Below are 144,179 nucleotides of genomic sequence, written 5' to 3'. Positions count from 1 at the left end.
TTGTCAGCCTCCTTACACCGCTAATGGAAGAATTGTTGCTGGTTCCCATAAATCTAGCCAGATCTGTCTTTATGATAGTTATATTCACTAAAATTACCGCCCAAAAGTTAATTTCTAGCAAACCACGAGCTCACAAGCATTTTTTCGGGGGACATTACCATGTATAAAACGTTTTTGATTCCATTCTGTTCTTCTACCAGCTAACAAACAAAGCAGGTGCAACACCATATATATGTCACGCTCCCCGGCTCCCCTGCCTCGCTCCCCTGCCACGCTCTCCGTCTCCCCTGCCACGCTCTCCGTCTCCCCTGCCATGCTCCCTGGCTCCCCTGCCATGCTCCCCGGCTTCCCTGCCTCGCTCCCCGGCTCCTCTGTCAGGCGTCCCCCGCTCCACAGCCTCCAGGCCCCATCACCTGCGGTCCCTAGGCGGCCCGGTCCCCGCTCCCGGCGCCCGTCGGCAGCTTTGCTCCAGCCCAGCTCTCCTGCCTCCTGTTCACCGCTCCCTGCCCTAGCTTCTGGCACCCGGGACTCGCGCATGCGCATTAGGGCGCGCGCGCGGTCATTGACCCTTTCTTAAAGGGCCAGTGTCCTCCAACAGGATCTTGAAGGATCAGGTACTGGGTATATAGGGGGATCCATTCCAAGTGGGCGGGGCCTGTTCTTCGTGTTTTCTAAGCTAGGAGTCAGGTCTCCTTGTGTCTTGTGATATACTCACCTATCTCTCTCGTAGAGCCGTTCCTGCCTCGCCAACCGGTCCTGACGATCCCCGAACCCCGAACGGTGACGGCCTGCCATCCCGTCAGTTCCTACCGTCTCTGATCCCTGTGGTGACCCGCCTTCTCGCTCCATTGGTTCCGGATTCTGCCTGACGTCATCTCGGCCTCCGAACCTGTGCTCCGTCACCCGGACTACCATCAGATACCCCGTGGTCCCAGGGACTTCTTCACTCCACTCCTCTGAACGGACTTGTCCTGCTAGTGCTCCGGCTACCGGGCACCTTGCCCTCGGTGAGGTGTTCAGCCCAGTGGATCCACCTCCTGGGTCTGCCCGTCCACCTGGCCCTAACAATATATTTATAAAGCAGTGTAAGGAAGGAGACATTAGAGAACACTTTCTTATTAACAAGTAGAGGTGTTAAATTACACTAGCATATAAATAAGGAAACCTGCAAGTGATCAGTGCTCACCTCTAATTCATATGATGGGGCATATACTCCCAGTCGGGTTATAAATGGTAGATCTTCATTGAAAAAATGAAGTAAAGCATGAAAATTTTCATGGCTGCAAGAATAAGGGTGCAACTGCACTTTGCGTTTCCACCTGCGTTTTAGGTCCGTTTTGAGAAGCACCTTTTTCATGTGTTTTGATTTTCCAGCAGTCAATGGCAAATGTTGATTTCCAGACCGCACTTTGCGTTTCTAAATGCTGCGTTTAATTTGCATATTTTGTGGCAAAAAACATGCGTTCAAAGAAGCAGCATGTCAATTGTTTTTGCCATTTTGGGTGCGTTTTGCTAACATTGAAGTCAATGAGAAATGGCAAAAACCAAGAGTTCTGCAAATTCCTGCGTTTTACCTGCTTTTTCAGTGCAAAAAACATGCGTTTTGGACTATCAAAACGCATGCTTTTTGCACATCAAAATAATGATTTGCTATGTCCCTTTACACACACACATAATCCGACAATTAAAATTAAGAAAAATATGCTTTAAATGCTATTTTAGCGATAAAATGTATATTACCGCTATAATTTTATGAAATATGTATAATTTCTTTATTTTTCCCATTAATATAGATCTGATCCTTTTTTTCATTCTGTTTGACAGTTTAAACGTTATTTAGCAGTGTCTTGATGTTCAAAACGCATCTGTGAAAACGCAGGTGAAAAAGCATGCAAAAAGCGCTGAAAACGCATCTAAAACATGGTAAATACGCATGCGTTTTGAGCGCTAAATTTCTGGAAAAGGCAATTTTGGTAAAATCAATTAAGCCAAAAACGTACGTTTTGAACTGCAAGTTGGTGAACGCAAAATGCGGTCACACCCTAATTCTGACACCCTGATACTAAGGAGCAAAAAGTCACAGAACCCTGGTGTAGTTGTCCACCATGGTACCCAGTCTGGTCTGGTTGTCCAGCATGGTACTCAGTCTGATCTGGGTGTCCACTATTGTACCCAGTCTGGTCCGGTTGTGCAATATGGTACCCAGTCTGGTTTGGTTGTCCAGCATGGTACTCAATCTGGTCTAGCTGTCCAGCATGGTACCCAGTCTGGTCCGGTTGTCCAACATGGTACCCAGTCTGGTCCAGGTGTCCACCATGGTACCCAGTCTGGTCCAGTTGTCCAACATAGTACCCAGTCTGGTTCGGTTGTCTAACATGGCACCAAGTCTGGTCCAGGTGTCCACCATGGTACCCAGTCTAGTTTGTGTGTCCATCATGGTACCCAGTCTGGTCCGGTTGTCGAACATTGGTACCCTGTCTGGTCTTGTTGTCCAGCATAGTACCCCGTTTGGTCTGGGTGTTCACTATTGTACCCAGTCTGCTCTGGTTGTCCACTATGGTACCCAGTCTGACCCGGTTGTCCAACATTGTACCCAGTCTGGTCCGGGTGTTCACCATAGTACCCAGTCTGGTCCAGTTGTCCAGCATGGGACCCAATCTGGTTTGGTTGTCCACTATGGTACCCAGTCTGGTCCGGTTGTCCAACATGGTACCCAGTCTGGTCCGGTTGTCCACCATGATACCCAGTCTGGTCTGGTTGTTTGTTCACCATGGTAGCCAGTCTGATATGGTTGTTTCTCCCCCATTGTACCCAGTCTGGTCTGGCTGTCCACCATATTGACCAGTCTGGTTTGGTAGTCCACTATGGTACCCAATCTGGTTCGGTTGTCCAGTATGGTACCCAGTTTAGTCCGGTTGTCCACCATGGTACCCGGTCTGGTCTGGCTGTCCACCATAGTATCCATTCTGGTCCGGGTGTCCACCATGGTACCCAGACTGGCTTGGTTGTTCACTGGTACCCAATCTGGTACTGTTGTTCACCATGTTACCGAATGGTTAAAGGAACAAGGCAGTGGGAATTTTGTTGCCTGGCACTAGAATGTCAAAATCATGTGCACCTCTTGGGACAGCACCCTGTGACATTATGAGATCTAGTGTCTGAAGCCTCGCATGAAGTGGTGGGGGCATGACTAACCAGAAGCGGCTCCCTGGATACCATCATTCAAGTGTTCGATGAGGAAGTTCACATTACTCTGGTCCGATTGCCATGAAGTACTGATATGGACCCTGGACCAGTGTCCAACCAATCTTTACCAGTTGACAGTTATACCAATACTATTTTACCTTGCAGAAACAGGCCCAGGTCTTTCCTCTTCATGCTGCTGGTCTTTTAGGATGTCTTCTACTTGTTGCACCTCCTTGTGGATCCTTGCTCTTTTTTGCACGGCTGTCTTGGCAAAAGCTGCACCAAATATGACACATAAAAGTGATCTGGTATTCCCGTAAATCAAGAGAAAATGTATTCAGTAAAAATTGTATACATTGAAGCTAGAAAATACAGCCCCAGACATCAATTATGCATTCAAGGTAGGTATAATCAGTCGTATCATGGAATTTAAATGGAGTCTCATAAGCCTGGCACACCGCTGGGTTAAAATACATAACTGTCAAGTCCACATTTATGCTGACTGCCTATTAGGCTGAATTAGTAAATGTGGGACAATGGGTGCTGACTCATTTCATTACCTAAATGTGACCGAAGTTATGTGTTAATTGTATATATTTTTCATCACGTCTTTCTTTTTGATGTGTTGTATGAGCCAGTGTAATCCTGCGCTTGATAAAACAATCTTTGTACTGAGAAGCAGAATATTAAGCGCTATATAAGCAAATACATAAATAAATCGTCACACACAACTATTTTTTTTCCACTGTCTACTCAGTATTTTTGTCTACTCAGCAGCAGACAGAGGAGAGAAATCCCGTGCACACAATGCAGCAGAAAATCCATTGAAAGGAAAATCCGACTTGGATGATTTCAGTCATAGCCTCACATATTTTCAAGGAAAATTCTCTTGCCCGCCTTTGATTTCAGACACTGTCAGCCGTGTTCACTTGCAACTAATAAATGTAAAAAAGTAGACTATAATGCACCTATATGAGGTCAGAATGGGAATAAAAAGGAGACAGTTGAGAACAATGAATTTGGGAATATAGACATGCATTACTACTATGAAAAACATGTAAAAATCGAGATACTTAAACACAAAAATGGCCAGTTTTATGTGAGCCCAACAGCCTATAGCAAGGCGACCTCTTTTTTTTTATTGGGTTACTACCAAACTAATGCCTCTCTTTGGGTTAAAAAAAACCTATAATTTATGGGCAGATAGGAACCTGCAAATGGAGAATTAAAATCGCCTGAGGCTGAAGAGCAAGAGTCATAATAGTAATGTCATCAGAAAATGACCTATTGTTTAAAGGAGACCTGTCACTGGATTTTTTTGGCTTTAATTTAAACTGAGCATCTGCTCCAATGCTGTTCTTCCTCTGATTTTGGATCATTTTTACTTGTTCTTCTGCGCCCCTGTGTTTTAAAATTATACCCCCCACTAAGAAGGGTTGAAATGTTCCCTTTAATCAACTCTGCGTATACAACAATGAATGAACTATCTAAACTTTATTAAGTTCTATATTCACCTATTTATTGACAATAAGTTAATTGAAACTGAATAAATAGAAAAATAGGAAACAGAGTTAAAAACTAATCTATCTCCTATTAATTGTTACAAGCCATACATTGTGAAAAATAGAATTTTTCTTGTGTAAGCCATTGGGGACCATACCAAAAATGTCTGCTTAGACCAGGTTATACGCATAAGACACTTTCTATTACAGGGTTCCCCAACTCCAGTCCTCAAGGCACACCAACAGTGCATGTTTTCAGGATTTCCTTAGCATTGCATGGGTGTTGGAATCATCAACTGTGCAGGTGATTAAATTATCACATGTGCAATACTAAGGAAATCCTGAAAACATGCACTGTTGGCGGCCCTTGAGGACTGGAATTGGGGACCCATGTTCTATTAGATGTCCACCTTCATCCCCGCTATACTGGCATAACTGTAGTGCCCGAGGCTCACTAATACATATGTTTTGGACATATAGCAAAATCCAATCAATTTGCCTGTAATTACGCCTTCTGAAGTTTTTTTTGCATTTTGGGACTTGTGGTACCATACAGGCAAGGAGCTTATGGGTAAATTCCTCACATTGTTGTCTAGTTTACTCCTTGCTCTTGTTTAAACCATAAATGTGGCCTTAAACTATTTGAACCCCCAACTCCCTTCTTCCAGTTCCACTTATAAGTTCTACTTACCCTGGTTCACTCCCGTTGCACTACTCTCGCTCAGCTAATTTGTTTCCACTTATTAACGTTGGCTCATGTTTTGACTATTTTACAGCTTGACTGCATTGCTCCTAAAGGCTGCTTTACACCTTACAATTTCGCATACGATATCGTATGCGATGTGACCCACCCCCATCGTATGGGTGGCACGTTCAATTTGTTGACCGTGTCGCACAAACGATTATTTCCCGTCACACATACTTACCCTTCCATACGACCTCGCTGTGGGCGGCGAACATCCTCTTCCTGGAGTGGGAGGGAGGTTCGGCGTCACAGCGACGTCAAGCGGCAGCCGGCCAATAGAAGCGGAGGGGCGGAGATGAGAGGGACGTAAACATCCCGCCCACCTCCTCCCTTCCACATTGCCAGCGGGAGCCGCGGGACGCAGGTAAGATCTGTTCATCGTTCCCAGGGTGTCACACACTGCGATGTGTGCTACCCCGGGTACGATGAACAACCCGACGTTCAATTTTTAGTAATTGAATGACGTGCATGCGATCAACGTTTTAATGTTCAATCGCAATCGCACGGAGGTTTAACACGCTACAATGTAACTAACTATGCCAGATGGGCGTCACTTAAAACGTGACCCCGCCGACACATCGTTAGATAAATTGTAGCGTGTAAAGCCCGCTTATCTTTACTCTTGGTACTAACCTATCTTTCTGACCATGCTCTCCCAGCCCTATATGGGGGTGAAGGCCAGGCTCTTAGACCTACTGGGTGGCTGTCCATGAGAACTTTCAGCTGTGCACACTTACAACCACATTTTCAAGGGTTTAAGGCTATGTGCGCACATTGCGTTCTGTACCTTGCAGAAATAAACGCATCCTTTGGCAGAATTTCACAATGTCAAATTTGGTTTTGACCACAAAAACGCAGGAAAAATGCATGTGTTTTTCTTGCGTTTTTGACGCGTTTTGACTGTGTTTTATATGCTTTTTCAGTGCTTAAAATGGGATGCGCTTTCAATACATAGACACTACTAAATAAAGTTTGAACATTCAAACACTAGGAGAAAAAAAATAAATAAAAAATCATGCTTTAAATCAGGGGTCTCAAACACGCGGCCCGCGGGCCGCATGCGGCCCTTCAGGTGGCTTCTTGCGGCCCGCAGGCCCGTGGACCTGGTAAAGATGGCGACCGGTGCAGGGGCCGCAGCTGCCAGTTATTTATTTCAGCCTACAGTTTTGTCTTTGCCGCGCACAGTGAAGTTCTCGCTGCAGAACGCAATAACAGCCGCCTGCCAGCACCTGCTGCATATGACCTCAGATGATTGCCTGTGATTGGCCAGTGGCTGTTGTGCAGTGAGAACTGCTCTGCACGCGCCGGCCGAAAGTTCAGCGATGACAGCAGCTGTGATCATTACCGGGTCCACATGCCTGCGTGCCGCTGACAGCAGGTGAGAAGAATGTTTTCGTGTGTGTGGGGTTCTGTGTTGCTGGCTGAGGCTGCACTGGGTGTGTGTGTGTGTGTGTGTGTGTGTGGTAGCTGAGGCTTCACCGAGTCCACGTGCCTGCATGCCGCTGACAGCAGGTGAGAAGAATGTTTTCGTGTGTGTGGTGTGTGTGTTTCTGTTGCTGGCTGAGGCTGCACAGGGTGGGGGGGTGTGTGTGTTTCTGTTGCTGGCTGAGGCTGCACAGAGTGTGTGTGTGTGTGTGTGTGTGTGTGTGTTAGCTGAGGCTGCACAGGGTGGGGGTGTGTGTGTGTGAGCTGAGGCTGCACAGGGTGGGTGTGTGTGTGTGTGTGAGCTGAGGCTGCACAGGGTGAGGGTGTGTGTGTGTGTGTGTGTGAGCTTAGGCTGCACAGGGTGGGGTGTGTGTGTGTGTGTGAGCTGAGGCTGCACAGGGTGGGGGTGTGTGTGTGTGTGTGAGCTGAGGCTGCACAGGGTGGGGGTGTGTGTGTGTGTGTGAGCTGAGGCTGCACAGGGTGGGTGTGTGTGTGTATGAGCTGAGGCTGCACAGGGTGGGTGTGTGTGTGTGTGTGTGAGCTGAGGCTGCACAGGGTGGGGGGGGGTGAGCTGAGGCTGCACAGGGTGGGGAGGGTGTGTGTGAGCTGAGGCTGCACAGGGTGGGGAGGGTGTGTGTGAGCTGAGGCTGCACAGGGTGGGGGGTGTGTGTGTGTGTGAGCTGAGGCTGCACAGGGTGGGGGTGTGTGTGTGTGTGAGCTGAGGCTTCACAGGGTGGGGTGTGTGTGTGTGAGCTGAGGCTGCACAGGGTGGGTGTGTGTGTGTGAGCTGAGGCTGCACAGGGTGTGTGTGTGTGTGTGTGTGTGAGCTGAGGCTGCACAGGGTGTGTGTGTGTGTGTGTGTGTGTGAGCTGAGGCTGCACAGGGTGGCTGTGTGTGTGTGTGTGTGTGTGTGTGAGCTGAGGCTGCACAGGGTGGGGTGTGTGTGTGTGTGTGTGTGTGTGAGCTGAGGCTGCACAGGGTGGGGGTGTGAGCTGAGGCTGCACAGGGTGGGGGGGGGGTGTGTGTGAGCTGAGGCTGCACAGGGTGGGGGGGGGGTGAGCTGAGGCTGCACAGGGTGGGTGTGTGTGTGTGTGTGTGTGTGTGTGAGCTGAGGCTGCACAGGGTGGGGGGGGTGTGTGTGAGCTGACGCTGCACAGGGTGGGCGGGTGTGTGTGTGAGCTGAGGCTGCATAGGGTGGGGGTGTGTGTGTGTGTGTGTGGGCTGAGGCTGCACAGGGTGGGGTGTGTGTGTGTGAGCTGAGGCTGCACAGGGTGGGGGGGTGTGAGCTGAGGCTGCAAAGGGTGTGTGTGTGTGTGTGTGTGTGTGTGTGTGTGTGTGTGTGTGTGTGTTAGCTGAGGCTGGGGCACATTGCTACAAGGGGACAAGGATGCACACATTTTTACAGAATGGGAAACAAGATGGGGCACATTACTACAAGATGTTGGCCAAAATTACTATGCTGTGGTTATTGTAAAACTGTATTACTTACAAAAAGGGGAAAAAATGTAAAAAAAAGTGTGTGTGTGTATATATATATATATATATATATATATATATATATGTACACACACTACACATTTGTTATAAATGGACAAATGAAAAATGTTCAAAAACAGTGATTCAAGGGTGTATAGAGAGAAAAAGAAAAAGAATGCGGCCCCTCAAATTATTTTTTTCCTGTGTGCGGCCCATACACCCAGCCGAGTTTGAGACCCCTGCTTTAAATCATATACTATAATGATAATTTTCAATAAAAGATTATTGAGATTTAATATTTAAGTTAAAAATAAATTTATCTTATTGTTTGACTTTTTTTAAAGACGGGCTGCATGTGAGGGCAAAAGGAAACCTCTTGACCGCACTATAATGCCAAAAACGCATGCTTAAATTTTGACAAAAAACCAAGCGATTAGCATCAAAAATACATGTAAAACGCTTGAATTTTGATTTTGGATTCGTTTTCACAACTGTCATTGACTTCAATGTTATCTAAACGCTGCCAAAACGCTCAAGACAATTGACATGCTGCTTCTTCAAACGCAGAAATTTGACAAATTTTTGGCACAAAAAACGCTGTTTTTGGACGTGTAGTGCGCACAAAATATGCCTATTTCCCATAGACTTTGCATGGAAATCAAAACGCATGCATTTTTGCATTAAAACGCTGCAGGTCAAAACGCTGTGGAAACGCATGAAAAAACGCAACAAGCGCACATAGCCTAAAGCCAGCTTTACACCTTACAATTAGGTATGCGATCTCGTATGCGATGTGACACGCCCAGGTCGCATATGCGATCTAATGAGATTGCACGTAGGTCGTTCATTTGCTGTCACACGTGCGTTAGTAGTCTATGTTAAATTGATCAATTTTGTGTGCGATCCTTTAGATCATGTGTTCCGTGACGTATGCATTGGGCACCTTTTTTTTTTTATTATTTACTGACTTGCCAAGCGTGTGCAATGTGTAGGGGATGCGTTTTTACTATGTCATCTGCCGTTCAGCTCTGCTACATGGCCGCTGACAGCAGCCACAGGCAGCCATGTAGCAGAGCTGAATGGCAGATGACAGCAGACACAGACAGAGCCGCACTGTCAGAATGAACTCGGGTGAACTTCACCCGACTTCATTGTCATGCTGCGGCTCTGTCTGTGTCGCGTCCTGATTAGCGGTCACCTGTGAAGGACTCACCGGTGACCGCTAATCTCCTGAGTAAGTGAATTGAGCAGCCCTCTCTCATATACTCCCCGATCCCCGATCCCCGGCGCTGCACGGCGTTCACACTGCTCCGGCGGCTTTTACTGTTTTGAAAAAGCCAGCCGCCCATTAAACAATCTCGTATTCCCTGCTTACCCCGCCCACCGGCGCCTATGATTGGTTACAGTGAGACACGCCCCCACGCTGAGTGACAGGTGTCACACTGCACCCAATCACAGCAGCTGGTGGGCGTGTCTATACTGTGTAGTGAAAAAAATAATTAAATAATTTAAAAAAACGGCGTGCGGTCCCCCCCAATTTTAAAACCAGCCAGATAAAGCCATACGGCTGAAGGCTGGTATTCTCAGGATGGGGAGCTCCACGGTATGGGGAGCCCCCCAGCCTAACAATATCAGCCAGCAGCCGCCCAGAATTGCCGCATGCATTAGATGCGACAGTTCTGGGACTGTACCCGGCTCTTCCCGATTTGCCCTGGTGCGTTGGCAAATCGGGGTAATAAGGAGTTATTGGCAGCCCATAGCCGCCAATAAGTCCTAGATTAATCATGTCAGGCGTCTATGAGACACCCTCCATGATTAATCTGTAAATTACAGTAAATAAACACACACACACATGAAAAAATACTTTATTAGAAATAAAAAACACAAACATATACCCTGGTTCACTACTTTAATCAGCCCCAAAAAGCCCTCCATGTCCGGCGTAATCCAGGATGCTCCAGCGTCGCTTCCAGCGCTGCTGCATGGAGGTGACCGGAGAAGCAGAAGACACCGCCGCTCCGGTCACCTCCACACAGCTAATGAAGACAGCCGCGCGATCAGCTGATCTGTCACTGAGGTTACCCGCTGTCACTGGATCCAGCGGTGGATGCAGCGGTGGCCGCGGGTAACCTCAGTGACAGCTCAGCTGATCGCGCTACTCACCTCAGTTGCTGACTGGAGCTCAGCGTGGGGGGCGTGTCTCACTGTAACCAATCATAGGCGCCGGTGGGCGGGGTAAGCAGGGAATACGAGATTGTTTAATGGGCGGCCGGCTTTTTCAAAACAGTAAAAGCCGCCGGAGCCGTGTGAATGCCGTGCAGCGCCGGGGATCGGGGATCGGTGAGTATATGAGAGAGGGGGATAGACTGACATGGACAGAGAGAGAGGGACAGAGATAGTGACCGACTGACAGAGATTAGTGAATGACAGACATTGTGAGGCGCTTCAGAACGCAGCTTTTCAGCTGCGCTCTGAAGCAGACCTTTTTTAAGCTGCGGTGCAGAGCGCACACCTGCGCACATAGCATCAGACACCAAAATCGTATGAGGGATGTCACACGTTACAATTGACTAGTTTCGTACAACAAAACGTCCAATGTATGAGGAATAAACGACGTGTATGCGATCACCGTATTTGCGTTCAATATCGATCGTACGTAGGTTTCACACGCAAATACGTCACGAACGATGCCGGATGTGCGTCACTTACAACTTGACCCCGACAACGGATTGAAAGATCTATTGAAGTGTGTAAAGCAGGCTTAAGGGTGTGTTGTTTGCATACAAGTTATCTTTCTATGTAAAAAGGCTTTAAAAATTCTGTTTCATTTTAATGGGAACCTGTCACCAGTTTTTTGAGTTTTAAACCAAAAGCAGCACCTTCTGCAGCTCTTGGGCTGCATTCTATGAAGGTGCACCTTGTTCCCTGACTCCCTTTGCAGAAACCACAAATACCTTTATAAAATCTGCCACCACATATGTAATTGAACTGTTCTGGTCGGATGGGCGTCCTTTTCTTGGTCGGATGGGCATTCTCATTTTCGGGTCCTGTCCCTCCTTTGCCGCTGTTCGCCGTCCTCCTTTGATGATTGACATGGATGATGCCTCCGTCATCATCCACGTACTGAGCAATATCATGCGCCTGCGCAATCATTCCTGGCTCACGCAGGCGAACTTCGCTCTGCCCCAATGCGGGCAGAGCCGAAAACATAGGTGCGCTTATGCGAGCCATAAGCTCTCTCACAATCTCACTCCTGCACAGAGAGCTCACCGTCTCGCACAAGCGCACTTTTGTTTTCGGCACTGCCAGCGATGGGGCGGAGCGAAATGCGCCTGCACGAGCTGGGAATGACTCTGCGCAGGCGCGAGATTCAACCCAGCTATGTGGAAGATGACGGAGGCGTCATCCATGTCAATCATGAAAGGAGGACGGCAAACAGTGGCAAAAGGAGGGACAGGAGACGAAAAATGGGACGCACATCCGAGCAGAACGATTCATTTACATATGTGACGGGAGATTTCATAAAAGTATTTGTGGGGTCTGCAAGGGGAGTCAGGGCACAAGGTTCACCTTCATAGAATGCAGCTCAGGAGCTGCATATGGTGCTACTTTGGGTTGAATACTGAAAAAACTGGTGACAGGATCCCTTTAACATTACTGCATGAATTATTTTTTACCAACAGCTCCACAAAATAAAGCTCTCAGGACGTATTTAACCGGTAGCGACACACAAATTGGGTTTATATGGGTTGAAAGGAATTTTAAAGGTTACACAAAAACGTTTTACTGGTCAGTGGCTATTTTCTTTGGTGTCATTGGACATCCTTGCACTAAGTTTTTAAATGACCACTACAAGACACAGTGCTGCCCCCTTCTGGAACGGCAAAATCTTTCCATGTAGGATTAGATGTGGTTGAAACTACATAAAATTTGTTTTGGGGCTTTCACTTACATTTGAATTTTTTACAGGTGAAATGTGAAACAAACAATGCAACTGTTACATTTTTCTTTAAATTTTTCTTTTAAAGGAGCAACAACTGCAAAGCAGTGTACAAATATACCCTAACTGCAGATGGGTGTAATTTGTAGCCTGTGTCACTAGGGTGGTAATATGTGGAGATTTATTATTAAGGACTTATACGGGTGTACTATGAATAAGGCCAGGGTTAGACGAGAATATATCCTCTTATGAGAGAGATTTGGTCAATTTATTCTAATGACACTTGGCTCAAACTCTAATCAGAGTCCATGCCGAGTTTCATTTACTCTGATCCGATTCTCTCACCTGCAAGAATCTGAGCACAGCTGAATGTAACGCTCACCACCAGGGGTCACAGGTGCACTGGAATGGTGTAGAGTTCCTAGGTGTAGTGAGGCACTTGCCTGCTAGGGGTCACTACTAGCAAGGCAGGGGCGGTCTGCAGAGTCGATCAAGCCGAATGTCAGAAGCCAGGAGGTCACGTCAGTACAGAGGAGCAAGAGAAGCCGAGGTCACATGCAAGTCGGTGGTTGGTAAGCCAGGAAGTAGCGTCAGGTACAGAAAGGGAGCAGAGCCGTGGTCAGAGAACAAGCTGGGGTCGGAAGCCGAGAGGACACAAAGGTACAGAGGAGAAAGCGGGGCTGAGGTCACAAAACAGGTTGAGGGTCAGGGAGACAGGGAGTACAGACAATACGGGCGGGACGGAGGTCAGGAAATGGGATGCAAGGTAATTGGACAAGATCAGAACAACTCACGAAAACCAGAAGCGTACACTGCAGAGCAGAAACTATTACTGGTGGCGATCCGGGTGAAACAGCTCCAAGATTCCAAAATAAGGCAGAACGATCACCCGGAACGAGGCATGACCGAATAGGCCCCTCTCACCGAGCCTGAACCCGGAGAACACAGACAACAAGCGAACGCCCAGGACACAATGGCTCTGCATAGAGCAGAGCCAAAAGTGAATCATGACACTGAGAAGACGGAGAACTTAGTCTCTCCATTTTCTCTCTTGCCTGTCTCAGCGTATATTGCACTGCACTGGGATGACATCTGAGCGCAGACCGATGTTTTGCATTCACCCATTGATTTGAATGGCTGTGCGCCATCCGATAAATGCTGCCACTTGCAGAATGCAGTGATTTTTTTATCAATAGAGTAAAGTATGGCACTTCTGAGGTGGTATAGGTGTTTTGTTTTTTTTAATTGTCCTGAATTATTAATGAGTTAAAAAGTGCTGGTCCGAGGACTGTCTGATTAAACATTGTTATGCGCCAGTGTGAATGAGCCCCAATATTGTATATGTGCAAAGTAGAGTCCAGCACCATTAGCCTCACACAATTCAAATCTGGGTGCAGAAACGAAAATCAACTTGTTGAGGGATATTCAGGTGCTCCACCTTGCACAACAGTAATATGGTAATAAAATAAGAAGAAGGCAAAATAGCTGGCACTCCCCAACCCATATTAAATCTTTTTATTCCCAATCCTGTAAAAACATGGATGCAGGTGAAAGAGGGCAGGCGGCACTGTGGACGACGGCTGTTTCGTTTATAGACGTGGGTCCTGTTGAAGTGTACCTGTGCGCAAAATAGCTGTCGTCCACAATACCCCCCGCCTGCTTGCACTTGCATCCATATTTTTACTGGATTGTGAATAAAAAGTTGTTTTATGAGATGGTGAGTGCCACCGATTTTCCCTTCAGGACCATATTGTATCTTCTTGAAGGATAATATCATACACATTAGAAAGCTTTAGCCGATCGGTGGGGCTGACAGACATCATGGCTGGCTCTATCATAAGGACTTGTTCGGCCTAGTGATCCTGTGTTTTCTTCGTCCGATCATTATCTTCCCCGGCGATCAGTTATACGGGTCACCCATACACATTGGACATTTGGCCGAGCTCATCGATGTTGTCAGGTTTTCGCTGACATTTGGGCTTATGGGTCAGGCATTAGTGCCTGCTTGTTCTTCCTGATGCCTTCCCGACAGATGGTCCTGCTATGATTACACCACTGTTGTATCACATCCATATGGGAATCTGTTTGTACTGTGGACAGGGAGAATACTAATCATTTATTGACTTATTATGGCCGCAGGAGATTGTATTTGCTTATGTTACTCCATGCTGAGAAGCAGATGACGGCGTTATGACTGGGACTAAGGAAACTAGATTAATATTCTTATGGCAAGAATTGATTGCGGTGGTTACCAGGCGACGGAGCAGCATGAGTTATTATGACACAGTGGGCTTCACCTATGTGCTGCCCTCTATTTACCAACCTGCAGATAGTGAGACAGATTAACAAATCTGATAGTGACTGTAAAGGCCCCTTTAGAGCTCCTAGAGTGGGGGACTCTGGGGTTCATGGCTCTCCCCCATACATCCTCCCCTTTTTTCTTTCAGCTATATAGTCTTTAATGTGGCCTTATCACCCTCTCCTCCTATATTTACCTCGGGTTAATTTTCTGATTTATTCTGGACCCCCCTGTGTGTCTTTTGGTACTTACCTTCTAGATTCTTCTTGCAAGTTGTCAGGTGACTGGGCAGATTCTGGCAACAGCGTTCTGATTGGTGGGCAGGTCCAAAGGTGGGAGCTAGCAGAAGGATATAAACCCAGCAGTCTGGTCCTTGGTGTCCACTGTTTTGGAAACAACGAGCGCCCGTCTACCCAGTGGTTGCAGCTTCAGTGTTGGTGGTCGTGGTGGATATTTTCTCTAATTTAAGAAATTACAATTTTAAGAATGGAGTTCCTCATTATTTTTGATATGTTCTTCATTATGTAGCCCATTAATTGAAACCGTGGCTTTTTATTTCCAATTTTACTGTCTTTGTTATTATTTTTAGAGTAGAGGGGTTGTTATTGGGGGGGGGGGGGGGGTGAATGACGTCAGCCATGAAGCACAAATTCTCTCCCTCAAGCCAGTTTTACACATTTGACACTCTCAATCTGAGTAAAGACTGCAATATCTGGGTCTGTGGACCCGAAGTCAATAGTTAGGACGTCACAAGTGCTCAGATTGTGAACGTTGGACAGTTTTCTGCTTGAAATGTCTCAAAAGTATTGCGCAACTTTAAAATTTGGTGACTTTTGGTACTTTTACTTCACTCCGGGATGATTCATTCAACTCTTTTTTTTAAGGGTAGGATTCCACTTGCGAGAGACTCGAGAGTGTCTCACATTGCATCTCCTGGGACGGCCTGCCTCTTTCACGACGGGAGTGTTTCAGCTCCATAGAAATAGATGCAGCTGACCGGCTCCTATCGGGAGAGAGGCAGGCCGTCCTGGGAGATGCGATACCAGATACACTTGAGTCTCTTACAAGTGCAATCCTACACTAAAAGTGGCTGGAGCTCACTTAGGATGGTGCATAAATTATGACAGAAATATACTCGAGATGTTGACTGGTGTACATTTCTTTGGGTGGCGCACAGCAGCTGAAAGATGCACCAAGTTCAGCAATTTGCGGCATCTTTCTCAAACTCTCCCTGCATTAACAGCGATGTACAAAAGGCCAATGTCATGCTGTACAAAGGGCTGATAAGATGTAGTAAAGCGTATTCCCTACTAGGTGGCAGCAGAGTAGTGAAGGAGAGTCAAGGTAAGGGCTCATGTGCACGTTGTGTAATTGCATGCATTTATGCTGCATATTGCACAGCAGCGTAAATGCATGCTGTGGAGACACGGGGCTGAGTGGGTGCTCTCGTCCGCTGGCCCAGCCGCCTTTAGAAAGACAGCATGGCCCAGGGCTCATTCCAACTGAACGCACGATCTCCTTAACCGTGGGCCGAACACTACTCAGACAACACAGTGTGAGGGAATCACAATATTAAGACTTTATTGGATCCCCAAAATATTAACGGCACATAACACATAACCAGCAAAACACACAAATGTAACAGGCAACAGAGTCTCACCCTTCCGCTGGCTCACCAGGGATTTAGAATGTCCATGCTTCAGAGCTTCCAGGGCTACTTACTCCAAACCAGCAGCACCCCGCTTTCGGCGGGCACCCACTGAGAAAGGAATAGCGCCGGATTTAGGAAGCTGTGTGAGGTCTGCAAAGTCTGTAGCCAGGTGACCAAATTGTCCCAACCAGGGTTTCTTCCTTAAGTAGTCCTTGGTTTGATGATATAATCCTGGCAGCCGGAGTTGAAATCCCTAGACTGTGGATATGGTCTCCAATCGGAACCGGAGTCCCTAGATTGAATCCTGATCCTCTAGCCAGCTCCTAAGAGCTTAGACTGGATCATGCACATCCATCAACTGGTGACTTAAGGAAATCCCTTTTATAGCCATAACCTTCCCTTAGGATAATCTGTGCCCTTATCGGATTGGTTGTACAAGGTTGCTTCTCTTATTGGATGAATTTCAAGCGGCATGGATAATGTTCATTTAAATGATGTGGACAGAAAGACTGATGATTTTTTACATGAAATTTGCAAGTCACAGACTAGACAATGGCTACTAAGGTAATTTACATTAGATTAGCAATACACAACTACATTACAATGATTACTGGAAGGGTCTGGAGAAACAATAGATAAGCAAACATGAGGTAATACACAAAAGAACAATACGTCTGGCTGAATGTTAAGAAACTTTAACCCATGAGAGTCCATGTCGTCACATTCCTCCCCCTTCTAAATATTAGCCAGACATGATAGGCTTCCGATCATCCTTCTCCTCTTGACGGCATTGTCCTTTTCAATGGTGAGGTCAGCAACAGAGGCTCGCATCTATACACCTCCCCCTCATTACCTCCCCCAAGTTGAGCAGCCATATTGCGGACAAGCACTAAGGTGGGGTCCATGAGTTGGGCTTGCATACATTTCTTACTATCAATCTTCCCCCAGTCAATAGCCACAGTGTGGTTAGGCTTACTCACGGTTCTTGGCTCAGAAGTGGATGTTGGAGACTGGGAATATGAATTATCCTTGGAAAAGAAGTTAGAAAGATCCATATCAGGGTCCTGCTTGGCTTGGAAGTGGGTGATGGCTGCTTCAAACTGACTGGATAGTCCTTGTCCTAGGTCATACTACAAAATAACTGGTGTGAGCAGGTAATCCACACGCCCCACTTCCACTCCCTTCTGGGTGGTATCCAAAACAACAGGCTTGGTGGGGCCATCCATGAACCCGACTTCAATTTTCTCCTGATTAGTCCCCGAAATAACAGAAGTGGGGAGACCATGCATGTGCCCTACATCAACTTCATCCTGGTTAGTCCCCGAAACAACAGGTGTGGGGAGGCTGTCCATAAACTCCATATGGACCTCTTCCTGGTCAGACCCTAAAATAACAGGTGTGGGGATGCTGTGCATTTGCTCCACATCAGCCTTGCTCTGGTTAGTCTCCACAATGACAGGCGTGGGGAGGCTGTTCACAGGTCTCACATCAACCTCTCCCTGGTCATTTCCCAAAATATCTGGTGTGGGGACGGTGTCCATAAGCTCCACATCAGCCTTGCTCTGGTCAGTCTCCACAATGACCGGTATGGGGAGGCTGTTCACAAGCCCCACATCGATCACTTCCTGGTTGGTCCCCAAAATACCAGGTGTGGGGGGCCTGTCCACAAGCTCCACCTTGACCTCTCCCTGGTCGGTCCTTAAATCCAACTGCACACATGCCAGAGGGATGTCTGAGCGCTGGCCCTCAGCCAGGGAGATGGATAATTGGAAATCTGGTAAAGGGTCTTCTGGGGAAACAATAACTGGGCTTACCAGGGTAATGGAGGAACCAGTGTCTCGTAGTCCCTGGCTCTTGACCGGCTGAGCTGGCAGATGGGCTCCAAGCATGCGGAGACAATCTTTATCTATATGTCCATGGCGCCCACATGTATAACAGCGCCATAGATTGGGCGAGTCACAGGCCCTGTTTGTAGTCCTTTGTTTTGGCGCAGCTTCTGCTGGGTAGCGGGACCATCCTTCTCGAGCAGCTGGTGTTAGCAGTACGGCAGCTGGAATCCCATAAACATATTCCAGAACATAAGCCCTCTCTTCTCTTGAAGATTTAGGCCCCAATGCAGCCAACAACGCTGTGGCTTGGGCCATTTTGGACCAAGTTGATTCCCTATTGTCACTAGATCCATGGTGTGGCACAGTTTAAATCCTCTGGGTCAATATCGGCGGGATCCTCGTCCTGTGCATCATTCTGGGCATCCCAATGGACTAATTTCCAGATCAAGTCTGACCGAGTGTCAGCGTTCCTGTAGTCAATCTTTCGCCTCTGGCACAGATCCTGTAGCATCCATTTACTGCTGCGGTCGTATCTCCTCTCTTGTCCTTGTCCCATGGCTGAGCTGGTGGGGTTGGACATGGCAGCGTCCGAAACCTGAATGCCTCCCTTATGGCCCGCTAGGTATGCTTATGTGCCTCCCTGGTTGTTGAGCCCTGGACGATGTCCACAAACACCAGTCCTCTTCCGCTTCCCTGGGTAAACCAGGCTGAGTAGTATCCCACTGCTGCCACCAATTGTGGAGACACGGGGCTCAGTGGGTGCTCTCGTCCACTAAAACCGGCCGCCTTTAGAAAGATAGTGTGGCTCAGGGCTCATCGCAACTGAACGCCGGCCTCCTTAACCGTGGGCGGAACACTACTCAGACAACACAGGGTGAGGGAACCACAATAATTACACTTTATTGGATCCCCAAACAAGTAGCGGCACATAACAGATAACCAGCAAAACACACAAATGTAACAGGCAACAGAGTCTCACCCTTCCGCTGGCTCACCAGGGATTTAGAATGTCCATGCTTCAGAGCTTCCAGGGCTACTTACTCCAATCCAGCAGCACCCCGCTTTCGGCGGGCACCCACCGAGAATGGAACAGCGCTGGATTTAGGAAGCTGTGTGAGGTCTGCAAAGTCTGTAGCCAGGTGACCAAATTGTCCCAACCAGGGTTTCTTCCTTAAGTAGTCCTTGGTTTGATGATATAATCCTGGCAGCCGGAGTCGAAATCCCTAAACTGTGGATATGGTCTCCAATCGGAACCGGAGTCCCTAGATTGAAGCCACAAGGTATCCTGATCCTCTAGCCAGCTCCTAAGAGCTTAGACTGGATCATGCACATCCATCAACTGGTGACTTAAGGAAATCCCTTTTATAGCCATAACCTTCCCTTAGGATAAACTGTGTCCTTATCGGATTGGTTGTACAAGGTTGCTTCTCTTATTGGATGAATTTCAAGCGGCATGGATAATGTTCATTTAAATGATGTGGACAGAAAGACTGAGGATTTTTTACATGAAATCTGCAAGTCACAGACTAGACAATGGCTACTAAGGTAATTTACATTAGATTAGCAATACACAACTACATTACAATGATTACTGGAAGGGTCTGGAGAAACAATAGCTAAGCAAACATGAGGTAATACACAAAAGAACAATACGTCTGGCTGAATGTTGAGAAACTTTAACTCATCAGAGTCCATGTCGTCACACATGCGTCTTGCGTCCCCTGCATAATCTATGTAGATTGTACATGACATGTGCGCACGTTGCTTTTTTGAACGCAGCGATTTGGGTGCTAAAATTTTGACCCAAATCCGTGCGTTCATAAAATGAGCATGTCAATAATTTCTGCGTTCTGGATGCAGCTCCCACTCTGTCTATGGTGGAGGCAGCAGCCAGAGCGCATGAAATCTTGCTTTTTTTTGTACAGAAAAACTGCATCCATTATGCAGTGTTTCTGCAGTGATTTGACGAGCACATGTGCTGTCAACTCGCTGAAGAATATTCAGCAGTTACGTGCGCATAAGCCCTAACACTGTAACAGAAAGGAGGCTGAAGTACAGCAGAGTAACTTCAACAGGCACTTCACAGGCTAACCACCAGGGGGCAATAGAGTAGTCAAGCAGTCAGGGTCCAGCCAGGAATGTCAAGTCACTGCAAAGTGGGGCTCAAAATCAGGTCAGAAAACAGAATCGAAGTCGGATGCAGGGAGATCAAGTATGCAGAGGGAAACAAAAAGAGCACAGGGAACAGAAGACAAGACCGGAGGGTGAGTAGACACAAATACGGGAAGGAGGATGAACCAGAACAGGTAAACAACTGACAGGAGCGGGAAGTCAGGGACTGGGACGAACGGGAGAGGGTACAGGTCAGGGCACGGTAACAAGGAGTCAGACAAACAGGAAATCTCACCAGAGCCAGTCACAGGCTGCAGAGCAAAACTATAACCAGCACAGGAATGCAGGTGTAGCGACCAGATATATTGTCTCCTGAAACCAGAACGAGGCTGATGGGACCCCTGACATGACCAGGCTGGGTCTGGGAAACTCTGGAGCGGGGATACCAGTCCTGGATGATAACAGCCAAGCTAAATGAATCGGCCTTAAATATTTTGTTAAAGAACTAGGACAGAAATGGCAGAAGATGAAAGACATGTTCCTTAAACCCATACCAGCATTCACATTGGTAAAATAGGAACATGTAAGTCCCAGCACTAGGATTTACCTCCTGGCAAGTTTGTGGCACCAATGGGGGTCGGTGATGAGATTGTCTGTAAAGTGCTGGGGAAATTAATGGTGCTTTTAATATGAGAGCAAAATAAAATAGTCAGATGTCAGGTAGCCGCATGGACTGTATCCTGTTGGCTATATTGTTACCAGGCTGTAAAATTAGTAGATATAATCACAATTGTCACGATTCTCTCCTAGTTTTTGGAGACTAGTGGCAGTTGGAGAACAGAAGCCCCTTATCTCTATTTAGGGCTCTGCATTTAAATGTCATTTCTAGGGCTAGGTGGACCCAGACTGAAAAAGTCCGAATCTGCGCAGTTTCAAAGTTGTCCGGGATAAAAAATAAAAAGAAAAAAGGAAAAAAAGAAGAGAAAAATCAAGCGAGCGCTCCATACTTACCGAGGCTCCGGTCGGGCTGCATGCTGTTCCCACGCTGCTGTATGCTGCTCCAGTGGCTTCCCTGGGCCGCTCATTTCATATACACAGTTTTCCCCACCAACCGACCGGCCTGGCGTCTGTGATTGGTTACAGTCACACGTGCCGCTAGCCTGTGTGACGCGTTTTCCTGCATCCAGTCACCACTCATCGTGGCTCATTCATTCTGCACTCACAACGGGCAGCCATGCTGCTCTATGGCCGCTCCCTGTAATATTCAGATGTAGCAGAGTTGAATCGTCGCAAGACCTAGTGTGGATTACGCCAGACCTTCAGGGTGTCTTGGGGTTAATAAAGTGGTGAAGAGGGTGGGTTTTTGTATTTTATTCCAAATAAAGGATTTTTTCGGTATTTGTTTACTTTCATTTACAGATTAATGATGCGGGTGTGATAGACGCCTGCCATCATTAACCCTAGAACGCGCAACCATAGACCTCTACGATAGAAAACAAGTAACCTAGCAGGCCTGCGAGGCCCCAGGTATGCGTTCTAGGGTTAATCTAGGGTTTAGTAGCAGCTGTGCACTATTATTAAGCCCTTATTACCCCGATTGCCATTGCATCAGGGCATTCGGGAAGAGCCGGTAAAGCGTCGGGCTTGTCACATCTAATGGATGCGGCATTTCCAGGGCAGCTGGAGGCTGATATTTTTAGGCTGTGTCTCTCCAGCCTGAGAATACCAGCCCCCAGCTGGCTTTATATTGGCTGGGTATAAAAATTGGGGGGGACCGCGCGTCTGTTTTTTAAATTATTTAAATAAGTTGAATGCGGATCCTCTTAGGCAGGAGTCACACTTGGGAGGGACTTGCACGAGTCTCCCATCGCATCACCCAGCACGGTTGCGCATTTGTGACGCCCTGGCACAGCCAGGTTGTCACAGAAAGAGTTAATCCTCCTTGGTAATCTGATCTCACACCGACAAACCACATCCCCCAGCGTAAGAGAAAAGCAGAGCAGAGGGGAGGGGCTGGAGCAGAGAGTGTGTGGAGAGGAGACAGAAGAGGAGCCTGGAGTTGTAGCTCCCAGGCTGATAGTGAAGCGTGCTCCGAGAGGGCCGGGACAGGCTGTAGTGAGGAAGGGGCCAGAGGTAGCCGGAGCAGGGCGGTGGCCCCTCGGTACCTGGGTACCCGGATCACTACAGGGGAGTGGATTCCCCGTTCCCGGCTGAGGAGAAAGAGGAAGAGAGTGGAGAGAAAGGCACCTGGCTGCAGGGAAAGAACAACAAGGGCTGCTGCACCGTGTGTGGGAATACTAACACCCCCGTACCGAAGGCTGCGGACACCGGCAATTCCTAGTTTACCAGTGACTCCGTGTGACTTACTTGTGAGTACATGTGACGGGGTGTACATCAGAGCAAAGAGAGACAACAGGCCGAGGATGATCCAACAGGTTTACTAACAGGAATACAGGAACAGCACACGACAAGTCCAAATAAAACAGATTCGGGGGCACCTCCCGATAATCCAAAGTGCCAGATCACAACGTAATAGTCCTTTTCAGAGTCCCAGAGAGTTCCACACAGTCCCACGGGCCGCCACACAGGCCCAGCTCCGTCCGTGTCCACAGCCACCCAGGCTGGGGCTCCTGCTCTCTTCAAGTTTCAGCTCACTCTGAAGTTACAAAAAGGGAAATGCATTGTCTGTGCTGCTTGACCAGCCCACCATGTTTGTTCAGGGGGTAGGGGTCACACATCCTATCATCAATGGTTTGGTCCATCACAGGGCTCCGATATGTCTGCCAGCCACAGTAGATGAAGGGATCCCCTGCTGTAAAGAACAATGACTATTCCTTCACTGGCCAATGCAATTACAGACTAGATACACAACTCTGGAAAGAAGAGGACAGGCTATTTACATAATCACATTAGATGCCAAGACTGCAATTGTATGAGAGAGACACATTGAGACCAGTAGCTCCCCCAAGAAAATACATGAATTACAACTAATACAACCAGGGAAATATACATATCATGACATAGTATCACAGCATATACAGTGAGAGGGTAAATTACATCTTCACAGTACACCCGTGCCCTCGGGCACCGCACTGCAGCACTGCGCCCTGCTCCCTGCTTACCCCATCACCGGGCCCCGGGACAACCAACCCCCTACCCACGGAGGGGAGAACTAACATCTAGCTGCTCCATACCATCACTCCCGGGATCCTCGTCCAGAGCAGCGGTGGTGTCCCAATCACCACAACCGTGGGTGGCGTCACGGACAATATAAATCTCCCTTACCAAATCCCTTTATACTGTGGAGCCTGGGATCACAGACCGGGTCACGCCACCGTGATACCCACAGAAGTGACACTGTGGCCCGGATCGGAGTACCCCCTGGTCCCCGAGCGACACATTTGGCATCACGAACAGGATCAAACCTATCCAGTTACCTGGAGGAAGTGCGCCTTATTCTGGACTGTCAGCGGTGATCCGCTGCAAAATTTTTAAAGTCGCCATCTTTGCCGCCATTTTGGGCGCAAAAATCTCCCGCCCAGCACCTTCTTCCCCAAGCGTTGGGCGCGAAAAAGAGGCTCCGCCCCCTGAGAACGCGGGCGGAAGTGAAGCTCCGGAGGACCGGAAGCGAAAGGAAAACTTTAAAAGTTGCTAGAAGGACTGCTCCCGAGTACCAAGGGGGAGCAGGAAGAAGGAACCGCAGTTCATGTGACCAGGACTGTAAAGGCAGGGACGCCAGGACTCTGCCAGCATTTGGTTCCTGGAAGAGGCCGCCGCAGCGATGCACCGACCCGCTACCCCTGTTACCGGTAACGGAGCCCGCAGCGCCTGTGGGGGAGGACCCAGACCTGGGGTCCCCAGGCCTCACCTTTGTCACCGCCCTGCCACCGGCCCCGGCAGTCCGCCCGGCCGCGACGGAGATGACGACGGCTCCGGCAGTCCGCCCGGCCGCAACGGCAGCGAAGTACCGGTCCCGTTGACCAATCTGGAACCGTTTCTGGACTGGGGTCAAGGGGTGCTGCCCACTTCCTAGGGGCAGCACCAAGGCTAGGTTGTTTGGGTGGGTGACTAAAGGACCCGTTACGTTGCCATTATTAAAAGTGTTATTTGTTGTTACAACGTTGAAGCAATGTACATCCCGCTGTGGGAAGATTGAAAACGCATGTGTGAAAATGTTTAAAATGTTTTACTCTTTTCCCAGTTTAATAAATGTTGCTGGCCAGACGGCCCGAGGACGGGCCGTGTTTTACCAAGGGGGTGTGTGACGCCCTGGCACAGCCAGGTTGTCACAGAAAGAGATAATCCTCCTTGGTAATCTGATCTCACACCGGTGCAGCAAGACAAACCACATCCCCCAGGGTAAGAGAAAAGCAGAGCAGAGGGGAGGGGCTGGAGCAGAGAGTGTGTGGAGAGGAGACAGAAGAGGAGCCTGGAGTTGTAGCTCCCAGGCTGATAGTGAAGCGTGCTCCGAGAGGGCCGGGACAGGCTGTAGTGAGGAAGGGGCCAGAGGTAGCCGGAGCAGGGCGGTGGCCCCTCGGTAACTGGGTACCCGGATCACTACAGGGGAGTGGATTCCCCGTTCCCGGCTGAGGAGAAAGAGGAAGAGAGTGGAGAGAAAGGCACCTGGCTGCAGGGAAAGAACAACAAGGGCACCGTGTGTGGGAACACTAACACCCCCGTACCGAAGGCTGCGGACACCGGCAATTCCTAGTTTACCAGTGACTCCGTGTGACTTACTTGTGAGTACACCCGTGCCCTCGGGCACCGCACTGCAGCACTGCGCCCTGCTTACCCCATCACCGGGCCCCGGGACAACCAACCCCCTACCCACGGAGGGGAGAACTAACATCTAGCTGCTCCATACCATCACTCCCGGGATCCTCGTCCAGAGCAGCAGTGGTGTCCCAATCACCACAACCGTGGGTGGCGTCACGGACAATATAAATCTCCCTTACCAAATCCCTTTATACTGTGGAGCCTGGGATCACAGACCGGGTCACGCCACCGTGATACCCACAGAAGTGACACTGTGGCCAAGATCTGAGTACCCCCTGGTCCCCGGGCGACACACACTCTCCTGACAGGAGCGGATCGGCTGCATGTAGTTCTATGCAGCTGCACGCTCATGTCTGGAGAGCGTCAGGTCGTGCCAGGTGATGCGATGCAATACTCGCGCAAGTGTGACTCTGGCCTTACGGTGCGCTCACAAGAACCGAATGACTCGCACGAGTCTCGCATCGCATCACCTAGCAGCTACACACTCTACGGACACCAGTGTGCAGCTGCATAGAAATATATGCAGATGCACGCTCCTGTCAGGATAGTGTGCGGCTGCCAGGTGATGCGATGAGAGACTCATTTAAGTGTGCGACTCCAGCCTTATTTTGATACACAGCCATGATAAAACCTGATAGCTGGGGGCTGCAGCCGTGGCCTTTATCTGTGCTGGTATGAGACGGGAGACCCTGCGCTGATTGTTTTATTAATTTATTTTTATACTACGATATTCACCCACAGAGAGCTGCACTGCTTTCTCTGCCCACCGGCTGTCCTGGCGCCTGTAATTGGTTGCATACTGCTGACACTTTGAGTATTTACTTACAGCAAAGAAGGGCAGCAGTTGTACATCGCCCAGGCCAAAAACTAATACTGATCTGACACGTTGCCAGTCAGGGTGGAGGCTCTTCTAACTGCAACCAATTACACGCGCCAGTGGGCGGGGAAAGCAATGAATATTCAATGAGGGTTGTCAGCCCTGGAAGGGAAAGCGTGATGTAGAAGTAGCTTGCCGCCATGATGGACATTCAGTGAGTACACCGCGCGCGCTCCTACCCCCCCTATCCCTTCTACCAATATGTTTAATCTCCAGATTCTGGTTCCTATAGACTTATATTGGTACCAGATTGCGGAATGGATCCATGTTTTTATAAAAATTCCAGTTTTCTGCGAGTTCGACCAGCCCTGAAGTAGTTAATGCCAGTTTTTCTGTTTTCCGCTCTGCTGCAGTCTAGGTCAGCTGCACCTGCTTTGTAGTCACACCCCCTTGTGCTTAAATAGCCAGGTATCCCTGCAAGCTTTGCTGACTATACAAACCATTTGTATGAAAGCTGCCCTGGTGGAAGGAAGCCGCTGTGGATCTTCCAGAAGTTTTATCCTCTCCATTTTGGTTCTTTATCCACTGTTCATCTTTCCCCTCTCTGTGTGTATTAGTGCAGCGGCGGCCCTAGCGTCTTCCAGGGCCAATACACTAGTTAGGGCCACTACAGGATTTTCTTAGGGTCTCAGGTTCCTGTTCACCGACAGTTGAGGAAACTGTATAGGGCCTGGTTACGAGCGTAGAGTCAGTGGCAGGTGAGTGCAGGAGGTGCCCATCTACCTCACTCACTAGATCTAGGGTCCACCGTTGTTATTGTATCCCCCCCTTACCTGTTGTTGGTATTTTTTGTTGTGCATCCAGACCTTGGTTGGTCTGAACACATCTTCCAAGTGTGAAAGCGTGACACCAATCCATTAATTTCACCCACATTCTTCTGATCGACGAGGGTCCCTGAGGTTGGATTCCTCCTACCATACATGTGTCACCAGGTGATAAGTGATAACTGTTTTTGGTGGTATATCCCCTTTAACGTCACGTTCACATTGAGTATTTGTAAGCCAAAGCAGGAGTGGGTGGTAGATACAGCAGTGGTACCCTTGTTTCTATTATACGTTCCCTCTGATTTTTTTTTTACTTTTTTTGGCTACAAACACAGAGGTAAAAAAACTCACCAAATACTCAACATGTGCACGTGGCCTAAGACAGCATGCCAGGAGCGTCTTCTTTTGTGGCTTGAATATCTTAAACATTTACCAGTGGCCTTTCACAGGCACTAATGTTTATTAGGGCACTATGAGAAGCATTTTGGCTATAATTATAGGGACGTGCCCTGTATTTGTGGGAAGTATTTACAAAGATGCATATATACAATTGTTACTTTGTATTTAACTGCATCCGAATTCTGTATATTATTTGTTCACCAATGCTATAAAAAACCATCTATAATCATAAAAATAACCAAAATGAAAACATTTGTCCTTAAGAACCAAACCCATCTTCACCATTAAGAGGTAAAATCCGCTCCAATAGTGGCGCTCTAAGGCTATGTGCGCACTAGAGATGTGAAGTTTCTCGAGAAAATCTTCTCGAGAAACTTCTGGGAGTGAAGATTTGCTGAACTCCGGAAAAAATCCGCGGCAAAACCGCATGCGGATTTGCCGCGGAATTGCCGCGATTTTCCCGCGGGTGGTTCCCTGCGGATTTTTGCAGGCTGTACTGCAGAAATCCGCGGGATACCTGCGGATTTAATGGACATGTTCATTTTCTCAAGAAAGTTTCTCGATAAATTTCCGCACCGAAACTTTCTTGAGAAAAATCCGCACAGCTTTTTTTTTTTCTCATAGAATTTCATGGGAAATGTCTGCACAAAGATTGCAGACATTTCTCAAGAAATTTCCGCGGCAAATCCGTGGGTATTTTGCTCTAGTGCGCACATAGCCTTAGATTAGTGGGAATATTCACTGCACTTAGAACATAAGACGGGTCATTCCTGGGTGACGCCACTCCCAATTTAAACTTTTAGGTGCTTTCCAGGTAATGAATGATTTACACAGTAAATCAGGGTGACCGGCCCCCAGATTACATAGCCTCTAACCTGATCAACAGTAAACAGTCCAAATGATGAATAAAAATTTCTTGGCACAAATTTACTGAATTGCTCCATACTGTAATTCGCATGGACGCCTAGTATAATAGATCATGGGACCTAGAATTATCATAATGCATTTAACAAGGGCGGCATGACACGGCATGTTCTTTTTGAAAAGAAAATTCTGGCAATGGTTTTCTGGTTACATAGGATTGGATTAAGGAGCCACTTGATTCACCAATATAAATCAAGCCAGTATACCTTATAATCGATAGGGACCATGTCCTTGATTACCTTTCAGCACAAAGTACAGACCCGATCTCCCGGAATCATCAGAAAAAGATCTCCATATTTAGAGAGAAATCCAAGAGGAAAATGATATTTGAGTTTTAAGCTTTGGAAATATCTGCTCCGAAAAATCATAATCTCAGTACAGCAGGATTAACAGCTACGCTGTGAAATACACGGTTGCCAATTACGAGTGGTGAAAGTGGACCTGCATGGAGTGGCGAAATGACACCAAGGGTTATGTCCCTGGAAAGGCTGGACACTCAACGGGAACAATCGTAGTTTGTCCTTTGGCAGGAGAATCCTGGCCTCAGCTGTGTTAAAGGGCATGTTCAGAATGGTAAGATATTAGGAGAGTGGGAGGGAGAAGTCTTGGGAGTAGTTGACAAAGCCGGAGACTATGGATAAACTTTTGATCAGAATTCTGACCAGGTGTGTGGTGCTCATTCTACTCCGAGTAAGGCTGGAGTCACACTTGCGAGAGACTCACGTGAGTCTCACATCACATCACATCACCTGGCGTGGCCACACACTCTCCTGACAGGAGCGGGTCACTTGCATGTATTTCTTTGCAGCTGAGACGCTCCTGTCCGGAGAGCTGCAGGCCATGTCGGGTGATGTGATGCAAGACTTGCACGAGTCTCTCACAAGTGTGATTCTGGCCTAAAGGCTACTTTACACACTGCGATATCGGTCCCGATATCGCTAGTGTGGGTACCCGCCCCCATCTGTTGCGCGACACGGGCAAATCGCTGCCCGTGCCGCACAACATCGCCCAGAGCCGTCACACATACTTACATGTCCGGCGATGTCGCTGTGACCGGCGAACTGCCTCCTTTCTAAGGGGGTGGTCCGTGCGGCGTCACAGCGACGTCACTGAACCGCCGCCCAATAGAAGCGGAGGGGCGGAGATGAGAGGGACGTAACATACCGCCCACCTCCTTCCCTCTGCATAGCGGCCGGGAGGCAGGTCAGGGGAGCTTCCTCGTTCCTGCGGCGTCACACGCAGCGATGTGTGCGCCGCAGGAACGAGGAACAACATCGTTACTGCTGCAGTAACGATTTTTAAGAATGGACCCCCATTGTCACCGATAAGCGATTTTGCATCGTTGCAAAATCGCTCATCGGTGTCACACGCAATGACATCGCTAATGTCGCAGCGTGTAAAGCCCCCTTTAGGCTACTTCCACACATCAGTTTTTTGGCATCAGGCACAATCCGGCGTGTGCCTGATGCAACGGATCGGCACGGAATATGCAAAAACGGATGCGCCGGATGTTTTTTTTTTTTTTTTGACGGATCCGGTACACCTGATCCGTCAAAAAACGGATGTGGCGCATCAGTTTTGTCCTTTTGCTGGATCAGTTTTTTATTTTTTCTTACAATAAATTGGAGTATGCTCAGTTTAAAAAAACAAAAAACAAAACAAAAACACAGATCCGGCAGCCGCATCCGTTTTTTGCCGCATTACGCCGGATCTGGCGTCCATAGGCTTCCATTGTAAATCACGCCGTATAGCCCCAGATCCAGCGCGATGCGTTTTTTTTTGTCAGAGACAAAAATCATTACAAGAGACGTTCCATCCGGCCGCCGCATTAGCCTATTACGACGGATCCGGCAAAAGCCGGATGCAACGTAAGGCCATCAGGCACAATCCAGCGCTAATACACATCAATGGGGATAAAACGGATCCGGTGCCACATCCGGTTTTTTCCGGACTGTGCCTGATGGAAAAAAAAACTGAGATGTGAAAGTAGCCTAAGGAGAGCGATCACACTTCACCTTTGTGAAGTTCTGTGACTGAACTACAAAAACCTTTGACTAGAAACATATATATTTATAAAGGGACTGGAAATATACAAGGTGTCGATTCGTATTGAATTGACGATGCCCTACAACTTTGTAATTCACCATTTTTCTCTCTCGTTCCGTTTTTGAGATAAAAATGCTAACTCCGTTGTTTTCCACCAGGTGGCGCTATAGGTGGTTTCATTGCGTAGCGCGTGGCTACTTTACTATACCTAGACACCACTTCTATGCCTATAGCTGCCGCCGTTCTCAAGTTAATGGCGGTGGACAGGATATTGCTGGACACACTGTATGTACACATACATATAAACGAGTGACCCCCTCATGAGCCCTTGAAGGAACACAATAGTTTCAATGCTTTTTTTTATTATTATTTTGCAGTAACATGGAAAGGATTTTAGTCTGGTAAGAAAAAAAAAAAAAAGTATTCTGTAATCCGTTTTAACACGTAAAGAAATAGTCCAGATTGAATATAGACTGTAACCCATCTCAGGTCTATTTTTACAAGAGGATCTGCCAATTCAGTTATTTTTACTTCCACCTTATAATATAGTGATAAGAATATTTATACTGCAGAATTGATTATTTCTTGTGAATCATAAGCAGGTACCCTGGCAAGTGTTTAGCAAGTAGTTAGCGAGTACTGTCCACTATTCGCATATTCGTTAAGAGTAGCGGGCACAAGTAGTGAATAGTACGGCTTTCGGGTTACTCGCTATTTACAAGTATTTCCCATTGACTTACATTGCGCCTGCTACTCGTAACGAATATGCGAGTAGAGGACAGTACTCACTAACAGCATAGAGTATGAATAGTGAACTACTCGCTCAACACTAACCCCGGTTATCTAAAAGAAGATTAAAACAAAAACAGACTTTTATACGATAGTAACAGAATATAGCCTTCACTGGTGGATCAATAAGATAAATCTATGTGAAAGAATTTAGGATAAGTGGAGTCAGATCTTAGCAGTAGCTCAGGCTGTGTATGTGCTACTGCTAACGAGAGGCGAGTGATCGCTGGGGATCCACTGCTGTCAGATGGACTGATGAGAACAGTACTTGGCTTTATCAGTTTCATAGACAATCACTGGGGCCAATTAGTCGATTTTTCTACCTGGAGTGTTTACATTGTGCAGTTTCTTATTTAAAGGGAACCTGTCACCATAAGCTACGGCCACCGCCAGTGGGCTCTTATATACAGCATGTTAAAATGCTGTATATAAGAGCCCAGGCCGCTGTGTAGAACATAAAACACTTTATAATACCCACCTACAGGGTGGTGTGGTGCAGACTAGTCGGTTGGGTGTTTCCGTTCTCCGGGACTGGCGCCTCCTCCTTCGGCCATCCTTGTCCTTCTTCTGAAGCCGGCGTGCATGACGCGTCCTACGTCATACACCCTCGCTGGCATGAAGTCCCGCGCAGGCGCACTTTAATCTTCCCCAGTGAGCAGGGCCGATTAAAGTATTTTAGTGTGCCTGGGCAGGACCTGAAAACTGGCCTGTGTGCATGACGTAGGACATGTCCTGGCATCCAGGCTTCAGAAGGAGGACAAAGATGGCCAAAAGAAGAGGCACCGGTCCCAGAGAACAGTGCCACCCATCTGACCAGTTTGCACCACAGCGAACCCCTAAGTGGGTTTTTTTATGTTATATACAGCATTCTAAGAGCTCAGGTCGCTGTGTAGAAGAGCCCACTGGTAGTGAACACAGCTTATAGTCACCAAATCTAGTGACAGGTTCCCTTTAAGTCAGTAGGAAGTGGATGTCTGCAGGTCGTATTTGAATTTAGGCTAAAAAAAAAAAAAAGGGCTCCAAAATCCAAACACATCTGATTGGAGCTCAACAGCTTTAACTTCCGGTGGCAAGAAGAAATCTAAAATGACTACAGCCAGTTTCACATATACAACATTCACAACTGGGGTACAGATCTGGACTAGGCAGCAGCACAGACATAGGAGGCGGCAGAGTTTGGGAAACCTCCAACCAGTGTGGACATCACAGCCTAGAAATGGACGGTAAATGTCAGACATATGACAGTCCTTATATTTACAAACTTAAAACACAAAAAGCTATGTGTACACGTACCGATTATTATAACACATTGAAAATAAGGAAAAACATTGTTCTGTTTTTGTCACAATTTAGAATGGAGATAGCTCCTGGCTGCACAGCATTCTGCCAGCAGCAACGAGACAAGTCGTCCCCGTACTCAGGAGTTTAAGCTCCTAGAAGACGCACTCCCACAGTAAGGTCCAAGAACTCTACATACATGTGTATGGTGGGAATACGCCAACAAGTTCTTCCTCTTGACCATGACTGGCCCACAGAGGGTAGTAACACATACTGTTATGTTTAACAAAAAAAATCTGCTGAAAATAATTTTCAACTCGTAAAAGGCACAATAATTCCAGTAATATGAAAGCAATCTGTCACCCAACTAATAAAATAGAATCATAAATAGTTCTAGTCCACGGAGAATAAGGAAATTACCATTAATGATGCTTATACTAGGTCTCCCAGTCTGTCAGACATTTACCTCAAAGCAGATCAGCCGCTAAACCGCAAAAAAGGAGGAGTAATGGTCTGTTTAGACTATCCGAGTAGTGGCACTTGATGGTCAATCAGCTACAGGTTTACCGAGTGGGGAGGGGTGTCATTAAATAGCCGGTATTTACACCACTTGTCATGGCATGATCTATAAAAGATCAGTGCACAGAGGCTGCATTTTTTTTTTCCTTCACACAAATGCAAATCCTGTTTACACAGGACAATCCGCTGCTTAAGGCTATGTGCACACGCTGCGTTTTTTTGACGCTGCATTTTTGGCCGCTAAAAACGCACCCGCGGCAAAAAACGCATGCGTTTTTACCGCGATTTGGTGCATTTTTGGCTGCGTTTTTGATTTCTGCATTTTTCTGCGTTTTTCCAATGCATTGCATGGGGGGGGAAAAAAAAAGCAGAAAAGCGCAGGAAAGAACTGACGTTAATTTTTTTTTAAGCTCAAAAATGCAGCTTTAAAAAAAAAAAGTTGTGTGCGGACAGCAAAAATGAACATTCATAGACTTTGCTGGGGAAGCAAAGTCATGCAGTTTTGAGGCCAAAAACGCACCCGAAAAACGCGCAAAAACGCCGCGAAAAACGCAGTGTGAGCTTACCCTAAAACTGATCTTTTGTGCAGCCCGAAGGATCATTTCACCTGCTAAACGACAGCCTGTTTACACTCCAAGATTATCATGAAAGGAGCATTCCTAGGAAACAGTCCTGGAACCCTTATCTATCAGTTATCTGTGGAAGAATCCTGACATTGGTTAATTTCTCTGTAACGCCACCATATCAGAACCCATCATATCACACGTGTCTGATCTGCACTGACCATGTACAGAGGAGAAGGAGCGGAGACAGTTGTTAAAAATTGTAGTTTGGAGGGAAAATATTTGTATCAATTTAAATCCCTGTTCTACGCACAGCGGCAGGGGGTGGTCCTAGGGTGACTTACAGACGGCCCTGTTTGCATCTCACACTGGACAGACTGTCAATCAATAATTAGGACCACCCCCTGGACTCCAAGGCAAAGAGCGAGCAGGGAATTAAAATGAATAATGTTCAATTCTACAGATCAGATAGAATATTCTAAGTCAGATTATAGAAGGGATTAACGCAATGGGTTTTCTACAATGGACAGACCGTTTAAAGCAAGGCTAAAAGCTGGTCCCCGCAGCTTGGTTACAGAGGTCTTAGAAGTTTAGCTTGCAGCAACTTTTCCCTGATTACAGCTCCTTCCAGACATGTAGTAGACCACACTCTTGCTTTGATTGAGAAGTTTCTTGTGTGCATATTGTTTAAATATGACAACATACCTTTAATGACACATTTGTAAGATTTACTGACCTATGCTCATGGATACCACCTTTTTGGTATATACAAAGAAGGTTTCTTGCTCTCTTGTAGCAACCATTGAAGAATCTACAGCCCCCATGCACTTGGGAGACCGCGATATCACCCAACTCTCCCATGACATACTACACCATCGCTTGCTCGGCTGAGCACTCCTGTGTTTGCTATGACAGCCACTGCTACATATCTCTTGTGCAGCTAATGTCTGGGAAACAAATGTTCAGAAGGCCAATAATCAGCCATACTGGATCCTTATCTACATCAATCTATCGGGGGTCCCCATACACATTACACTAAATCATCATGTTCTGACACTAGTCTAATGTGTGGGGACCCTAAAGTGACAGTCCTTCCTTTACACTTAAAATGAGGTTAGATGGCAGGGGCAAGTATCTTACCCTTAAAGTACAAAGCAAAATATATTAATCTTTTGTACACGGAATTACGTCTTTTATCCCAAGTCCAACCTTCAAATTGTTTAAAACATTTCAGCAATTCCATAGTTTTAAAAACAAAAAAAAAGTTAAAGCACATCATAAAATAAAAGCAGCACTTGTTATTGCCACTGTTTCTTGGGTTTCCATGTGTGGACCTGGCTTGGTTGCCTCTGGTAAGGGCTATTGCTGTGATGCTGCTGTGAATGATGAGGTGGTGCTGGAAACCTATAACCGGGGCTGTGCTCGCTGTGAGGAAGAACGTCGGGGCTGCAGTCTTGAGGTGTTGCGCCATTCACGGCCTTGAAACCTCCATGGTGAGGGAAGTGTCTCGGTAGATAATGCTGGGGTCTACTAGGACCTCTAATTATGTGCAAGAGAAAAATAAAGACAACAGTGATTAATACCTGATCCACAATGAGCTGCAGGCAATGTGGTTATAAATATAGACAGGTTTTCCCACTTCTGGACGACACGGGGCGCAGCTTAACCCCTTCACGACCTTGGACGGATCTATCAGTCCAGGATCGTGTCCCGTTAAGCCCCGCCCCCTGCCGCAGGCAGGCGGCGTGGATCGGCACACATATCAGCCGTTTTCAACAGCTGACATGTGTGCCTGCTAGCCGCGGGTGGAATCGCTTCCACCCGCGGCCATTAACCCCTTAAATCTTGCTGACAAAGTCTGGCAGCAAGATCTAAATGCGCGCGGCCATGTTTTTTTACTTACCGCCGCCCCCACCGGAAGTCATGTGTGTTATCACGTGACTATCGGTGGTTGCCATCGTAGCACAGGGTCATGTGATGACGCCTGCAGCTACGAAGTTTCACTTTCGTTTTCCCTCGGCCGAGAGCAGAGGGAGAGGGAAAAACAAAGTGACTGAATCTGCTGTTTACAGCTGTATTGCTGTGATCAGCAGATAGATAATAGTGATCGGATTGCTGATCGCTATAGCCCCCTAGGGGGACTAGTAAAATAAAAAAAAAAAAAACAAAACACCTAAAAGTTCAAATCACCCCCCTTCCCCCCCATTGAAAATTAAAGGGTTAAAAAAAAAATAAAATATACACATATTTGGTATCGCCGCGTTCAGAAATGCCCAATCTATCAAAATATAAAATCAATTAATCTGATTGGTAAACTGCGTAGTGGCAAAAAAATTCCAAACGCCAAAAAAGAGAATTTTGTTTACTTACCGTAAATTCTTTTTCTTATAGTTCCGTATTGGGAGACCCAGACATTGGGTGTATAGCGTCTGCCTCCGGAGGACACACAAAGTACTACACTAAAAAGTGTAGCTCCTCCCTCTGAGCCTATACACCCCCTGGAGAACCAGATCTAGCCAGTTTAGTGCAAAAGCTGAAGGAGAATAGCCACCCACAAGTAAAGACAGAGCAAGAACCGGAACAACCGGAGACTCTGTCTACGACAACAGCCGGTGATAACACGCGGAACAAGAAGCTGCCAACAGGGAGGGTGCTGGGTCTCCCAATACGGAACTATAAGAAAAAGAATTTACGGTAAGTAAACAAAATTCTCTTTCTTTATCGTTCCTATGGGAGACCCAGACATTGGGACGTCTCAAAGCAGTCCATGGGTGGGAATAAACAGAAAAACTGAGAAGTAGGCAGAGCCTAACTTCACAAATGGGCGACAGCCGCCTGAAGGATGCGTCTGCCCAAGCTCGCATCTGCCGAAGCATGAGCATGCACTTGGTAGTGCTTTTAAAAGGTATGCAGGCTAGTCCAAGTGGCAGCCTGACAGACTTGCTGAGCCGTAGCCTGATGCCTGAAAGCCCAAGAGGCACCGACAGCTCTGGTCGAGTGTGCCTTGATCCCCGGCGGGAGAGGCACCTGAGAACACTGGTAGGCATCGGAAATGGTCGACCTAATCCAACGAGCTAAGGTCGGCTTAGAAGCAGAGAGGCCCTTACGCCGACCTGTGGTTAGCACAAAAAGAGAGGTGCATCGCCTAAGAGCAGCGGTGCGAGACACACAGATCCGGAGCGCCCGCACCAGATCCAGAGTATGCAACGCTTTTTCAAAGCGATGAACAGGAGCCGGACAAAAGGAAGGCAGGGAAATGTCCTGGTTAAGGTGGAAAGGAGAAACCACCTTAGGGAGAAAGTCCGGAGTCGGACGGAGAACCACCTTGTCTTGATGAAAAACCAAAAAAGGTGACTCCGAAGAGAGCGCAGCCAAATCAGAGACTCTCCTGAGGGAAGTTATGGCCACTAGAAAGACCACTTTCTGTGAAAGACGAAACAAAGAAACCTCCCTAAGAGGCTCAAAGGGGGGTTTCTGCAAGGCAGTGAGGACCAAATTGAGGTCCCAGGGATCCAAGGGCCGCCGGTAAGGCGGAATGATGTGAGACGCGCCCTGCATGAAGGTGCGCCCTTGAGCCAGCCGTGCGATACGCCGCTGGAACAGCACTGACAGAGCCGAGACTTGTCCCTTGAGAGAATTAAGGGACAGTCCTAGCTGCAGACCGGACTGTAGACAGGACAGAAGGGTCGGCAAGGAAAAAGGCCAAAGGAGCATGGCCGGAAGAGCGACACCAGGACAGGAAAATTTTCCAAGTCCTGTGATAGATCTTGGCAGAGGAAGACTTCCGGGCCCGAGTCATAGTGGAGATGACTTCAGGAGGTATACCAGAAGCCGTCAAGATCCAGGACTCAAGAGCCACGCCGTCAATCTGAGAGCCGCAGAATTCTGGCGGAAAAACGGACCTTGTGAGAGAAGGTCTGGACGGTCCGGAAGATGCCAAGGCACCTCTACGGACAGAGGGAGCAGTTCTAGGTACCAAGCTCGCCTGGCCCAGTACGGAGCAATGAGGATGACCCGACGGCCCTCCATTCTGATCTTGCGCAGAACTCTGGGCAAGAGAGCTAGAGCGGGAAACACGTAGGACAGACGAAACTGGGACCAGTCTTGAACCAGAGCGTCCGCTGCAAAGGCCTGAGATCGTGGGACCGAGCCACGTAAACCGAAACCTTGTTGTTGTGACGGGATGCCATTAGGTCCACTTCCGGAGTGCCCCACTTGCGGCAGATTGACTGAAACACTGCCGGATGCAGGGACCACTCGCCACTGTTTGACCGCTGAGGTAATCTGCTTCCCAGTTTTCCACGCCTGGGATGTGGACTGCGGATATGGTGAACTTGGAGTCCTCCGTCCATTGAAGGATGCGTTGAACCTCCAACATTGCCAGGCGGCTGCGTGTCCCGCCTTGGTGATTGATGTAGGCAACCGCTGTCGCGTTGTCTGACTGGACTCGGATGTGCTTGCCCGCCAACAGGTGGTGAAAGGCTAGGAGAGCTAGAAGCACAGCTCTGGTTTCCAGCACATTGATCGAGAGGGCTGACTCGGGCGGAGTCCAAGTGCCCTGCGCTCGGTGGTGGAGACATACCGCTCCCCAGCCGGATAGACTGGCATCCGTGGTGAGGATCACCCAGGACGGGGCCAGGAAGAAGCGCCCCTGAGACAGAGAGAGGGGCCGAAGCCACCACTGAAGAGAGCTCCTGGTCTGTGGCGACAGAGCCACTTAGGCTGGTTTCACACTACGTCTTTTTAACATCCGTTGAAAACGTTATTTTAGCGGAAGTACGGATCCAGTGCAAATGCGTTTTCATTTCAATGCATTTGCAATGGACTCGCGTCCACCTGCGTTCACCTGCGTTTGCGTGCGTTATAGTGCGGATCCGGTGACTTGCAGTTTTTTAACATGTTTCAAAAACGCTACTTGTAGCGTTTTTGAGCTGCGTCAAAATACTGCAAGTCACCGGATCCGCACTATAACGCACGCGAACGCAGGTGAACGCTGGCGTGCTGATAGACAGGATCCTGCTTTTGTACTGAGCATGCCCAGAAAGTACTGAGCATGCCCAGAACCAGTCTCGCGTGATCTGTCTCTCTCTCCTCCTCCCTCCCTCCCTCCCTCACCCTCTCTCTCTCTCTCTCTCTCTGTCTTACCCCCTTCCTCCCTCCCTCCCTCCCCCCCACCTGAGAGCTGCGGACACTCGTAACCAAGGTAAATATCGCGTAACCACTTCTCTTAGTTACCCGATGTTTACGTTGGTTACGCGTGCAGGCAGCCCTGCTCCTAGCAGCTGCAGACACTCGTAACCAAGATAAATATCGGGTATCCAAGGCCGATGTTTACCTTGGTTACCAGCGTCTGCAGCTGTCAGATGCCGGCTCCCAGTCTAGCTCCCCTCACTCCCGATCACATGACTCCAATGCCCGCCCCTAAACATCCAGTGCAGGATCCTGCAAAATAACATATGCGTTTGCATACGTTATTTGCTGTAAAAGCAGGATCCGTACTTCCGCTAAAAAAACGTTTTCAACGGATGTTAAAAAGACGTAGTGTGAAACCAGCCTAACCTGTGCAAGGAGGAAGTCCGCTTGTCCCAACAGCGGAGAATGTCCAGCTGCAGAGGACGCAGATGGAACTGGGCAAAGGGAACAGCCTCCATTGACGCCACCATCTGACCCAGCACCTGCATTAGGTGCCTGATGGAATGACGGCGGGGCCTCAGCAGAGAGCGCACCGCCAGTTGGAGGGACTGCTGTTTGACTAAGGGCAACTTCACAAGTGCCGACAGAGTCTCGAACTGCATCCCTAGGTACGTGAGACACTGAGTCGGAGTCAGAGTGGATTTGGGAAGTTTGACAATCCACCCGAATTGGGCTAGAGTGGCAAGAGTGAGCGAGACACTCCGCTGACAGTCTGCGCTGGATGAAGCCTTGACTAGAAGGTCGTCCAGGTAAGGAATCACTGCCAACCCCTGTAGGTGCAGAACCGCAACCACTGCTGCCATGACCTTGGTGAATACTCGAGGGGCCGTGGCTAACCCGAAGGGGAGAGCCACGAATTGGAAATGTTCCTCTCCAATTGCAAAACGTAGCCAACGCTGGTGTGAAACTGCAATTGGCACATGCAGATAGGCATCTCTGATGTCGATGGATGCCAGGAAATCCCCTTGGGTCATTGATGCAATGACTGATCGCAGAGACTCCATGCGAAAATGCCGCACCTGAATATGCTTGTTGAGAAGCTTGAGATCCAGGATGGGCCGGAAGGAACCGTCCTTTTTGGGGACTAGGAAGAGATTTGAGTAGAAACCTCTGAACCGTTCCCGGGTGGGAACCGGTACAATTACTCCGTTGGCCTGCAAGGATGCCACGGCCTGAGAGAAGGCGGCGGCCTTGGAGCAGGGGGGAGTTGACAGAAAAAATCTGTTTGGCGGGCTGGAAGAGAATTCTATCCTGTAGCCGTGGGAGATGATATCCCGCACCCACTGATTGGAGACGTGTTGAAACCACACGTCGCCAAAGTGGGAGAGCCTGCCACCGACTAAGGACGTTGCTGGCGCGGACAGATAGTCAAGAGGAGGCTGCCTTAGTGGCAGCAGCTCCTGAGGTCTTCTGTGGACGCGCCTTTGGGCGCCAGTTGGATTTCGGGTCCTTGGCTGAGTTAGTGGACGAGGCCGAGGGCTTAGAGGACGACCAGTTGGAGGAACGAAAGGAACGAAACCTCGACTGGTTCCTACCCTGGACAGGTTTCCTGGTTTTGGTTTGTGGCATGGAAGTACTCTTCCCGCCAGTATCCAGTTCACCGAATAGCCTGGACCCAGCAAAAGGGAGCCCAGCAAGGTACTTCTTTGAAGAAGCATCTGCCTTCCACTCTCGAAGCCACAAGATCCTGCGGATAGCGAGGGAATTAGCCGAAGCCACCGCAGTGCGGTGAGAAGCCTCCAGCATGGCAGACATGGCATAGGATGAAAACGCTGAAGCTTGGGAAGTTAAGGCAACCATTTCGGGCATAGATTCCCTGGTGAGGGAATGCATCTCCTCTAGAGAAGCAGAGATGGCTTTGAGAGCCCACACTGCTTCAAAAGATGGGGAGAACGAGGCCCCTGCCGCCTCATATACAGATTTGGCCAGAAGGTCAACCTGGCGGTCAGTGGAATCCTTAAGAGAGGTGCCATCAGCCACTGATACAACGGTCCGGGCTGAGAGTCTAGACACCGGGGGGTCTACCTTGGGTGAATGAGCCCACTCCTTGACCACCTCAGGTGGAAAGGGAAAACGGTCATCAGAACCACGCTTTGGGAAGCGTTTGTCAGGACAGGCCCTAGGCTTGGTCACAGTGGCCTGAAAACTGGAGTGGTTAAAGAACACACTCCTTGTCCTCTTAGGCAAGGTAAACTGGTGCTTTTCTGCCAGAGAGGGTTGCTCCTCTGATACTGGCGGATTGAGGTCCAGTACAGAATTAATGGACGCAATCAAATCACTAACATCTGAGTCACTTTCGGACAGATCAATGGGGCACATGGAGGTAGCCTCCGAGCCCCCAGTAAAGGCATCCTCCTCGTCCGGCGAGTCAGCTTCTGAAACAGAGCCGCGGGACGAGGAAGGAGAGGGAGCCCTGCGTCTCCTTTTAGGAGGACGGGGTCTAGGACCAGATGATGAATCCTCTGTGAGCTCCGCTGAGAGAGCCCTAGCAGCAGAGGCACCCTGTGAAGGGGGCTGATGCATGTTCAGCAAAGTCCGGGACAGCTGTCCCATGGAGTCGGCAAAAGACTGGGAGATTGACCTAGAGAAGGATTCTACCCAAGCCGGGGGTTCAGCCACAGGAGCCGGAGCAGCCTGAGTTACCCCTGGGGGTGCGATTCCAGGCAGAGGCATTGCCAGGTTAGAGCAGGCATCACAATGTGGATATGTGCTTGGTTCAGGCAGCACGAGCTTACATGCAGTGCATACTGAATATAGCTTTGGAGCCTTGCTCCTCGTGTGAGACATGCTGCTGAAGTGGGGGCTCTGCCAGAGTGACCCCCAGAGAGTATATACAGAGGCCCACAACCAGAGGTTGTGGCTTACCAGACCGCTGGAGCGGTGTTGTGTGCCCTCCAGATCCCGAAGCCCGGACCCCCAAGCACCTCAGCAGGGATGCTGCAGCCAGTGCTGATTGCAGAGAAAACGTTGATAAAATGGCGCCGGAGCGAGGAGAGGGGGCGGGGCCAACCCTGAGAGTGGGATCTGGAGGGCCAAAGAGACTTACAGGGGAGGAGACATGTACTCAGTGAGGAGTGTCTCTCCCCTGTGCAGAACGGCCGCTGGGCGGAGCCACACTGTCCCTCTGCATGAATGACATGTGAGGGCAGTGAAACCGAAAGTAGGCCTCCGGCGAAGCCGGGGCCTAAATTTGAGCGGTGCGGCCGGCACGCAGGCACCCTCGGCGCGGTTCTCAGGCGACAGCCAGAGAACCGGCCGGAAATGTCAGAAAACTCACTCAGCACACTCTCCCCACATAATAAAGTACAGGGACCCCCAGAATATAAACGTCTCAGGTACTTAGCTTGCTGAGACGCAGGGCCATGTCCCTGGGGATGAGTGCTCCGTCCAGCAGGATCCTGAAGGGCTGCGGATGGAGACCGGTCTCCTGCAAAGCATGGAGAACCGTGCTGGCTCCCACTTCAAGCCAGAGCCCGAGGGATGGTGAAGGAGCGCGGCATGTAAGGCTCCAGCCTTGGAATCAACCTTAACAGCACCGCCGACACAGTGGGGTGAGAAGGGACATGCCGGGGGGTCCAGACTTGGACCCGCTTTTCTTCAAACTCTTTCCAAAAATGAAAAATCAGATGAGAATGCATGTGTGGATGTATGCCTCCTGAACACAAAGCAATGAACTGGCTAGATCTGGTTCTCCAGGGGGTGTATAGGCTCAGAGGGAGGAGCTACACTTTTTAGTGTAGTACTTTGTGTGTCCTCCGGAGGCAGAAGCTATACACCCAATGTCAATGTCTGGGTCTCCCATAGGAACGATAAAGAAATTACGTTTTTTGGTCGCCACAAGTTTTACGCAAAATGCAATAACAGGCGATCAAAACGTAGCATCTGCGCAAAAATGGTACCATTATAAACGTCAGCTCGAGATGCAAAAAATAAGCCATCACTGAGCCATAGATCCCAAAAAATAAGAACGCTACGCGTTTCGGAAAATGGCGCAAAACGTGCGCCACTTTTATTGGACAAACTTGTGAATTTTTTTTAACCCCTTAGATACATGTAAACCTATACATGTTTGGTGTCTACAAACTCGCACCGACCTGAGGCATCACATAGATACATCAGTTTTATCATATAGTGAACACTGTGAATAAAACATCCCAAAAACTATTGTGCGATCACACTTTTTTTGCAGTTTTTCCACACTTGGAATTTTTTTTGCTGTTTTCCAGTACAATATATGGTAAAACCTATGGTTTCATTTAAAAGTACAACTCGTCCCGCAAAAAACAAGCCCTCATATGGCAAGATTGACGGAATAATAAAAAAAGTTACGGCTCTCGGAAGAAAAGGAGCAAAAAAAACAAAAACGCAAAAACGGAAAGTGCCCGGGGGCTGAAGGGGTTAAAAAAATAAAAAAATAATAAAGTAATAGTTTCCGCACTGGTGCTCTGCCTCTGATCTGGGTAATGTGCCCACTGGTGGTCACATGATATAAACAATGACAATGCTGGTCAGGGTGGCAAGTATTTTGTTATTTAATACCGTACAGTTATAGCACATGCTAGCTCCCTGACCTTGATGTGGGCTCAGCCATCATCTGCCTTTATTCACCAAGAGTGGAGCTGAGCGCTGCACGTAGCTCCTAACGGCTGCTATCAATCTGTGCCTGCGGCACTCACACATCCTGGAAATGCACAGTCTTAACAGCTCATTGGGGCGCACACGACAGCTAGGGGGCCTGCTTAATACGCCCGTGCATGTCATTACGAAACCCCGTGGCTGGCATTCATGTGACACAGTGGCTTATTATGCGAGTCTCTGCAATTGGCAGGCGGTCCTTTACATGATGCCCTCCTTTGGTCTGATGAGGGCTAGCACCGAAACGTTCATCAGGGGTCCGGTGCCATTCCAGCAGGAAGACCACCATATGGGTAATTTTTTTTGTTACATGAGATTTACATTTATCTCCCTACAGGAGGGTCGGGTCCTATTGGCATCGCTGCTCTCAGTCCAGCTCCTCCTCTCTTCCTTCCTTCGCCATCCTCCTTTCCTGCTCTGTGTGGATGATGTGTCCTGCGCACATGCACTTTGCTCTGCCCTCAGCAGTGCAGATCAAAGTAATATAATGCACAAGGAAAAGTCAAACGCCACCCGCACATGAGCACTACAATACTTTGATCTGCCTTCAGTAGGGCAGAGGGAAGTCCACAATGAAGGATACTATGTATGGCATAGGACGCATCATCCATATGGAGCATGGAAGGAGGACAGCGATGGAAGGAAGAGGAGGCGCCGGACTGAGAGCAGTGACGCCCATCAGACCCGAACATCCCGCAGGGGAGTAAATAAAAGATTTTTTTTTTACATTATACAAATTGGCCTGAGCTCTTATATACAGTATTCTAGAAGGCTGTATATAAAGGATTCACTGGTGGTGGCCAGTTTATTGGGGAAAAACTTGGTGACAGGTTCCCTTTAAAAGAAGCATTATTTTTCCATTCTTGAATAGAGCGACAAGTTGCACGCTGAACCGCAACTCCACTCATTGTCTGTGACGGACTGAGAAAGAAGAATGCAACAGTTTCATTACCGGTAATGGTGAGGTGGGTGATCTTCCATTTGCAAACTGTGTCTGGGTCGTGGAAACCCAGGAGAAGGTGTCCTGGGATCATGACTGCAACAGAACAACATAGGAACAGACTTAGCTTGTTATAGCAGATCTTGGGTGCACAATAAATTCTGCAGAAAGGGTTAAAAGGGAAGGGTCATGCCAGCACAGATGGATGCTGAAAGAAGGCGTAATGGAGTGTGCAAAATTACCTGAACAAGTAAAAGGGCACACTGACCGATCCTATTAAATACTGTATAACCTATACTAACACGGTCAGAATACAGGCAATATACAGTTAAGTAAAAATCCCAGAATTATTACTTACAGCTATTGTTGGACAAAGACATGGGAAAGACCAAAAAGCACATACACCTCAGGAAGGTCAAGAACTCATGGGGTGACCACCCAGATCAGGAAGGTGCAGACCGCATGGGGTGACCACCCAAGTCAGTAAGGTCAAGAATGCATGGGGTGACCATTCGCATTTAATGTGGAAAGGCAATAGCTAAGCAGAAGTTGTGTTCTCGGTGAAACACTCACCTAGGATGTCTCACACTGTAGTGTGGAAATCCACGTTGAGGACCCATCATTTGTAGTGGTGCATGATGCAATGGTGGATGTGCATACCGCGACCCAGGAACCATCGGACCCCATCTTAAAGCTTCATGAGTGTGGCTAAACAAGAATGGAAAAATCCTTTAGTAGATCCAAGTCCGCATAAGAAGAAGGGAATTTTGTTTACTTACCGTAAATTCCTTTTCTTCTAGCTCCTATTGGGAGACCCAGACAATTGGGGTGTATAGCTTCTGCCTCCGGAGGCCACACAAAGTATTACACTTAAAAGTGTAAACCCCTCCCCTCTGCCTATACACCCCCCCGTGCATCACGGGCTCCTCAGTTTTGGTGCAAAAGCAGGAAGGAGGAAACTTATAAATTGGTCTAAGGTAAATTCAATCCGAAGGATGTTCGGAGAACTGAAAACCATGAACCAAGAACAATTCAACATGAACAACATGTGTACACAAAAGAACAACAGCCCGAAGGGAACATGGGCGGGTGCTGGGTCTCCCAATAGGAGCTAGAAGAAGAGGAATTTACGGTAAGTAAACAAAATTCCCTTCTTCTTTGTCGCTCCATTGGGAGACCCAGACAATTGGGACGTCCAAAAGCAGTCCCTGGGTGGGTAAAAGAATACCTCGGTAAAAGAGCCGTAAAACGGCCCCTTCCTACAGGTGGGCAACCGCCGCCTGAAGGACTCGCCTACCTAGGCTGGCATCTGCCGAAGCGTAGGTATGCACCTGATAGTGTTTCGTGAAAGTGTGCAGACTCGACCAGGTAGCCGCCTGACACACCTGCTGAGCCGTAGCCTGGTGCCGCAATGCCCAGGACGCACCCACGGCTCTGGTAGAATGGGCTTTCAGCCCTGAAGGAACCGGAAGCCCAGAAGAACGGTAGGCTTCAAGAATTGGTTCCTTGATCCACCGAGCCAAGGTTGACTTGGAAGCCTGCGACCCTTTACGCTGGCCAGCGACAAGGACAAAGAGCGCATCCGAGCGGCGCAGGGGCGCCGTACGAGAAATGTAGAGTCTGAGTGCTCTCACAAGATCTAACAAGTGCAAATCCTTTTCACATTGGTGAACTGGATGAGGGCAAAAGGAAGGTAAGGAGATATCCTGATTGAGATGAAAAGGGGATACCACCTTAGGGAGAAATTCCGGAAACGGACGCAGAACCACCTTGTCCTGGTGAAACACCAGGAAGGGGGCTTTGCATGACAGTGCAGCTAGCTCAGACACTCTGCGAAGTGATGTGACTGCCACTAGGAAGACCACCTTCTGCGAAAGGCGTGAAAGAGAAATATCCCTCATTGGCTCGAAAGGTGGTTTCTGAAGAGCCGTTAGCACCCTGTTCAGATCCCAGGGTTCTAGCGGACGCTTGTAAGGAGGGACTATGTGGCAAACCCCCTGCAGGAACGTGCGTACCTGTGGAAGCCTGGCTAGACGCTTTTGAAAAAACACAGAGCGCCGAGACTTGTCCCTTAAGAGAGCCGAGAGACAAACCCTTTTCCATTCCGGATTGAAGGAAGGACAGAAAAGTGGGCAAGGCAAATGGCCAGGGAGTAAAACCCTGATCAGAGCACCAGGATAAGAAGATCCTCCACGTCCTGTGGTAGATCTTGGCGGACGTTGGTTTCCTGGCCTGTCTCATAGTGGCAATGACCTCTTGAGATAACCCTGAAGACGCTAGGATCCAGGACTCAATGGCCACACAGTCAGGTTGAGGGCCGCAGAATTCAGATGGAAAAATGGCCCTTGAGACAGCAAGTCTGGTCGGTCTGGTAGTGCCCACGATTGGCCCACCGTGAGATGCCACAGATCCGGGTACCACGACCTCCTCGGCCAGTCTGGGGCGACGAGGATGGCGCGGCGGCAGTCGGACCTGATCTTGCGTAACACTCTGGGCAGCAGTGCCAGAGGAGGAAATACATAAGGCAGTCGAAACTGCGACCAATCCTGAACTAATGCGTCTGCCGCCAGAGCTCTGTGATCTTGAGACCGTGCCATGAATGCCGGTACCTTGTTGTTGTGCCGGGACGCCATTAGGTCGACGTCCGGCTTCCCCCAGCGGCAACAGATCTCTTGAAACACGTCCGGGTGAAGAGACCATTCCCCTGCGTCCATGCCCTGGCGACTGAGAAAGTCTGCTTCCCAGTTTTCTACGCCCGGGATGTGAACTGCGGAGATGGTGGAGGCTGTGGCTTCCACCCACAGCAGAATCCGCCGAACTTCCTGGAAGGCTTGCCGACTGCGTGTGCCGCCTTGGTGGTTGATGTATGCCACCGCCGTGGCGTTGTCCGACTGAATTCGGATCTGCCTGCCTTCCAGCCACGGCTGGAACGCCTTTAGGGCTAGATACACTGCCTTTATCTCCAGAACATTGATCTGAAGGGAGGACTCTGGCTGAGTCCACGTACCCTGAGCCCTGTGGTGGAGGAAGACCGCTCCCCACCCTGACAGACTCGCGTCCGTCGTGACCACCGCCCAGGATGGGGGCAGGAAGGATTTCCCCTTCGACAACGAAGTGGGAAGAAGCCACCACTGAAGGGAGGCCTTGGCTGCCCGAGAAAGGGAGACGTTCCTGTCGAGGGACGTCGACTTCCTGTCCCATTTGCGGAGAATGTCCCATTGAAGTGGACGCAGATGAAACTGCGCAAATGGAACTGCCTCCATTGCTGCCACCATCTTCCCTAGGAAGTGCATGAGGCGCCTCAAGGGGTGCGACTGGGCTCGAAGGAGAGATTGCACCCCTGTCTGTAGTGAACGCTGTTTGTCCAGCGGAAGCTTCACTATCGCTGAGAGAGTATGAAACTCCATGCCGAGATATGTCAGCGATTGGGTCGGTGTCAATTTTGACTTTGGGAAATTGATGATCCACCCGAATCTCTGGAGAGTCTCCAGAGCAATGTTCAGGCTGTGTTGGCATGCCACCCGAGAGGGGGCCTTGACAAGAAGATCGTCTAAGTAAGGGATCACCGAGTGTCCCTGAGAGTGTAGGACTGCTACCACTGTTGCCATGACCTTGGTGAAGACCCGTGGGGCTGTCGCCAGGCCGAAAGGCAGTGCCACGAACTGAAGGTGTTCGTCCCCGATGGCGAAACGCAGGAAGCGCTGATGCTCTGGTGCAATCGGCACGTGGAGATAAGCATCCCTGATGTCGATTGATGCTAGGAAGTCTCCTTGGGACATTGAGGCGATGACGGAGCGGAGAGATTCCATCCGGAACCGCCTGGTTTTCACGTGTCTGTTGAGCAGTTTGAGGTCCAGAACGGGACGGAAAGATCCGTCCTTTTTTGGCACCACAAACAAGTTGGAGTAAAAACCGTGACCCCATTGCTGAAGGGGAACAGGGATCATCACTCCTTCTGCCTTCAGAGTGCTCACCGCCTGAAGAAGAGCATCGGCTCGCTCGGGGGGGCGGAGATGTTCTGAAAAAACGAGTCGGAGGACGAGAGCTGAACTCTATCCTGTAACCGTGAGACAGAATGTCTCTCACCCACCGGTCTTGGACATGTGGCAACCAGGCGTCGCAAAAGCGGGAGAGCCTGCCACCGACCGAGGATGCGGTTTGGGGAGGCCGAAAGTCATGAGGAGGCCGCTTTGGGAGCGGTTCCTCCGGCAGTCTTTTTAGGACGTGACTTAGACAGCCATGAATCAGAGTTCCTCTGACCCTTCTGTGGCCTGTTGGACGAGGAGAATTGAGACCTGGCTGAGGGCCGAAAGGACCGAAACCTCGATTGTACCTTCCGTTGTTGAGGTCTGTTTGGTTTGGACTGGGGTAAGGATGAGTCCTTTCCCTTGGATTGTTTAATGATTTCATCCAATTGCTCGCCAAACAGGCGGTCGCCAGAAAATGGCAAACCGGTTAAGAACTTTTTGGAAGCAGAGTCTGCCTTCCATTCACGTAGCCACATGGCCCTGCGGACTGCCACTGAATTGGCGGATGCTACCGCCGTACGGCTCGCAGAGTCCAGGACAGCATTCATGGCGTAGGACGCAAAAGCCGACGCCTGAGAGGTTAAAGACACAACCTGCGGAGTAGCGGCACGTGTGACTGCATTAATCTCAGACTGACAAGCTGAGATAGCTTGGAGTGCCCATACGGCTGCGAATGCCGGAGCAAAAGACGCGCCTATAGCTTCATAGATGGATTTCATCAGGAGCTCTATCTGCCTGTCAGTGGCATCCTTGAGTGATGAACCTTCTGCCACTGCAACTATGGATCTAGCCGCCAGTCTGGAGACTGGAGGATCCACCTTGGGACACTGAGCCCAACCCTTGACTACGTCAGTGGGGAAGGGGTAACGTGTGTCATTAAGGCGCTTAGTAAAGCGCTTGTCCGGAAATGCTCGGTGTTTCTGGACTGTATCTCTGAAGTTGGCGTGATCGAAAAACGCACTCCGTGTACGTTTGGGAAACCTAAATTGGAATTTCTCCTGCTGAGAAGCTGACTCCTCAATCGGAGGAGCTGGCGGAGAAAGTTCTAGCACCTGGTTGATGGACGCTATATGGTCATTTACTATGGCGTCCCCTTCAGGTGTATCAAGATTGAGAGCAGCGTCAGGATCAGAGCCCTGATCTGCCACCTCCGCTTCATCCTCCAGAGAGTCCTCATGCTGAGACCCTGAGCAGTGTGATGAAGTCGAGGGAAGCTCCCAGCGAGCCCGCTTAGCCGGTCTGGGACTGCGGTCCGTGTCGGAGTCCTCACCGTGGGACCTATGAGTCGCCCCAGGAGCACTTTGCTGCTCCGACCGAGGGGGGCCTGGGGGCAATGATTCAACAGTGCCCGGGGCCTGTGTTACCGGTCTGGACTGCAAAGCTTCTAGTATCTTAGCAGACCATCTATCCATAGACTCAAAGTTTGTCAGCGAATACTGCAAACTCTGTCCCTGTCACCTGGACAGTGGCAGCAGGTGGTTCCACCGGGGCCGAGGGTCCCACCAGTGGCTGAGGCTCCGGCTGAGTGAGTGTCACAGGGGCCGAGCATTGCACACAATGAGGGTAGGTGGAACCTGCAGGTAGCATAGCCGCACATGAGGTACAGGTTGCAAAATAAGTCTGTGCCTTGGTACCCTTGCTTTTTGCGGACGACATGCTGTTGTCTCCTCTTAGAGCAAGCAGTGAGGGTATATAGCCAAAAGCAAATAGTGCGGCCGTACAGAGTAAATGTATACAATATAAGCATATAAATATACACTTCGGCACCCAGGGGGGCCAGCACCTAGTAACAGGTGCGGCTTACCGACCGCCCTCAGCGGTTGTGTGACCACCAGATTCCCTGTCTGGGCCTCCCAGAGCTGTGGCGCTCGGTGTTGTCTCCCCTCTGAAGTTCTCCAGCGTCAGAAGTGCTGATAGGAATGGCTGCCAGCGTTCTGAGAGGAGGAGGGAGCCGTGGGCGTGCCTCAGAAAGTGTGGGAATCTGGTGCCCCGCAGTGCTCAGTGAGGGGGGAGGAGGATACCTCAGTATGCTCCAGCCCTCACCGCTGACATGTAGTTTAGCGTCCCTCCCTCACCCCTGACTGGCAGGCCCGTGGGCGGGAGTTTGCGATACTAGGCCGCAAAAGCCGAGGACTAAACTTATCAGCGCGGCCGGCAAACAAGCGCGGTCGGCGCGGTAGTCCCGGCGACGCAAAACACCCGGCAGGTGCTGCAGCGTCCGTTACACAGGCGCTCTATGCGCCGTCCCCAAGGGGACACAGAGTACCTCAGAGGAGCAGGGCCTGTCCCTGACGATACCCGGTCTCCTGTCCAGCAGATTCCCCCAGGGGCTGTGGAGGGAGCACGGTCCCATGCATGGTGACCGGTTAGGATCCCACTTCACTCAGAGCCCCTAAGGGATGGGGAAGGAAAACAGCATGTGGCTCCAGCCTTTGTACCCGCAATGGGTACCTCAACCTTAACAGCACCGCCGACCAGAGTGGGGTGAGAAGGGAGCATGCCGGGAGCCCTGTTATGGGCCCTCTTTTCTTCCATCCGATATAGTCAGCAGCTGCTGCTGACTAAATTGTGGAGCTTGCGTGCATGTGTGCCTCCTTCAACACAAAGCATAAAAACTGAGGAGCCCGTGATGCACGGGGGGTGTATAGGCAGAGGGGAGGGGTTTACACTTTTAAGTGTAATACTTTGTGTGGCCTCCGGAGGCAGAAGCTATACACCCCAATTGTCTGGGTCTCCCAATGGAGCGACAAAGAAATCTAGATTTTCACCTCTTTATCTGTGAGAATAGTTAGTGGCGGTGTCTGTGGGAGAGAGGTGTTTGATATATTTTGCTTCACAGAATCCAATCCCCAGGCAATAGCTGCTGTCACCCTCCAGCACAAGCAGTATCATGGTCAGCAGTGGCGTAGCAAAGGGGGGGAGGTCCTCACCGGGTGGCACGTGTCAGGGAGGTGGCATTTTGGCCACTCGCTTTCAGTTCTGCTGCCCCCGGGCCGAGTTCCGGGGACCGCAGTCCTCGGCAGGAAACTGTGGCTGCCGTCCCTTTAAGGCAACAGCGTCCTCCTGGTTTGAGCTTCATCTGTGGGCGGAGCTACTGCGCAGCCTGCTTAGTCCCACAGATGAAGGAGGCGCAGTGCCAGCCAGCGACCTCCAGCGCTGTGTGGGTCGCCTCTCCTCCGTGACCGAGCGGTAAGTGCTACCCCCTCCCCCCCCTCGACCTGTATACTCCCTCCCAGCCACCCGGTTTATGGGCCCCAGTGAGCTGCATGGCCCCCCCCAAGGAGACGTGTGTGTGTGTGTGTGTGTGTGTGTGTGTGTGTCTGTCTGTATGCAGCAGAGCTGTGTGTCTGTAACTGCTCACATCTTTAAGAACTCATCTAGTAGTAACAACCAATCATTAGGGATCACCACCTTGTGTGGACTGGACGCTGGGCGTCTCCAAGCTCTGGAAATGGGGATCTTAATGTCAGAAAAGAGAACCATGAAAAAAACCTGTGGCAACATTAAGATGAAAGAAGACGATTAACAATGGTGGCCCTAAGTACAAGCGCGATACTGACTGTAGTAGCTGCGTCAGACCTCACTAAGTGGCTGTGACCCAACAAGCTCATCTAGGAGCAAAAGCTGGACACAAACCTATAAAAAAAGGAAAGGCCTCTTCTCAAACATTACCGATAGATGAATTCACCACTTCACAAATGCCAACATAATAAAATGCACCCCATGTGCAGCACCCAGGAGACCGCTGCTCTGTTTAGGGGAGAAACACACAACCATCTGTTCTGGTTCCTGGCCTGGTGGATAAATCTAAGGACTGTGCACAGCATCATCATTTGCATAGTAAACATTAAGCGGACATCTTTGAGCAGCCATACTGTTGTTGGATAATCCTCTAGGAGCCACGTAGTGTCTGTACATGCCCTGAGCCATTCTAAAATATCCTACTCAGACTAAACCTTCACCTGGGAGGATAACCAAAAGAGAAGGGCAGAGATGGATGGAAAACAAGTAGGTGGAAAGTTGTATTTAGCTGTTTGGTCACACCAAGAGTGCACTGAGCGCATGTGCTTGGCTTGAACAGTCATTCTGCGCAGAGATTCCCATAAGGATGGGGTCACACTTGCAAGTGACACACGTGAGTCTCGCATTGCATCACCAGGAACGGCCGCACACTCTCCTAGCAGGGGCGTCTCAGCTGCATAGATATACATGCAGCCAACCCGCTCCTGTTAGGAGAGTGAGGCTGTGTCGGGCAAAGCGAGTCACTCCCAAGTGTGACTCCGGCCTTACATTGAGTGATGACTAACATAGTCAGAATAACTAACACTAGGGGTGTATTCACATGCCAAGACATGGTTTTACCATTTTCTTTTCCCCTTTTTAAAGGGCCTATGGTTTTGCATTAAGAAGTTGAACAAGCAAATATGGAGATTTAAGGTGCACATACTTTTAACACAATTACAATGAGAAGTGCATTGTTTACAAGTGATAAAAGTCAGTGATTACCTTTGACTCCTGGGTTGCTCCTCTGCACATGGTGGTGAATTGGCATTCCTCCTTGAGAGGTGTTGCCGATTATTGGCTTGGTAGTAGTCTAATCCAGCACCGCTTTACAAATAGGAACACATACACAAAAAGAGAACAAGGATCATTATAGGAAATCACTAGAAGAGCTACAGTAATGTGCATACAGGTCATAGCACCTGAAAAACCACTGCTTAATGCTCTATGTCCGGAGTGCACTGCTCCTGCCCCCATTCATGACTGCCCACCAACCCTACGTGCCCAGCAAGTGCCTATACAGAACAGATGTCCTTGACAATGGCCACTTGTTGGTCAACGCGTTGGACAAATCTGCCTTTTCTTTGGTGACAGATCAGAATAAACTACTTTCGCAGCAAAATTTTCTCCACTTGTTTTATTGGTGCTGAGGTTTATGTCACATTATTACAGGACTATAGACCTTTCTGAAGCATGACCTCTTTGATTAACACTAAGGGGTACTTTGCACGCTGCAACATCGCTAGCCGATTGTAGCGATGCCGAGCGTGATAGTCCCAGTCGCAGATGCGATAGTTTGTGATAGCTGCCGTAGTGAACATTATCGCTACGGCAGCTTCACACGCACTTACCTGCCCTGCGACGTCGCTCTAGCCGGCGACCCGCCTCCTTCCTAAGGGGACGGGTCGTGCGGCGTCACAGTGACATCACACGGCAGGCGGCCAATAGAAGCGGAGGGGCGGAGCTGAGCGGGACATAAACATCCCGCCCTCCTCATTGCAGCCGGGACGAAGTTAAGGAGATGTTCCTCACTCCTGCGGCTTCATACACAGCGATGTGTGCTGCCGCAGGAACTAGGAACAACATCGTACCTGTCGCTGCAACGAAATTATGGAAATGACCGACAATCGGAGATCACCGATTTTCAACGCTTTTGCGATAGTTTATCGGTGATTGTAGGCTTTACACGTTGCGATGTTCTTACCGGCGCCAGATGTGCGTCACTTTCGATTTGACCCCGACGATATCGAAGTAGCGATGTCACAACGTGCAAAGTACCCCCTAAGTGTGGCTCTCCATCACTACCCCCACATTGTTAGCATTGCAGCCAGTGAGCTCAGAGGCTCATGTCATCTACACAGGGAAAGCCACAAATCATAGATGGCTACATCACTGGTGACATCAGCACTGCAGACAAACAGTGGTGGAAAGCAAGCACTGGACCGAGGGAAGAAGGGAATTTTGTTTACTTACCGTAAATTCCTTTTCTTCTAGCTCCAATTGGGAGACCCAGACAATTGGGTGTATAGCTTCTGCCTCCGGAGGCCACACAAAGTATTACACTTAAAAGTGGAAACCCCTCCCCTTCTGCCTATACACCCCCCCGTGCATCACGGGCTCCTCAGTTTTGGTGCAAAAGCAGGAAGGAGGAAACTTATAAATTGGTCTAAGGTAAATTCAATCCGAAGGATGTTCGGAGAACTGAAAACCATGAACCAAGAACAATTCAACATGAACAACGTGTGTACACAAAAGAACAGCCCGAAGGGAACAGGGGCGGGTGCTGGGTCTCCCAATTGGAGCTAGAAGAAAAGGAATTTACGGTAAGTAAACAAAATTCCCTTCTTCTTTGTCGCTCCATTGGGAGACCCAGACAATTGGGACGTCCAAAAGCAGTCCCTGGGTGGGTAAATAATATTCGGTAATAGAGCCGTAAAACGGCCCCTTCCTACAGGTGGGCAACCGCCGCCTGAAGGACTCACCTACCTAGGCTGGCATCTGCCGAAGCATAGGTATGCACTTGATAGTGTTTCGTGAAAGTGTGCAGACTCGACCAGGTAGCCGCCTGACACACCTGCTGAGCCGTAGCCTGGTGCCGCAAAGCCCAGGACGCACCCACGGCTCTGGTAGAATGGGCCTTCAGCCCTGAAGGAACCGGAAGCCCAGAAGAACGGTAGGCTTCAAGAATTGGTTCCTTGATCCATCGAGCCAAGGTTGACTTGGAAGCCTGCGACCCTTTACGCTGGCCAGCGACAAGGACAAAGAGCGCATCCGAGCGGCGCAGGGGCGCCGTACGAGAAATGTAGAGTCTGAGTGCTCTCACCAGATCTAACAAGTGCAAATCCTTTTCACATTGGTGAACTGGATGAGGACAAAAAGAAGGTAAGGAGATATCCTGATTGAGATGAAAAGGGGATACCACCTTAGGGAGAAATTCCGGAACCGGACGCAGAACCACCTTGTCCTGGTGAAACACCAGGAAGGGGGCTTTGCATGACAGCGCTGCTAGCTCAGACACTCTCCGAAGTGATGTGACTGCCACTAGGAAGACCACTTTCTGCGAAAGGCGTGAAAGAGAAATATCCCTCATTGGCTCGAAAGGTGGTTTCTGAAGAGCAGTTAGCACCCTGTTCAGATCCCAGGGTTCTAGCGGACGCTTGTAAGGAGGGACTATGTGGCAAACCCCCTGCAGGAACGTGCGTACCTGTGGAAGCCTGGCTAGGCGCTTTTGAAAAAATACAGAGAGCGCCGAGACTTGTCCCTTAAGGGAGCCGAGAGACAAACCCTTTTCCATTCCGGATTGAAGGAAGGACAGAAAAGTGGGCAAGGCAAATGGCCAGGGAGTAAAACCCTGATCAGAGCACCAGGATAAGAAGATCCTCCACGTCCTGTGGTAGATTTTGGCGGACGTTGGTTTCCTGGCCTGTCTCATAGTGGCAATGACCTCTTGAGATAACCCTGAAGACGCTAGGATCCAGGACTCAATGGCCACACAGTCAGGTTGAGGGCCGCAGAATTCAGATGGAAAAATGGCCCTTGAGACAGCAAGTCTGGTCGGTCTGGTAGTGCCCACGGTTGGCCCACCGTGAGATGCCACAGATCCGGGTACCACGACCTCCTCGGCCAGTCTGGAGCAACGAGGATGGCGCGGCGGCAGTCGGACCTGATCTTGCGTAACACTCTGGGCAGCAGTGCCAGAGGAGGAAATACATAAGGCAGTCGAAACTGCGACCAATCCTGAACTAATGCGTCTGCCGCCAGAGCTCTGTGATCTTGAGAACGTGCCATGAATGCCAGGACCTTGTTGTTGTGCCGGGACGCCATTAGGTCGACGTCAGGCTTCCCCCAGCGGCAACAGATCTCTTGAAACACGTCCGGGTGAAGAGACCATTCCCCTGCGTCCATGCCCTGGCGACTGAGAAAGTCTGCTTCCCAGTTTTCTACGCCCGGGATGTGAACTGCGGAGATGGTGGAGGCTGTGGCTTCCACCCACAGCAAAATCCGCCGGACTTCCTGGAAGGCTTGCCGACTGCGTGTGCCGCCTTGGTGGTTGATGTATGCCACCGCCGTGGCGTTGTCCGACTGAATTCGGATCTGCCTGCCTTCCAGCCACGGCTGGAACGCCTTTAGGGCTAGATACACTGCCTTTATCTCCAGAACATTGATCTGAAGGGAGGACTCTGGCTGAGTCCACGTACCCTGAGCCCTGTGGTGGAGGAAGACCGCTCCCCACCCTGACAGACTCGCGTCCGTCGTGACCACCGCCCAGGATGGGGGCAGGAAGGATTTCCCCTTCGACAACGAAGTGGGAAGAAGCCACCACTGAAGGGAGGCCTTGGCTGCCCGAGAAAGGGAGACGTTCCTGTCAAGGGACGTCGACTTCCTGTCCCATTTGCAGAGAATGTCCCATTGAAGTGGACGCAGATGAAACTGCGCAAAAGGAACTGCCTCCATTGCTGCCACCATCTTCCCTAGGAAGTGCATGAGGCGCCTCAAGGGGTGCGACTGGGCTCGAAGGAGAGATTGCACCCCTGTCTGTAGTGAACGCTGTTTGTCCAGCGGAAGCTTCACTATCGCTGAGAGAGTATGAAACTCCATGCCGAGATATGTCAGTGATTGGGCCGGTGTCAGTTTTGACTTTGGAAAATTGATGATCCACCCGAATCTCTGGAGAGTCTCCAGAGCAATATTCAGGCTGTGTTGGCATGCCACCTGAGAGGGGGCCTTGACAAGCAGATAGTCTAAGTAAGGGATCACTGAGTGTCCCTGAGAGTGTAGGACTGCTACCACTGTTGCCATGACCTTGGTGAAGACCCGTGGGGCTGTCGCCAGGCCGAAAGGCAGTGCCACGAACTGAAGGTGTTCGTCCCCGATGGCGAAATGCAGGAAGCGCTGATGCTCTGGTGCAATCGGTACGTGGAGATAAGCATCCCTGATGTCGATTGATGCTAGGAAGTCTCCTTGGGACATTGAGGCGATGACGGAGCGGAGAGATTCCATCCGGAACCGCCTGGTTTTCACGTGTCTGTTGAGCAGTTTTAGGTCCAGAACGGGACGGAAAGATCCGTCCTTTTTTGGCACCACAAACAAGTTGGAGTAAAAACCGTGGCCCCGTTGCTGAAGGGGAACAGGGATCACCACTCCTTCTGCCTTCAGAGTGCTCACCGCCTGAAGAAGAGCATCGGCTCGCTCGGGGGGGAAGAGATGTTCTGAAGAAACGAGTGAGAGGACGAGAGCTGAACTCTATCCTGTAACCGTGAGACAAAATGTCTCGCACCCATCGGTCTTGGACATGTGGCAACCAGGCGTCGCAAAAGCGGGAGAGCCTGCCACCGACCGAGGATGCGGTTTGAGGAGGCCGAAAGTCATGAGGAGGCCGCTTTGGGAGCGGTTCCTCCGGCGTTCTTCTTAGGACGTGACTTAGACCGCCATGAATCGGAGTTCCTCTGACCCTTCTGTGGCCTGTTGGACGAGGAGAATTGAGACCTGCCCGCGGGCCGAAAGGACCGAAACCTCGATTGTACCTTCCGTTGTTGAGGTCTGTTTGGTTTGGACTGGGGTAAGGATGAGTCCTTTCCCTTGGATTGTTTAATGATTTCATCCAATCGTTCGCCAAACAGGCGGTCGCCAGAAAATGGCAACCCGGTTAAGAACTTTTTGGAAGCAGAGTCTGCCTTCCATTCACGTAGCCACATGGCCCTGCGGACTGCCACCGAATTGGCGGATGCTACCGCCGTACGACTCGCAGAGTCTAGGACAGCATTCATGGCGTAGGACGCAAACGCCGACGCCTGAGATGTTAAGGACACAACCTGCGGAGTAGAGGCACGTGTGACTGCATTAATCTCAGACTGACAAGCTGAGATAGCTTGGAGTGCCCATACGGCTGCGAATGCCGGAGCAAAGGATGCGCCTATAGCTTCATAGATGGATTTCAACAGGAGCTCTATCTGCCTGTCAGTGGCATCCTTGAGTGATGCACCATCTGCCACTGCAACTATGGATCTAGCCGCCAGTCTAGAGACTGGAGGGTCCACCTTGGGACACTGAGCCCAACCCTTGACTACGTCAGGGGGGGAAGGGATAACGTGTGTCTTTAAGGCGCTTAGTAAAGCGCTTATCTGGAAAAGCTCGGTGTTTCTGGACTGTATCTCTGAAGTCGGAGTGATCCAGAAACGCACTCATTGTACGTTTGGGAAACCTGAAATGGAATTTCTCCTTCTGAGAAGCTGACTCCTCAATCGGAGGAGCTGGGGGAGAAAGATCCAACACCTGATTGATGGACGCTATAAGGTCATTTACTATGGCGTCCCCTTCAGGTGTATCCAGGTTGAGAGCGGCGTCAGGATCAGAGTCCTGCTCTGCCACCTCCGCTTCATCCTCATGCTGAGACCCTGAGCAGTGTGATGAAGTCGAGAGAAGCTCCCAGCGAGCCCGCTTAGGCGGTCTGGGACTGCGGTCCGCGTCGGAGACCTCACCGTGGGACCTATGAGTCGCCCCAGGAGCACTTTGCTGCTCCAACCGAGGGGGGCCTGGGGTCAATGATTCAACAGTGCCCGGGGCCTGTGTTACCGGTCTGGACTGCAAGGCTTCTAGTATCTTAGCAGACCATTTATCCATAGACTCAGAAAGTTTGTCAGCGAATACTGCAAACTCTGTCCCTGTCACCTGGACAGTGGCAGCAGGTGGTTCCACCGGGGCCGAGGGTCCCACCAGTGGCTGAGGCTCCGGCTGAGTGAGTGTCACAGGGGCCGAGCATTGCACACGAGGGTAGGTGGAACCTGCAGGTAGCATAGCCGCACTTGAGGTACAGGTTGCAAAGTAAGCCTGTGCCTTGGCACCTTTGCTTTTTGCGGACGACATGCTGTTGTCTCCTCTGAGTGCAATCAGAGAGGGTATATAGCCAAAAACAAGCAGTGCGGCCGTACAGAGTAAATGTATAGAATATAAGCATATAAATATACACTTCGGCACCCAGGGGGGCCAGCACCTAGTAACAGGTGCGGCTTACCGACCGCACGCAGCGGTTGTGTGACCACCAGATTCCCTGCCTGGGCCTCCCAGAGCGGTGTTGTCTCTCCTCTCCAGCGTCAGAAGTGCTGATAGGAATGGCTGCCAGCGTTCTGAGAGGAGGAGGGAGCCGTGGGCGTGCCTCAGAAAGTGTGGGAATCTGGTGCCCCGCAGTGCTCAGTGAGGGGGGAGGAGGATACCTCAGTATGCTCCAGCCCTCACCGCTGACATGTAGTTTAGCGTCCTTCCCTCACCCCTGACTGGCAGGCCCGTGGGCGGGAGTTTGCGATACTAGGCCGCAAAAGCCGAGGACTAAACTTATCAGCGCGGCCGGCAAACAAGCGCGGTCGGCGCGGTAGTCCCGGCGACGCAAAACACCCGGCAGGTGCTGCAGCGTCCGTTACACAGGCGCTCTATGCGCCGTCCCCAAGGGGACACAGAGTACCTCAGAGGAGCAGGGCCTGTCCCTGACGATACCCGGTCTCCTGTCCAGCAGATTCCCCCAGGGGCTGTGGAGGGAGCACGGTCCCATGCATGGTGACCGGTTAGGATCCCACTTCGCCCAGAGCCCCTAAGGGATGGGGAAGGAAAACAGCATGTGGCTCCTGCCTATGTACCCGCAATGGGTACCTCAACCTTAACAGCACCGCCGACCAGAGTGGGGTGAGAAGGGAGCATGCCGGGGGCCCTGTTATGGGCCCTCTTTTCTTCCATCCGATATAGTCAGCAGCTGCTGCTGACTAAATTGTGGAGCTTGCGTGCATGTGTGCCTCCTTCGCACAAAGCATAAAAACTGAGGAGCCCGTGATGCACGGGGGGGTGTATAGGCAGAAGGGGAGGGGTTTCCACTTTTAAGTGTAATACTTTGTGTGGCCTCCGGAGGCAGAAGCTATACACCCAATTGTCTGGGTCTCCCAATGGAGCGACAAAGAAATACTGGGTTTGGTTCACACCTGCATATAAATAATTGCTCCGATACTCATCCAGAAAAATGTAACGAGTGTCATACATATGTCACACGAGTGCTATGTGGGTGTGTGATTTATTTATTTTTTTCTCGCATAGCATCTTGTACATCATAGAATACTTCTGTAAATTCATCCTACAGCGTTTCCCTGAAAATAAGCCCTAGAAGGAGTTTTCAGCATTTTCGGGGTAAGGCTCAAATACAAGCCCTACTCGCGGTTCAATAATTAAGTGTCCATGCAGCAAAGAAAAAAAAAAAAAAAAAAAAAAAAGTTACTGCAGGACACTTCATCATGGAAAGCAGACATCAACGCGTTCCATCCGCATGCTCTTGCACTCCGCTGCACGATTCTGAGCCGGCAGCCGGGGGGGGAAATGGTGTGTGTGTGTGTTTTCGTTATGCATTTCTTGAGGGAACCTTTCCCCCAACAGTTTTTCCCCGAAAATAAGCCCTAGCGGATGTTGTCAGTAAGCAGATATCCTGCAGGTAAATAATGCCCCCCCCCCCCCCCCATTTAAACTTCATTATTTCATGTGCACTAAAGGGTGTTTATTCTGGTTTAACCCAATAAATACAAATAACATGGAGTCCCTCTTATTTTAGATAACCAGCAAAGGTAAAGCAGACTGCTGGTGGCTGATATTATCAGGCTGGGAAGGTCCATGGCTATTGGGTCCTTCCCAGCTACGACTAATGGTGGATTCTTTCTGCACTAGGCATTAACATTTTCATGATAACTTTGTCTATGGTTTTACAATAAGAAGTTAAACAGGCCCACATGGAGAATAGATTGTTCTCAGTATGAGAAACTGAATAATAACCTTGTACATACCATACCTTTTAGTTGGTCATGAAAATAAAATGGTGTTAGAAAGCAAGATTTCCAGACAACACAGATCTCTTCATCAGGTATGGTATATTTCTTAACCTCTTCACGACACATGATGTCCCGGGTACATCATTGATTGTGTCGGGTAACCCCTGCCTGCTGCTGATTTGAACAGCTGACATGTGCAGCCATCCGGCACGAGTAGATTTGTTATCCACTTGCGCCCGTTAACCCCTTAGATTGCGCTGTGAAAGTGTCACAGCGCGATGTAACACAGGGCCGCGGTAAGCACGTACCCGGCTCCATCAGAAGTTACACGATGTGATCACATGGATCCGATGCTTGCCATGGTAGCACAGGGTCAGGTGATGACTCTTGTAGCTATCATGAGTCAGTTTCTCATACAGCCGGCAGAGGGCAGTATGTGAGAGGAAAGCAGCTTTTGTGTAGATCAGAGCAATGCTGCTCTGATCTACAAGAAATGAGCGATCAGACTGCTGATCGTTATATTCCCCTATGGGGTCTAGTGTAAACAAAAAAAAAACAAACCCCTAAAAGTTCAAAAAGGTGCCAACAAAAAAACCCCAAAAAACAACAAACACATATTTGGTATCGCCACGTTCAGAAATGCACGATCAAAATATAAAAATCAATTAATCTGATCGGTAAAAAAGCAGCAAAAAAAAAAAAATCCAAACGCCAAAATTACGTTTTTTGGTCGCTGCAAATTTTACGCAAAATGTGATAACAGGCGATCAAAAGGTAGCATCTGCGCAAAAAAATGGTACAGTTAAAAATATCAGCTCAAGGCAGAAAAAAATAAGCAGTCACTGAGCCATAGATCCCGAAAAAAAGAAACCATTATGGATGAAGGAAGGTGGTGCAAAACGGGCGTCTTTTTTGGGACAAACTTCTGAACTGTTTTTAACCCCTTAGATAAAAGTAAACCTATACTCGTTTGGTGTCTGTGAACTCGTACGGACCTGAGGTATCGCACCGACATCAGTTTTACCATATAGAGAACACAGTGAATAAAATATCTGAAAAACAATCGTACAATTGGACTTTTTTTGCACTTGGAAATGGTAAAAGTTATGGTCTTATTTAAAAGTAGAACTCGTGCCGTGGAAGAAAAAAAAAACAAAACAAAAACACAAAACCACCCTTAATATGGCAAGACTGACAAAAATAAAAACAAAAACAAAAAAAAAAAAAAGAAAACACAAACGTAAAATTGCCCGGGGGTTAAGGGGTTTATTTGTCCGAAAATACGTAATTACTTACCGGTAATGTGTTTTTTCTGAACCCATGACGGCACCACGAGAGAGGGGATCCGCCCTTCAAGGACAGGAAACCTCCAGAATAAAAAGGGGCAGCACCTCTCCCCGCATCAGTTGATTACCGAGTATGACAGGACCTCCGAAACAAGGAACATCGTTAAAAAACATATCCCGCCACCATAACCGCCCAGTGAAGAGGAGTGAAAAGGGAAGCAAACTAGCAACCCCCAAGTGCAGGGAGGGAATGTAAGGGTGCCGTCATGGGTTCAGTAAAAACACATTACCGGTAAGTAATTACGTATTTTTCCAGCACCCATGACGGCACCACGAGAGAATTACAGAGGAAGACCTAGGGAGGGACAACAGTTTGCAGAACCCGCCTCCCAAAGGTGATGTCGGTGAACGACAAATCAAGGCGATAGTGATTAAAAAAGGTGGACGGAGAAGACCAGGTTGCCGCCTTACATATCTGCTCGATGGAGACCTCCGATCTCTCCGCCCAGGAAGATGCCATCGCTCGCGTGGAGTGTGCCTTCAAACCAGGAGGTACGTCTTCCCCCCGGCTGCGTAGGCAACAGAGATGGCATCCCTGATCCACCTTGCCAAAGTTGATTTAGAAGCCTTAAGCCCCTTCCTACAACCCTGGAAGACTACAAACAGAGACTTATCCTTCCTCCCTTCCGAGGTGACCAACAGATACCTTTGAAGACAACGCCTAACATCCAGGCAGTGCCATCCCATCTCCTCCGGAGTAGAAGGGTTGGCATAAAAAGAGGGGAGCACTATTTCCTGTGATCTATGGAAGTGGGAATGCACCTTCGGCAAATAGGCAGGGTCAGTACGTAAAACTACTCGGTCCTCAAAAAACTGGGTATACGGAGGAGAAATGGATAAGGCCTGAAGGTCACTAACCCTACGGGCAGAAGTGAGGGCGACCAGGAGAATCGTCTTAAAGGGACAGATGCTTGAGAGAGATAGAATCTAAGGGCTCAAATAGGGGCCGTGTTAAAGCTGAAAGGACCAAGTTAAGGTCCCAGGATGGAAGTGGCATGGTTCCCCGAGGCTTAGACCTAGCACAGGACCTAACGAACCTCGATATCCAGGGATCTCCAGCCAGGGCATGGTTATACAAGGCGCTCAGTGCGGAGATTTGCACCTTAAGGGTACTAACGGATAGACCCAGTTCCCAACCCTTCTGGAGAAATTCCAGGACAACCGGGACGGAGGGTGGTTTAGTAGGATCTGCACCCGAAGAGGACAGGAATTTCGGCCAAATACGCCCATAAATGCGAGTAGTGACAGGCTTTCTGCACTGCATCAAGGTGGAGATCAGACCCTGAGAAAACCCCTTAGTGCCTAATAGCGACCTCTCAAGAGCCACGCCGTCAGATGTAACCTGGTGTGCTGTGGGTGGAAGGCTGGACCCTGAGATAGGAGATCCGGTAGGTCCGGGAGAACCCACGGATCGGTGACTGACAGATGAGTCAGCCAATAAAACCAAGGCCTCTTCGGCCAAAAGGGTGCTATGAGAATCACGAATGCTTGATCCTCCCGTATCTTCCTGACCAGGAGGATGAGTGGAGGGAAGGCATATGCAAGGCGGAAGTCCTACTTGAGCAACAGCGCGTCCACCGAGTGGGGATGATCCCTTGGATCCAGGGAACAGAATCGGGGAACCTTCCTGTTGGTCCGTGTGGCAAAGAGGTCTATCTCGGGAACCCCCCACATCCCCGTTATCCTGTTGAAAACGGACTGATTTAGAGACCATTCGCCCTGGTGAAACTGGGTGCGACTGAGAAAGTCCGCCAAATCGTTCTCCTTCCCTCGGATGTGCACTGCCGACAGGGTACCCAGATGAGCCTCTGCCCAAGACATGATCCTGCTTGCGACGGACATGAGGTGTCTGGAGCGAGTACCCCCCTGGTGGTTGAGATATGCTACCGTCGCTTGGTTGTCCGACAGAACTTTCACATGTCGACCCCGTAACAATGGCAGGAAACGACCTAACGCCTTTTCCACCGCCAGCAATTCCCTTGTATTCGAGGAATTTTGAGCTTCTTCTCCAGACCATCGTCCCTGAATGAAAAGAGCGTCCAGATGTGCCCCCCAACCGTAGAGACTGGCGTCGGTGGTTACCACCACGGGCTCTGGTGCCCTCCAAGGCACCCCTCTGCCCAAGTGGACCGGATCTAGCCACCAATAGAGGGACTGCAAGGTGCGATGTTTGAGAATGATGAGTCTGTCCAGATGGTCCCCGTGAGCCGTCTGATGCTGTAAGATATTCCACTGTAGGACCCTGGTGTGTGCTTGAGCCCATCTGACGGCCGGGATGGCCGCAGTCAGGGAGCCCAGGAGGGACATCTCACCCCGGAGAGACAGACGCCGGTGCCTCAGAGTCCGGTCTATCTGGGTCCGAAGGGCTTCCACTTTGGAAGGAGGCAACCGACAGAGTTGAGTATTGGAGTCCCAGGTGAGTCCCAGAAACAGCTGAACCTTTAATGGAATTAATCTGGACTTTTCCTCGTTGATCAACCAGCCCAACTCCGGCAGGGAAGCTTGCACCTGCCGGAGAAGGGCCGCACAATGAAGAGCTGAGGCGCCCACAATCAAGAAGTCGTCCAGATAAGGAATCAGAAGGACCTCTCTCTGACGCAGATATGCCGACATTTCCGCTATTATCTTTGTAAAAATCCTCGGGGCGATGGCCAGACCGAAGGGGAGGGCTTTGTATTGGAAATGGCAGACCCGACCGTCCATGTGGAGGGCTATCCTGAGGAAGCATTGGAAAAGAGAGTGTATTGGGATATGATAATATGCATCGCGTAAGTCTATGACAGCCATGTGACAGTGGGGATACAGATATTTCACTATGGACCGCACGGACTCCATCTTGAAGCTGTCTATTTGAAGGAACCGGTTGAGGGCTTTCAGGTTGATGATTGTGCGATAGGAACCGTCGGGCTTCCCTACCAGAAAGAGGGTGGAATAGAACCCTTCTCCCTGTTCCCTTGAGGGAACTTCCACTAGAACCCTCTTGAAGAGGAGGTGACGGACCTCTGCTTCCAACGCCAGCTGTTCCGCCGGGGAACGACGCAGAGGGGTAACCACGAACCTGGGAGGAGGAGGCCGAAGGAAGGGGAGCCGGAGGCCGGAGCGTATAAGGGCCAGTATCCCTGCACTGGAGGAAATCCTTTCCCAAGCCGGAAGGAACTGAGAGAGCCTCCCTCCGACCTGGGAAAGCGAGTCACTTGGACGACTTATTCTGATCTTTTGAGGGGCCCTTGAACATGAACCCCTTTCCCTGAGTCTATCGGACCAGGTATTCCGATCCCGTGGTCGGGTGGGGCGGCGAACTGGCTTCCTCCGAAAGGACCGCCGTGAAGAAGGAAACGATGGAAAGGGAAAGCCGCCCTTCTTGTCGCTAGCTTTTTCTAGGATGTCATCCAGTACCGGCCCGAACAGAAATTCACCTTGACAAGGGATATTGCAGAGTTTAGACTTAGTTTGCAGATCCCCCGGCCAGCATTTCAGCCAGAGAGCCCTTCTAGCCGCATTGGAGAGGGATGCTGATTTAGCAGCCAACTTAGTGGAGTCCGCCGAGGCGTCCACAAGGAAGGCCGCCGCCCCCCGCAACTTGGAGAGGGAGGACGCAATCTCCTCCTTTGGTGCTCGGGATCTAAACTGGTCTTCCAGTTCGTCAATCCATATAGTCAGGGATCTAGCCGTACAGGTAGCCGCAATGGCGGGTCTTAGTCCTCCGGCAGCAGCTTCCCAGGTATTCTTTAGGAAGTGATCAGCTTTCTTATCTAATTGGTCTTTCAGGGAGCCCATGTCCTCAAATGGCAAGGCAAACTTTTTGGATGCCTTAGCGACAGCCACATCCAATTTTGGCGCCTTATCCCATGTGGAGCAGGAGGCCTCCTCAAACGGATATTTTCTCTTAAAGGCGCCAGGAATGGAATGCTTCTTATCAGGTCTCTTCCATTCCCGGGCAATTAAGGCTTGTATCTTATCCACCACCGGGAAGGAGCGTCGTTTCTTCTGCTCCATGCCCCCGAACATCCTATCCTGGATAGATTTTTCAGGTTTCTCATCCGTGAGGCCCATGGTGGTTCTCACCGCCTTAACTAACTTCTTCATATTATCTAGCGGGAAGCACTGGCGACCCCCTGAGTCACTATCAGAGGAGGAGCGGGAAGTAGAGCCAGAGGAATCACATTCCCCATCCGACCTATCAGAGTTCTCGTGGGTAGGCGAAGGGGCTCGAGAACCCCCAGCACTTTGTGCTCCAGACAGGGATCGGAGGGAGTCCCTGACCTCTTCCCGTATGAGGGACCGGAGGTCGGAAGCAAATCCTGGCTGTTCCTCCGACAAAGTTTGCTGAATGCAGCCTTTGCACAATCTCTTAGTCCAAGAACCAGAAAGTTCTTTACAGCACAAGGCGCATTCCTTATGTCTGGATTTAGATAAACACTTCTTACGTTTACTGCGATCCTATAAAAAAAACAGGCAATATGACCGCCATTAAAAGCGGAACATCTGAGGTGCACTAACCCACCGATGCCCAGAGGCTACACCGGTTCAGCAGGGCCCTCATCTGACTTCCGTCCTCTAGAAGGCCGTCTTCTGTCAGGAGAGTCGGGGTCCTTCCGCTTGGAGGACCGGTCATCCGTCCCCCCACGCTTGCCCCCTGAGCCAGCGACACTGTCATCCTTGCCCCCCTTCTGCTGCCGCTTCAGGGAGGCTGTATCATGATCAGAGGGAGGTTTTGGAGAGGAGGGAGGCGAAGGAGACGCCGCTGACTGCTTGTCCGTCATGGCAACAGAGCACAGGCACCATAGAGAGGATTGCCGCTCTAAATTTCAAAAGACAGTCTGGCGACTCCGCCCCCACTTCCGGCGGACGTCCCATCCGGCTCCACAGGCCGCCCGTTCATAGGAAAAAACGCGCGCCTGCGCACAGCCCGGACATCTCCTTTCCACTCACAACATGGCGCTCCTCCCGGAAGCGCCACCTAATCAGCCGCCACGAGGACGCCCCGCAGGGATCGCAGCAGCCGTCCCCCTCATCTCGGCCTGGTGCAGGCACACGCCGACAAGACGCTGGTAAGGAGAGGAGAGGGGGAGGAAGGGAAGGAGCCCGTGAGCAGACATACCCCCGTGGGTACGCTGCGACGGGAGAGCCCTGCGGACAGGTCCCTTTGAAGATCCACTTACCCGCCCCGCAGGCTCCTGGCGCTCCAATCGGGCGCGCTGTACGCACTCCGGACCCCCATGGGTCTGATGCGGCAGCTCCACAGCACCGCGGCCGACCGCAGCAGGACCCGTGCCGCTGCCAGAGCCGGCCGACGGACTTGAATCTTCGGCCCATCAGGACCTTCTTGGATCAATTAGATCTCTGGAGGCTCCCTGTTCAAGGACAGGAAACCAACTGATGAGGGGAGAGGTGCCGCCCCTTTTTATTCTGGAGGTTTCCTGTCCTTGAAGGGCGGATCCCCTCTCTCGTGGTGCCGTCATGGGTGCTGGAAAAATATTGCTTTGTAAATTTTTTTTTTTTTTTATTGTTACACATTAATGCCCTCATACCTACAAGATTATCATTTTGTTTCTCTTATCGAGAGCAATCAATGACTCTCGGACACTAGAATGATCGTTTTTAGCAACATTTTTTCACTACAGTTACTAAACCCAGTGCTCACCCATGACTCCTGGGGCGCTCCTCTGGATACGGAGGTTGTTTTGGATTTGCAGTATTTCTTGATGAGGTTTTTTGATTCTTGGCTTCATGATCATCTAATCCAGCATTGCTATACGATAAAAAAAAAGAAAATAAAGTGTAAAGAAGGGAATTTTGTTTACTTACCGTAAATTCCTTTTCTTCTAGCTCCTATTGGGAGACCCAGACAATTGGGTGTATAGCTTCTGCCTCCGGAGGCCACACAAAGTATTACACTTTAAAAAGTGTAACCCCTCCCCTCTGCCTATACACCCTCCCGTGCATCACGGGCTCCTCAGTTTTGGTGCAAAAGCAGGAAGGAGGAAACTTATCAATTGGTCTAAGGTAAATTCAATCCGAAGGATGTTCGGAGAACTGAACCATGAACCAAAAGAACAATTCAACATGAACAACATGTGTACACAAAAGAACAACCAGCCCGAAGGGAACAGGGGCAGCTGCTGGGTCTCCCAAAAGGAGCTAGAAGAAAAGGAATTTACGGTAAGTAAACAAAATTCCCTTCTTCTTTGTCGCTCCATTGGGAGACCCAGACAATTGGGACGTCCAAAAGCAGTCCCTGGGTGGGTAAAAGAATACCTCAATAACAAGAGCCGAACAACCCTCCTCTTACAGGTGGGCAACCGCCGCCTGAAGGACTCGCCTACCTAGACTGGCGTCTGCCGAAGCATAGGTATGCACCTGATAGTGTTTCGTGAAAGTGTGCAGACTAGACCAGGTAGCTGCCTGACACACCTGCTGAGCCGTAGCCCGGTGCCGCAATGCCCAGGACGCACCCACGGCTCTGGTAGAATGGGCTTTCAACCCTGAAGGAAGTGGAAGCCCAGAAGAACGGTAGGCTTCAAGAATCGATTCCTTGATCCATCGAGCCAAGGTTGACTTGGAAGCCTGCGAACCCTTACGCTGGCCAGCGACAAGGACAAAGAGCGCATCTGAACGGCGCAGGGGCGTCGTGCGAGACACGTAGAGCCGGAGTGCTCTCACTAGATCTAACGAGTGCAAATCCTTTTCACATTGGTGAACCGGATGAGGGCAAAATGAAGGTAAGGAGATATCCTGATTGAGATGAAAAGGGGATACCACCTTAGGGAGAAATTCCGGGACCGGACGTAGAACCACCTTATCCTGGTGAAAAACCAGGAAGGGGGCTTTGCATGACAGCGCTGCCAGCTCCGACACTCTACGGAGCGATGTAACTGCCACTAGAAATGCCACCTTCTGCGAAAGACGTGATAAAGAGACCTCCCGCAGCGGCTCGAAAGGTGGTTTCTGAAGAGCCGTTAGCACCCTGTTGAGGTCCCAGCGGACGCTTGTAAGGTGGGACTATGTGGCAAACTCCCTGCAGGAACGTGCGGACCTGCGGAAGCCTGGCTAGACGCTTTTGAAAAAATACGGAAAGCGCCGATACTTGTCCCTTGAGAGAGCCGAGAGACAAACCCTTGTCCATTCCGGATTGAAGGAATGAAAGAAAAAGTGGGTAAGGCAAAGGGCCAGGGAGAAAAACCCTTATCAGAGCACCAGGATAAGAAGATCCTCCAAGACCTGTGATAGATCTTGGCGGACGTTGGTTTCCTGGCCTGTCTCATAGTGGCAATGACATCTTGAGATAACCCTGAGGACGCTAGGAGCCAGGACTCAATGGCCACACAGTCAGGTTGAGGGCCGCAGAATTCAGATGGAAAAACGGCCCTTGAGACAGCAAGTCTGGGCGGTCTGGGAGCGCCCACGGTTGACCCACCGTGAGATGCCACAGATCCGGGTACCACGACCGCCTCGGCCAATCTGGAGCGACGAGAATGGCGCGACGACAGTCGGACCTGATTTTGCGCAGCACTCTGGGCAGCATCGCCAGAGGAGGAAATACATAGGGCAGTCGAAACTGCGACCAATCCTGAACTAATGCGTCCGCCGCCAGAGCTCTGTGATCTTGAGACCGGGCCATGAATGCCGGGACTTTGTTGTTGTGCCGTGACGCCATGAGATCGACGTCCGGCGTTCCCCCAGCGGCGACAGATCTCTCGAAACATGTCTGGGTGAAGAGACCATTCCCCCGCGTCCATGCCCTGTCGGCTGAGAAAATCTGCTTCCCAGTTTTCTACGCCCGGGATGTGAACTGCGGAGATGGTGGAAGCTGTGGCTTCCACCCACTGCAGAATTCGTCGGACTTCCTGGAAGGTTTGACGACTGCGAGTGCCGCCTTGGTGGTTGATGTAAGCGATGGCCGTGGCGTTGTCCGACTGGATCCGGATCTGCCTGCCCTCCAGCCACCGATGAAAGGCCAATAGGGCTAGATACACTGCCCTTATCTCCAGAATATTGATCTGAAGGGATGACTCCATCGGAGTCCAGGTTCCCTGAGCCCTGTGGTGGAGAAAAACCGCCCCCCACCCTGACAGGCTCGCGTCCGTCGTGACCACAGCCCAGGTGGGGGGTAGGAAGGATTTCCCCTGCGACAGAGAGTTGGGAAGGAGCCACCACTGAAGTGACATCTTGGTTGCAAGGGAAAGAGAGACGTTCCTGTCGAGTGAAGTCGACCTCCTGTCCCATTAGCGGAGAATGTCCCACTGGAGTGGCCGCAGATGGAATTGCGCGAAGGGCACTGCCTCCATCGCTGCCACCATCTTCCCCAGGAAGTGCATGAGGCGCCTCAAGGGGTGTGACTGACCCCGAAGAAGAGATTGTACCCCTGCCTGCAGAGAAAGCTGCTTGTCCAGCGGTAGCATGACTACCGCTGACTGAGTATGAAACTCCATCCCAAGGTACGTCAGTGATTGGGTCGGTGTCAACTTGGATTTTGGGAAGTTGATGATCCATCCGAACTGCTGGAGAGTCGCCAGAGCGACGGAAAGGCTGTTTTGACACGCCAACTGAGAGGGTGCCCTGACCAGAAGATCGTCTAAGTAGGGAATCACCGAGTGGCCCTGAGAGTGTAGGACCGCCACAACAGATGCCATGACCTTGGTGAACACCCGTGGGGCTGTCGCCAGGCCGAAAGGCAATGCTACGAACTGAAGGTGTTCGTCCCCGATGGCGAAGCGCAAAAAGCGTTGATGTTCGGGTGCGATCGGCACATGGAGATAAGCATCCTTGATGTCGATCGATGCTAGGAAGTCTCCTTGTGACATCGAAGCGATGACAGAGCGGAGAGATTCCATCCGAAACCGTCTGGTGCTCACATGTCTGTTGAGTAGTTTGAGGTCCAGAACGGGACGGAACGAGCCGTCCTTCTTTGGCACCACAAACAAGTTGGAGTAAGAGCCGCGACCATGTTCCTGAAGGGGAACAGGGATCACAACTCCTTCTGTCTTCAGAGCGTTCACCGCCTGAAAAAGTGCATCGGCACGCTCGGGGGGGCGGAGATGTTCTGAAGAAACGAGTCGGGGGACGAGAGCTGAACTCTATCCTGTAACCGTGAGACAGAATGTCTCTCACCCATCGGTCTTGAACATGTGGCCACCAGGCGTCGCAAAAGCGGGAGAGCCTGCCACCGACCGAGGATGCGGTTCGGGGATGCCGAGAGTCATGAGGAGGCCGCCTTGGAAGCAGTGCCTCCTGCGGCCTTTTGGGGGCGTGACTTAGCCCGCCACGCATAGGAGTTCCTCTGGCCTTTCTCCGGCCTGCTGGACGAAGAGGATTGGGGCTTGGCGGAGGGACGAAAGGACTGAAACCTCGATTGTATTTTTCGTTGCTGAGGTCTCTTTGGTTTGGACTGGGGTAAGGAGGAGTCCTTTCCCTTGGATTCCTTAATAATCTCATCCAAACGTTCACCAAACAAGCGGTCGCCAGCAAACGGTAAACCGGTTAAGAACCTCTTGGAAGCCGAGTCTGCCTTCCATTCGCGCAGCCACATGGCCCTGCGGACTGCCACAGAGTTAGCGGATGCCACCGCTGTACGGCTAGCAGAGTCTAAAACTGCGTTCATGGCGTAGGAAGAAAAAGCTGATGCCTGAGAAGTCAAAGACGCAACCTGCGGAGCAGAATTACGTGTAACCGTATTAATCTCAGCCAGACAAGCTGAGATAGCTTGTAGTGCCCACACGGCTGCAAAGGCCGGGGCAAAAGACGCGCCCGTGGCTTCATAGATGGATTTCACCAGGAGCTCTATCTGCCTGTCAGTGGCATCCTTTAGCGATGATCCATCTGCAACCGATACCACAGATCTAGCCGCCAATCTAGAGACTGGGGGATCCACCTTGGGACATTGAGCCCAACCCTTAACAACGTCAGAAGGGAAGGGGTAACGTGTGTCAGTAAGGCGCTTAGTAAAGCGCTTGTCCGGAACCGCTCAGGGCTTCTGGACAGCATCTCTGAAGTTAGAGTGATCGAAAAACGCACTCCGTGTACGTTTAGGGAACCGAAACAGGTGTTTCTCCTGCTGAGAAGTCGACTCCTCTACAGGTGGCGGCGGGGGAGAGATATCTAACACCTGGTTGATGGACGAGATAAGATCATTTACTATGGCGTCCCCTTCAGGTGTATCAAGATTGAGGGCAACGTCAGTGTCAGAGCCCTGAGCAGCGACGTCCGCCTCGTCCTCCAGAGAGTCCTCACGCTGGGAACCCGAGCAGCGTGAAGAAGTCGGGGAAGATTCCCAGCGGGCCCGCTTAGCCGGTCTGGGACTGTGGTCCGGGCCGGAGTCCTCCACGTGAGACCTAGGGCCCCCCCTGGGAACGTGCTGCGGCGCGGGCAGAGAGGGGCCCGGAGGTGAAGATCCAACAGGGCCCGGGGCCTGTTTAGGGACCGGTCTGGACTGCAAAGCTTCAAGCAGCTTGGCAGACCATTTGTCCATAGACTGAGCCAAGGATTGTGAGAGTGACTCAGAGTTTTTCAGCAAAAACTGCAAACTCTGTCCCTGCCGCCTGGACAGGGGGAGCAAGGGATTCTACCTGAGCCGAGGGGCCCACTAGTGACCGAGGCTCCGGTTGCGGAAGCAAAACAGGGGTTGAGCATTGCTCACAGTGAGGGTAGGTGGAACCCGCAGGTAACTTAGCCGCACAAGAGGTACAGGTCGCAAAATAACCCTGTGTCTTGGCACCCTTGCTCCTTGTGGACGACATGCTGTTGTCTCCCAGGAGAGTGATCACTGAGGGTATATGGGAAGGGTATACAGCCCGACCGAACAGAAATATATAAATATATATAGTATCTATTCCGGCACCCTAAGGGGACCAGCACCGGGTGACCGGTGTGGCTTACCGACCGCTAAAAAGCGGAGTGTGTGTCCTCCAGATTCCCTGCCTTAGGTCTCCCAGCGTTGCGAGCTCTTTCCAGGAAATCCTCCACAGGCAGAATGCCAAAGAAATGGCTGCTGGAGCTCTCAGGGGAGGAGTGGAGCCGTCGGCGGCGTTAGAAAAGTGCGGGAATCTGGAGTCCCCACAGTGATCAGTGAGGGGGGAGGAAACATACAGGATGCTCCGGCCCTCACAGCCGACGTCAGGTCGGCAGTCCCGCCCTTATCCCTGATAGCAAAACTCCCGCCCCCGGGCCTGTCTACTAGGCCGCAATTGAAGCCGGGGACTAAATTTAATACCGCGGCCGACAAACAGGCGCGGTCGGCGCGGAAGTCCGCCGGCCGTCACAAATAAGCAGCTGCTGCAGCGTCCGGGATGCAGGCGCTCCATGCACATCCCCCATGGGGATACAGAGTACCTTAGTGATGCAGGGCCCGGTCCCTGAGGATAAATAAACTCCTGTCCGACAGAATCCCACAGGGGCTGCGGAGGGAGCACGGTCCCAGTGACTGGATGACCGCTCAGGATCCCACTTCTCCCAGAGCTGCTAAGGGATGGTGAAGGAGACGGCATGAGGCTCCTGCCTTTGTACCCACAATGGGTACCTCAACCTTAACAGCACCGCCGACATAGTGGGGTGAGAAGGGAACATGCCGGGGGCCCCGTGGGGGCCCACTTTTCTTCCAACCGATATAACTAAAATGAGATGATGAGTGGATGTGTGCCTCCTTCCACACAAAGCATAAAACTGAGGAGCCCGTGATGCACGGGAGGGTGTATAGGCAGAGGGGAAGGGTTACACTTTTTAAAGTGTAATACTTTGTGTGGCCTCCGGAGGCAGAAGCTATACACCCCAATTGTCTGGGTCTCCCAATGGAGCGACAAAGAAATTGACGTTTCTGTACAGATACAGTAGTGTTGCGTAATATGCCAGCTTTGCTTTCACATGAAGCCCACTACACCCTCAAGCCTCTGGATAGCAATAGCATACGTCATGTCTATAATTGGTTAACTTTTTTTTTCACAACTAAAACAAGAAAAAATAAAAATAAATAAAATATGGACATGTTTGGCATCATTGCAATCGTACTGATGGGGAGAATCATAATGAGAGGTCATTTTTATCACACAATGTAGGATGTAAAAACATGGAGTTTCTCCCCCATTCAAAATGTATTTATTTTTCCAGTACAATATGGGGCAGAATGAATGCTGTCATGATAAAAAAAAACAAAAAAAAAAACAAAAACAAAAACCCAAACAAAACACACAACACAAAAAAACCCCCCAAAACTATGGCTCTGGGGAACAAAAAAAAAAAAAAAACAAAAACCCAAAATTGCTAAGACAGAAACTGGCTGAATTGGGGAGAGGTTAAAGTCAGGGAATATCAGGTGCCAAGTTTTTGTGGTATTGCTGTGCATATGTTTAGGACTTTCAGTCTCAGGAGGGGAGACTGAACGTACACATAATCAAAAGATTAGGGTAGTTACCTACCTCCTAGCGTTACCATGTAAGAGGTCTTCTAGATAATTGCTCCTTTCTATGCTGTGTCCACGGCTGCTGTTAAATTCTGTAAAAAGATTAAGTGTGACGCTCCTTGTACAAAACGCAGCAAATTAGTAAATGTGCTGCTGTTTGGGTAAAGTAGCGAGTGTTACCATCTCTCCAAAGCTATGGCTGCCTCAGCACTAGAAACAGCAAATTACTGTATTTTTCAGATAAGACGCACTTTTCCTCCCGAACATTTGGGAAGAAAACGAGGGGTTTGCCTTAAAATCCAAATGTATCTACTGGGGGGGTAGTGGAGAAGGGTCACAGGAGGCAGGACGATGCTGTGCTGCGGGCGCTGGTCTGCGCGGCGGGGCACGGGCCATTCCAAAGATGTCGGCGGTAAGGGCTTCAAATAATCACTCTTCAATAATTGCTCTCAGCTCTCATCTGTGCACACACCGACTCTGGACGCCATTTCTTTGAAGCCCGCACCACCTACATCTTCAGAATGGCCAGTGCCTTACCACACACATCGAGCACCAGCACCGAGCAGTGCCCACTGTCCCTAGCACAGAGCAGCGCCGTAGCCAGCACTTGGGGGCCCCTCTGCACCGCCCACAGCCATCACCGTACTCCAGCACCGCCCCTGCCACCTGTGACCCCGCTCCAAACACCACCACCCGCTCTAAGACACCACCGAATTGTAAAACGGATGCCATCTTTCCCCCCCCCCCTTCTAAATTTTAGGTGCGTCTTATAAAACCAAAAATATGATATCGCCTGATCTTTAAAGCCTTGCTTGGCTCTATACATGGTTAGTCAGAGATACCCGCACGAGGAGAACTGCGGTGACTCTTGTAATATTCATCTGTACAATGGCTGTATAAAATCTGCGGTTTTTATGACCAGGGAGCCGCCAGAGGCAACAAGGGGTGCGCATATGATGGTATACTCACTTTCTATGGCTTCAGATGGCTCCATGCGTAGCATATCAATCAGATACCTAAGAAAAGAGAAACAGCAAAACTAATGAGTTGGACACAGTGACACAGGCCAAGATGCATTAAAAGTGTCAAGAAAACTACAGAGTAAGGGCTCTTTTCCACTTGCAATTGTCTGGTGCGAGTGCGATCCGATAAAACCTTGGATTGCATTTGCACCAGTGTTAATCAATGAGGCAATGTCCTCTTTCTTTTTATTTCACTACACGAATCGTGCCGTCAGTGCAATCGCAGCATGCTGCGTTTGGCAGTGAGCCTCGGCTCACGCACCCCCACACAAGCCTATGGGAGTGTGTGAAACATTGCACTGCACTCGCATGTCATCCGACTGCAGTGCAATGTACGCAGAGACAGGCAGCAGAGGTGGGAGAAAGTGCTCCCTCCCTCGTCTCCACAGCTATGATACGATCACAAGATCGGATAACAGTTGTCTCACACCCGCAGCAGAGGGTCATTAGCATATCACTTCCCATGCTCTCACATCAGAAGCGGTATGCAAGTGGAAAAGAGCCCTAATTTGTAATTACACCGGAGAGTCCTTGATATAGGGACACATCTTAAGGGGGCTTTACACGCAACGACATTGCTAACGAGATGTCGTTGGGGGTCACAGAATTCGTGACGCACATCCGGCCTCGTTAACGATCAAAAATACTCACGTTATCGTTGATAGGTCGTTCATTTTCAAAATGTCGTTGTGGACTCCGGTTGTTCGTCGTTCCTGAGGCAGCACACATCGCTACATGTGACATCCCAGGAACGACGTACAACACCGTACCTGCGTCCTCTGGCAACAAGGTGGGAGTGTTGATAATGCGGCTGATCTACACCCCTCCGCTTCTATTGGACGCCTGCCGTGTGACGTTGCACGAACCGCCCCCTTAGAAAAGAGGCATTTTGCCGGCCACAGCGACGTCGCTGGGCAGGTAAGTCCGTGTGACGGGGCCTAGCGATATTGTGCGCCACAGGCAGCGATTTGCCCGCGATGCACAAACGACAGGGGCGGGTGCTTTCACCAGTGATATTGCTAGCAATGTCGCTGCGTGTAAAGCAGCCTTTAGTCTTTAATTAGCAGCGTCCGAGTGCTGCAATTCCCAAAATGCAAAAATTCAGGTGCAGCGAGTAGTCAAGGAGCTGAGGGGAACCCGACAGAACCAAGTGTCTGTCTTTCACTCTAGAAACTAGGGAATCGCAGCACCAGTCATCAAAACATCTGACCGTTCACTATTACATGCAAACATTCCTGTCTGGCCAGAGCACTGGTGTCCTTACCAATATCAGCGTGACACCCGGACCCCACTGATCGGCTGTTCCCAGCACAGTGTACAAAGCCGGTACCACGCAGCTCATATTTTGTACCGAACATCAATGTCTTGTTAGCAGCACATCCGACAACATGCTATTGGGTATTCAGGCAGAAGCTCCAAATGGAGTCAGGAACGAGCAGGAAAAAGGCGGTGTGAGCCCGTCCAGACCGACACCACAGACTTCTCATGCACTCACCTACACACCAAATATCCCGTCCTGTTCAGCCCATGAGTACAATGAACACCAACAAGCTTTTCTGCAAAAACAAAAACACACATTTAGGAGGAAGAACTACTAACACATAAGAACTGGAGTCACAGGAAAAAATAAATAAAATCACACCACTTTTAATTGGGTCGTGATATACTCAGAGCCTTAAGCCTCCTTCACACATATGTGTTTCCGGTACAGGTGATGTCTGGTTTCACACGTACTGGAGACCTGGACACACGAAGACCCATTACAATTAATGGGTCTGCGCACATGTGCATGTTTTCACATGGACAGTGTGTCCGTGTAGAGCATACATGTGTCTGTGTGCTCCACACGGCAACATGTCAGTTTTTCTTTGGGAGCACGGATAATCGGATATCACAACAGCCCGCCCACTGATGTGATCTGTGTGACATGTACCGGAGAAAACACATGTCTGTGAAATAAAATGCTTTTCTATACTCACCTGTCTCCACCGCTGATGTCTCCAGCACTGCTGTCACTTGCTTCCGACCCCCACTCAGCATATTCACTGCCCCGAGGACCAGACACAGCAGCAGCGCCGGAGGCGGGTACGTATAGCTGTTCATGATGTCTGTGTGCTATGTGGATGTCACACGGATACACCACGATGAACACTGACACATGCACATATACGCGCCTACACATGGATCATGCAAAATGTGTATTTTACACAGATGTGTGAAAGAGGCCTTAAAAAAAAAAGGAACCCCTCAGGTCCCCTCTGTCCTCCAACCCAGCAGCATTTATATATGTATGCCCAATTTCCCTGCCTAATTAGCCCTCTACTACATTCTTCACCTGTGATAACTTGGATTTCCACAAAACAGCATCACCTCAGGGGAATCTTGGGGATGGCTCATTTTGGCCACATCAGTACCTCAAAAGCCGAGTGTACACTTCCCTGCTTCAATAGGCACACTGCATATGACCGAAACTTTAGAAGAAGATGGAGCAATCTTCTGAACTTCCGCTCATGCGCAGTGTCCTATTGAAGCATACACCTGGTTTCAAAAGGCGCAGTCACGAGGCAAAAATGAGCCGCACGCCTGGTGAGACTCCTAGAGCTGGGGGTGACGCCGGCTCGTGAAAATCATGTTATAACTTATGTTCAGCACACATTCAGTGACTAGTGACCACACTTGGTTAGAAGCGCGTTGACCTTTATCCGTTTTTTTATCCACGTCATGCTCTGTACATTGTTGTGGAGACCTTTTTGGAATATTTAAATTGGACATAATAATTGGATTTTCTCTATTTTGTGGCTGATATTTGTGCGGGTGGTTTCCGTGTAAGTGGGCTCCTGCTGTGGGTGGCACAGGTACAGCTCCATCACAGGGGTGCCTGTACAGCTGACTGCAGGGTGCACTTACAATCTGAACGCACCATGACCTCATCATATGGGAAGGTGGTAAGTGGCTGTTACACCGCTATCCGTACTATTCATTAATAACAATGCCCAATGGCTGCCCGGTGTATGGACACGACTTACCATTCCCAGAATTCTCACTGAGATACTTGTTGACAATGTGTTTAAACTGAGCGATCACTTGGTCACTGGGCACCGCATGGCCCACTGTGAAGATCTTAGAATACAGTATTGTCTTGGGAAGCTCCTGTATAAAACAAAATAAAAACACATTCACAGCTCTGCTTCCTGTATAATGGTACAATTCATGAGCTTGCGTATAATATGGAGGCTGTTTATATACAGAGACAATCCCCATCCCCTGTGGTGGCAGCAATGCTCCATCAGGGTCCTCATCCATTAGGAGATTTTACTAAGGGAACCGGTCAGGTCCAATACCCACCCAGCACCACGAGCAGTTCTGGGTGTATATTGCTAATCCTGCCTAACCGTCCCTGTATACACTAGCATAGATAAAGGGATCTTTAGAAAGAAGGGAATTTTGTTTACTTACCGTAAATTCCTTTTCTTCTAGCTCTAATTGGGAGACCCAGACAATTGGGTGTATAGCTACTGCCTCCGGAGGCCACACAAAGTATTACACTTAAAAGTGTAAGGCCCCTCCCCTACTGCCTATACACCCCCCGTGGGATCACGGGCTCCTCAGTTTTAGTGCAAAAGCAAGAAGGAGGAAAGCCAATAACTGGTTTAAACAAATTCAATCCGAAGAAATATCGGAGAACTGAAACCATTCAACATGAACAACATGTGTATACAAAAAAACAGGGGCGGGTGCTGGGTCTCCCAATTAGAGCTAGAAGAAAAGGAATTTACGGTAAGTAAACAAAATTCCCTTCTTCTTTGTCGCTCTATTGGGAGACCCAGACAATTGGGATGTCCAAAAGCAATCCCTGGGTGGGTAAAATAATACCTCGTGATAGGGCCATAAAAACGGCCCTTTTTTACAGGTGGGCAATTGCCGCCTGAAGGACTTGTCTACCTAGGCTGGCGTCCGCCGAAGCATAGGTATGCACCTGATAATGCTTGGAAAAAGTGTGCAGACTCGACCAAGTAGCCGCCTGGCACACTTGCTGAGCCGTAGCCTGGTGCCGTAATGCCCAGGACGCACCCACGGCTCTGGTAGAATGGGCCTTCAGCCCTGAGGGAACCGGAAGCCCCGCAGAACGGTAGGCTTCAAGAATTGGTTCCTTGATCCACCGAGCCAGGGTGGATTTGGAAGCTTGCGATCCTTTACGCTGGCCGGCGACAAGGACAAAGAGTGCATCCGAACGGCGCAGAGGAGCCGTGCGGGAAATGTAGATTCTGAGTGCTCTCACCAGATCCAACAAATGCAAATCCTTTTCACATTGATGAACTGGACGAGGACACAAAGAAGGTAAGGAGATATCCTGATTGAGATGAAAGGGGGATACCACCTTAGGAAGAAACTCCGGAATCGGGCGCAGAACCACCTTGTCCTGGTGAAACACCAGGAAGGGGGATTTGCATGACAGTGCTGCTAGTTCGGACACTCTCCGAAGAGATGTGACCGCTACTAGAAAAGCCACTTTCTGTGAAAGACGAGAAAGGGAAACATCCTTCATAGGCTCGAAAGGCGGCTTCTGGAGAGCAATTAGAACCCTGTTCAGATCCCAGGGCTCTAACGGCCGCTTGTAAGGAGGGACGATATGACAAACCCCTTGCAGGAACGTGCGTACCTGAGGGAGTCGTGCTAGGCGCTTCTGAAAAAATACAGATAGCGCAGAGACTTGTCCCTTAAGGGAGCCGAGCGACAGACCTTTTTCCAACCCGGATTGCAGGAAGGAAAGAAAAGTAGGCAAAGCAAATGGCCAGGGAGAAACTTCCTGAGCAGAGCACCAAGCTAAGAATATCTTCCACGTCCTGTGGTAGATCTTAGCAGAGGTTAGTTTCCTAGCCTGTCTCATGGTGGCAATGACCTCTTGAGATAATCCTGTAGACGCTAGGATCCAGGACTCAATGGCCACACAGTCAGGCTCAGGGCCGCAGAATTCTGATGGAAAAACGGCCCTTGAGACAGCAAGTCTGGTCGGTCTGGTATTGCCCACGGTTGTCCTACCGTGAGATGCCACAGATCCGGGTACCACGACCTCCTTGGCCAGTCTGGGGCGACGAGGATGGCGCGGTGGCAGTCGGACCTGATCTTGCGTAGCACTCTGGGCAACAGCGCCAGAGGTGGAAACACATAAGGCAGCCGGAACTGCGACCAATCTTGGACTAAGGCGTCCGCCGCTAGAGCTCTGAGATCGTGAGACCGTGCCATGAAGGCCGGGACCTTGTTGTTGTGCCGGGACGCCATTAGGTCGACGTCCGGCCTCCCCCAGCGGCGACAGATCTCCTGAAACACGTCCGGGTGAAGAGACCATTCCCCTGCGTCCATACCCTGGCGACTGAGGAAGTCTGCTTCCCAGTTTTCTACGCCCGGGATGTGAACTGCGGATATGGTGGATGCTGTGTCTTCCACCCACGTCAGAATTCGCCGGACTTCCTGGAAGGCTTGCCGACTGCGTGTCCCTCCTTGGTGGTTGATGTATGCCACCGCTGTGGAGTTGTCCGACTGAATTCGGATCTGCTTGCCTTCTAGCCACTGCTGGAAGGCTCGTAGGGCAAGATACACTGCTCTGATTTCCAGAACATTGATCTGAAGGGTGGACTCTTGCTGAGTCCACGTACCTTGAGCCCGGTGGTGGAGAAAAACTGCTCCCCACCCTGATAGACTCGCGTCCGTTGTGACCACCGCCCAGGATGGGGGTAGGAAGGATTTTCCTATGGACAGTGAGGAGGGAAGAAGCCACCACTGAAGAGAGTCCTTGGCTGCCTGAGAAAGGGAGACGTTCCTGTCTAGGGACGTCGACTTCCCGTCCCATTGGCGGAGAATGTCCCATTGTAGTGGACGCAGATGAAACTGCGCAAAAGGGACTGCCTCCATTGCTGCTACCATCTTCCCTAAGAAGTGCATGAGGCGTCTCAAGGGGTGCGACTGGCCCTGAAGGAGAGATTGCACCCCTGTCTGTAGTGAACGCTGTTTGTCCAGCGGAAGCATCACTATCGCTGATAGAGTATGAAACTCCATGCCAAGGTATGTTATCGATTGGGTTGGAGTCAGATTTGACTTTGAAAAGTTGATGATCCACCCGAAACTCTGGAGAGTCTCCAGCGCAACGTTCAGACTGTGTTGGCATGCCTCTTGAGAGGGTGCCTTGACAAGTAGATCGTCCAAGTAAGGGATCACAGAGTGACCCTGAGAGTGCAGGACTGCTACTACTGCTGCCATGACCTTGGTGAAGACCCTTGGGGCTGTCGCCAGACCGAAAGGCAGGGCTACGAACTGAAGGTGTTCGTCTCCTATAACGAAGCGTAGAAAACGCTGGTGCTCTGGAGCAATCGACACGTGGAGATAAGCATCCTTGATGTCTATTGATGCTAGGAAATCTCCTTGACACATTGAGGCGATGACGGAGCGGAGGGATTCCATCCGGAACCGCCTGGTTTTCACGTGCTTGTTGAGCAGTTTTAGGTCCAGAACAGGACGGAAAGACCCGTCCTTTTTTGGCACCACAAACAAATTGGAGTAAAAACCGTGACCTTGCTCCTGAAGAGGAACAGGGATCACCACTCCTTCTGCCTTTAAAGAGCACACCGCCTGCAGAAGAGCCTCGGCTCGGCCGGGAGGCGGAGAAGTTCTGAAGAATCGAGTTGGAGGACGAGAACTGAACTCTATCCTGTACCCGTGAGACAGAATGTCTCTCACCCAACGGTCTTTGACATGTGGCAGCCAAATGTCGCCAAAGCGGGAGAGCCTGCCACCGACCGAGGATGCGGAGAGAGGAGGCCGAGAGTCATGAGGAAGCCGCCTTGGTAGCGGTTCCTCCAGCTGCTTTCTTTGGGCGTGACTGAGCCCGCCAAGAATCTGAGCTCCTCTGATCCTTTGGAGTCCTTTTGGACGAGGAGAATTGGGACCTGCCCGAGCCTCGAAAGGACCGAAACCTGGACTGTCCCCTCCTCTGTTGGGGTTTATTTGGTCTGGGCTGAGGTAAGGAAGAATCCTTACCCTTGGACTGTTTAATGATTTCATCCAATCTCTCACCAAACAGTCTGTCACCAGAAAATGGTAAACTGGTTAAGCACTTCTTGGAAGCAGAATCTGCCTTCCATTCCCTTAACCACAATGCTCTGCGTAAAACCACGGAGTTGGCGGACGCCACTGCCGTACGGCTTGTAGAGTCCAGGACAGCATTAATAGCGTAAGACGCAAATGCAGACATTTGAGAGGTTAAGGACGCTACTTGCGGAACAGATGTACGTGTGACAGTGTCAATCTGTGCCAGACCAGCTGAAATAGCTTGGAGTGCCCATACAGCTGCGAATGCTGGAGCAAACGACGCGCCGATAGCTTCATAGATGGATTTCAACCAGAGTTCCATCTGTCTGTCAGTGGCATCTTTAAGTGAAGCCCCATCTTCCACTGCAACTATGGATCTAGCCGCAAGCCTGGAGATTGGAGGATCCACCTTGGGACACTGGGTCCAGCCTTTGACCACGTCAGGGGGAAAGGGATAACGTGTATCCTTAAGACGTTTGGAGAAACGCTTATCTGGACAAGCATGGTGTTTCTGGACTGACTCTCTAAAGTCAGAGTGGTCCAGAAAAGTACTCAATTTACGCTTGGGATACCTGAAATGGAATTTCTCCTGCTGTGAAGCCGACTCCTCCACTGGAGGAGCTGGGGAAGAAATATCCAACATTTTATTAATGGACGCTATGAGATCATTCACTATTGCGTCCCCATCAGGTGTATCCAGATTGAGAGCGGTCTCAGGATCAGAATCCTGATCAGCTACCTCTGCCTCATCATACAGAGAGTCCTCCTGCTGGGACCCTGACCAGTGTGATGAAGTCGAGGGTCGCTCATAGCGAGCTCGCTTAGGCTGTCTGGGACTGTCGTCCGTGTCAGAGCCATCACACCGGGATGCATGGGACCCCCCCGGAGCACGGATTTGTTCCAAATGGGGGAGGCCAGTGAGCATTGAATCAACAGTGCCCATGGTCTGAGTTACCGGTCTGGACTGCAAAGTCTCAAGGATTTTAGTCATAGTCACCGACAGTTTATCAGCAAAAACTGCAAACTCCGTCCCTGTCACCTGGACAGTGTTCACAGGCGGTTCTCCTTGGGCCACTTCTAGCAGAGACCCTGGCTGAGCAAGTGCTACAGGGGCCGAACATTGCACACAATGGGGGTCAGTGGCACCTGCCGGTAGAACAGCCCCACATGCGGTACAAGTAGCATAGAAAGCCTGTGTCTTGGCCCCCTTGCTTTTTGCGGACGACATGCTGTTGTCTAGCAATCTAGGAGGGTATATAGCCAAGAATAGCGACCGTACAGTGCACTGTATAGCATACAAGCATAAAGTACAAATGAACACTTCGGCACTAGTGGGGTCAGCACCCGAGATGCCGCTTACCGCCCGCTGCCAGCGGGTGTGTGGTTGCCAGAATCCCGTGTCTGGGTCTCCCAGAGCTTGTCTCCCCTCTCCAGTCAGACTGCAAACAGGAATGGCTGCCGGCGTCCTATGAAGAGGGGCGGGCCGTGGGCGTGCCCCAGACAAAGTGCGGGAAACTGGCGTCCCACTGTGCCCAGTGAGGGGGGTGGAGTATGCTAAGCAGACTCCAGCCCTCAGCGCTGACGTTCTGACCAGCGTCCCGCCCTTCCCCTGACTGGCAGGCCTGGGGGCGGGAACGAAACGGAACTAGGCCGCAAAAGCCGGGGACTCGATTTATAAGCGCGGCCGTCATATATGCACGGCCAGCGCGGAAGTCCCCGGCGCACCACAAGTCCCAGCCGCGCCGCAGTGTAAAAAACCGCCAGCAGCGGCTGGCGCGGCAGTCCCTAATACATAAACTCACGCAGCAAAGCTGCGGTGAGTAAAGCACAAGCGTGTCGCGCTGCTGTCCCCAGCGCACTAACACACCCAGCAATGCTGCAGTGTGTGTGCGCGATTTGTACGGGGACACAGAGTACCTTAATGTAGCAGGGTCCTGTCCCTGACGATACTCAGCTCCATGTCCAGCAGATTCCCAGGGGCTGTGGACGGAGCACGGTCTCCTGTGCCTGGAGACCGATGGGATCCCACTTCACCCAGAGCCCTAAGGGGATGGGGAAGGAAAACAGCATGTGGGCTCCAGCCTCCGTACCCGCAATGGGTACCTCAACCTTAACAAACACCGCCAACAAACGTGGGGTGAGAAGGGAGCATGCTGGGGGCCCTAGTATGGGCCCTCTTTTCTTCCATCCGACAAAGTCAGCAGCTGCTGCTGACTAAACAGTGGAGCTATGCGTGGATGTCTGACCTCCTTCGCACAAAGCATGAAAACTGAGGAGCCCGTGATCCCACGGGGGGTGTATAGGCAGTAGGGGAGGGGCCTTACACTTTTAAGTGTAATACTTTGTGTGGCCTCCGGAGGCAGTAGCTATACACCCAATTGTCTGGGTCTCCCAATAGAGCGACAAAGAAAAGTATTTCTAAACATCTTTTACAGTATGTTAATGAGCGCGGGGACTAGTCCCGTGGGCGTTACTTCCCCTGGCTAGTCGCCCCATTAGCATGTTAGTACACCCCTGTGGGCGGGCTATCATGATAAGGAATGTGAAGGATCAGAGGATGATATCATTCATCTCTCCATCACAATCACATCAGACGGGGGATTTCAGCTTAGTACGCATAATCCCGGAGTTTGGGTCATGCGCACTATGAAGCCGGGTGTACGAATCCTGGCTTCAAACTGAAGTAGTGCGGATGATCCAAACTCCGGGATCATGTGCCCTGAGCTGAAATCTCCCGTCAGACGCAATGGCAACAGAGAGGTGAGTGAGATCATCCTGTGAGGCTGCGTATTCATTAGCATGATAGCATGCCCACAGGGACGTACTAACATGCTAATGAGGGGCGACTAATGCCCAGGGGAATAGTTCCTCTCTCATTAGCATACGGTAAAAGATCTTTAGATATACTTTTCCTAAAGATCCCTTTATCTATGCTAGTGTATACAGGGACAGTTAGGCAGGGATTAGCAATATACACCCAGAACTGGTACTGAGTGCATATTACACCCGACAGGTTCCCTTTAAAAGGAACATGTAAGGTCCTCTGGGCACCCAGGACCACAAGCAGGTCTGTGCACATATGTAAGATCCCTGCCTAACAGTCCCTCCATATAGTACGACACAAAGATCTTTAGAAATAACATCTCATAAATGGTCTTCAGAAATACTAATGGGGGCTGTGACTAGTTGTCCAGGCATTAGTTCTCCTGCTCTAGAATCACTGCGTTGAGAAACGTGATGGTGTCTCCGCGGTGTTGGATGTTGATCTCCCTAAGGTCAACCATCCTTGCTTATTTAGTTCTCCAGCTAGTCTGCCCACTTAGCATGTCCTCCCGCTCCTGTTGGTGTGAGGACATGCTTTACAATGCCCAGCATCTCTATACAAAGCCACATGTGCACAGCTTTGTGCCTCCCAGCATTGTGTGTCCCGGCTTCAGAGTGGCTCACTGTGCGTGATCAGAAGTCGTCTTCACTTCCAGTCATACGCACTACTCTGAAGCCGGATGTACGCGGTGTCCCGGCTCCAGAGAGGTGTAGTAGGATAGAGATACGGAGGAGAACGCACACTGCAGCAATATTTGTTTTGCGCTATTCCGCTATGGTGGATGGATGTCACAACAACTGTTCAGGCTGAAGCCACTGCCGGGCATAGAGCTGAATAATCAACACCACATGTCTACTCATTGGCATACGAGCCAGGCAGCAGCCACCAGCGCAGTGTGTACGGAGACTGACAGCCTGCCAGACCCTGCGCCCATCGGTGATTACCTGCGGGGAGTAGTAGCGCTGGGTGCAGGTTAAATCCACAACCAATCCTAGTTCTTCATTTTGCTTCTTAATGTCATTTACCAGATCCGATGGGGAGAATCGCTGCCAAGGTGCAAGTTTGCCATCGTAAATCTGAAAGTGATCAGCACAAAAGCGTCAGCTCCGCTACATACAGTAACACCGCGGCCATCGCCGTCCAGATACAAAGCTTACGTTCTTCAGAGGGACTTTAAAAGCAATAAAACGAGTTCCCGGGATGCGCTTCCCAACTGGAATGTAATCTATCCACCTGCGGGAGGAGAGGAGAGGGGTTTTCAGAGAATTAGATGAATTTTAGAAAACCCCACTATTTAAAGGGGTTCTCCAGGACCGTGATACGGATGACCATATTCTTAGGATAGGTCATCAGTATCAGATTGGTGCGCTCCCCCACAATCAGCCGTCACAGAGTCCTGCGGCCTCTGGGAGTACATGGAGCATGAACAGCTCCGAGCACTCAGGACAGCAGCTCAACTCCTACTGATGTGACTGGGAGCGGCCATTACAGCGTACCGAGCACTGCCTTCCTGGCTCCATAGGACCTGGTAACGGCTGGTGGGAGGGCCACTGAGGGCAGCCATCGATAGCAGTCCCGGACCCCTCCTTATTGTTCCATACAATGTAATTAAACAGAAAAAGGAATTATTTAGCAGTTTTGAGGTTTAGTTTTTCAGACTTTGTATCTATTAAAAATGACATGTGGAGTGTATTCTGTGGATCAGTACAAGTGCGGTCATATCTGCTGTGGTAGAGATGGTGGGACCCTGTAACCATGGGAACGAGAGTTGTGCAAGATTAATGAGGGTCCTTAAGCCTTACCCATATGCCCAGTATTACATCCAGTGTGGATGTCACCAGTCCAGAGGTGGATTTCCATCTCCCAGTGATTCCTTGTAGGTGGCAGCCTCCCCAATTTGCTGGGTACAGAAGGCTCCCGCTAACCTACGGCCTGTGATGCCCCCGCCATGCAGCCTATTCCATATGGGCACCACTGCCCTCCGGCCTTAGTAGTTTACATAAACGAGACCACAGGCGGCCAAAGACAGGAGGGGCCGCTGTGCCAGGACAGTATACGGCCCAATAACTCATCTAGTGCACAATTCCCCCTGGTAGTAGCAGCCTCACCTCCTGGGCCCGTGCACTAATCATACACGCGTCCCTGCGAGAAATGGGATCAAAACGGGGCATTTGGTGCCAAGCGCCTTCAGTATAACGCCTCCTGTATACAGCCCCCCCAGGATGTCACCCCCATCTCCAGCCCCCCCAGGATCTAGCTCTCTCTCCACCACTGCGTCCAGCCCCCCCCAGGATGTCACCCCCATCTCCAGCCCCTCCAGGATCTAGCTCCCTCTCCACCGCTGCGTCCAGCCCCCCCCCAGGATCTAGCTCCCTCTCCACCGCTGCGTCCAGCCCCCCCCCAGGATCTAGCTCCCTCTCCACCGCTGCGTCCAGCCCCCCCCAGGATCTAGCTCCCTCTCCACCGCTGCGTCCAGCCCCCCCCAGGATCTAGCTCCCTCTCCACCGCTGCGTCCAGCCCCCCCAGGATCTAGCTCCCTCTCCACCGCTGCGTCCAGCCCCCCCAGGATCTAGCTCCCTCTCCACCGCTGCGTCCAGCCCCCCCCAGGATCTAGCTCCCTCTCCACCGCTGCGTCCAGCCCCCCCAGGATCTAGCTCCCTCTCCACCGCTGCGTCCAGCCCCCCCCAGGATCTAGCTCCCTCTCCACCGCTGCGTCCAGCCCCCCCAGGATCTAGCTCCCTCTCCACCGCTGCGTCCAGCCCCCCCCAGGATCTAGCTCCCTCTCCACCGCTGCGTCCAGCCCCCCCCCAGGATCTAGCTCCCTCTCCACCGCTGCGTCCAGCCCCCCCAGGATCTAGCTCCCTCTCCACCGCTGCGTCCAGCCCCCCCAGGATCTAGCTCCCTCTCCACCGCTGCGTCCAGCCCCCCCAGGATCTAGCTCCCTCTCCACCGCTGCGTCCAGCCCCCCCAGGATCTAGCTCCCTCTCCACCGCTGCGTCCAGCCCCCCCAGGATCTAACTCCCTCTCCACCGCTGCGTCCAGCCCCCCCAGGATCTAACTCCCTCTCCACCGCTGCGTCCAGCCCCCCCAGGATCTAGCTCCCTCTCCACCGCTGCGTCCAGCCCCCCCCAGGATCTAGCTCCCTCTCCACCGCTGCGTCCAGCCCCCCCAGGATCTAGCTCCCTCTCCACCGCTGCGTCCAGCCCCCCCAGGATCTAGCTCCCTCTCCACCGCTGCGTCCAGCCCCCCCAGGATCTAGCTCCCTCTCCACCGCTGCGTCCAGCCCCCCCAGGATCTAGCTCCCTCTCCACCGCTGCGTCCAGCCCCCCCAGGATCTAGCTCCCTCTCCACCGCTGCGTCCAGCCCCCCCAGGATCTAGCTCCCTCTCCACCGCTGCGTCCAGCCCCCCCAGGATCTAGCTCCCTCTCCACCGCTGCGTCCAGCCCCCCCAGGATCTAGCTCTCTATCCACCACTGCGTCCAGCCCCCCCAGGATCTAGCTCCCTCTCCACCGCTGCGTCCAGCCCCCCCTGGATCTAGCTCCCTCTCCACCGCTGCGTCCAGCCCCCCCAGGATCTAGCTCTCCCTCCACCGCTGCGTCCAGCCCCCCCTGGATCTAGCTCTCTATCCACCACTGCGTCCAGCCCGATCCCCCTTCCCGGTATGGCGCCTGCTCTCACCGGTCAGGTATGAAGTTCTTGCTCTTCATGGCTGCGGACTGGAGGTGGATGTGTCGGGAGACTGGGATCCGGAGAAACGAATCTCGAAACTTCAGTGTGGAGCGCAGAGCCATCCGGGCCACGGCCACGCTACGGAGGCACGTCACAGCCGGCGCGCAGAGTGATGACGTTGCGAGAGCATCGACCGGATGGCGCCATGTTTGATGTGGGCAGGAAGGCAATTTCCTTATATCCCGGGTGTGCTTGCTTTAGTTAGTGCTCACCTTTCTACAAGGAAGTGGCACGTGTCTGGCTGCTGAGAGTACCACCGGCTGCGGGGGCTGGAGCCCCCTCCTTTATGTGAGCCTAGAAACGAAAGCTTTCCCCCACGGTAGTGACCGGCACCTGCTCACATTCTTCAGAGGGACTGCAATAAGATAATATCCGACTGGCATGTAATCTGTCCACCTGCAGAAGAGGAGAGCGGAGGAAAGGAGAGGACAGGGGTTTTCTGAGATTTGGGTATACAGGAGGTCAGTTCAGCTCCCCTTGGGGTGGTTGGATTTTGGCTGATGGGGGTCACACACAGTTTGTTTTTTGTCACAAATGTTGGGCCAAAATCCCCATAAAAAAGCTATTTGTCCCCCTCCATCTGCCTCCATTTGTTTATACAGGAGATGGCGCCTGTACTGCACAGACTGCATTTTAATATATATATATATATATATATATATATATATAAATTGCCTTATTCTGTCTGTCTGTCTTGCTCCAAAATTGTGTCACGTGACAGTGTCACCGTAAGTGTCATAAAAGTAACAACTGTCGGATTGGCCGCTGGGCTCGGCCTGGCTCCACCCCCCCACGGATTGGCCGCTCGCCTCGGCCTGGCCCCGCCCCCCACATGGATTAGCCGGTCGCGCCGGACCTCCGCACGCATCGCCCGCTCCAGCGTACACCGTCTCCCGGTACACATGTGCAGGGAGCCGGCATACACTGACGCCTCGCCCGCTCAGCCCCGCTCCAGCGTACACCGGCTCCCGGTACACATGTGCAGGGAGCCGGCATACGCTGCGGTCAATAATCAAGTGTCATGCAGCGGTGAAAGAGTTAAAGACACTGCAAGACACTTCATTATAGACAGCGGGCACCCCCAGAAGAGAGAAGATAGAAGAAAGAAGACCCCGCAGTCATACTCACCAGACGCCGACCGGGAGCAGGTGAGCGCATCAAGGTCCTGCAGCGGCGGAACACACACACACACACACACACACGCACACACACATAAGAACAGACACACACACACATCAGATCACACTCACTCACTCTCACACACACCTCACACACACATCAGATTGCATCCACACACTCACAACATCCAGTGATATCGCTTACTTCTCGGCGGCGATACTGTGCGTGCAGGGACCTTCCAGGACCTGCCGGAGGATCACATGGCCGTAAGCATGTGGTATCTCCGGATGTTGTGAGTGTGTGAGCGCGTATGTGCGATATTGTCAATGTGTGTGTATGCGATCGGGTGTGTGCGTGTGTTCTGATGTGTGAGTGTATGCAATCGGATCTGTGAGTGTCGGCAGAGGAGCACGGCGTGCAGCACAGCTGCTGGGACCACCCACCGGAGGGCACAGGGAGAAGTGGGGTGTGAGTGTATGCGATCAGATGTGTGCGTGTATACTGTCTGATGTGACTGTGGAGCACGATGGGGGGTGCGCAGCATGGGGGATGGAGCACGATGGGGGGTGCGCAGCATGGGGGATGGAGCACGATGGGGGGTGCGCAGCATGGGGGATGGAGCACGATGGGGGATGGAGCACTATGGGGGGGGTGCGCAGCATGGGGGATGGAGCACGATGGGGGGTGCGCAGCATGGGGGATGGAGCACGATGGGGGTGCACACCTGCCCCCAAAACACACACACAGCGCCACACGCGCACCGCACAACACACCACACACACACACACCACACACACACTGGGAACCACAAACACCGCCCTACACAGACAACGCCGCGCACACACACACAACACCCAACACACAAACACCGCGGCATACACAAATATATGCACATACCGCGCAACACACACACTGCACAAAACATACCTCTCTCAAAACACACACTCCACACCCACACAAACCGCGCAACACACACAGCACCACACACACAGAACGCTGCAGACACACAGCGCTCCACAAACAACGCAACACACACAACGCAACACACATACAACACCGCTCTCACACACATCAACACCCAGAACATTTACAGTGCCTTACACAAACACTGGCAACTACACACCACAACATCGATATATATAACAAAAAGCATACATTAACTACACAATCAATTCTAGAATACCCGATGCGTTAGAATCGGGCCACCTTCTAGTATATACCGTATATAATATACTAGCTGTACTACCCGACTTTGCCCGGGTTAATAGCTGTCGTTAACAAAATGTATTAACAAAAATGTATTCTGCACACAAAAACCACAAAACAAATAGAAATGTAATTGTTAAAAGGCAAAATCTAAGCTAATAGAAGCATTTCACAACATATATTTCAACACCACAGATATTCCACATAGATTTAACTAAATTGGCCAAGTAATGTCCCCGGTCTCTCTCTGTCCCCGTCTCCCCACTGACATCTTATTACCTCACATATAAGGTTCTTATACTATGAATGTCTTTTGTTCCTATAGCAACCAATCACAGCTCCTACTAATAACCTGTAGTTCCAGACTCCATTCACTTTAATGGAGGCATGTTTTTTGTAGAGTAACTGGAAAGCGCCGGGTTAAATTTTCCTGTCAAAACCTAGCCTACGATGTTCCCTGGGTCACATGAGGTGTCTGTGCAAATTTTCGTGATTGTAAATGCGACGCTGCGGATACACTTTTCGTTTCACTTTTTCCCCATTATGTAGATAGGGGCAAAATTGATTGGTAAATTGGAACGCGCAGGGTTAAAATTTCGCCTCACAACATAGCCTATGACGCTCTCGGGGTCCAGACGTGTGAGTGTGCAAAATTTTGTGGCTGTAGCTGCGACTGTGCAGATGCCAAAAAACACACACACACACACACACACACACACACACACACACACACACACACACACACACACACACACACACACACACACACACACACACACACACTTTATATATTAGATGCATCTTTTGGCCGCTGTTTGAATAACATTTTTCCTGATGCTTTTGTTATGAGGACCACCAAAAATGGCCCCAATTAGTATACTTCTTAAAATCATTAAAACTGCATAAAAAAACTCAAAGTAGAATGTTTATTAAAAAACAAAATGAAAAATCTGATACTGAGCCGATCGTATGAAAAATTATCCAAGTCTCATCCTGAAAACCCAGGCGGTGTCGGGCTGTGCACACAGTGCGTTTTTATTGCATTTTTGGGTGCAGTTTTGGCACGAAACCACGTGCAAATCATTGTCAGCAAAGTCCATGAGAATCTTGAAGTTTTCTACACACTTTTTTTTCCGTTTATTTAATCCCTTTGCAGTTTTGGTGCAGAAATAATCTGCAGCATGTGAATTCTGGCAGCATTTTTTTTGTAGCTTTTCCAGGCAAGAATGCATGGGTAAAAAAAACACCAAAAAATGCGGTAAAAAGTTTTTTTTGGTTTTTTTTTTCTGCCAGGAGATGCAGAAATTTCTACAGTCAATTACTCGTCGTGCGCACATAGCCCTGAACTAGTTTTCATCTGTGTCCGTTAGTTCTGTCCATGTGACGTGTCTGCGGTTTTTACGTGTGATTTATAGACACTCGCTTTTGGTCAGAAAGGTATAAAAGCCACCTGATCGGCCATCGTAGGCCGGTTTCACACATCCGGCTTTTTGCCGTTTTGCCGGATGCGGCGCTCTCCCGTACAGTTAATACAGTACAATGACAGCGCTGTAACTTCCGGGTCACATGCGCCGGTCACATGACAGCATGTGACCGGCGCTTGTTGCGCTGTCATAGTACTGTATTAACTGTACGGGAGAGCGCCGCATCCGGCAAAACGGCAAAAAGCCGGATGTGTGAAACCGGCCTTACTGCCCAGCCTCTGACACTGTGGTGTTTGCTCCCACATTCTGCTTCTCTGTCCCTTACAGACACTGGATTCCACCATAATGACTGTTGAGCTTGTTCTCCTGCTGTGGCTGGTGTCCCGACGGTTTGGGGTGCGGGGATATAGGGCAGAAGAAGAACGGCGGCGGAGGAGGAGGAGACGGTACTGGGTGCACCCCATAGCGGCCCAAATTCCTACCAGAAGGCACTTTCGTTCTCTGTACTCGGACCTTCGCCAGCACCCGGACAGGTTTGTGGTCTTCTGCCGGATGTCGGTGCAGACGTTTGACAAACTCCTGGAGGAGCTGCGCCCCGGCCTGACCTTCATGAACACCTGTATGAGGCTCTGCATCTCCGCAGAGGAGCGCCTGCTCATCACACTAAGGTTCGCACAGGGTTTCTTTATTGCCCCTTTTTGTAGATTGTTTGTTTGGGCTGTGCATCCAAAATCATTCCAGATTCAAGCCATTGTATTATTTGGCCTTAAGTATAGATTATTACTGGTGTTTTGGGGACGTTCCAGTCACAAGTTTGTTGTGACTGTCACTGCGTCACTCACATTTTGACTGATGTGAATATACAATGTAAGGCCATGTTCACACACTGAGTATTTGGTGAAGTTTTTACTTCAGTATTTGTGGCCAAAACCAGGAGTGGACCAATAAGAGTGAAAGTATAATAGAAACACGTCACCACTTCTGTATTTTTCACCCACTCCTGGTTTTAGCCACAAATACTGAGGTAAAAAAAAGTCACCAAATGCTCGATGTGTGCACGTGGCCTAATATTTAGGTCCTCCAATAGCTGAAATCGCCCTCCCTACTATCTACCCTGTGAAATGGGACCATAAACAATTGCTTACATATTTTTTTTTAACTTCTTCACGACCTTGGACATACTGGTATATCCACAGCCATGTCCCTGCCTTTGATGTGGACTCACACGCTGAGCCTGCACCTTTCTCTGCACATGTTGGCTGACTTGCCTTGAAGTACCATCCGCCTGGTTGTTAATTAAAAGAACCAATTGAATGACCAAAAAGTAAAGATAGCTACACTCATTTAAGCAGTAAGAACCTATAAAGATGTGAGTGAACCAGCCAATATAAAAGTATATAATCTTTATTGAAAAATTTGTTAAAAGACAAACACATAAAACAGACAATGATGAGGACACATACGATTAACCTCAGGTGAACCAAAATATACAAGCAATAAATAGCATAAGTGCATAATGGTCATGTATCGGAAAAAAAAAAAAAAAAAAAAAAAAAAGTGCACCAAAAAAGGTGCTGTCCAAGTTTCTTTGAAGAGCCAATAGTCTTTAGGTAAATGAAGAGTGTCCCAAAGAACACCAATAAGGTGGAACTATATTAAATTTCAAGCTAAACAAAGCTTTTTTCTTCATTCAAGACTAAATGTATGAGAGCCACAATCCTATTGCTACAAAACGTGGCATATGACAGGGGAAACAAAGAATACATGTGTCTATGATATTACCAGGATATAATCCTATAAGATGCAAACATAATAGTTTATAAAAAGCAAATCCTGAATGGATCAGGTGGTATAACCACAACAATGTTTCCAAATGCCTACAGTCCCAAACAGGGGAGAAGCAGGATCTCAACCATACATATAAAGAAAAGGCAGAAACTGACACAAGTGTCAAAATATAACACTTTTTTCCACAGGGCTGGACTAGGAGGCCATATTCCCAGTGTTATAATCAGAAAAAAGGGCGGAATGGCTGCATTACCACAGTACTATACCTTTACAAGGAAACAAAGTCAGCCATAGGACCGACCCAAACACTGTGGTGAATCCACAAAAACACACACCAGAAGGGTGTTACAGGGCCCAGACTAAAAAGCCATATTCCCAGTACTATAGCTCACAGAAAGGCAGCATGGCTGCAATACCACAGTAATTTGCCCCTACAAGGGAACAAAGTCAGCCATAAGAACCAACCTTAGCACTGAGTGGCAAGCCCACAAAGACACAGACCAGGAAGATAATAACCTGAGGATAAAGGTACCCCGACACGTGTTTCGCAGAAAAGCTTCTTCCAAGGGGCCCCTTGGAAGAAGCTTTTCTGCGAAACACGTGTCGGGGTACCTTTATCCTCAGGTTATTATCTTCCTGGTCTGTGTCTTTGTGGGCTTGCCACTCAGTGCTAAGGTTGGTTCTTATGGCTGACTTTGTTCCCTTGTAGGGGCAAATTACTGTGGTATTGCAGCCATGCTGCCTTTCTGTGAGCTATACTACTGGGAATATGGCTTTTTAGTCTGGGCCCTGTAACACCCTTCTGGTGTGTGTTTTTGTGGATTCACCACAGTGTTTGGGTCGGTCCTATGGCTGACTTTGTTTCCTTGTAAAGGTATAGTACTGTGGTAATGCAGCCATTCCGCCCTTTTTTCTGATTATAACACTGGGAATATGGCCTCCTAGTCCAGCCCTGTGGAAAAAAGTGTTATATTTTGACACTTGTGTCAGTTTCTGCCTTTTCTTTATATGTATGGTTGAGATCCTGCTTCTCCCCTGTTTGGGACTGTAGGCATTTGGAAACATTGTTGTGGTTATACCACCTGATCCATTCAGGATTTGCTTTTTATAAACTATTATGTTTGCATCTTATAGGATTATATCCTGGTAATATCATAGACACATGTATTCTTTGTTTCCCCTGTCATATGCCACGTTTTGTAGCAATAGGATTGTGGCTCTCATACATTTAGTCTTGAATGAAGAAAAAAGCTTTGTTTAGCTTGAAATTTAATATAGTTCCACCTTATTGGTGTTCTTTGGGACACTCTTCATTTACCTAAAGACTATTGGCTCTTCAAAGAAACTTGGACAGCACCTTTTTTGGTGCACTTTTTTTTTTTTTTTTTTTTTTTTTTTTTTTTTTCCGATACATGACCATTATGCACTTATGCTATTTATTGCTTGTATATTTTGGTTCACCTGAGGTTAATCGTATGTGTCCTCATCATTGTCTGTTTTATGTGTTTGTCTTTTAACAAATTTTTCAATAAAGATTATATACTTTTATATTGGCTGGTTCACTCACATCTTTATAGGTTCTTACTGGTTGTTAATTAGTTGAATCCCGCTGTTAATATCTGACAACTGGTTTTAAAATGTGACTGTAGAGAGCGCGTCATTCCCCCTCACCCATCGACGGCCCTGTGACGTGACCACGGGAGTGTGTGTGTGTGTGTGTGTGTGTGTGTGTGTGTGTGTGTGTGTGTGTGGTGTCAGCTGTGTCTGTCATGATGATCTTTCTGTGAAGTTTACGAGCCGGCATTCATAGGAGATGATGATTATTTCTGCCGTACAGAGCGGTGCTGATGTCCTGCTGTGTACAGCACAAGCGATCAGACAATCACAGCTTCAAGTTCCCTAGAAGACTATTAAATACAACAAAAAGTGGGGGGAGGAAGTTTTTAAAAATATGAAAAAACAAACAAAACACAAGTTAAAATCACCCCCCCCCTTTTGCCCCCTTGACTAAAAAACAATAAAAAATAGCATAACGTGTAAAAAAAAAAAAAAAAAATTAAACGCCAGTCTGCAATAACAGGCGATGAAAACATCGCATCTACCCAAAAATGGTATTAAAAACATCTTCTCATGACACTAAAAATAAGCCGTGACTGAGCCTCAGATCCCGAAAAATTGAGAACGTGACTGGTCTGGAAAAATTGGTGACAAAAGCTGTGTGTGTGTGTGTGTGTGTGTGTGTGTGTTAGGTTTAACCCCTTCTCCAACCGGCAATTTTCAGGTTTTTCCTCCCTTTCTTACAAGAGCTACAATCTTTTCATTTTTCTGTCAACAACATTGCCATATGTGGCCTTGTATTTTGCAGGACAAGTTGTACTCCGGACTTTTTTACTAATCGTGTGTGAACAGTGGTAAGTTTAACTCTAATGTCCTCATAGTCTGAATCTTCCTTGCAGATTTCTGGCAACGGGGATGTCTTTTTCGGACCTGCACTTACATTTCTTGGTTGGGACAAGCACGATCTCATCCATTGTCCATTCCACATGTCAGCAAATCTGGTCCCGGCTGAAGCGCACCGCCATGCCGGATCCAAGCGAGCAGCAGTGGTTGCAGATAGCGGAGGGATTCTACGCCAGCTCACAACTTCCCAACTGTCTGGGGGCTTTGGAGGGAAAGGAAATCCGTGTAAAAAGGCCGCCACACTCTGGATACGATGAACCGTTTTTTTCGGTAGTTCTGTTTGCCCTAGTGGATAGCAACTATCGGTTTATAATGGTCGACATCGAGTCAAATGGAAGCTCTACTGACTCACATATCTTCACAACTTCCATAATAGGCCAACGGCTTCTTAACAACCAACTGGCCATCCCCCAACCACGGGTTCTTCCCGGATCCACCGGACCACCCGTTCCATTTGTTATGGTGGCGAATGAGGCGTTTGCCTTTTCAGATCATGTTCTGCGACCCTTTTCCCATAAAGGTCTAGACTACCGGAGAAATATTCATAACTGCAGGCTAGCAAAAGCCAGAAGATATGTGGAACATGGCTTTGGGCTTCTCTTTGCCAAATGGCAGGTATTGTTGAGCACGATTCAGCTTGACGAGTCTAATGTCAAATCCGTTATAAAAGCCTGTGCCATTCTCCACAACTTTGTCCGAATGAATGACACATCCTTGGACGAAGTCATTGAGATTCCTCAGTCCTTCACGTTATCTACCGCAAGTGGGAATAGCTCAGCTAGACAGAGGTGTGCTGGTTTGAAGGTCCGAAACCAGTATGCGGATTATTTTGTATCCCCTGAAGGCAGAGTGCCATGGCAGGATGCCACCGTTGGCATAAATGCATAATTATGTTTTGTTGGACTATATCCACATATGTGATTTCCATACTGAGTATTTATTATTGTTTAGCACGGTTGTGCAGGATTTGTGTTTACATAAAAAAAAAAAAAATTGCAACGATCTGTTAAAGTTTCTGAACAAAATTTCCCACTTTATCCAAAATCTACAACAAAATAAAAGGTCCATCTTGTATTTTTGCTGTTTTGGCCAACAACTAAGACACCATCCTCAACGTAATAAAAACAACATCCTTTTACTATATCAAACAAACATAAAACTATAATTTCTTCATCGTTCCTTATGGGAGACCCAGACCATGGGTGTATAGCTTCTGCCTCCGGAGGACACACAAAGTACTACACTAAAAAGTGTAGCTCCTCCCTCCGAGCATATACACCCCCTGGATGACCACATCTAGCCAGTTCAATGCTTTGTGTTCAGGAGGTCACACACACATGCATTCTCATCTGATTTTTGATTTCAAAGAAAAGCGGGTCCAAGCTGGACTCCCGGCATGTCCCTTCTCACCCCACTGTGTCGGCGGTGCTGTTAAGGTTGATTTACAAGGCTGGAGCCTTACATGCCGCGCTCCTTCACCATCCCTCGGGCTCTGGCTTGAAGTGGGAGCCATCACGGTTCTCTCTGATTTGCAGGAGACCGGTCTCCATCCGCAGCCCTTTCAGGACCCTGCCGGACGGAGCGCTCACCCCTCAGGGACCTGGCCCTGCATCTCATAAGTATTGAGACGTTATTGAAGGGTCCCTTGTGCATTTATTGTGGGGAGAGTGTGTTATGTCACTGTGCTGTGATTTCCGGCCGGTTCTCTGGTTTTCTCCTGAGAACCGCGCCGAGGGTGCCTGCTCGTCGGCCGCATGAAAAAATGTAGGCCCCGGCTTCGGCTGCGGCCTAGTTTCGTTTTCACTGCCCCTGCATGTCAGTAATGCAGGGGGACAGTGCGGCACCGCCCACCGGCCATTCAGCTCAGGGGAGGACACTCCTCTCTGAGGAGATGTTTCCCTCCCCTGTATATCCCCTTGGCCCTCCGGTTCCCGCTCTTGGACTAAACCCCGCCCCCCCTCCTCACTCCGGCGCCATTTTATCAGCGTTTACACACTGATCGGCGCTGGCTGCTGCAGCTCTGCATCTGTCTGGGGGTCCAAGCTGTGGAATCCGGAGGGCACACAAAACGGTCTGGTAAGCCACAACCTCTGGTTGTGGACTTTATTATACGCTCTCTGGGGGTCATTCTGAAGGAGTGTGTTCTTTACTGCAGAGCCTCCACCTCAGCAGCATGTCTCTCACTAGGAGCAAGGCTACAAGGCTTTACTCTATATGCACTGCATGTCAGCTCATACTGCCTGAACCGAGCACATATCCACATTGTGATGCCTGCTCTAACATGGTGGTGCTTCAGCCTGGAGTCTCCCCAGGGGTCCCTCCGGCTGCTCCGGCCCCGGTGGCTGAACCCCCGGCTTGGGTAGCATCGTTTTCTAAAGCTATCTCCCAGTCCTTTGCCGACTCCATGGGACAGCTGTCCCGGACTCTGCTGACCATGCATCAGCCCGCTTCTCAGGGCGCCTCTGCTGCTCCGACTCGCTCTGCAGAGCTCACAGAGGATTTTTCATCTGTTCCCGGACACCGTCCTTCTAAACGGAGACGCAGGGACTCTTCTCCTTCCTCATCCCACGGCTCTGATTCACGAGCTGAATTGCAGGGCGAGGAGGATGCCTTTACTGTGGGCTCAGACACTACCTCTATGTACCCCATTGATTTATCTGAAGGGGATGCGGATGTTAGTGACTTGATTGCGTCCATTAATTCCGTACTGAACCTCAATCCACCAGTATCAGAGGAACAAGCCTCTCTGGTAGAAAAACACCAGTTTACCTCACCTAAGAGAGCAAGGAGTATGTTTTTTTTTTTTAACCACTCCAGTTTTCAGGCCACTGTGACCAAGCCCAGGGCCTGTCCTGACAAACGCTTCCCAAAGCGTAGTTCTGATGAACGTTTTCCCTTTCCACCAGAGGTGGTCAAGGAGTGGGCTCATTCACCAAAGGTAGATCCTCCGGTGTCTAGAATCTCAGCCCGGACAGTTGTATCTGTGGCCGATGGCACCTCACTTAAGGATCCCGCTGACCGCCAGGTTGACCTTCTGGCCAAATCTGTATATGAGGCGGCAGGGGCCTCGTTCTCCCCGTCTTTTGCAGCGGTGTGGGCTCTCAAAGACGTCTCTGCCTCTCTGGAGGAGATGCATTCCCTCACCAGGGACTCTATGCCCGAAATGGTTGCCTTAACTTCCCAGGCTTCGGCTTTTTCATCCTATGCCATGTCTGCCATTCTGGAGGCTTCTCACCGCACGGCGGTGGCTTCCGCTAATTCCCTCGCGATCCGCAGGATCTTGTGGCTTCGAGAGTGGAAAGCAGACGCTTCTTCTAAGAAGTACCTTGCTGGGCTCCCCTTTGCTGGATCCCGGCTGTTCGGTGAACAACTGGATGAAATTATTAAGGAAGCTACTGGCGGGAAGAGTACTTCCTTGCCACAAACTAAAACCAGGAAACCTGTCCAGGGCAGGAACCAGTCGAGGTTTCGTTCCTTTCGTTCCTCTAACTGGTCATGCTCTAAGCCCTCGGCCTCGTCCACTAACTCAGCCAAGGATCGAAAACCCAGCTGGCGCACGAAGCCGCGTCCTCAGAAGAGCAGAGGAGCCGCTGCCACTAAGGCAGCCTCCTCTTGACTATCTGGCTGCGCCAGCAACGTCCTTGGTCGGTGGCAGGCTCTCCCACTTTGGCAACGTGTGGTTCCAACACGTCTCCGATCAGTGGGTGCGGGATATCATCTCCCACGGCTACAGGATAGAATTTTCTTCCAACCCGCCAAACAGATTTTTTCTGTCCACTCCCCCCTGCTCCAAAGCCGCCGCCTTCTCTCAGGCCGTAGCTTCCTTGCAGGCCAACGGAGTAATTGTACCGGTTCCCGCCCGGGAACGGTTCAGAGGTTTCTACTCAAACCTCTTCCTAGTCCCCAAAAAGGACGGTTCCTTCCGGCCCATCCTGGATCTCAAGCTTCTCAACAAGCATGTTCAGGTGCGGCACTTTCGCATGGAATCTCTGTGATCGGTCATTGCCTCAATGACCCAAGGAGATTTTCTAGCATCCATCGACATCAGAGATGTATATCTGCATGTGCCAATTGCAGTTTCACACCAACGTTGGCTACGTTTTGCAATTGGAGAGGAACATTTCCAATTCGTGGCTCTCCCCTTCGGGTTAGCCACGGCCCCTCGTGTATTCACCAAGGTCATGGCAGCAGTGGTTGCGGTTCTGCACCTCCAGGGGTTGGCAGTGATTCCTTACCTGGACGACCTTCTAGTCAAGGCTTCATCCAGTGTAGACTGTCAGCGGAGTGTCTCGCTCACTCTCGCCACGCTTGTTCAATTTGGGTGGCTTGTCAATCTGCCCAAGTCCACTCTGACCCCGACCCAGGAACTTACGTACCTAGGGATGCAATTCGAGACTCTGCCGGCACTTGTGACGCTGCCCTTAGTCAAACAGCAGTCCCTTCATCTGGCGGTACGCTCTCTGCTGAGGCCCCGCCGTCATTCCATCAGGCACCTCATGCAGGTGCTGGGTCAGATGGTGGCGTCAATGGAAGCGGTTCCCTTTGCCCAGTTCCATCTGCGTCCCCTGCAGCTGGACATTCTCCGCTGTTGGGACAAGCGGACCTCTTCCTTGCACAGGCTAGTGGCTCTGTCGCCACAGAGCAGGAGCTCTCTTCAGTGGTGGCTTCGGCCCCTCTCTCTGTCCCAGGGACGCTCCTTTCTGGCCCCGTCCTGGGTGATTCTCACCACGGACGCCAGTCTATCCGGCTGGGGAGCAGTATTTCTCCACCACCGAGCACAGGGCACTTGGACTCCGTCCGAATCAGCCCTCTCGATCAATATGCTGGAAATCAGAGCTGTGCTCCTAGCTCTCGTAGCCTTTCACCACCTGTTGGCGGGCAAGCACATTCGAGTCCAGTCAGACAACGCGACAGCAGTTGCTTACATCAATCACCAGGGCGGGACTCGCAGCCGCCTAGCAATGTTGGAGGTTCAACGCATCCTTCAGTGGACGGAGGACTCCAAGTCCACCATATCCGCAGTCCACATCCCAGGCGTAGAAAACTGGGAGGCAGATTATCTCAGGCGTCAAACCGTGGACAGCGGCGAGTGGGCCCTGCATCCGGCAGTGTTCCGGTCAATCTGCCGCAAGTGGGGCACTCCGGAAGTGGATCTAATGGCATCCCGGCACAACAAGGTCCCGGTTTACGTGGCTCGCTCCCACGATCCTCAGGCCTTGGCGGCGGACGCGCTGGTTCAGGATTGGTCCCAGTTCTGTCTGACCTACGTGTTTCCCCCTCTAGCTCTCTTGCCCAGAGTCCTGCGCAAGATCAGAATGGAGGGCCGTCGGGTCATCCTCATTGCTCCAGACTGGCCCAGGCGAGCTTGGTACCCAGACCTGCTCAGTCTGTCCGTAGAGGTGCTGTGGCATCTTCCGGACTGTCCAGACCTTCTCTCACAAGGTCAGTTTTTCCGCCAGAATTCTGCGGCTCTCAGATTGACGGCGTGGCTCTTGAGTCCTGGATCCTGACGGCTTCAGGCATTCCTTCCGAGGTCATCTGCACTATGACTCAGGCTCGGAAGTCTTCCTCGGCCAGGATTTACCACAGGACTTGGAGAATTTTCCTGTCCTGGTGTCGCTCTTCCGGCCATGCTCCTTGGCAGTTTTCCTTGCCGACCATCCTGTCCTTTCTACAGTCCGGTCTGCAGCTAGGACTATCCCTCAAGGGACAGGTCTCGGCTCTATCAGTGTTGTTCCAGCGGCGTATCGCCCGACTGGCCCAGGTGCGCACCTTCATGCAGGGCGCATCTCACATCATTCCGCCTTATCGGCGGCCTCTGGATCCCTGGGACCTCAATCTGGTCCTCACGGCCTTACAGAAACCCCCCTTTGAGCCTCTTAGGGAGGTTTCTTTGTTTCGTCTTTCACAGAAAGTGGTCTTTCTGGTGGCCATAACTTCTCTAAGGAGAGTCTCTGATTTGGCTGCGCTCTCTTCGGAGTCACCCTTTTTGGTTTTTCACCAAGACAAGGTGGTTCTCCGTCCGACTCCGGACTTTCTCCCTAAGGTGGTGTCTCCTTTCCACCTTAACCAGGACATTTCATTGCCTTCCCTTTGTCCGGCCCCTGTGCATCGCTTTGAGAAAGCGTTGCATACTTTAGATTTGGTGCGGGCGCTCCGGATCTATGTGTCACGCACCGCTGCCCTTAGGCGGTGCACCTCTCTTTTTGTGCTGACTACAGGTCAGCGCAAGGGTCTCTCGGCTTCTAAACCGACCCTAGCTCGTTGGATTAGGTCGGCCATATCCGATGCCTACCAATGTTCTCAGGTGCCCCCCCCGCCGAGGATTAAGGCGCACTCGACCAGAGCTGTCGGTGCCTCTTGGGCTTTCAGGCACCAGGCTACGGCTCAGCAGGTCTGTCAGGCTGCCAATTAGTCTAGTCTGCACACCTTTTCGAAGCACTACCAAGTGCATGCTCATGCTTCGGCAGAGGCGAGCTTGGGCAGACGCATTCTTCAGACGGCTGTCTCCCATTTGTGAAGTTAGGTTTTGCCTACTTCTCAGTTTCTGTTTATTTCCCACCCATGGACTGCTTTGAGACGTCCCATGGTCTGGGTCTCCCATAAGGAACGATGAAGAAAAAAAGAATTTTGTTTACTTACCGTAAATTCTTTTTCTTATAGTTCCAACATGGGAGACCCAGCACCCTCCCTGTTGCCTGTTGGCAGTTCTGGTTCCGTGTGTTTTCACCGGCTGTTGTTGTAGACAGAGGTTCCGGTTATTCCGGGTTTTACTCTATCTCTACTTGTGGGTGGATGTCCTCCTTCAGCTTTTGTACTAAACTGGCTAGATGTGGTCATCCAGGGGGTGTATATGCTCGGAGGGAGGAGCTACACTTTTTAGTGTAGTACTTTGTGTGTCCTCCGGAGGCAGAAGCTATACACCCATGGTCTGGGTCTCCCATATCGGAACTATAAGAAAAAGAATTTACGGTAAGTAAACAAAATTCTCTTTATCTACGTGGAGAGAGGGGAGAAGTGTTTGGTCTGCTGGATATATCAGGGACCTAATGTGTTTGTGCTGTGATATTGCACACAGTTCACACACTGTATAATGTGGCTTTTACTTACTTTGCTGTGATGTGAGGTAGACTCAGGAACTCTGTGTTTTAAAAGACCAGCAAGTTTATTAAATACAACATCAACCTTTACAAGAAAATAACATGTAGCCTCTTCTGGCTTAAAGCAACATACCATGTTTACAGACCACCTTACTTCCCGGTATAACCACACAGGTCCAACTACACTTCTCCAGCATCCCAGTGGCGCTCATTCAGCCTCCAGTCAGTTGAAGCGAACCCTCACTGTTCTCGAAAGAGTCCCTTCTAGATGCTTCAAACCTCTGAGAGATAGCAGCCTCTCCACACTGGATCTTGGCAGTGCATATACTTTCTCAAAGGGCTCTTCTCCACTTGCGTTAAAAAAAAAAACACAGCGATACTTGGCTACAAATGTGAGTCGCGTGTCCTGTGTATGATCTGCGTACGGTCTTTTTTTTTTTCTCACATAGCACTCGCATGACGCTCGCATGTCATACGGATGCTATGTGAGTGTTTATGCAAGCAGCGGTGGACTGGCTACCGGAGGAATCTCCAGTAATACCAGGCCTGGCCGTGGTTATCTGCACTAAACTCCGGATCTGTCACCTGAGCTCGAGTTCAGCCCGGCCTGTCTGCAGATGTGCTGAACTGAACAGCAATCGCCGGGGAGTCAATCACTCGGCGCTCGCTGTTCAGTCCAGGCTGCACTCTGGAGCTCAGGTGACAGCTCCGGAGTTCAGTGCATGTAACCGCGGCCAGGACTGGTATTACTGGAGAGTCCTCCGGTAGCCAGTCTGATGCTGTATGCAAGTGTCAAGGATCCGTGTGACATGCGTATGCCACCTGTATTCTGTTTTTTTTTTTTTTTTTTTTTCTTGCTCCCATAGGCTTGCACGGGGGTGTGAGAGCTGAGACTCGGTGCAAATCGCAGCATGCTGCAATTTCACCAAGAGCACGAGTCGTGCCATTAAAAATTTAGCAAGCAGACACTGCCTCATGTGCGAGTGCAATCCCATTTTTTTATCTGATCGCACTCGCACATGGAGATCGCAAGAGCCCAAAAGCTGCTTCTCACACAATACCATCACCATGTGCCAAACAACCTGTCTCCATTTTACAGACATGTGACACTCATCAGACACACCTATGGGTGGGATATGTAGGTAGCCAGACCCACCCATCTCTCCAGCTACGTGTGAGCCTGGCCCTGTGAAGACTTTAACACAAAACATGTGGCACTACACATACTAGGAACGGACCTCCAGATTCACACCACTTGTGTGGTGCATACCTGCCATTTACAACATAGCCGGTCACGATCTTACAGTGCCCACCATATGTAGGATGCACAGACATAGGGTATCAGCTTTGATAGATGTAGGATGGCAAAAGAGGGACTTTAATTTGGTTGAATAAAAGGTGTTTCCTTGGGCTGGAGACAACAAAATGGTACCTGCTCATAGCTTGACCTGTACATTTGTGGGTTGGGCCCATAGTAAGACAGGTGTGTAGCTTGGTGGGGCCTAATTAGTTTCGTACTGGTGTGTTCAGTGTAACATAAACTCTCCAAGTTTAAAAACAATGGATTGTTATGTGAGACAGCAGCTTCCAATAATATGAGAATTGCTGTGTGTGTAGCCTGAAAGTTTCTATGATCTTAGTAGAGATGTCCCCAAACGATGTGAAAAGGTCTCCTCCACATCTTCCTCTGCATTGTGGCTGAGCTATAACATTAGCCACAGTTCTACCTCTCATCTTACGGTGTTGGGGATTGCAACGAGGCGGTGACTTCACGATCAGGTGTGGTATTTGCCTCAAATATTACACTGTCCTGTGACTGCAGAGGATTTTCCTCTCAGGACTGGTTGGAAACGGCTTCAGTTGTGTCCTTCTGCGTGAGATTTGTTTCTGTCCTAAATCAAAAAGTAGAGTTGAGAAATAATTGTGCAGCATTAGCCAAATGCGATATCTCAGGGTTTCCAAAGGGTGGTTTCCTAAGGCCACAAAAAAAATAGGGTGAAAAAACCCTGGATCACAGCATGCAATAGCACCCATCACATTGTCCAATAAATATATTGTTTGGAGTCACCACATAGACCTGTATATATAGTGGAATAATATGGAGAGGATACTATGCTTTCAACCTCAAGTTGCAGTTTTGAAAATGTGTTAAATTTAGCTAAAAAGATAAAAAGGAACGGCGTTGGAGAGACAAAGACGATGGAGAACAGTTATGGGGAACCTGTCATCTGATACATACTGTCCAAACCGTATACAATCACAGCCAGCAGCCAGGTATGTCTCACTCTGAAATGCTGCGCTGTTTGAGAGAAAAACATACCTTTAAGCACCGCCAGGGACTGAGCTGTACATTGCCCTAGGCGTATAGGCGGGTCTCCGGCGACTTTTCCCCACCCGCTGACAATGACTGACAGATCTCTGCCTGTGTCCGTGACCAGTGGCTGATACATGCTGCCCACAGTTCCTTTTAAGCTTGCCCGAAAGTAAGAAACCACTACGCATGTCCATCACTGGCAAAAGGAAACTCAACTGTTGCATGTAGAGTTACAGTGCTGGCCAAAAGTATTGGCACCCCTGCAATTCTGTCAGAGAATACTCAGTTTCTTCCTGAAAATGATTGCAATCACAAATTCTTTGGTATTATTATCTTCATTTATTTCGCTTGCAATGAAAAAACACAAAAGAGAATGAAACAAAAATCAAATCATTGATCATTTCACACAAAACTCCAAAAATGGGCCAGACAAAAGTATTGGCACCCTTAGCCTAATACTTGGTTGCACAACCTTTAGCCAAAATAACTGCGAACAACCGCTTCCGGTAACCATCAATGAGTTTCTTACAATGCTCTGCTGGAATTTTAGACCATTCTTCTTTGGCAAACTGCTCCAGGTCCCTGAGATTTGAAGGGTGCCTTCTCCAAACTGCCATTTTGAGATCTCTCCACAGGTGTTCTATGGGATTCAGGTCTGGACTCATTGTTGGCCACTTTAGTAGTCTCCAGTGCTTTCTCTCAAACCATTTTCTAGTGCTTTTTGAAGTGTGTTTTGGGTCATTGTCCTGCTGGAAGACCCATGACCTCTGAGGAAGACCCAGCTTTCTCACACTGGGCCCTACATTATGCTGAAAAATTTGTTGGTAGTCTTCAGACTTCATAATGCCATGCACACGGTCAAGCAGTCCAGTGCCAGAGGCAGCAAAGCAACCCCAAAACATCAGGGAACCTCCGCCATGTTTGACTGTAGGAACCAAGTTCTTTTCTTTGAATGCCTCTTTTTTTTTTCCTGTAAACTCTATGCTGATGGCTTTTCCCAAAAAGCTCTACTTTAGTCTCATCTGATCAGAGAACACTGTTCCAAAACGTTTTAGGCTTTCTCAGGTAAGTTTTGGCAAACTCCAGCCTGGCTTTTTTATGTCTCGGGGCAAGAAGTGGGTTTTTCCTGGGTATCCTACCATACAGTCCCTTTTCATTCAGACGCCGATGGATAGTACGGGTTGACACTGTTGTACCCTCGGACTGCAGGGCAGCTTGAACTTGTTTGGATGTTAGTCGAGGTTATTTATCCACCAGCCGCACAATCTTGCGTTGAAATCTCTCGTCAATTTTTCTTTTCCTTCCACATCTAGGGAGGTTAGCCACAGTGCCATGGGCTTTACACTTCTTGATGACACAGCGCGCCGTAGACACAGGAACTTTCAGGTCTTTGGAGATGGACTTGTAGCCTTGAGATTGCTCATTCTTCCTCACAATTTGGATTCTCAAGTCCTCAGACAGTTCTTTGATCTTCTTTCTTTTCTCCATGCTCAATGTGGTACACACAAGGACACATGACAAGGTTGAGTCAACTTTAATCCATGTCAACTGGCTGCAAGTGTGATTTAGTTATTGCCAACACCTGTTAGGTGCCACAGGTAAGTTACAGGTGCTGTTAATTACACAAATTAGAGAAGCATCAGATGATTTTTCAAACAGTGCCAATACTTTTGTCCACCCCCTTTTTTATGTTTGGTTAGGAATTATATCCTATTTGGCTGTATGACCATTTTTTTTTATTTGTTTTCATTGAAGACAAATTAAATGAAGTTAATAATACCAAAGAATTTGTGATTTTAATCATTTTCAAGAATAAACTGAGTATTATCTGACAGAATTGCAGGGGTGCCAATACTTTTGGCCAGCACTGTAGTTGTTACACGCTCTCCTCTCATAGAGGGGTTTCTGTGCTATTGTTGGCATGAGAGCCTCTTTATAGGTATATTCCTCTTTATTTTATGCCGGATTCACATATCCATGTGTTGTGGCCCCGAGTACAAACCGTAACTAACTAACTGCAGGTCTACTGTACCGAACTTAAGGCCCTATGCGCACGCTGCGGATTTACCGTGGATTTTGCAGCGGATTTGCTGCAGAAAATGTGTCTAATATTTCTGCAGTCATTCCCCAGCAAATCCTATGGGTTTTAAAAAATGCTGTGCACACACTGCGTTTTTGTATACCTGCGGATTTACCCGCGGATTTTCCTCTGTGGAATTAATGAGCATGTCACTTTTTTCCACAGGTACCTGTGGTTTTTGCCATAGATAATGGTAAAAATCCACAGGGACCAACCTGCGTAAAATCCGCGGTAAAACCGCATGCGGATTTCGCTGCAGTTTTATACCGCGAGAGCAGGATTCTTTAAGAGGGTCCGGATTTTCCTTAAGAAAAAGTCACTTTCTAGTGCACACATAGCCTAAAGGGGTTTTCCTCTGAACAACGTTAAAGGGGTATTCCTAGCTCTAAGATCCTATTCCAATATGTAGTAGGTGTGATAATAATAATATTAGCAAATACCTTCAATTAGAAATGTAGTATAGGTCTCTTGACTCACTATGTCACCTCTTGTTCAGGGCATTGCAGGACATTAGGTATCCATGGTTACAACCACTCATAGTCACAATTAGCTAGTTAGTTATTGGTGGTCATAACCATGGATCCCTAAGGTCCCCCAATGCCCTGCGCATAAGCGACATAGTCAATCAGAAGCACTATACTACATTTCTAATTGGAGGTATTTGCTAATATTATTATTATTATTACACCTTCTATATATTGGGCTAGGATCTTGGAAATGGGAATACCCCTTTAATTTTAATTTAGCTATAGATGTGGGGTTTCCCCATGAACAAGTTACATTTAATCAATAGATCTTGGAATAATAATAATTTCTACGATTGGATGCCCTTAAAATAAATGTTCCTGTGCTGAGATAATCTTATATATGTGCCCCTGCTACGGTATGTACTGTGTAATGGCCGTGTCTGACCGTACAGGGAGATGGTCTGATCATACCACAGCTCCTGGGCAGGGGAGGGAGCAAAAGAGAGTATACAGACAGGATAGCACGGGAAATAGGACAATATGGGAACAAATTAGCAGAAAATGCTGAATAAAAGAACTTTTTATTACATATAGTCAAAGTGCACAGTGCCTACTTCATTAAATTGTAGAAAACATGAAATGTAAGCGGGAGGACAAGGGGAAGATCAAGCAATTGGACAGGTGTAACAAATTGCAATTCTGCTAGGATGGTAAGAAAGTGACTATGTGCATAGTAGTGGCAAAAGGTACCTTCCCCCTTTGATGAAGCGGCCAGCCTGACTGCCACAGGCCGCGAAACGCGCGTCAGGGAATTGTCCCACTGCTCCACGCAAACGGTAATGATTTGACTACTTAGTCATGAATTGTCTCTTATATTGCTTCTCTGCTAACTACTCTCTCTTGTGCTCGTCTTTGGCCCTCTGACCCCTGGGTGGTTTCCCTTATATATTACTTACTTTTTCAAGTAGTTATTTAGTTGATACCTCTCTAGATCACCACATATATATTTGGCTTTTTGGTTTCATTTAGCCATTATATCGTCATTATACTGATCCATATATAATAGGGCCACGACTATACACATAGTCACTATCTTTCACTATCTAAGCAGACTTGCATTTTGTCATCTAATTGCATTTATCTGACTTTTTAATGCTTTACTGTCATTTTCACTGCTCTTCTGCTCAATCATTTTCTTTGTGCCTGATTTTGGCTCCCTGTTTTTTTTTTGGGACTTTCCCTATACTCTTCCTCCATTAACCCTTAAGCTGATACTTTTCCTGGATCTTTAAGTATTTGGGTTGCTAGCCATTACATTGTTACCATACTGAGTCACACATCCACTAGGATTTTTTACCCTGGTATTCAGTGTTTTTGGTTTGAGTTTTTTTTATATAGGGCCACGACTATGCACATAGTCACTTTCTTACCATCCTAGCAGAATTGCAATTTGTTACACCTGTCCAATTGCTTGATCTTCCCCTTGTCCTCCCGCCTACATTTCATGTTTTCTACAACTTAATGAAGTATGCACTGTGCACTTTGACTATATGTAATAAAAAGTTCTTTTATTCAGCATTTTCTGCTCATTTGTTCTCTTTTGTTGACAATCAGTTCCTTTGAGCTGCTGTTGACTGGATGGGCTCCTCCCGTCTCAGTCCTTTATATGCTTAATCCCTATGGAAATTAATTTGTTTATCAATATGGGAACATACCTGATAGTTTTTTTTTTTTAAATGCAGGGAGGAAAATGTTTCACTTTGAAGAAAGAATAATTTGTGATCCCATGCTGTAATGTCTGTATACTTTTTTGCATCCTCCCCGGCCCAGGAGCTGTGGTATGATCAGTCCATGTCCCTGTACGGTCAGACACGGCCATTACACAGCACATAGCAGGGGCACATATATATTAGATTATGTCAGCACATGAACAGTTTTTTTTTTAAACACATCCAATTGTGGAAATTATTATTATTATTATTCCAAGATTTATTGATTAAATGTAACTTGTTAAATGGGATAACCCCACATCTATAGCTATGAGGTTGGTAAGTTCAGGACAGCAGAGCCACGACCGGTCTGTGATTCATGGACCATGGCACACGGATGTATAAGCTCAGAGCTGTACAGGTTTATTCACAGTATAATGCCATACATTTCTTTATAAAGGGTCCCACCTCTAGTATCAGCCCTTATCTCAAGTACTGGCATCATCTTATAGTTAAGCATGGCTCTCCATTCACATCTATGGGAGTTCTAAAAGCGCCACTTTATATTAGTGCTAAATGATCACTTCTGCTTTAGAAAAACACAAATAAAATGCAAATCACGATGGGACATGTAGGACTTGTTTTAATGATATAGGGGCCAACTAAGAAGAGAACAAGGTGCCAAGGGAAAGGTCACAGATCATCAGGCAACACCAGCAGAAACGGGACCCAAAGTGCTCCCCTCAGCGGCAGTGGTGTCCAGAACTCTGGTTTACTAAGTTGTCGGTGTCCGCATTATTGGACTGAGTGAGTACGCATGTGACCCTTACCTCCCCAACGGCACATCCCTGTCACCATCACTGAGCCCCGGGGTATCCCCCCTAACCGTGGAGGGGTTAAACACCACGGGTGGCGTCATGAACTGTAAATACACCATCCCCTGTAAATACCGCCTTAATTTGAGTGGCCGCACGATCCCCAGGTCCGGACGCCCCTCAAGCCACCGCGGATCCGGATCCGAGCAGCCCGGTTGCTGATATGGGGCAGTGTTACGAGGGGGACCCGGGGAAGCGTGCCAAGATGGGAAATGGACAGCTTCCGCCGGTCAAGGTCCACTGTGCGGTGTAAGGGACCGCTGCTATGGTCAGGAAAGAGTGAGCGGGTTGCTACTAGTGATCGTCTGGAATGTCACAGACGATCTATGTACACCGGTCCGCCCTAACCCGTGAGGGTTGTATGGCTCGGGGCTTCTCGATCGGTGTACCTGTTGCACGGGGACGCACAGAGGTGCCTACGCACGTGTGCCAGCGGGAGTCACAGGATATGGCACGAGGGTAGCACAGAGGTGCCCACGTACGTGTGCTTTCAATAACCAGGTGAGTCCGGTGGAGACTCGAGGAGCTCACCTGGGACAGGAACACGGCCTGTTGAAGGAGATACTGCCGGAGCAGCAAGGCAGAAACACGGCCTGCAAACCAGGTGCTGCCTGAGCAGCAAGGGCAAAGCCCACAAAAGACAATAATGCCTGAGCAGTGGCGTGGCAGCACGCTGCCAGACATCCAAACATAGAAGGACGGTCGCGCACCGCCATGATGGCAGGGGGAGCTTTTAAGGAGGTGTAGCTCCACCCAAGGGCGGGCGCGAGACGGACGTGACCCAATCAGGATTCGTGACGTCTTGTCCCGGCCAGTCAAGATTCAGCACACCACCAGCCTCGTTATCGGGCCGTGTGATATCAGTGAGCGAATCAGAAGAAGTCACGTGGGGCACATACTCATCTTCCTGCCTCTGGGTCATAAAGGCGGGATCCTCGGTTTCACAATGTGCAGAGATAAGGGAAGTCTTGCTGCTTCCCTGAGCATCCATCCTTTGCACACTACGCAACCTCCCCGACCCTCTGTGATGCTGAGCAGGAGGGCTTGTGGCAGACAAGGGATGGGAGACCACTCCATTCCTTGCAAGGGGAGAACCACTAGGTGTCACCCTTCTGCTGCGTCTCCAAAGAGGCAACTCCTGCAGACTGCGCAGTCTCCCAGACCTTTGGTGCTGCTGAGCAGGAGGGCTCGCGGCAGACAAGGAATGGGGGACCACCTCATTCCTTGCAACAGGAGAGCCACGAGGTGTAACAGGGCAGTACATGTGCAAAGCAAGAATCAAAGCAAAAGGTGGCTACTTTGAAGAACCTAGAATTTAAGACCTATTTTCAGTTGTTTCACACTTTTTTGTTAAGTATTTCATTCCACATGTGTTAATTCATAGTTTTGATGGCTTCAATGTGAATCTACAATTTTCAGAGTCATGAAAATAAAGAAAACTCTTTGAATGAGAACTTTTGGTCTGTACTGTGTGTGTGTATATATATATATACACACATACACATACACACACACACACTACTGATCAAAAGTTTGGACACACCTCATCTCTAGAGCAACTATTAAGACTTTGTGCAGCAGGCCTTCATGGTAAAATAGCTGCTAGGAAACCACTGCTAAGGACAGGCAACAAGCAGAAGAGACTTGTTTGGGCTAAAAAACTCGAGGAATGGACATTAGACCAGTGGAAATCTGTGCTTTGGTCTGATAAGTCCGAATTTGAGATCTTTGAATCCAACCACCGTGTCTTTGTAGAAAAGGTGAACGGATGGACTCTACATGGCTGGTTCCCACCGTGAAACATGGAGGAGGAGGTGTGATGGTGTGAGGGTGCTTTGCTGGTGACACTGTTGGGGATTTATTCAAATTTGAAGGCATACAGAACCACCATGCCTACCACAGCATCTTGCAGTGGCGAGCTATTCCATCCGGTTTGCATTTAGTTGGACCATTATTTATTTCTCAACAGGACAATGACCCCAAACACACCTCCAGGCTGTGTAAGGGCTATTTGACTAAGAAGGAGAGTGATGGGGTGCTATGCCAGATGACCTGGCCTCCACAGTCACCAGACCTGAACCCAATTGAGATGGTTTGGGGTGAGCTAGACCGCAGAGTGAAGGCAAAAGGGCCAACAAGTGCTAAGCATCTCTGGGAACTCCTTCAAGACTGTTGGAAGACCATTTCCGGTGACTACCTCTGAAGCTCATCAAGAGAATGCCAAGAGTGTGCAAAGCAGTGCAAAGCAGTAATCAAAGCAAAAGGTGGCTTCTTTGAAGAACCTAGAATATAAGACATATTTTCAGTTGTTTCACACTCTTTTGCTAAGTATTTCATTCCACATGTGTTAATTCATAGTTTTGATGTCTTCAATGTGAATCTACAATTTTCAGAGTCATGAAAATAAAGAAAACTCTTTGAATGAGATGTGTCTCTCTCTCTTTCTCTTTTCCCAGAATAGGGTCATATCGGTTTTCACTAGCAAATAACCTTTCCCATGGATAAAAAAACCCAAACGGATCCGTTGTTTTACAGATCCTGTCGCATACATTTTTACACAATCTGTAACGAATGACGAATCAAAACGGATTGTGACTGATGGCAAAAAACAGATGTGTGAAAGAGGCCTAAGAGGTTAGTATAACTTAAAGAGGACCTGTTATCAGGTAAAAAGTGGCCAATTCTCACTCTTATTTTATTCCAACTGCTACCCCCCTGAGTATTCCATTTATTTATTTTTCAAATCTGCCACAAACTTCCAGAAATAGGGGTCTTTCTATACTCTTTTTAGTTTGTATCAAGGAGGCGTGGCTTACAGGATTCTCAGGGGCGTGTCGTTAGGCTGCTCTTCATAATTACCCTGTAAGTAACACCCCCTGTTAAAGAACATAAAAATTAATACATAATAAAAAGGCCTATATCTCTAGAACAGTGTGGTGGATTTAAAAAAAATAAAAATAAATAAATAAATAAAAATGTAAAAATTGAATACTAAGGCGGGCTTTGCACGTTGCAACATCGCAAGCCGATGCTGCGATGTCGCACGCGATAGTCCCCGCCCCCGTCGCAGGTACGATATCTTGTGATAGCTGGCGTAGCGATAAATATCGCTACGCCAGCTTCACATGCACTCACCTGGCGTGCGACCGTCGCTCTGGGCGGCGACCCGCCTCCTTCCTAAGGGGGCGGGTCGTGCGGCGTCACAGCGACATCACACAGCAGGCGGCCAATGGCGGTGGAGGGGTGGAGATGAGCCGGATGTAAACATCCCGCCCACCTCCTTCCTTCCGTATAGCCGGCGGCGGCAGGTAAGGAGATGTTCCTCGCTCCTGCAGCTTCACACACAGTGATGTGTGCTGCCGCAGGAACGAGGAACTACATCGTACCTGTCGCGGCACCGGCATTATGGAAATGTCGGAGCCTGCACTGATGATACGATAACGACGCTTTTGCGCTCGTTCATCGTATCATCTAGGATTTACACACTACGACATCGTAAGTGACGCCGGATGTGCGTCACTTTCGATTTGACCCCACCGACATCGCACCTGTGATGTCGTAGTGTGCAAAGCCGCCCTAAGACTAATAACATGACAGAATCATAAATACAGCTCTGAGGTGGGAGTTACTGAACATTCTATAATGATCATACATAAGATGCATTAGCAATGGGGGCATTGATAATGTATAACATTATATTCTGCATATATTCTGCACATATACAATAATTTTTTTGAACAGAGATTAGCACCATGTGTCGATTAGCCGGACCTACAGTATTGACATGGTTAATGAGTTCCAGGATGCTCTCCGTCAGAGTTGTGATGCTTTCATCATGGAATTGGAACTGGAGAGACAAACATTACAATCCTTATACATGTGCAATATAAAGATTCCATATACTGAATGCAGCTTGGGAAGGCAAAACATGCACTGGGAATGACGTAAACCATTTCCTATGTATCGACTGCCATCCGCTGGCGGCTTTGTGGTATAACAACTTTACATTATCTGTACCTTGTAGGACTGCACAAACTCTGTACACTTTAAGCTGTAGAAGCACCGTAATTTTTGACTCAGAGAGAGTCATTCTAATTTCAAAGCAGTACAATGTCTCATGCTAAACTACATGACTCCGGAAAGTCTGACTGAGGGTCTTACCTTACCGTACCGACCACAACCCAAAACCCCCTTTCCCGACTTCTTAACCTAAAATTAAGACACAAAGACTGTGACATTGGATGTAAAAGGCCACAAACATCCCCATTTATTACTTAACAACAAAAAATCAATAACATTTTCACACAAAATATAGTAATAACCCAATAACAACATAACCTAACCACCAGAAAAGGAGGGCGGGGTAAGTGAAGGTTCCCATTGTAACACCAGCTCCACCTGAGATCCCATCCCAGCAGGGACCCACATTAACCAACCATACCATTGCACCACTAGGGCTAACCCGTTCCTGCACTGAGTTCCACCCTTTGCTCTTTTGTTTAATCCACCAACTTCAAATACCACTCTTCTTTCCGCCTGCTGTGACAGTCAATGCCTCTTCATCTCTCCACGTCGATCTCCAAAAGTCCCAAAAATAGAGCGAGTGAGCAGGATGATTTCGGACGTCTGCCAGGTACCGAATGACCACTCCAACCCCAAAGCCCTGCCCTATATATTGTGAGGGTAGCCTGGGCTATAGGTAGTTTGTTCAGATGTAATAAGATTATCTGTGTATGTAAATAATCCAAATATAGATGTCGTCGCATAATTATCTGTGTGTCTATATGACAATCGCACAGACGCCATAATATGATTCAAAGCTATATGTTCAAGAAAGGGTTAACCAAAGATGAAGCCAGAATGAACAATGAATAAGGAAGGCCTTCATAATGATGAGTGAAAGTCTTATCAGTGGTTTCACACAAAGAAGCAATGTGTTATCTGTGGGATGAAATGTGTGTTCCTATGTTCATACGCATCTCCCCAAACCTCCCTATACGGCTTTGATATATGAAAAAAGACAGATTTTGATACTTTGTACATGTCTGAAGCTTGAAATGTTATACTAAAATCTGAGCTATTCATTACATGGGTCAGTCACCTATACTGACTCAAAGAGTGAACACAGGCTCTGTGGTCATTGTTTCTGAGTCATCTATACATATAATTGCCTTATTCTGTCTGTCTGTCTTGCTCCAAAATTCTGTCGTTACCGTGACAAGCGTCTCATTGGCCGCTCGCCTCGGCTCCGCCCCCCCCGCACGGATTGGCCGCTCGCCCAGGCTCCGCCCCCACACGGATTGGCCTCTTGCCCCGGCCCTCTGCACACATTGGCAACTCGGCCACGCCCCGCCCACCTCACGCATTGCACGCTCGCTCTGGCCCCGCCCCCGCACGCATTCCCCGAACCGACACAGAGCCCCGACTCCCAGGTGAGTGCTGTACCCCCGGGAGCCCACACCAGCGTACGCCAGCAACCCAGCCGACACATACCCTCGCATTGCTGGGGTTGCCGGCGTACGCTGGTGTGGGCTCCCGTGCGTGCGGGGGGCGGGGTACGCTGGTGACCATGGTACACATCGGCTAATATTGTGTAGCATGGTTACCAGCGTATGCCGGCTTCCTGCCCATTTACATCATTGGTCTCCCGCTGTCACACGCTGATACGTGCTGCACAGCAGGAGACCAACAAGTGACCCAGCACTGTCTCTTTGACTCCTCTCCCCACAGGAATACTCCTCCTATTAGATTCCTCTCCCCCCAGGACTGCTCCTCCTATTAGACTCCTCACTCCCAGGACTACTCCTCCTATTATCCTCCTCTCCCCCCAGGACTACTCCTTCTATTATACTCCTCACCTCCAGGACTACTCCTCCTATTATCCTCCTCTCCCCCCAGGACTACTCCTCCTATTATACTCCTCTCCCCCCAGGACTACTCCTCCTATTATCCTGCTCTCCCCCCAGGACTACTCCTCCTATTATACTCCTCTCACCCCAGGACTACTCCTCCTATTATCCTCCTTTCTCCGCAGGACTACTGCTCCTATTATCCTCCTCTCCCCCCAGGACTACTCCTCCTATTATCCTCCTTTCTCCCCAGGACTACTCCTCCTATTATCCTGCTCTCCCCACAGGACTACTCCTCCTATTATCCTCCTCTCCCCACAGGACTACTCCTCCTATTATCCTCCTCTCTCCCCAAGACTACTCCTCCTATTATCCTCCTCTCCCCCCAGGACTACTCCTCCTATTATACTCCTCACCTCCAGGACTACTCCTATTATCCTCCTCTCCCCCAGGACTACTCCTCCTATTATCCTCCTCTCCCCCCAGGACTACTCCTCCTATTATCCTCCTCTCCCCCCAGGACTATTCCTCCTATTATCCTGCTCTCCCCCCAGGACTACTCCTCCTATTATACTCCTCTCCCCCCAGAACTACTTCTATTATACTCCTCTCCCCCCATGACTACTTCTCATATTATCCTCCTCTCCCCCCAGGACTATTCCTCCTATTATCCTGCTCTCCCCCCAGGACTACTCCTCCTATTATCCTCCTTTCTCCCCAGGACTACTCCTCCTATTATCCTGCTCTCCCCACAGGACTACTCCTCCTATTATACTCCTCTCTCCCCTGGACTACTCCTCCTATTATCCTCCTCTCCCCCCAGGACTACTCCTCCTATTATTCTTCTCCCCCCCCAGGAATACTCCTCCTATTAGACTCCTCTCTCCCCAGGACTACTCCTCCTATTATCCTCCTCTCCCCCCAGGACTACTCCTATTATACTCCTCTTCCCCCAGGACTACTCCTATTATTCTTCTCCCCCCCCCAGGAATACTCCTCCTATTAGACTCCTCTCCCCCAGGATTACTCCTCCTATTAGACTCCTCACCCCCAGGACTACTCCTCCTATTATCCTCCTCTCCCCCCAGGACTACTCCTCCTATTATACTCCTCACCTCCAGGACTACTCCTCCTATTATCCTCCTCTCCCCCCAGGAATATTCCTCCTAATATCCTCCTCTCCCTCCAGGACTACTCCTCCTATTATACTCCTCTCCCCCAGGACTACTCCTCCTATTATACTCCTCTCCCCCCAGGACTCCTCCTCCTATTATCCTGCTCTCCCCCAGGACTACTCCTCCTATGATACTCCTCTCCCCCAGGACTACTCCTCCTATTATCTTCCTCTCCCCCCAGGACTACTCCTCCTATTATACTCCTCTCACCCCAGGACTACTCCTCCTATTATCCTCCTTTCTCCGGACTACTCCTCCTATTATCCTCCTCTCCCCCCAGGACTACTCCTCCTATTATCCTCCTTTCTCCCCAGGACTACTCCTCCTATTATCCTGCTCTCCCCACAGGACTACTCCTCCTATTATCCTCCTCTCCCCACAGGACTACTCCTCCTATTATCCTCCTCTCTCCCCAAGACTACTCCTCCTATTATCCTCCTCTCCCCCCAGGACTACTCCTCCTATTATACTCCTCACCTCCAGGACTACTCCTATTATCCTCCTCTCCCCCAGGACTACTCCTCCTATTATCCTCCTCTTCCCCCAGGACTACTCCTCCTATTATCCTCCTCTCCCCCCAGGACTATTCCTCCTATTATCCTGCTCTCCCCCCAGGACTACTCCTCCTATTATACGCCTCTCCCCCCAGAACTACTTCTATTATACTCCTCTCCCCCCAGGACTACTTCTCATATTATCCTCCTCTCCCCCCAGGACTATTCCTCCTATTATCCTGCTCTCCCCCCAGGACTACTCCTCCTATTATCCTCCTTTCTCCCCAGGACTACTCCTCCTATTATCCTGCTCTCCCCACAGGACTACTCCTCCTATTATCCTCCTCTCCCCCCAGGACTACTCCTCCTATTATTCTTCTCCCCCCCAGGAATACTCCTCCTATTAGACTCCTCTCTCCCCAGGACTACTCCTCCTATTATCCTCCTCTCCCCCCAGGACTACTCCTATTATACTCCTCTTCCCCCAGGACTACTCCTATTATTCTTCTCCCCCCCCCCAGGAATACTCCTCCTATTAGACTCCTCTCCCCCCAGGATTACTCCTCCTATTAGACTCCTCACCCCCAGGACTACTCCTCCTATTATCCTCCTCTCCCCCCAGGACTACTCCTCCTATTATACTCCTCACCTCCAGGACTACTCCTCCTATTATCCTCCTCTCCCCCCAGGAATATTCCTCCTATTATCCTCCTCTCCCTCCAGGACTACTCCTCCTATTAGACTCCTCACCCCCAGGCCTACTCCTCCTATTATCCTCCTCTCCCCCCAGGACTACTCCTCCTATTATACTCCTCTCCCCCAGGACTACTCCTCCTATTATACTCCTCTCCCCCCAGGACTCCTCCTCCTATTATCCTGCTCTCCCCCAGGACTACTCCTCCTATGATACTCCTCTCCCCCAGGACTACTCCTCCTATTATCTTCCTCTCCCCCCAGGACTACTCCTCCTATTATACTCCTCACCTCCAGGACTACTCCTCCTATTCTCCTCCTCTCCCCCCAGGACTACTCCTCCTATTATCCTCCTCTCCCCCCAGGACTATTCCTACTATTATACTCCTCTCTCCCCAGGACTACTCCTCCAACACACACACACACACTGCACAAAACATACCTCCCCCCAAAACACACACACACCCACACAAACCGCGCAACACATACAGCACCAAACACACACAACGCTGCAGACACAGCGCTCCACAAACAACACAACACACACAACGCAACACACAGCACCACACACACACACAACGCTGCAGACACACAGCGCTCCACAAACACAACACACACAATGCAACACACAGCACCACACACACACACACACACACAACGCTGCAGACACACAGCGCTCTACAAACAACGCAACACACAAACAACACCGCTCTCACACACCCCCACCCAGACAACACCCAGAACATTTACAGCCCCTACACAAATACTTGGCAACTACACACAACAACATCTATATATATAACAAAAATCATACAGTAACTACACAATAAATTCTAGAATACCCGATGCGTTAGAATCGGGCCACCTTCTAGTTTATTATATCTGTGCAGATAGCTAATTTGGCCCCATGCCTCTGGTCCTGCCCTGAACAAAGACTCCTTAGCAGTCTTACCTAAAATTCGCCCTTGACAACACTACCCTATAACTGCCCTCCCCGTGACCAATCACAGAGCCCTACAACCCAACATCCCCTATAACTCCACCCTCCAATTTTCCCACACAAAGTAAATTCTCAACTTAATACATTGCTATACCCACAGGCCTAGCCCCCCTCCCTTAGTCATGCTGGCCTCCCTTAAGCCCCTTTGGGGCGGGCAGTCCGGGCTGTCCTTTTTTGGTTAAAATTCTGGCCATGTCAAATTGAAGCTTTAGTCGTATAGCGGACCAACTAGGAGCATGTGCCTGTACAAGAATATTGTATCAGACGCAGACAGAGGAAGCTTGTGTAACTGATGAGAAAGGAGGGATAGGCCTCAGCCAGAGCCAGTGGCCTTGATGGGGAATACATTTTAGGTAATGACAAATTTATAATTTTGAGTGAAGGCAACATTCTTGCCCATCCTCACTTTTTTTTGTTATAGATAGCGTTGAGGTTATTTATTTATTTTTTTTTGTAGTGATTGTCTGGAAATCTTCTTTTGTTATAGCTGCTGGTGTAGAAAGATGGATATAAAACAAGCGCACTATGAGAAGCACCCGTGGAATCCTTTTAGCGTTTAAAAAATTAGAATTGCTCACCTTTGTTGGTTGTGCGCCCCCGCACAACTTCAGTGAAGGCTAATCAGTCTGGAGTTCCTCCGAACAGATCCTATGTCCAGGCTTCCAACATCCAGATTGTGGGTATCGTTGTCGGCTACTGATTTCCACCGGCACCATGGAAATCAGGTTCTTGTTCCTCTCTCCTCCAGCTAACCAGCTGGATTTTTTGATATGTCAGCAGGTCCTTTGCTGCTAATACCGATTCCCAACAGGGAGGGGGTAAATGGATAATTATTTCGGTCTAATATAGCGCAAAAAGGATATTTGCTGATATTAATTATTTGAACTTTATTGAATAGGCACTCCTATTATTACAACGGTGTAGAAAGATGGACATACTGTCCACGTTCCCTTTTGAAAACATCAATGTTAATAATGTGCCATGTGAATTACAACACGTTAGTGTGTTGAATGTATTTTGCCTGACTGTAGGCTAAGACAAGAGTTAATGATTAGGATTAGTCCAGAGGGGGAGTGGCTATAGTGAGGGAACAGTGATGGTTTCCTGTCAGAAGGGCAGGTAGGGCCCAGCGTGCAGTAGTGATGGACCTAAGGTTTAGCTAGTGAGCAGAGCCGCATGAAGTGGATATCCCTGGCGTGAGCGGAGACCAAAGCAGAGAATAGCGAGATCCTGAGGAGAGAACACGAGAGAATTGATCGAGATATAGGCGGGCTTTGCACGTTGCGACATCGCAAGCCGATGCTGCGATGTCGCACGCGATAGTCCCCGCCCCCGTCGCAGGTCCAATATCTTGTGAAAGCTGGCGTAGCAAAAATTATCGCTACGCCGGCTTCACATGCACTCACCTGCCCTGCGACCGTCGCTCTGGCCGGCGACCCGCCTCCTTATTAAGGGGGTGGGTCGTGCGGCGTCACTGCGACGTTACACGGCAGGCGGCCAATCGGAGCGGAGGGGCGGAGATGAGTGGGATGTAAACATCCCGCCCACCTCCTTCCTTCCGCATATTCTACGGAAGCCGCGGTGACGCCGGTAGGAGATGTTCCTCGCTCCTGCGGCTTCACACGCAGCGATGTGTGCTGCCGCAGGAGCGAGGAACAACATCGGACCGTCGCATCAGCGTAATTATGGATTACGCCGACGCTGCACCGATGATACGATTACGACGCTTTTGCGCTCGTTAATCGTATCATCGAACCTTTACACACTACGATGTCGCATGCGATGCCGGAAGTATGTCATTTTCAATTTGACCCCACCGACATCGCACCTACGATGTCGTAGTGTGCAAAGCCCGCCATAGAGTAAACAACTGGAGGCACGCCCTGGGACAGGACGCACAGCACTTCGGCCCCGAGTTTATAACACATAACGTGCAGCATTGTGATAAGATCACCACCTTGCTGACGCCATCACAGTGCTGCGGGCGCCACACATGATACATCAGGCAGCGGTAAGTGCTCCATGGAGGAGCCGAAGATGAAAGGTTTAATTAATGGGGATGAGTGTGGACAAGCTGAGGACATACAACAGGGGTACATTTGTGAAGGATCACAGCTTTTGTGACAGGCAGGGGCGGTTACTGTATTCTGAGGGGGGGAGGTAGGAGTGTGTAGTGATGGAGTAGTGTATTTTGTGTGTGTGTGGGGGGTGCATTGTATTATGTCTGGGGAGGGGGTAATGGGGGGTGCATTGTATTGTATTGTATAAGTGTGTCTGTAGGGGGTGATAGAAGGTGCATTTTGTGTGTGATTGTGTGTGTGCGTGTAGGGGGTAAGCATTGCATTGTGTGTGTGTGTGTGTATGGGAGGGGGTGATGGGTGGTGCATTGTATTGTGTGTGTGTAGGGGTGTAGGGGGTGATGGGGGTGCATCTTATTGTGTGTGTGTGTGTATGTGGGGGGAGGGGTAATGGAGGATGAATTGTATCGTTTGTGTGGGGAGGAGTAATGGAGGCTGCATTGTATTGTGTGTGTGTGTGTAGGGGGGGGGAGGGGTAATGGAGGGTGCATTAAATTGTGTGTGTGGGGAGGGGGTGCATTGTATTTGTGTGTGTGTGTGTGGGGGGTGATGAGGGGTACATTGTATTGTGTGTGTGTGTGTGTGGGGGAGAGTTAATAGAGGGTGCATTGTATTGTGTGTGTGTGGGGGGAGGGGTAATGGGGGATGCATTGTATTTTGTGTGTGGGGAGGGGTAATGGAGGGTGCATTGTAGTGTGTGTATGTGTGTGTGTGTAGGGGGTAATAGGGGGTGCATTGTATTTGTGTGTAGGGGTGATGGGGGGGGTGCATTTTGTGTGTGTGTGTGTGTGTGTGTGTGTGTAGGGGTAATGGAGGGTGCATTGTAGTGTTTGTGTGTGTAATAATAATAATAAAAAAGGGGCAATATGGGGGGATATTATGAAGAGAGGCAGTGTGGGGGTGTATTATAAAGAAAGCAGTGTGGAGGGGACATTATGGAGAGAAGCTGTGTATGGGGACATTATGGAAAGAGGCAGCGTGGGGGTATATTAAGAAGAGAGGCAGTGTGGGAGGTATGTGAAAGATATTACACATTCACCACGCGAAAAGTCGGCCTGTGAACCCCCAAATGTCAGGGCTGAATTTTAGTCCCAGTCCGTCCCTGCAGCCAGCATTGCTGCACAGGTTAAAGGGGTGGGGTGTCAGCCTGTCAATGCTCAGACCATACGCTGCACACTGCATCAAATTGGTCTGCATGGCGGTCATCCCAGAAGGAGGTGTCTTCTAAAGATGATGCATAAGAAAGCCCGCAAACCGTTTGCTGAAGACAAGTCGAGTAAGCACATGGATTACTGGAATAATGTCCTCTGGTCTGAGGAGATCAAAATAAACTTATTTGGTTTAAATGAGTATGGCAGCAACCAGGTGAGGAGTACAAAGACAAATGTGCTTGCCTGCTCTCAGGCATGGTGTTGGGGGTGTCATGGTTTGGAGCTGTATGAGTGCTGCCAGCTGTGGGGAGCTACAGTTAATTGATGCGACCATGAATGTACTGTGACATATTGAAGCAGGGCATTATCCCCTCCCTTCGGAAACTGGGCCACAGGGCAATATTCCAAAATGATAATCATAACCCCAAACACAACTCCAAGACGACCACGGTCTTGCTGTTACGACTGAACCTTAACACTCTCACGGGGATGGACAAACCGGAGGAGATATAAAACTGGAAATGCACAGGTTCCAAAACAGGCTAGTACTTGCCCTAGACCTAACCCTTATTTATCACTGCCTGACAGGAAAGGATGGCACCCTAAGATCAGATAATGGCACCCCCATTGGTTGACGGCTGATCCTGAGTGACCTTAACTGCACCCTAAACTATAAACCAAGAGTAACACAAACACAACAAAAAGGATAAATGAAAACACACAGGCGGAAGGTGAGACCGAGGGCTAGGAACGTTCAAACACAATCGCACAGGAATGATGGAATACAAAAAAAACAAAAAGAATAACAAAATACATGAAAACCCAGCTAAATCTAAATGAAACAGACTGGGAGATAACTGGGAAGGGAATCACACAAACTGCAGCAAATAGCAATAGCAAGGTCTCAGTGAGAAACCGAGAAGCTGGGACTCCAGACAAGTATTCATCCATAAATATAGCCAGCACTGAGACCTGTGAGTAGTAAGTATAAATAGCCCCTAGCAAAATGTATTTGGGCAAAACAAAACATGAAAATGAACACACCTGAATAGAAATGGTCCTTAAGAATTTGGACCAACAAAACACAGGCTGTGGGTCCAACCAGGAGGGAAACAGACCACCACCAAGGGATCACCGATTTGAACTCAAGAGTGGAGCCATGACATTTGATCAAGGAACTGAGGGTAAATGTGCTAGATTCAAACCCTATTGAGCATCTATGGGGCATCCTCAAATAGACCACCAGCTCCATGATGTTGTCATGTAGTAGAGTGAGAGGTTTCTAATGGCTGCTGTGACGCTCTAGTAAACTCAATGCCCACAACAGCTAAGGCAGTACAGTGGAACCTCGTTTAACGAGTAACCCAGTTAACGAAAATTTTGCTTAACAAGCAAAGCTTCCTGTAAATTTGTAACTCTGTTTATGAGAGAGCTTTGCTGTACGAGCAAAATACTCACCGCACACACTTCCGGTTCCGTACATCCACTGCGCTCTAACCCGCTCTTGCAGTCCGCACCAACACACACAAGCACGCACAAATACGCACACCTGCACAAACACGCACGCACACATACAGTATTATGCTCACCTTACCTTCCGTTCCATCGCCGGCCTCATGGTTCTTGTAGTTTGCCGGTACATAGCGACGAGGGAGGAATCCGCGCGGCAAACTACAGGACCCAGGAGGCCGGCGATGGAAAGAAAGGTAAGGTGAGCATAAAATGTGTACCTTCCATTCCATCGCCGGCCTCCTGGGTCCTGTAGTTCGCCGGTATAGGCTGTGCATCGGCAACCATAGCGACGAAGCAGGAACTTCCTCTGTCACCGCTACTCAAAGGCAGCGTGCTGACCAATCAGAGGCAAGCGGCTCCTGCCTTTGACGTCAGTGCTCTGAGTGCGGACGTTCCTTCCTCGTCGTGATGGTTACCCTATACACAGCCCGTACCAGCGAACAGCAAGTCCCAGGAGGCCAGCGATGGAACGGAAGGTAAGGTGAGCATAATATGTGCGTGTGCGTGCATGCTTGTGTGTTTGCGTGAGTTTGTGTGTGTTTGTACGTGTTTGTGTATGTGTGGAATGACACAATAGGGGACCAGGATGGGACATTTAACAAGTTGTGGAACGAATTGTCTGCATTGCAATGATTTCCTATGGGAAATCTTGCTTTGCTGAACGAGTAACTTGGTTAACAAGCACAGTCCCAGAACGGATTGTTTTCGTTAACCAAGGCTTTAGGGAAGAAGTTCTGGGCTTGAGCCCCGCATCTTTGATACCAGAAGTGCCCCTGCCGGCGGGTCCCCTCTATATCCAGTTGGAGAACCCACCGGGGCATTCACCAGTGTCTCAGTGTGCCAGACTAACGCTGGATAGATGATAGATAGCCAAATAGATATCAGACAGATCGATAGACAGATAATAGAGCGATAGATAGATAGATAATAGACATACAGATTGATAGATAGATAGATAGATAGATAGATAGACAGACAGACAGACATACAGATGGATAGATAGATATATAATAGAGAGATATATGGATATACAGATAAATAATGGAGAGATAGATAGATATATAATAGCAAGATAGACAGACAGATAGAAAGACAGTGTGAGGTAACGTGGTCGGCTGCACGGCAGAAGACACGGGATCCAGGCACCAATGGTCACAGCACACGGTTTATTACACAAACCAAAAGTCCAACAACAATATACATGTGCTCCCCGGGCAGACACTCAGGGAGTTGTGTTCACTCCCTCACACTAAGGCCCCACGCCCATGTTCCTGTTTCCTTTTAACCCTCCTTTCATCCTGCAGGGAAACAGCATAAACCCTGGAGTGGAGTTGCTTTCTATACATGGAGTGAGCGCAACCGGGGCGAGACATACCGGCCGTCATAGCCAACCCCGGTCACAGTCTCACATACCCCCCCCTCAGTTCAAGCGAGCGGGGTTGAACTCCTGCCATCAAACACGGGCCGCGGGACAAGGCACCGGCGTTGCCCTGCAACCTACCAGCCCGGTGTTCAACCGTAAACCAGAAGTTCTGCAGAGAAAGGAACCACCGGGTAACCCGGGCATTCCTTTCCTTGGCGGACCTCATCCAGACCAGCGGAGAGTGATCAGTCACCAAGCGAAACTGTCGTCCCAGCAGGTAATAGCGTAGGGACTCCAAGGCCCACTTGATCGCCAGGCAGTCCTTCTCCACTACGCTATAATTCCGCTCGGGAGGGGTGAGCTTCCTACTTAAGAAGGTGACGGGGTGTTCCTCCCCCTGAACCACCTGAGACAGCACTGCCCCCAGGCCGACCTCAGAGGCGTCAGTCTGTACTATGAACTCCTTCCGGAAATCAGGGTTGACAAGAACGGGCTGTCCCCACAGGACCCCCTTCAGGGCCCGGAAGGAGTCCTCGGCCTGCGGAGTCCAGCGCACCATGACGGACTTCTTGCCTTTGAGAAGGTCCGTCAAGGGGGCTGATAGTCCCGCAAAATCCTTTACAAACCTCCTGTAGTACCCCACGATACCCAGAAAGACCCTAACCTGCTTCGTGGTCAGGGGTCTAGGCCACTTCTGGATTGCCTCAACTTTGTTAATTTGGGGCTTAATCACTCCTTCGCCTATTACGTAGCCCAAGTAGCGGGCTTCCGTGAGCCCCAACGCACATTTCTTGGGATTGGCTGTCAATCCGGCTGTTCGGAGCGCGTTCACCACCGCTTGTGCCTGTGCCAAGTGGGTCTGCCACTCAGAGCTGTAAATAATGATGTCATCAAGGTACGCTGATGCATATGCCTGGTGGGGTTCCAGCACCAGGTCCATCAACCTCTGGAACGTGGCCGGAGCGCCATGTAACCCAAAAGGCAAGACAACATAGTGGAAGAGACCCTCCGGCGTAACAAAAGCGGTTTTCTCCTTGGCAGACTCCGTCAGTGGCACCTGCCAATACCCCTTGGTTAGGTCGAGCGTGGTGAAATATCGCGCCTGTCCCAGCCTATCAATTAGCTCATCCACCCGGGGCATGGGGTAGAGATCGAACTTGGATACTTCATTCAATCTCCTAAAGTCGTTGCAGAACCTTAAGGAGCCATCGGGTTTTGGTATTAGGACAATGGGACTAGCCCATTCACTCCAGGATTTTTCGATGACCCCGAGGCGTAGCATTGTCTTCACTTCCTCTGATATGGCTTGTCTTCGAGCCTCCGGCACCCGGTATGACTTCAGGCGTACCTTCAGGTGAGGCTCGGTGACAATGTCATGTCGTATCAGACTGGTCCTACCAGGCAGTTCGGAGAAGACATCGGGGTTCTGCTGAACCAGCCGTCTGGCCTCTCGCCTCTGTTGCTTGGTGAGGGCTTCTCCAATCCTTACTTCCGGTTCGTCCTCTCCGGAAGTCGCTGGAGCCGGGTTTGAACGACCCGAAGAGGAGTGAGATGGGGAAAAAGCAACCATCAGGCTTTCCCGTTCCTGCCAAGGTTTTAATAGGTTGACATGGTATATTTGTTCAGGTTTCCGCCTACCGGGCTGCAATACCTTATAGTTGACCACCCCGACTCTTTCCTTTATCTCGTAGGGGCCTTGCCACTGAGCCAGGAATTTACTCTCCGCCGTGGGGATCAATACCAACACCCGATCCCCGGGGTTAAAGGTCCGCACGGTGGCTTGTCTATTGTAGCGGCCGCTTTGCGCGGCCTGAGCCTCCTGTAAATGCTCCTTCACAATTGGCATGACCGCGCTTATGCGGTTCTGCATTCCTAAAATGTGTTCAATCACACTTTTATGGGGGGTAGGCTCTTGCTCCCATGTTTCCTTTGCCAGGTCCAACAATCCCCGGGGATGTCGCCCGTATAACAACTCAAACGGCGAAAACCCCGTGGATGCCTGTGGCACCTCTCGTATGGCAAACATTAAATAGGGAAGCATCATGTCCCAGTCTTTCCCGTCTTTGGAAATCACCCTTTTGAGCATGGTTTTCAGGGTTTTATTGAATCGTTCCACTAAACTGTCCGTCTGAGGATGATACACAGACGTACGCAACTGCTTGATCTGGAGTAGCCGGCATAGCTCTTTGGTCACTTTAGACATGAATGGGGTCCCCTGATCCGTAAGGATCTCCTTGGGCAACCCCACCCGGCAGAACACAGCAAACAACTCCCGAGCTATAAGCTTCGCCGCAGTATGTCTGAGAGGTATCGCCTCTGGATACCGGGTGGCATAGTCAACGATCACTAGGATGTGTTGGTGCCCTCGAGCGGACTTTACGAGGGGCCCCACCAGATCCATCCCTATCCGTTCAAAAGGGACTTCTATAATGGGTAAGGGTACCAACGGACTGCGAAAGTGGGCCAGGGGTGCGGTAAGCTGACACTCCGGGCAGGTTTCGCAGAACCATTTTACCTCCCCAAAGACCCCGGGCCAATAGAACCTTTGCAATATTCGCTCCTGCGTTTTCTTGACCCCTAGGTGGCCACTCATCAGGTGTTTATGAGCCAAGTCGAGGACCCGCCGGCGAAATGGCCGGGGCACCACCAACTGCTCTACCCCCACGCCCCGTATTTCATCTACCCGGTAGAGTAAATCCTGTTTAAGAGCGAAATGGGGGTACCTTTCCTGGGCACCGGGCAGCTATGCCACCCCGTCAACCACTGTCACCCGACTCCGGGCATGTATTAATGTAGGGTCCTGGAGTTGGGCTGTCCCAAACGTATCCGGGGACGCCTCCAACTCCGGGATGGGCTCGACCATCTCAGCCTCTCCTGCCAATACCTCTAGGGGCGACCTATCTGGTTCACATTCTGTCCCTATCATGGGGACCCCTACGGCAGGCGTCCCGGATTCGGGATTGTCGGGCTCAGGTCCCGGACTGTCCAATATCTGAGGGGACTTAGGAGGCCCCTTCCATAAAGTCCAAAAATAGGGCAGATCCCTTCCTAGGATCACGTCATAGGGAAGAGTGTTAATAAGTCCCACCTCATGTTGCACCTGACCGCAGGGTGCTGTGATGGTGACAATCCCCGTGGGATAGTCTCGGCGGTTCCCATGTATGCAAACCACCCCCACGGTACGTCCTGTGGCCTTTACTTCAGCCCTTAGGGTTGATCGCACAAGGGTCACTAAGCTTCCGGAATCCAACAAGCCTGTAACCGGACATCCATTCACCTGTATTTGGCACAAGTGGGGCTCAGTCTCCGGGGAGACAAGGTCAGCGGTACACACCACCTGAGCATACATTGAACCCCGCCGGGTAACCCCACAATCCATGGGCTCCGTGGTGAGGGGACACTGGGCTTCCATATGTCCCACCCGCTGGCACCGCCAACATCTAATAGGGAAGGAAACCCCCTTGACGAGTTGTCGTTTAGGGTACATAGCCTTCCGGACCTCAGGGACGGCGGGCGCGGCCTCGGACGGGACGGTAGCGGTCTCCCGCACCGGTGTCAGCGGTGGGTCCTTGACTCTAGGCTTGGAGGGGCCGGACCGACGGGCGGTACGCAAAGTCTCAGTGTCCCGTATCAAGTCCTGCGTAGCCACATGACGCTCCACCAGGCACACTAATTGGTCCAGGGTACTTGGGTCGCTCTGTCCTACCCACCATTGAATGGTGACGGGTAAAGTGCGCACAAAGCGATCAACTACTACCCTTTCCACCATTTGCGCAGGGCTCAGAGTGTCAGGCTGCAACCACTTCTTTACCAGATGCAACAAGTCATAGGCCTGGGAGCGTACGGGTTTGGCTTCCTCATAGAACCACTGATTTACCTGCTGAGCCCGTACATAGGTATTCACCCCCAACCGAGCAAGTATTTCGGCTTTCAGGGTCGTATATTCTATGGCGTCCTCGGTACAGAGGTCCAGGTACGCTTTTTGGGGCTCCCCCTTCAGATAGGGCGACAATACCTCAGCCCACTGGGGGGTCGGCAGCTTTTCCCGCTCGGCCACCTGCTCAAACACCGCCAGGAACGCTTCCACATCATCCCCCGGGGTCATCTTTTGCAACGCTTGTCTCACCACTTTCCGGACGCTGCCGTTGTCACCCGGTCCCGGGGTTGTTGCTGCCGGTCCAGCACGGATCGACTTGGCCAGGAGAACCATCTGTTCTTGGTGCCTTTTTTCCTGCAATTGCAAGGATTGCTGCTGACGTTCCAACGACTGGAGCAGGTGTGCATTGGTCTGTTGCTGCTGTTCATTAGCCTGTTGTTGCTGTGCATTAGCCTGCTGTTGCTGTGCATTAGCCTGAGCCAGCTGCTTTAGTATGTCCTCCATGGCGTCACCGGGTTTGGGCTGTAGTATAGCCGCTCGAATCCAGGACATGTGCTACCGGGTCACCAGGGATGGATGCTACACCTCACCGGGCTGGCATGCCCGCATTCTCCAACATCTGTGAGGTAACGTGGTCGGCTGCACGGCAGAAGACACGGGATCCAGGCACCAATGGTCACAGCACACGGTTTATTACACAAACCAAAAGTCCAACAACAATATACATGTGCTCCCCGGGCAGACACTCAGGGAGTTGTGTTCACTCCCTCACACTAAGGCCCCACGCCCATGTTCCTGTTTCCTTTTAACCCTCCTTTCAGCCTGCAGGGAAACAGCATAAACCCTGGAGTGGAGTTGCTTTCTATACATGGAGTGAGCGCAACCGGGGCGAGACGTACCGGCCGTCATAGACAACCCCGGTCACAGTCTCACAACAGATAAACTTTATACCGTAATAGAGACATAGATGAATAGACAGATATATAATTGAGAAACAGATAAGACAGATAGATTAGATAGATAATAGATATACAATAGAGATACATAGATAGATATATATAGACAGATATATAATATAGATAGCTAGACAGACAAGTAGATAGATAATAAACAGATAGCGGGATAGAGAGATAATAGGTAGATAGATAATAGATAGATATACATAGACAGACAGACAGCCAGAATGGATGTATAGACAGACAGACAGCTACATATTGCACACTATACAGGACACACACGTTATACATAACACATACAGACAGCACATAATACATTACAGATATGACACACAGCACGTTACGCACATACAGTTACTTCCTGGGCTCCAGGATATCATCGGGGCTTTAGCAGCATCTCTGGAAGTGCAGGCGCCCCTCCCTCATCTCTCTCTGGTAAAGATGGGAGAAGAGAGAACACCGAGCCCAGAGTAGGGGAGGGCGCCCTCTGCTGGAGGCTGTGAGGAGCGAGAGGAGACCAGACATAGGGCACAGAGGAGGATGCTGACTGCTGTAGGCTGTGCAGAGCAGGAGCAGACAGTACGCAGAGCCGAGAGGAGGAGAGTGCGCTCTCTGCTGGAGGCTGTGCACTGAAGGAGCAGCAAAGTGAAAGTGAATTACTGCTCCCTGAGCGCCCCCTCTGCTGTCTGCCAGCCGGCGCCCTGTGCGACCACACAACTCGCACACGGATAAAGCCGGCCATGGCTCTGTCAGTGTGTCCCACCAGCCACAGCGATTGGTCACGTTTTCTAATGTGACCATACACTCCGACCTCAGATGTAGCAGAGCCGGGATTGTCGTGGGACACCGTGATGTGTATTACGTCGGACCTGAAGTGGTGTTTTGGGGGTTAATAAATTGTGGAAATAGCGTTTTTGCATTTTTTTTTAAACAAAGGATTTTTCTCTGTGTTTTGTGTTTATTTCTTTTTACTTACACGATAAGTAACGGGGGTCTCAAAAACTCCTACTCATGACTATCTTTGGGCTTGATGACAGCTGGGATTTTTTGACAAATGAGCCAGGTAAGCTCATTTGCCAAAAACCATGGACCTCCCAAACTTGAGAATACCAGCCCCCAGCTGTCTGCTTTATCTTGGCTGAGTATCAAAATTGAGGGGGACTACATAACGTTTTTTTAAAAAAATATTTATTTAAATAATAAAAATAGTCCGCTTGGGGGTCCCTTGTATTTTGATTCAAAGCCAAGATAAAGCACACAGGCTGGAGATACAGCTTCAAGCTGTCTGCTTTATTTGCACTGGGTATTAAAATACAGGGACCTTGCCCCATTTTTTCCAATTATTTATTGAGTTTTACACTCCACTTCTGGACCCAACCAGACACTGTGAGGGCAACCAATCACAGACGCCGGCACGCTGACAGTCATTGCAACCAATCACAGACGGTGTCATAGAGGGTGAGAGGGGCAAGCAGTGAATATTCCTAAGTTTTAATGAGCAGACCCGGAAATAGCATGCCAGCTGCATGTAAACTCGGTAAGTATAATTGTCCTGCTCTAATCCCCATTATGCTTCCTTTTTCAGCTCCCTAGCCCTCATTAACACCATTTTATAACACTTATATTTATATGGGGTCCGGCGTCGTGGGTGAAGTCAAATCCTGAGCTGGATTTTTTTTTTTAAGTACAGGTGGACTCCCCAAACACAAACATCAGCGGGTTTGCACCCATTTCTTCACATGACACATTTTTGATACTTTTGTGCATTTATCATTGTTTATAATACACAATTTTGACCATGGATATTTGCCATGTGGTTTGCCCTTTGCTACCATTTTGCCGGTGATCACATTTTGGACTATCATTTTTAATTAAACTATCATTATTAAAAAGAGATATTTTATATAGCTTTGTGTAATCCTTCTTCTGTTTTTATACCGTGTGCAGAATTATTAGGCAAGTTGTATTTTAGAGGATTTTTTTTATTATTGAACAACAACTATGTTCTCAATCAACACGAAAGACTCATAAATATCAAAGCTTAATATTTTTGAAAGTTGGAGTGTTTTTTTTTAGATTTGGCTATCTTAGGAGGATATCTGTTTGTGCAGGTAACTATTACTGTGCAGAATTATTAGGCAACTTAATAAAAAACAAATATATTCCCATCTCACTTGTTTATTTTCACCAGGTAAACCAATAGAACTGCACACAATTTAGAAATAAACATTTCTGACATGCAAAAACAAAACCCAAAAAAATTAGTAACCAATCTAGCCACCTTTCTTTATGATGACACTCAACAGCCTACCATCCATAGATTCTGTCAGTTGCTTGATCTGTTTACGATCAACATTGCGTGCAGCAGCCACCACAGCCTCCCAGACACTGTTCCGAGAGGTGTACTGTTCCCCCTCCCTGTAGATCTCACATTTTATGAGGGACCACAGGTTCTCTATGGGGTTCAGATCAGGTGAACAAGGGGGCCATGTCATTATTTTTTCATCTTTTAGACCTTTACTGGCCAGCCACGCTGTGGAGTAGTTGGATACATGTGATGGAGCATTGTCCTGTATGAAAATCATGGTTTTCTTGAATGATACCGACTTCTTCCTGTACCACTGCTTGAAGAAGTTGTCTTCCAGAAACTGGCAGTAGGTCTGTGAGTTGAGCTTCACGCCATCCTCAACCCGAAAAGGTCCCACAAGTTCGTCTTTGATGATACCAGCCCATACCAGTACCCCACCTCCACCTTGCTGGTATCTGAGTCGGAGTGGAGCGCTCTGCTTTTTACTGATCCAGCCTCTGGCCCATCCATCTGGCCCATCAAGAGTCACTCTCATTTCATCTGTCCATAAAACTTTTGAAAAATCAGTCTTAAGATATTTCTTGGCCCAGTCTTAACGTTTTATCTTATGTTTCTTGTTCAAAGGTGGTAGTTTTTCAGCCTTCCTTACCTTGGCCATGTTCCTGAGTATGGCACACCTTGTGCTTTTTTATACTCCAGTAACGTTGCAGGTCTGAAATATGGCCAAACTGGTGGCAAATGGCATCTTGGCAGCTTCATGCTTGATTTTCCTCAATTCATGGGCAGTTATTTTGCGCCTTTTTGTCCAACACGCTTCTTGGACCCTGTTGGCTATTTGCCATGAAACGCTTGATTGTTTGGTGATCACACTTCAAAAGATTGGCAATTTCAAAATTGCTGCATCCCTCTGTAAGACATCTCACAATTTTGGACTTTTCAGAGCCCGTCAAAACTCTCTTCTGACCCATTTTGCCAAAGGAAAGGAAGTTGCCTAATAATTAAGCACCCCTTATATAGGGTGTTGATGTCATTACACCACACCCCTCCTCATTACAGAGATGCACATCACCTGATTTACTAAATTGGTAGTTGGCTCTCAGCCTATACAGCTTGGAGTAGGACAACATGTATAAAAATTATCATGTGATTAAAATACTCATTTGCCTTATAATTCTGCACACAGTATAGAATCATGTGGAGTTGTTATATTGTGGAATAATTGCCTTATCTTTATTGATATGTATCAGCACCAGTATAGAAACCACTTGCTACTTAACTATTTCTTTTAGGAAGATTCAGCAATGACCTATTAAACCTTACTGATGATGTCCTGTGTGTAATTATGACGAGATTATGGTGAAATTAAAATTAAACTTGCATGTTGTGTTTAGGTGGGGGATATTTTTTTCTCTGATTTTTTCAATAGACCCCAGACAGAACTTGTCCATGTTATATTACAATGTGTAGATAGTTAATCTTACTTATTTAACCTACATAATCTTTTAAAGGGGTTTAAGATAACCCCTGTCCACATGATCTATTAGAGTGTAAAGCTGGTGTCACACACAGCGACAACGACGTCGCTGCTACGTCACCATTTTCTGTGACGTTGCAGCGACGTCCCGTCGCTGTCGCTGTGTGTGACATCCAGCAACGACCTGGCCCCTGCTGTGAGGTCGCCGGTCGTTGCTGAATGTCCAGCTTCATTTTTTGGTCGTCACTTTCCCGCTGTGACACACACATCGCTGTGTGTGACAGCGAGAGAGCGACGAAATGAAGCGAGCAGGGAGCAGGAGCCGGCGTCTGGCAGCTGCGGTAAGCTGTAACCAGGGTAAACATCGGGTAACCAAGGGAAGACCTTTCCCTGGTTACCCGATATTTACCTTCGTTACCAGCCTCCGCCCTTGCTGCTAGTGCCGGCTCCTGCTCTGTGCACATGTGGCTGCAGTACACATCGGGTAATTAACCCGATGTATACTGTAGCAAGGAGAGCAAGGAGCCAGCGCTAAGCAGTGTGCGCGGCTCCCTGCTCTCTGCACTGTGACATGTAGCTGCAGTACACATCGGGTTAATTAACCCTATGTGTACTGTACCTAGGAGAGCAAGGAGCCAGCGCTAAGCGCGGCTCCCTGCTCTCTGCACATGTAGCACAGCGACGTTATGATCGCTGCTGCGTCGCTGTGTTTGACAGCTAAGCAGCGATCATAACAGCGACTTACAAGGTCGCTGTTACGTCACAGAAAATGGTGACGTAACAGCGACGTCGTTGTCGCTGTCGCTTAGTGTGAACCCAGCTTAAGAATATAGAGGTGAGACTCCTGCTCGGACCCCCCTTTATAAGAGAAAGCTGTGATCTGCTCTATAAGTGCGGCTTCCACATTGCCAGACCCACCTATGCATAATATAAATGGTCATTTCAATGCTATGCTACTGATATATTGTTCAAGAAATCATTTCTACTGTATAATTGGGAAAAAAAACCTTACTTTGGAGTTGTTATTGATGTTATTCACCATTTTGGGGATCACTGTGTGATTGACATCTAAAAGACAAAGCAGTAATGTAACTGTACGAGTCAGTGGGATAGGACCGGCAACCATCAGGCATTTGTGCTATACAGTATGCTGTGGATTATGAGAATTCCCTTTAAGAAGATAAAATCATCAATAGCTTACATTATTCTTCTATGGTGCAGCTACCCATTGGAAGTAGCAATCCTTAGGCTATGTGCGCACTTTGCTTTTTACCTGCTTTTTTGCTGCTTTTTCAACTGCAGCGTTTAATGCCAAAATGGTTGTGTTCTGCTTTTCAAGCAAAGTCTATGGGAATTTGGGTTTCTTGTCCGCACTATGCAGTTCAAACTGCAGCCTTTTTGTTGCACAACTTTGGTCAAAAACTCAGCTTTGCAGTGCAAAACCCAAATGGCAAAAACAATTGACATGTCAATTGTTTTTGCCATTTGGGTTTTGCACTGCAAATCTGAGTTTTTGACCAAAGTTCTGCAACAAAAAGGCTGCAGTTTGAACTGCATAGTGCGGACAAGAAACCCAAATTCCCATAGACTTTGCTTGAAAAGCAGAACAACCATTTTGGCATTAAACGCTGCAGTTGAAAAAGCAGCAAAAAAGCAGGTAAAAAGCAGGTAAAAAGCAACGTGCGGACATAGCCTTAAAGTCAATATGGATCCTTTAATGAGCCTTAGCTACATGACTTAGGATAAGGGCCAAAGCAGAATCAATTTTCAAACTCGTGTTTCCTGGTGTTGCACCCTCATCAGCGCAAGGCAACAGATCTGATTTAGTTGTATGAGAGACCTCAGACTCATGTGTAAGAGCTATCATTTCTCTTTGTGGAGAATGACATACCAGTGTGAGGAGACTTATAGGTCATACAATGGTCTTCTGGGAAACTAAATATGCAAATTGCCTCTTCAGAAAGTAAGAGTGGTTGACTTGAAGTGTAACCTACTGGATGTAGCAATCCTAACAGTCAATATTTTTAACGAGCCTTGCCACATGACTTAGATGTTCTTACTAACATTGACAGTCTTGTAAATATGGTCATATTCTATCAATTTTTTTTCGTCTCCTTACCCCTAATTTTCCATGTAGGGAATGCAGAGACTCAACCCTATAGCTTTAGGTACATTATCTATACTTTAAGTATAAGTAATAGAGACTGGAGGGATATTTGAGGCCCACATATCTGTACCTTCTGTATATGGTGGGAGTTTGCGGTCTTCATGTTGGCTGTCATTCCAGTGAGGACTAGCTTCTTCACCTTCTAGAATTTCAAGATCATCCTCGAAATGCGAATTCAGACTTCTCCCTACCTAACAGATATATGATTACAGTCATGAAGAAAGTACGATCCCATGATACCAGCGCTTCTAGTAGATGAACAGAAATCTCATTAGATGACGGTCATAAGACATTAATAGGCAACCAAGGCAAGTGTAGACAGTGGTAGGTTCATAAATCATTCCATGGAGAGAAGGCCGGTTAAGGCTGGGGCTACAGGGCGAGGCTGAAATCAAAGTGACACTGCAGCATTGGGTATAGTGGTTTCTATTGTGTTGTGTTGCAGCCTGCGACATGTTTCCAAATATTGGATTTTCTATCTCTGCTTGCAAGTCGGATGCAACACACTTGACATAGACTTCAATGCCAGTTGCACATGACTTGCGTCTTGCCTGCAACTTGGCTTGTCTAGTCACTCTACAGCAAGTCGCATGTGTTTTTGATGTGTTTCTGCACAGAAACACATCCAATATTGTGACAATTCACTCACTGAATTTGTGGGGTTTACTCCCTTGGCTTGCTTCTTGGAGGTAGTACAGGAAACCTTTCCATTTAGAAGTCCAATAGGTTTATTAACACAACCATAAACTGCACTTCATCACATAAACACAGACAGATTTCAGGTCCAATATATTTGCGGTACTCATGCACAGTTCAGAAAATTAGATACATAACACAGACGGATTTCAGGTCCAATATATTTGCAGTACTCCCGCATACAGAGAAGGAAATAAGTATTTGATCCCTTGCTGATTTTGTAAGTTTTCCCACTGACAAAGACATGAACACTCTATAATTTTAAGGAGAGGTTAATTTTAACAGTGAATGATAGAATATCCAAAATAAAATCCAGAAAATCACAATGTACAAATGATATAAATTTAAATCTATTTTGCATAGAGAAATAAGTATTCGATCCCTCTGGCAAATAAGACAATACTTGGTGGTAAGTCGCTTGTTGGCAAGCACAGCAGACAGACGTTTTTTTGTAGTTGATGATGAGGTTTGCGCACATTTCAGGAGGAATTTTGGTCCACTTCTCTTTACAGATCATCTCTAAATCATTAAGATTTGAGGCTGTCGCTTCGCAAATCAGAGCCTTAGCTCCCTCCATAAGTTTTCAATGGGATTAAGGTCTGGAAACTGGCTAGGCCACTCCATGACCTTAATGTGCTTCTTTTTGATCCGCTTTGTTGTTACCTTGGCTGTATGTTTAGGGTCATTGTCGTGCTGGAAGACCAAGCCACAACCCATTTTTAATGTCTCTCAGGGAGGTTGTCACTCAGGATTTTACGGTACATGGTTCCATCCATTGTCCCATTGATGTGGTGAAGTAGTCCTGCGCCCTTAGCAGAGAAACACCCCCAAAACATAATGTTTCCACCTCCATGCTTGACAGTGGGGACGGTGTTCTTTGGGTCATAGGCAGCAATTCTCTTCCTCCAAACACAGCGAGTTAAGGCCAAAGAGCTCAATTTTTGTCTCATCTGACCACAGGACCTTCAGCCAATCACGCTCAGAATAATCCAAGTGTTCATTGGCAAACGTCAGATGGGCATGCACATGTGGCTTCTTGAGCAGCGGGACTTTGCGGGTCCTGCAGGAGTTTAAGCCATTACGGCGTAATGTGTTACCAATGGTATTCTTGGTGACAGTGGTCCCAGCTGCCTTGAGATCATTAACAAGTTCCCCCCATGTAGTTTTAGGCTGATCTCTCACCTTCCTCATGATCCTGGACACCATACGAGATGAGATCTGGCATGGTGCCCCAGATTGATTTAAATTGACATTCATTTGTATTTCTTCCATTTTCTTACTATTGCACCAACAGTTGTCTCATTCCAGCCCATTCCAGCCTTGTGCAGGTCTATGATCTTGTCCCTGACATCCTTAGACAGCTCTTTGGTCCTGCACATGTAGAGGTTAGAGTCTAAATGGTACTTTACACACAACGATATCGCTAATGATATATTGTCGGGGGTCACGGTGTTTGTGACGCACATTCGGCGTTGACACAATCGTTGATCGTTGACACGTCGCTCCTTATCATAATATCGTTGGTGGTGCATACCGCTGGTTGTTCGTCGTTCCTGCGGCATCACACATCGCTATGTGTGACACAGCAGGAACGACGAACATCTCCTTACCTGCGTCCACCGGCAATGAGGAAGGAAGGAGGTGGGCGGCATGTTCCGGGCGCTCATCCCTGCCCCTCCTCTGCTATTGGGCAGCCGCTTAGTGATGCCGCTGTGACGCCGAACGAACCTCCCCCTTAAAGTGTCCCCCTTCGGTGTCTCCAGCGACGTCGCTAAGCAGGTATGTGCGTGTGACGCTGCCGTAGCGATATTGTTCGCTACGGCAGCGATCACCCCCATGACGAAACAGCGACGTGGGTGGGTGCTATCGCGCACGACATCGCTAGCTATCGCTAGCGATGTCGCAGCGTGTAAAGCACCCTTTAAGGGCTCATCCACATGGCCGTTCCATTTGTCCTGGTTAGTTCCAGTTTTTTGTGGACCTACTGACAGGAGCATCTTTTCAATGTCTTTTGTGTAGGATCGGATGGCACACGGTAGCACTTCCGTGTGCATCCGATCCTACAAAAAAACAGATCGGATGCCGTATGTCCATTCCATTATGATAGAACATGTCCTATTCTGTTCCGTAATAACGGACCGTGACTCAATACAAGTCAATGGGTTCGCAAAAGGAAGCACTTCCGTATGGCCTCCATCAGGTGCCCCTGCAGTCTGTGTCCCGCTCCCGCCCTGCGGCTGCCCGCACTGCAGTGTCAGCAGCTGCCCGCACAGCAGTGTGTCAGCAGCTGCCCGCACTGCAGTGTCAGCAGCTGCCCGCACTGCAGTGCGAACAGCCGCAGGGATGATGAGTGTTGCCGTCAGAAGGTTAGTAAAGTTCATTACCTGTGGTGATGAATTCCTGCACTCCTGATGTCAGTGCTTGTCACTGACTTCTATGCCTACTGCGCTCTCACATCACCTCTCGCGAGCAGCCCGAGACTGTGACTAGCGGTGACATCACGGGCCGCTCGTGAGAGGTGATCCGAGAACGCGGCGGGCATAGAAGTCAGTGACCAGTGCTGACATCAGAAGTGCATGTCGGGTATCTGATAGACGCCGTGACATCACTAACCCCAGGACATGATGCCAGGTGACATTACAACCCCATATATTACCCTGTTTGCCATTGCACCAGGGCATCGGGATGAGCTGTGGAAAAGCACCAGGATTTGCTTATCTAATGTACGCGCCACTTCTGGGGTGGCTGCAGCCTGCTATTTTTTAGGCTGGGGAGGGTCCAAGAACCGGGGACCTCCCTAGTCTGAGAATACCAGACCACAGCTGTCCACTTTGGAGGGGACACCACGTTTTTCTTTTAAATTATTTATTTAATTTAAAATAACAGTGTGCAGGCTGCAGTCTGCAGCCGTCTGCTTTACCCAAGCTTGCTACAAAAAATACGGGGGACCCCACGTCGTTTTTTTTAATTATTTATTTTTTGGCTAAATACAAGGCTAAGCACCCATTAGTGCCACATGAAAGGCACCAAAGGGTGCTAGATTACAAAATGCTGCGGAGTGGGACATTATATATGTCTTTCTCATCTATTATCTATCTATCCCTCTGTTCATCCATTCATCTGCCTATCTATCCCTCTATCTATCTCTGTGCCTATCTATCTACTTATCTATCTATCTATCCATCCCTCTATGTATCTATATCTATCCATCTATTTATCTATCTATCCAGCTGCTTCCATTTTTTGTGCTCCGCAAAAAAAACGGAAGGCACACGGATGACACATGGTCCGTATACGGAACGGTAATGATGTCTCACGGATGCCACACCGGGACGGTCGTCTAAATATAGCCTAATGCAGGTAACGAGTTGATTAGGAGCGTGTAAGTGGTCTGTAGGAGCCAGAACTCTTAATGGTTGATAAAATATTTCTCTCTGCAAAATGCTAATAAATTTATATAATTTAAACAATGTGATTTTCTGGATTTTATTTTGGATATTGTATCTCTCATAAATTAACCTACCCTTAAAATTATAGACTGTTCATGTCTTTGTCAGTGGGCAAACTTATAAAACAAGCAAGGGATCAAATACTTATTTCCTTCACTGTAGCTTGAAAGACATTTCTCCAGTAATATACTACACTTTAAGTATCCTAGTGATGCTATCTCGCCTCCACTCAGGTATACACTCATGGGACTACAGTCCGTATTCTTTGCAATACGTCCGCTACTAACTCTGGTCAGAAAATGCACACTTCTCCCTCAGGTTCCTTCCTGCAGGTATAGTAGCCCTCACACATTGCTTCTCACACTGAACCATGTGCCAAACAAACAATATTTGAGGGGCTGCTGATAAGTCTTTGGCTTTAAGAAATGAGATAGGATGATGAAACTTTACATTTATTGCACATACTCTCCACTGATGTCAACATACTTCTTACATCAGTATTCCAAGTTTTGTCAGCCTAGCAAAAAGAAGGATTTCGCTTGTGTTTCAAACGAGGCATCTGTAGCAGCCATGACATCAGAAATGGTGCTAAATTTGGTTCCCTTCAGGTGTTTCTTTAGGTTTGGAAACAGATGATAGTCATTGGGAGCTAGATCTGGTGAATAAGGTGGGTGGTCAACCAGCTGGAAGCCCAGCTCTGCCAGTTTTTCTGTGGTCACTTGTGCAGTTTGAGCAGAGGCATTGTCTTGCAGGAAAAAAATCCCTTTGGACAGCTTGCCGCACCTTTTGGCCTTTAGAACTGCCTTCAATTGGTCCAAAGGTTCAATGTAATACCTTGCATTGATGGTGGAACCCTTTTGAAGGTAGTCCACTAGCAGCATGCCCTCCTTATCCCAGAACACAGACGCCATCATCTTAGTGGCTGATTTTTGCATCTTTGGATGAGGAGAACCACTGTGCTTCCACTCTTTTGACTGCTCCTTGTTTTCAGGGTCATATAAATAAATACAAGTGTCATCCATAGAGACCAGTCAATCCAGGAAGTTCTTATCAGTCCGGAAATGCTAACAAATGGATCGGGAAGTTTTCACTCACATGCTTCTCTGATCTATTGTCAAACATTTGGGGACCCACTTTGCAGATAGCTTCCTCTTGTCCAAATGTTCATGAATAATGACACAAACATGTTCACAGGAAATCCCCATGATGTCTGCTATTGCTTTAGCTGGAAGTCATTGATTCTCCAGTATGAGGTTGTGCACAGCATCGAAAATCTCCGGAACAACAACCACTCTCGGTCGTCCAGGACATTCCTCATCACTGGTGCTGAAGTGGCCCGTTTTAAATTTGGCATCCCAGTTCTTAACTGTGGAATATGAAGGGCATTGATCCCCCATTGTCTGCAACATATCACCATGAATATCCTTCGCGGACTTTCCTTGGAGAAACAAGAATTTTATCACTCCTCTTCTCTCATTTGCTGTGACTATCTCATTAGACTCTGCCATTATGTTTTCCCGCATGCGTACAACACTGTTGCCATAAGCAACAAACACAAAATTTTGAAAACATATATTAGACACATAAGGCTTTCATGTGATGTAACATTCGTTACCATAGAACCAAAAAAAGATCACAAAGCCAAAGACTTATTAGCAGCACCTAGTACATTTTAAGACACATATCTGACATGCCCACCAGGGCCATTGGGGGGGCACTCGGAACCAGGCCACGTTTTTTGTTTTAAGGAGGTCAAGGCAGCAGGGCCCGACTCCGTGACCCTGGCGGTGTCGTTAGTTAAATAAGGGATTTTTACAGGGGATAATGAATCGTGACACCACCTATGGTTTTCGCCCAGATATGGCTGACGCTGCTGGATGGGACCCCTGGGGCAGATGGTGATGCAGCTAAGATGGTGCAGCTCCCCACAGGTGGAGCTGTGCCTCAGGGCAGCCGCAGGCAGTTGTTAGCCGTTGAAGCGTTTAAACAGCGCGGGGCTGGCGGCGTAGGCAATGAGTCCAGGATACAGCGGAATGCAGTAATTAGTTCTTTACTCACAGTTATCAGTTCCAGATTATCACGGCCGGTCTAACACTGTCCTCGGAATGCTGAGTCCTGCGGTGATGGGATACAGCAGATCCCCAGGTAATTCGGAGGCACAAGACCGGTGTCCCTTTCTGTGTCCCTTTCCTGGTCAACTTCCTGCGCTGGCTTTGCCCTCCTGCCCTGCGCCTCACACACAGTGCCCTGAGCTGGTGTCCGCGGACTTTGTCTGGGAGGCTTCTCTGCCCAATACCCTAGCTCTCTGTAGTCACCTTTTCAGCGGATTCATGTGTGGTTGTGGCTTCGGCACATGAAGATACCTCAGCCTCCGGTTTGCTAGCTGAGCCTGTTTTTTCTCCATTAGTCTAGGGGCCGGTCCCCTTTTGGCCTGGTCCCTCCACACCGGTACGTCGGCTGTGGATGCGAGCCCATAGGTGGGTTTCCCACTGCCCGTGACTCTAGGACCCCCTTCTTCCTTTCTGTTT

At 49.4% G+C, this 144,179-nt stretch overlaps 1 protein-coding gene and 1 long non-coding RNA gene across 2 annotated transcripts; both read right to left on the bottom strand.

Moving 5' to 3' along the window:
- Window positions 1–30,310: 30,310 nt before the first annotated feature.
- On the bottom strand, window positions 30,311–88,968 carry LOC142304095 (uncharacterized). Its single transcript, XM_075346127.1, has 12 exons — window positions 88,817–88,968; window positions 86,295–86,370; window positions 86,082–86,213; window positions 78,257–78,380; window positions 76,726–76,786; window positions 75,178–75,224; window positions 74,225–74,300; window positions 67,462–67,569; window positions 52,403–52,504; window positions 44,442–44,576; window positions 43,881–43,964; window positions 30,311–34,639 (listed from the first exon to the last, which is right to left on the bottom strand). Exons 1-12 carry the CDS (start codon window positions 88,927–88,929, stop codon window positions 34,399–34,401), a joined length of 1,299 nt encoding a protein of 432 aa, XP_075202242.1. The 5' UTR covers window positions 88,930–88,968; the 3' UTR covers window positions 30,311–34,398.
- A 15,813-nt stretch (window positions 88,969–104,781) lies between these two features.
- On the bottom strand, window positions 104,782–137,683 carry LOC142301861 (uncharacterized). The gene is made up of 3 exons (XR_012752898.1): window positions 137,577–137,683; window positions 136,352–136,407; window positions 104,782–105,856 (listed from the first exon to the last, which is right to left on the bottom strand). It is a non-coding gene; the product is annotated as an uncharacterized LOC142301861 (long non-coding RNA).
- Between the last annotated feature and the right edge of the window lie 6,496 nt (window positions 137,684–144,179).

Source organism: Anomaloglossus baeobatrachus, chromosome 4 (assembly GCF_048569485.1).
Source record: "Anomaloglossus baeobatrachus isolate aAnoBae1 chromosome 4, aAnoBae1.hap1, whole genome shotgun sequence".
NCBI classification, from domain to species: domain Eukaryota; kingdom Metazoa; phylum Chordata; class Amphibia; order Anura; family Aromobatidae; genus Anomaloglossus; species Anomaloglossus baeobatrachus.
The sequence above is the reverse complement of the archived record's forward strand: the minus strand, read 5'-3'. Positions and strand labels throughout refer to the sequence as shown.

Excerpts from the sequence above, each read along its gene's own strand:
- LOC142304095 (XM_075346127.1), bottom strand. The coding sequence starts at position 88,929 with ATGGCTCTGCGCTCCACACTGAAGTTTCGAGATTCGTTTCTCCGGATC. Across the intron at positions 75,225-76,725 it reads ACGGGATATTTGGTGTGTAG|GTATCTGATTGATATGCTAC; the intron begins GTGAGTGCATGA and ends CTCTTTTCTTAG. Across the intron at positions 67,570-74,224 it reads TTACATGGTAACGCTAGGAG|CAATGCTGGATTAGATGATC; the intron begins GTAGGTAACTAC and ends TTTATCGTATAG.